This window comes from Lithobates pipiens, unplaced genomic scaffold, assembly GCF_037356315.1.
Source record: "Lithobates pipiens isolate NorthernLeopardFrog02 unplaced genomic scaffold, aLitPip1_a1.2 Scaffold_10, whole genome shotgun sequence".
Taxonomy (NCBI): domain Eukaryota; kingdom Metazoa; phylum Chordata; class Amphibia; order Anura; family Ranidae; genus Lithobates; species Lithobates pipiens.
Window position 1 is genome coordinate 142,377,987 of NW_027507686.1, and position 144,179 is coordinate 142,522,165.

At 43.9% G+C, this 144,179-nt stretch overlaps 1 protein-coding gene across 3 annotated transcripts; it reads right to left on the minus strand.

Annotated features, from left to right (window-relative positions):
• Positions 1-5,075: 5,075 nt before the first annotated feature.
• Positions 5,076-114,796, minus strand: LOC143934564 (uncharacterized). 3 transcript variants are annotated; one of them, XM_077458300.1, is made up of 13 exons: positions 114,702-114,796; positions 96,184-96,252; positions 71,474-71,503; positions 70,364-70,438; positions 68,646-68,728; positions 63,755-63,881; positions 49,006-49,205; positions 48,775-48,876; positions 36,260-36,535; positions 33,264-33,455; positions 22,774-22,959; positions 8,618-8,755; positions 5,076-5,435 (listed from the first exon to the last, which is right to left on the minus strand). In XM_077458300.1, the coding sequence occupies exons 2-13, from the start codon at positions 96,240-96,242 to the stop codon at positions 5,374-5,376; spliced, it is 1,530 nt and encodes a 509-aa protein (XP_077314426.1). In that variant the 5' UTR covers positions 96,243-96,252; positions 114,702-114,796; the 3' UTR covers positions 5,076-5,373. The 3 variants fall into 3 exon arrangements, with proteins under 3 accessions (XP_077314426.1, XP_077314433.1, XP_077314441.1); XM_077458307.1 differs by lacking the exon at positions 48,775-48,876; XM_077458315.1 differs by lacking the exons at positions 36,260-36,535; positions 48,775-48,876.
• Positions 114,797-144,179: the final 29,383 nt, after the last annotated feature.

The following is a 144,179-nucleotide window of genomic DNA, read 5'->3' on the forward strand; positions in this document are numbered from 1 at the left end:
AGGGAGAGTTTTTCTCCTCCCAACGGACACATTAAGAACATAGATATGTTAAGATATATTTCAATATTGTATATGAATTGTATTTTCTTTTTCAGTCATTATCTCCTTTCCCCTCCCTCCCTCCACCCCTATACTCTGGAGATAAATAATTTCTTATATGACACACGTTCTTACATAAACACCAACATATATTTACTTTTCCCAACTCCATGGCCCCATTAATCATCATATCATTAAATACTCAGGGACTAAACGTTCCACACAAACGCACTAAAGCCTTCCGCACATTTTCATCCAAAAAAGCACATATAGTTTGCCTCCAAGAGACTCCTTTTGCGTCACAATCCACTCCCAAATTATTCAGTAAAGACTACCCCCAAGTATACACAGCTTCGGCCTCCTCTAAAAAACAAGGCGTGCTTATAGCTTTCCATCGCAATACACCATTTTCACTAATGAAGGAAATCAAGGATCCAGAAGGTCGTTACTTGATCTTAAAGGACACCTACTTGATACCGCTATCACCATTACATCATACTACACTCCTAACAAAAATCCTATTTCTTTTCTTTCTCATTTATTTCAAACTATAGAACACCACAAAATAGGTACTACATTTCCATGTGGAGATTCTAATCAGACCATATTCCCATTTTTGGATGAATCACCAACCCCACAGTCACATACAGCAGACAAACAACTCTTCTCAAAACTAAATTACAAAACATAACCTAGTAGATACTTGGAGATAACTGAATCCAACCAAGAGACAATACACACATTACTCGCTCCCTCATCGCTCATTCTCTAGGATAGAACATATATTTATGTCCATAGGGCTAATTCCAGAAATATTATCTACAAAAATTATTCCCATCCCATGGTCCGACCATAGTGCACTCTACATTACTGTTGCCTCTATAATTCCAAAAAAAAAAAAAAAAAAAAGATCCAACATGGATATTAAGAGATTTCCTACTCAAAAATCCAGCTCATAAAAATAATATTGAAATTGCGCTCAAAGATTATATAAAATATAACTCCACACCTGACATCTCTCCGACTACATTATGGGAAGCACACAAACCTGTTCTCTGTGGCATATGTCTACAGCAAGCAAACAGAGTGGAAAATCCTTTGTCAGACTTTAGAAACAAATTTCAATAAATGTCACACAGCATTCCAAAAAAACCCTTCTTTATCTAAAATAAATCTTGACAAAGCTAAATTGGAATTTGATCTATTCCTTACTGAAGCAGAGGATAAAACCATCAAGAGATCACAACACAATTTCTATATCAATGCGAATAAACCTCACACACTATTAGCCAGGGCATTAAAATCCTGCCAGAAACCAACGAAACCGATACGTCTGAAAATCTCTAGGGGGGTATACACAAATAATCCTTTAAAAATATTACAAAAATTCAAAACACAATTAAAAAATGTATACTCTAATAATGAGTTGGACCCTTCTAGAGCGAATTATTTTTTCTCTCATATATCTTTACCGACACGATCTAAAACACAAATGGAAGTGATGGAGGAACCAGTGTCAATTATAGAGGTATCTGAAGTTATCATAAATCTGAAACTAAATAAAAGGCCAGGTCCTGATGGTTTTTCTGCGCTGTATTACAAAAACATTTGTAGACACCCTATCTCCAGTCTTGACAAACACTTAATTCCCTTTTGGAAGGTCATTCTTTTAGAAGAGAAACCCTGACTGCAATTATCTGTATGCTCCCTAAACCTCACACAGACGATTCAATATGGTCTAATTATCGCCCTATTTCGTTACTAAATTTTAGCCAAAATTCTAGCTAACAGATTAAATACTATTATAGGCAATCTTATACATCGTGATCAAGTGGGCTTCATTCCATTACATCAAGCAGGAGATAATATTAGACTGGCAACACTCCGGTCACATGCCGCAAAAAAAAAAAAAAAAATGTATTCCCACTTGTTTTCTTTCTTTAGATATTATGAAAGCTTTTGACACAGTATCATGGTCATATATGAACTATACCCTTTCCAAATGGGGATTCGGCCCTAATTTTTTACGATGGATCTCTAATTTGTATCAAGATCCCAAAGCTTATATCAGATATGCAGGGTACAAATCGGACGAGTTTAATATACTGAGGGGGACTCGTCAAGGATGTCCACTTTCACCATTATTATTTGCTTTACTCATTGAATCTTTAGCACAAAGAAATAGGATGGAACCCACTATAACAGGTATTGAAATGGGTGGCTTTCATCATAAGCTCTGTTTATTCGCAGACGATATTGTCCTTTTTCTATCTTCTCCACATGTTTCGGCCCCAAATCTTATGGTTGTACTACAAGAATTCTCATTTATTTCGGGGCTTAAGGTCAATATTCAAAAATCTTCAGCATTAAACATTTCCCTTGTCGAGAAAGATAAACTATCTTTACAAAATTCACTACCCTTTAAGTGGGTAGATCATAGCCTCCCATATCTGGGTGTGCAGTTTACTCCTAACCCCTCCGATTTATTTGCAGCTAACTACCCAGCTCTATTAAAAAATATCACAAGGTCCTTATCCAATTGGTCATCAATGCCGATATCATGGTTTGGGAAAAATCAATATCATAAAAATGTCTGTTCTTCCGAAATTTTTATATTTATTCAGAACTTTCCCGATTCATATTCCTGCACATTTTCTTAGGCTGACTCAACAAAAACTAACGAAATTTACTTGGGGGAAAATAAAACCCAGACTTCACAAAAAAACACTTGTTCTCCCCAAAGCTTTGGGTGGTTTGGGATTTCCAGACTTTAACATATATAAGGCAGCTCAATTATCTCAATTAACAAAATATCACTCTTCTACAGAGATTCCTTTATGGGTCCTCATTGAAGCTGTAGACTGTGATCCTCTTCCTATAAACAATATATTATGGTTACAACCTGCAGATCGTAAGTCTATAAATAACCCCATGTCTAAGCACTCTATCTATATGGGATGGGTATAAAAATTCACATGGTCTGCAATCTCCACAAAATCCGCTATTATCTTTTCACAAGAATCCGACTTTTTACCCAGCCTGGAAATATCCCAAAACCTTTAAAGCTTGGTCTAAGGCTGGTATCACTTGTCTATATAATTTAACTTCAACTACATCAATAAAATCTTTTACAGATCTATGTAAATTATATAAACTTCCACAATCAGAAATATTCAGATATTCTCCTCTTCTCAATTTAAATGTAAACTTACATAATATTTCTCAATTTGAAAGATTTTGTCTCAAGGAACCACATGCTAAAGGTCGTATTACATCATTGTATACACAATTGATATCTAATTCTAATACTGTTATACCTAAATATGTGGCTAAGTGGGAAAAAGATGTGGATCGTACGATCGATTCTAGGTCTTGGTCCAACATATGGTCTTTCACAAAATCTTCCTCTATAAAAATATTGGCGTCTGAATCATCATATAAAGTTCTCACACGCTGGTATTTGGTTCCTGCGAGAATCGCCAAATTCTCAACAGACAACACTGGCCTCTGCTTTCGTGGCTGTCCAGAAAAAGGTACCTATATACATACCTGGTGGCATTGCCCAATTGTGCAATCATTTTGGAAAAAGATCTGATAATTACAAAATTTTTTGATCGTCCAAATTTTTCCAGACCCAATTATAGCTCTCCTTAATTTAAAACCAGCCTTTCTGAATCAGAAACAATTCAAATTAGTTCTTACACTCCTGATAGCCGCAAAGCAGACTATAGCCAATGCGTGGAAAAAAGACGTGGTGAATATTGCAGAAACCAAACGTAGAATGAATCAATCTTTCATCCATGCTAAAATGGACGCTATAGATAAAAACCAGATGACAAAGTTTGATATCATATGGAAACCCTGGATTAAATATTATACGTCAGATAATATTGATAACCGAGTTTTATTGTTATGGTGATTAAGATTTTTTATAGAATTACAACATTAGCTGATATATAAAACCTCCTCCAGAGAATTATTCCCTCCCCTTCCCCTCCTATATACCTTTTATGTTCCTCCCTTACTATATAATACTTACTATAAACATACTTTAGAAGTTATGGTCAAAACTTTAAAATCATATATTTTCTTTTAGACATATTTATATTTTCTTGGGATTAAAATGTTTAAAACTCAGCTATAAGAATGTTTTCAAATTCTAAAATATACAAGGCCATTTATTGTCATTCCCACGAGAATATCTTGAAATTCTTCTTTGCTTTATATCTGTACTTCAATAGGACTTATTTTCTGGTATCAAATAATTTGTCTTATATTCAGTATATGTAATTTATTTTAACATAAAATAAAAACTTTTGAACGAGAAATTTCCTTTAGATTTACTTACATTCAACTATGTAGTGCAAGGGGCTGCCCGATTTTATTCAAATTGAAAAAGTGTTTAGGTTTGACCTCATTATATGGTTTTGGTAAATGTAAAAGGAAAATGATAAATGAAAAGGAGTATGGCCAGCCTGAAGCCTGTACACATGAGCCAAAGCTGTTCGGCCAACTTCTGTCAAAGGGACATGACCAGCACTTTAAGCCAATGGCTGAGCGTGCTGACTGGGAGATTGCTGTACCAACATTGGATTGCTAGTACAGCGGCTCCAACCTGAGCAGTTTTTTTGTTGAGCCCACTGGGCTAAAAAAAATAAAAAATTAGCAGTGTGTACTATGCTTTAATCCGTTGGCGATTAGAATATTGTCCTGCAGGCCGGAGCGATACCTGCACAGGGTGGGCCTGAATGTGCAATTGGCATTCTAACGGCATCGGTCACAGATGCGCTTATGTTTTTCTGGGTCAGGGATTTGGAAAGCATTAAAAATGGTCCCTAAATTTCATTCTGCTGCTGACTTGTTTATGAATGCGCAATTGCCTATATTTCTATGCTCACAGATTTCTTTAAAAAGTGTAAGATTTTTTTTTTTATTAGGATTTAGTTCATGTTTGCCCTTGAAGATTATCAACTGTAACTGGTGCACCAGCAAATTTTTACAGATCATTTTTACACACAAAAAGGTCAGACAAGATATTATGTAAAACTTTGTACTTTAATCTCTCTGAAGAGACAGACAAAAGAATCAAAATGTTATATAAACAAAACAAAGATAAATTTGCTGGCTACCCGACATGGTTGCATTGCACAGAAAATGAAATTGTCACTGTCCAGATCATAAAAATGTAACCGTGTCATTAAGGGGGAGGGGAAAAAAAAAATACTCCTATAGGAATGTAGGGACATTCACACGTTACTGCTGCACTGCTCTAATACTGAATTACAAGTACAACTGGGCATACAATAGTCACTGGCAGGACTTGATCTTCTGTATTTACTGGAGTAAAGGTTTAGGTTTTACAGGCCAGAGGTGTGAAGTGGTATTCCCAGACAGAGCTGCCAAGAGAAGAAATAAAAAAAACAAAGGTTATCACAGCAGTATATCACTTACACTAACATGTATTCAAGTTTTACTGTACCACATCATGCATGAGAACACCAGGGTTATAAGAACAGCAGCTCTAGGCTCCAGATCCTTCTGTGTTTTCCTCAATAATTTATTGGTTAAAACTACTCACACCAAGTCTGACTAGTATTAACCAGAACGAACATTTGGGGGTGGTCATAGGAAAACCAGGACTCAAATCCATAATAAATGTATTAGCATTGTAAACTAGCACATCTAGGTATGGTATACAAGGAAGGTCATTTTATTTTATGTCAAGTGAGCAGAATGCGACTCTGCCTAATAAAGATGTGTTTTTGTTTATTTACTAAATGACTGTACACGTACAGTTTGGAGTAGGAAGCTTGTCAAAAGTTCTGGGCTGACCTTTAACTATATTTTCTAAATTAAACATCTGCTCTTACTGTGATTTTACAAGCTTCTGCTGTGTAGTATTGTAGTGAAATCCATCTAAGAAGTGAATTTACCAAGGCTGCCATAAAAAAAAAAGAGAAAAGGTAAACAAGTAATCCTACAAAGCAGATAAAGGCCAAATCGACACAGGCTCTTATAAGGATATAAGGAGTCTTATATCCGTCTTCCACCACTGGAGAGGAGTAATGGCTGATTGGGGTGCACAGTGATGAACTCAGGACATTGGCAATACTGGCTGCAAGCCTGAAAATTTGCCCCAGTGGAAATTTGAGAAATTACTTTCCACGTGAAAAGAAAATTCTTTTTAGCAACTTTCAAAATTGGATACCTTTACTAGGACTGGCAGCTTGGGATCTCTCAACACTTGCAATGTGCTGGACAACTGAGAGAAACACATAGGCTGACACAGTTTACCTCCTAAGATTTCTAGTGGTCAGGCTGTCTGACTTGAGTACTTTATGTCACTAACCTTAAATGGTGTGTACACATCCAATAGTCTGAAGACTGCTGCTGGGTGCCACCATATGGGTGATCAGCAGAATCAGAGCTGTCCCTCAAAAAACAGTCTATATAGTATTTCCATTTACTCTTCCCCTCACAAGTACATAAAACATATCTAGAGAGGGGAGGTGAAGGGAGGAGAAACAGAGCCAACACAGAGAAATGATACACTCCCAGAGGAGAGGCATATGATATGCTAGCAGTTAGGGGATTGTGCTAGAGAATGGACTCTCCTGGAGTACTCACATTTTCTAGCAAGTTAAAAGGCACACTACAACTGAATACAAAACGATTATGGAAAGGAAAATTTCTGCATGCAAAAATTTAGTTTTTTTTCTGTGCTTTTACCGCAATATAAATTCAGAAAAGACTATGTTAAAATGTTTTCTGAGCTCACGTGTACTAAGCATTCAAGGAAGTAATGCAAAAAGCAGAATTAAATTGCAGCTATCCATAGTAACCACAATTAATTGTATGCATGTAATTAAAAAATACATTTCACTTGGTAATGAGTAAACATGCAAGCATAATGAGTGAGCAGCATTACTTTCTAAAATCCCCCAATTGGGTTTTAGTAACATAACACTATAGGTAAAGTAACAGTGAACAGTTTAGTATTAACAAATAGATGAAAGATTTCAAATGGTTGCTGTATATTAAGTCACACTGCTTCACTGAGTTTATATAAAGTGATTTACTTTTAGTTTAACCAGTTGGACACTGGGCATGCTACACATGCTGAAAAAACACTTTACTGAAATGCATAGGATGTGCGCAGCACAACGTCCTTCCATCATGGTGGATAGCGATATGCAGCTGCTATAGGCTTGTTGGATGATTTACTATTGTGGGTCAGCCCAACATATGGTGACGCATCGATACACTACTTGGCATGCAGCCGCTATATACCTGCTGACGGTGTTCCTATTTTTGCCAGTCCTACTGTGACTATGCACTTATATCAATGATAAATATCAGGGATAGATGAATACCATCCTTTATACCACTTTCAAGTAACAAACTACCAACTAAAGGTCATCAGTTCCTAGGGGATTGAATATCCTGATATGGTGATCCATTTCCATTTGGTGCCAATTTCTTTTGGGGACTATTGACTGAGGTAATTTAACAGTAATTTTGTGAACGGCCTTGTTGTCCTGCGCCATGTAGAGCACAGCAGTTTTCCACCATGTGGCACATCGTCGTCTGACTGCGTCCTAGCTGGGGGGGGGGGGGGGGGGGGGGTTGTTAACTGTGTTCCCTAGGTGTGTTCTAACTGTGGGGGGGGCGACTGATTAGGGGAAGAGACCAACCGGTGTACCTATATACTAGAAACACACGATCTGTCTCTACACAGGGTGTGTGTGTGTGTGTGTGTGTGTGTGTGTGTGTGTTTAACCCCATCACTTCCATCCTGCCACTGCGTGTGACCACTTCCTTCTTCCTCGGTGTATGACCTGTACATTAACATATCTAGTGCACCAGTCTCAGGTCATGCCACACTTCATCCAAAACGTGTCTGACAGACGCGAGTGAGGAAAAGCCGATACACAGCTTTTTCTGTTTACATTGTGATCAGCTGTGATTGGACACACGGTAAAGAGTCTCCATTAGACTATCTAGATCGGAGTTGCGGTGTGTCAGACTGAGACACCGCAGTACCGACTGCCATGCTTCGCGCCTGTGTTATCCTGATCACGTCATACGACGTCTGGTCAGGATAACTAAACCACTTTGCCGATGCCACGTTGCTACAGTTTTTTCTGCACTGCTATTCAAAAAGACCGACACACAAATGTATAAAGAGAAGAGTCATTCATTAGGAGGTCCCAAGGACAAGAACACCAGCAAAAGTCAGTGTCTCGGGTCCTGATTGGATGGTTTGATAGCACAGCCATTGGCACCCGCTGCTGTCAAATACAATGACCCGGTCGCCTGGGGGGGGTTTGGGGGCTGAGTCATACATTTGGCTTCTATGGACGCCTAATGAATGACTCGGGAGCACGCCCGCAAGGTAACCCCCTGGGAGAGCGCATCTCCCAGGGGGTTATCTGAAGCGGGGAGGAGCCACGAGAGCCGCCAATGGACCCCAGAAGAGGATGTTCGGGGCCACTCTGTGCAAAACGAGCTGCACAGTGGAGGTAAGTATGAAGTTTGTTAAAAAAAAAAAAAAAAAATTAAAAAAAAAAACACTTACCAGGAGTAGGGAGAAGACCAGGTTTTTCACCAAGAAGTGGTCTTTTTGCAGGAGAAATAGGTGGAAAGCCAAGCAGAGGTGGTCTTTTTGTTGGCATTGCCAAAAGAGGTGGAGGTTTGCCTTGCGGAGCAGATAATCCTAAAGAAACAGAAGATTCACTTTAACATTTTTGGTTTTAAGTAAACAAATCTTAGGACCAATACCACACCATGAAAACAAGGCACTGAACATACATGTTTGAGGATTAAATGCAGATCCTGCTTCATAAACTGCTTTTCTTATTAGAAAATAGTGAGGTAGCTAAAGCAGAAGATACCTTACATTTAATAAGCAACCAATAATCAAATGCACGCACTTTACTTGTAAGTAAATTCAGCTTAATTTGTATTTGCTTTTACCTCAAAGCCTTATAAGAAATGTTTTCTATTTCTCATTTTACAAATCGAACATGTTGACAGCCATACAATTATACAACAGAAAAAAATTAAAGCTGCTAATGAATAACTGAATTACTTCTGTGGGCATGCTGTCTAAAATTAGAACAGACGACAATGGTGGAACTTTAGGCTGGTCTGGGCAGTTGTGGCTAGTGGAACATTCCAACTCCCTGTACCAGCAAGATAAGAGTGGATAGTAAACAATGCCTTCTGACATTGGTCCCACAGAGATGTCCTCCAAACTAGCACATACAGGAATTTTAAATGCCATTTTTCAGAAACGCTAGTTATTCCTACCCTTTGAATCAAAAATTATGCACTTGAGATGGCAAAAATGTATAATAAAAAAAAAAAAAAAAAAAATGATATAATAGAGATATATATATATATATATATATATATATATATATATATATATATATATATATATATATGTATATATGTATTTTTTTGTGCAGCTCTACTATATGCTATAGATGAGCAGAGACTAGGGACATGTTGCATAAAACTGTTAGACTTTACGACAATTAGTGCACCCGGATTTTTTTTTTTGCACGGTCAAAGATCCTTTTCTTTGAGTACACAGTAATTACTGTATGGGATGTTCCAGAGCAATGCTATCTGAGGGGAGGGAGAAACCAAAGTAGGGTGAAATCAGACCTGAGGACCTGTACTGCTGCCTGCAGCACACTGCGCCCAAAGGCGATATCCTCATGCCTTCTTACATCCACCTGATAGAATCTGTTGAATGTATTTACTGCAGGCCAATCTGCGGCCTGGCAGATTTGAGCCATGGAAGCTTGGTGATGCACTGCCCACGAAGCACTAACAGACCTGGTGGAGTGCGCTTTGATTTGAAAAGGTGGAACTTTCCTCTACAAACCATGAGCTTGAATAATTACTTGCCGAGTCTACTTAGCAATAATAGACTTCGATGCTGCCTGTCCTTTCCTAGGACCTTCTGGCAATATAAACAAGACAAATATTTTCCGAATCTGAGCAGTCACTTCTAAATAGGCTTGACTGCAAAGAATGTACTGCGTATTTTTATGGCCGACCTTTGATAGGATTGCCAAGTTATATTGAAAGATTCACAAGATACTATATTTAACATGAGCACATTAACCACTTCCTGACCGGCGCACACCGATGTACGTCGGCACAATGGCACGGGTAGGCATATTGGAATACAGGTACGTCCATTTCTATATGCCGCCCTGCCATCATGTGCGTGCCACCGGCAGAGCGCTCGCGTGCTGGTCGGGATCCCCGTGAGTTCGGTCACGGGTCCCGCGGACTCGTTCACCGCACGGATACCCGCGATCATCTCACTGGGAGGCTGAACGGGGAGATGCCGTTGTAAACAGCATCTCCCTGTTCTGCCTAGCAACAAGTGACACTGATCTCTGCTCCATGCGATTGCAGCAGAGATCAGTGTTCACTAACACAAAGTCCAGCCCCCCACAGTAAACGCTATAACTTTTGTGCAAACCAATCAATAAATCGCTTATTGCGATTTTTTTTACCTAAAATATGTAGAAGAATATGTATCGGCCTAAACTGAGGGACAATTTTATTTTTTTTTTATATATTTTTGGGGGATGTAATAACAAAAAAGTAAAAATGTGTTTTCAAAATTGTCGCTTTTTGTTTATAGCACAAAAAATAAAAACCGCAGGGGTGATCAAATACTACAAAAAAAAGCTATTTATGGAGGAAAAAAAAGGGACGTCAATTTTGTTTGGGAGCCACGTCGCACAACGTGCAATTGTCGGTTAAAGCGACAGTGCCGAATCGCAAAAAGTGGTCTGGTCTTAAGCCAGAAAAATGGTCCGGTTTGAAAGTGGTTAAATATCCTGAATAGTAAAAAAAAGCATTTAAAAAAGGGAACAATTGATTTTAGGAGGTAAAATTACGTTCTCTGAGGAAGTGTGCCTATGGAACCTTTGGTTCTATCAAAAATATTAATACAGGTTATTGGGGTTATTTTAGATTAGGATGAGGTGGTTGTACCACAACTGCCACAATATGTAGCCCAAATGGACGAGTTAAATAACATTTTCTACAAAAATGAAATCTAAAGGTTTGAAAATAATCATGTATGGTAATTGATATGAGAGCAGTTAACTAGTAAAGGTTTTGACATACTCATCGTGCCACATCCACACACCCTGTTAGGAAAGATGCCCTACAGCGCACTGGTTTACAATCTGGTTGATTATTTTCTTTTATGTTTATATATAGGATTATAGGCTTTTTTTTACCTCTTAAGCCAAGCAGCACGTGTGGACTCAAAGGATGTGTATGTTCCCTTTCTGAGTACAGTGGTGAGCTCAAGGTAAATAAAAAATTTTTACGACAACTCTGCATGACCACACCCTACTGTTAGAATATATTAAAGTTGTGACGTCAGAAAAATATGCAAGACTGAAATTAAGGGTTTGTTGTGTTAGCTGTTGTGTTCGTTTTTGGGATGAGAACTTAAGCCTAGTACACATGGGCCGCAATCTTGGGAGGCATCGGCCGGTTCGATAGAAACCAACCTACATTCGGCCAGTGTGCGCTGCAGCTGGTCCGAGAGAAGCCGGCTGAATGTTGAAGGGTCATGACTGCAAAGGTCTGCCGAAAAGCTCCCAATCAGCACTCTCAGGCAATAGTACAGCAGGCGAGATTCGCTGTACCAACATTGGATTGTTATTACAGCTGCTCCTTTAGTAGTGTGTACCAGGCTTAAGTCTGCCTGCAGACCTAGGCACCTGGAAAAGGAACTGTGGAGGAGGGCCTGTGAACCTGTGACCCAAAAGCGTCTGAGTTTTATTCCCCATCACAGTGCAACCAGCACATGGACCAGGACATCGGAGGAGGTAGTGGCCACTTGCGGAAGTTGGCTATGGATAACCCCAGGGTTTGCTACCCTTGCTGCCAGATGTTGCATAATTTGCTTGACCAGTGCTTAACAATTCAGGAAAAATGGCGACTGTTGCTTTGAATCCCTCCCCTAGGCCTGAGTTTCTCTTTTTGTGGCTGCAGATATATTATATTCAGCTGCCAGAGTGTGGATCATATGGGTATGATTTGGTGTGTGTTGACATGTTCTCAGTTTGGCCTATGTCAAAATCCACATCCAAGGTTAAAAGGTTGTTTTCAGAAGTGGTCTGCTGTTATAATTACTGAGTTAGAGACTCACACTTCACAGGTAAAATCATGACTAAGACCTTTCATCAATAAATGCCTTTTCTGAATAATAAACTTTATGTGCATGTGCAAAGCATCCACAGGAGATTGGAGGACATGCACAAGCTAATTGACTCTTCCATTCCAAATACTTCCTCTGTTACAGGAACTCCCAGCCTTCAGCTAAAAAAAACCTAGTCTTAATTTGGAAACAGTTGCAGAAACATTTTGAAGAATGTTTTGCAGGACCCCATCAAGTGCTCCCTGGATAGACATAGCAGGCAAGCTTGAAGGGTAATCTTATGCCGCATACAGATGATCGGACTGTCCGGCGGACCACGCACCATGTCCCCGGCATTACAGCGGGAGAGAGCATTGTGTAAACATCAGAAGAAAAGAAGGAAGAGGAAGGAAGGAAGGAAGGAGACGAATGAGAAAACCGGGCTAGTGCTGGTAAAAAAGCTGGAAGAAGATAGCGGAGGAGACTGGCAGAAAAGGCCGGCAAGCGCAGAGAAGACCACCGGAGCTGCCTAATAAACTACTTTAAAAACCTGTGTAGTGTGTTTTTTATTGACAATTTTTCCCTCAGGTGAATGGGTAGGGGTATGATGTACCCCATACTCACATAGGGTGGGGGGCCGAGATATGGGTGCCACCTTATTAAAGGGGGCTCCCGGATTCCGATACGGCCAGGGTTGCCGGGAAGAGGCCCTTGTCCTCATCAACATGGGGACAAGGTGCTTTGGGTGGGGGGCCGCAGGGCCACCTCTTCCCCAAAGCACCCACACCCCCATGTTGAGGGCATGCGGCCTGGTACGGTTACTGACCAGCCGGGCTGCGTGCTCGGATAAGGGTCTGGTATGGACTTTGGGGGGACCCCCACGCCGTTTTTCGGCTTAGGGGTTACCCTTAAAACCCATACCAGGCGACGGGGCTCGCAAGGCATCAATCTCGCCGATGGAAGTGGCAACATTGACTTCCTTCTCAAGTCCCGTCGTACCTGAAGTCACACTGAAAATGAATGGACTTTAGTCCATGTGTGGGCAAGTCCATTTATTTTTCAAAGTCTGGCGGACCTCCGCTGCAAAGTCAGCTGAATTTCTCCGCCGGATAGTCCGATCGTGTGTACAGGGCATAACCGGGTCCATGCTAGTCAATGTAAAGATTGCAGAATGATTGCCATTAATCACAGGGATGAGGTTGCAAGAGACCGTAAACTTTAGTCTACTTGCTTGCATACACCATCATGAGGGATGCAAATAGATGATGCAGAATCCCTGTGTAAAATCAGGTGCAGGGCAGTTTTAGGACATTAAAAAGGTCAGCCTGACACATGATATAGTATAGGAGGTTACTAGCTCAAAAGATGCTTTATTGCAGCTCAAATACATATATGCATAGAAGTCTGGCAATAGGCAAGGCCAGATTTGTAGCAAATTGCACCCTAGTACACTGAGGATTCCCCTTATGGCAGCATCAGTAAATATGACATCCTTCCTGAAGGGCACCTCATCTGTCAGTTTGCAGAATAAACCCATCAGGCCCATTTTCAGTAATAACCCAAACACAGAAAAGTAGTATCTGGTCTTCAAGGCTAGGCTAGGCGTATTGCTGGTGATTGGTGCGCGTTTTGTAGACTTCTTTGGTAGCATATTTTCTTGGTTTACGCAGTAAAGATGACAAATTTCATGGCTATTTTGCTTATAATAAAAACTGTTTAGTAAAGCTTCAAGGGAATGCAACTCCCCAGACAGTGGTGTGCTTGAACAACAGTCCACTCACCTGAAAGTACCTTGATGGACTAACAGTTGTCCAGGACTGGTCAAAAAAAAAGTGGGGAAATTGAACCTCACAGATTTAGGCTTTGGAGAGTTCATTTTATATACATGAAAAGTTCCTATTTAAAATTACTTTTGCTTCAACAGACAGTCTAATTGGAACACTAGGCACAGTTGTATTTTGTCTCAGCCAACTGAAACCCGATATAGCCTTCTCTCAATACGAAAGCTCTTGTAAGCTATGGAATAAATGAGAACATTCCTAACAGCCATACAGTACGTGTGTTCTGTGTACACAAAGTTATGTTTCAAATAAACAGTTTCTACTTTAAAAAGGGTAAGAATATTGTTGGTACTCTGCAGGGCATCACACAAAGATGACCACTCCAGCAATTTCCTTTTATGATCAGCTTATGAAATATTGTCACTTAACACCCCATGTTACATTCTGCTTTTCTTTGGTATTACAGGATCAGTATTGGTTTGATAAAGAAGTTATGTTAATATTTTTTGAGATAAGGTTGCTCCACCTCTCAGGAGCAGGAACATACAGCTTGATTTGTATCAGTTTGACATTTTGCTCTACAGCCGTGGCCAAAAGATTTGAGAATGACAAATGTTAATTTTCACAAAGTGTGCTCTGACAGTTTTTATGATGGTAATTTGCACATACTCCAAAATGTTATGAAGAATGATCAGATGAATTGCAATTATTTGCAAAGTCTCTTTGCCATGTAAAAACAAAATTTCCACTGCAGTTGTGAAGGTGGCTTCAGGGCGCCCAAGAAAGTCCAGCAAACGCCAGGACTGTCTCCTACAGTTGGATTCAACTGCGGGATTGGGGGACCACCAGTGCAGAGCTTGCTCAGGAATGGCAGCAGGCAGGTGTGAGTGCATATGCATGGACAGTGAGGTAAACACTTTTGAAGGATGGTTTAGTCTCAAGAACGAGAAAAGAAGCCACTTCACTCCAGGAAAATATCAGGGACAGACTGATATTCTGCAAAAGGTACAGAGATTAGACTGCTGATGACTGGGGTAAAGTCATTTTACCTGATAAATCCCCATTCCGATTGTTTGGGGCATCTGCAAAAAACCTTGTCCGGAGAAGAAAAGGTGAGGGCTACGATCAGGCCTGTGTCAGTAAAGCAGCCCGAGACCATTCATGTGTGGGGTTACTTCTCATTGAAGGGAATGGGCTCACTCAAAATTTTGCCAAAGAACACAGGTTTAGAATCACTTTAACCAGTTCCAGACCAGCCGCCGCTGCACTGCGGCAGGTTGGCTCACCTGGGCGAGCAGCCATAATTGTACGTGCGCCCTTTAAGACGCTGTAGGAGGAGTGCGTGCAAAGTGTTCCCGGAGCCCATGAGAGTGCTCAGTGGATGCGATGACCGCTGGGCAACTGCGATTGTTTGCGACACCGATCTTTCTCTCTCTCTCCCTCCTCCCCTAGTCAGCCCCATCCTCCCTACAGAGAACAAAGCTAGGGAACAGTTAACCCCTTGATCTCCCTCTAGTGTTAACCCCTTCCCTGCTAGTGACATTTAAATACAGTAATCAGTGCATTTTTATATCACTGATCGCTGTGTAATTGTCAATGGTCTCAAAAATTTGTCAAGTGTCCAATTTGTCCGCCGTAATATCGCAGTCCTGATATAAAAAAAAAAAAAAAAAAAAAAAATCACAGATCACCACCATTATATATATAAAAAAAAAAAATTTATTTTGTAGATGCTATAACTTTTGTGCAAACCAATCATATGCTTATTGCCATTTTTTTTTTTTTTTTTTTTACCAAAAATATGTAGAACACCACATATCAGTCTAAACCGAGGAAAAACTGAGATACTTACCAGTAACATCCTTTTCCAGGAGTCTTTCAAGACAGCCACCACAGAGAGAGCCTGGCTCCTCCCCTCTTAGGAAACACCACCTTCAATTCCACAATTTAAGCCTCATCCTCCCGCCAGCCCCTCAGTTCAAGGGTACCTCTGGCCAACTGGGGAGACAAGAACACATCAAATCAACCCTTTTATCTTACCCGACGGTCTCAATGAGTTCACAAAGATATCCAACAATTTGGGTGGGTATTAGTGCTGTTCTGAAAGACTCCTGGAAAAGGATGTTACCAGTTAGTAACTGCGTTTTTCCCTAGTCCATCTTTCAGGACAGCCACCATAGAGAGGATAAGCGAGCACCTTACCTTAGGGTGGGACTACTGCCTGCAGCACTTTAAGACCAAAGGCTTGGTCCTTAGCGGACAGCAGGTCCAATCTGTAGTGCTTCACAAACGTGGCAGAGCTGGACCACATTGCAGCCCTACAAGTCTTCTCTGGAGAAGCACCAGCCCATTCTGCTTGAGAAGTCGCCGCTGCCCTGGTTGAGTGTGCCTTAACACCAATTGTGGGCTCCAACCCCCCTATAACGTAAGCCTGAACAATGGCCAACCTCAATAATCTGGCTATGGATCCTTTCTTGGCCCCGGAAAAGAACACAAAAAGGGAAATCAGACTTCCTAAACGGACTTGTACTTTCTAAATACTGAAGGACGCACCTTCTAACGTCCAAATTATGAAAAATATGTTCCTGTTCCCTCACAGAATTCGAACAGAAAGTAGGCAAAACAATTTCTTGGCCTCTATGAAAACTTAGAGGCCATCTTTGGCAAAAAGGCCGCATCCGTTTTAAAAACCTCACGGTTCGAAAAAACCTGAAAAAGGGGTGCCCTAATAGAGAGGGCTTCAAGTTCACTCACACTCCTTGCTGTAGTGATCGCCAACAAAAACAGCGTTTTGAGGGTGATCAATCTTAACATGCAGGATCCCAATGGCTCAAATGGTTCCCCTGTGAGGGTCTGTAAAACTAATGAGATCCCACATGGCAAAAGGGGGAGATTCTGACTGGTCTCTGCCTGCTTAAGGCTTTAAAAAAACCTCACTATCCAGGGATCTTTTGCTAGTTTTTCCAGAAAACCGCTTAAAGCGGATACCTGCCCTTTTTAAGGTGTTAAGGGCCAAGCTTTTGTCTGCCCCTGCTTGCAGAAATTCCAAAATTACTACAGAGCTGCGCACATCAAAAGAGATTTCTGAGCACCAACTATTGAAACGTTTCCACACATTCAAGTAGATAGCTTGCGTTTCCCCTTTTCTGCAACTTAGGAGAGTTGATGAAGGGTAGGTGCTCCTGTGCTAAAAGGGAAGAAAGGAATCTGCATATATTTTTATAGGTGCTGCATACACCGTCAGGGCCAAACTGATACCCAAATGTGTGAAAGAGGATAAAAAATAATAAGTGGTCTTACGTCAGGTGCGTTGTGACGTAACGCGTAGGATACAGAGGCATACAGAAACCGGAAGAGACAGTCAGGTACAAGCTCGGCGCTCGTTTTTACATTGATAACTCACATTTCATATGTAGGTATGCACAATCAATTTTATTTAATAAACCGTTTGATTGAAAATACTACACCATGGTAGGCTCTATATCCCCTTTTTATATCCTGTTGCACCGAACATATGAGATTGATACAGCGTGAAAGAGAACGCAAGGATTGCCAAAGGACCCCCCCAGGCTTTAACTGCATACCCAATAAGGGACGTGCAGGAACATCACAGCTTGAAAGAGTGTAAACCCCTTCCTCCTTTTCTACATGCAGTTTACCTTACAGCAGTAAGGTAATAACCTAGCACAGCCACGAGTGTCAACTGACACTGAAGAGTATTTCTACACTAAAGTCACACTGTCACCTGAAGAGCATTATAATTACACTCAGTGTCTTTGAAAAACACTGAAACACTTGCACTATCCAGCACCGTGGACTGCTTAAAATCCCCACGTCCCATTTTGGGATTTATCTATTTATTTATTTGCACACCCTCGTCATATATTTGCTTGTTTGCACTTGTTTGCTTTTTTGCACATATATTTGTGGCACTGATTAATATTTATATACTATTATTTGCCTAGAATTACTGTCTAAATGCTATATACTTTATATATTTTTTTATATGCCTTTACATATTCTTTAGATTTCACTTTAAATTAGACAGTATTTTATCTAGACCCCTTGATATTTTACGTCAGGAATTTTAACTCTCGCTGAGCATTCGTTAGTGAAATTATCCTTTAGGAGCGCAACACCACTTATTATTTTTATCAACTTAGGAGAGTTGCTATTAAGCAATCCGAGAACCCCTTGCCCCTCAGCAATTCCTCCTCAGAAGCCATGCTGCAAGGTTCCACCGCGCCACCTGAGGACAACAGATTGGCCCCTGAGAAAGAAGATCCTCCTGGACTGGGAGAATCCAGGGTTTTCCGCAGCCAGGCCTTTCAGGATGGAGAACCACAGCCTCCTGGGCCAGTGTGGTACGATCAGAATTAGAGTTGTGCTCACCGCCCGAAATGTCCTTAATACTGCAGGAATCAGAACAGGAGGGGTAAAGTCATAGCACCTGGAGAACCCCCAGCTCTGAGCGAGTGCATCCACTCCTAACGCCCCATCCCATCTGTTGATGGAAAAGATACGCGCTTTTGCGTTTTCCCTTGAGGCAAAAAGGTCCACAGATGGAACCCCACCACCTTTGGGAGACCATTTCGAAAATCTCTCGTTTCAAAACCCAGTTGCCTCCCCTCAGCGTTTTCCTGCTGAGGAAGTCTGCTACCTGGTTTTGTTCCCCCTTCAAATGCATCGCCGAGAGAGACAGAACATTGGCCTTGGCCCATCTGAGGATGGCTTTTGCCAGGACCCATAGGGATCCACTCCTGGTGCCCCCATGCCTGTTGACATAGGCCACCATCGAGGAGTTGTCCGACCAGATTCGCACGGGTTGTCCCTGAAATGCTCTGAGTGCCAGATCTACTGCTCTCAGCTCCCTCCAATTCAAGGACTTCTTTGCTTCCTTCCTCCCCCGGGTACCTTGTACCATCCGGGAGTATATGTGTGCTCCCCAGCCTGAGCCGCTCGCATCGGTTGTGACAGTCCTGGACACCGATAAGATCCACTCCAGACCTTGTGACAGATTTGCCCCCTTTCCCCACCACCAGAGGGACCTCTTGACCTGAATTGGAACCAAAATCAGTGAGTCCAAAGACCCGACTGTGGTCCCAGACCCTCAGAATGAACAGTTGCAGAGGATGAAAATGCAACCACACCCACTGTACTGCCGGGAGCATGGATGTCAGTAAGCCCAAGGCCGAAAGAACCTGTCTCACCAAGACCTGACCGCTGCCCTGGAGAAGCAACATCGCTTTGTCCACCTTCTGGATCTTCTCTAAGGGAAGGAAGACCTTCTGCTTTGTTGAATTCAACACTCAGCCAAGGATGATGACCTTTTGTGATGGTTCAAGAGCCACCCAAAGTTTTCTAGGATGTCTCTTGCTACCTGAAGATCCTGAGACAACTGCTCCGTGGAAGAGGCAAACAGGAGAAGGTAGTCCAGGTATGCAACTACCGAGATGCCCTTGAGTCGCAGGAACACCAGTACCCCTACCATAACCTTAGTGAAGATATGGGGAGAAGAGTATAGATCAAAGGGGAGGGCCCTGAACTGAAGATGGAGCACCCCTACTTCTCTGCGATGGGAATGTGCAGATATGCATCTTTTAAATCTTTCAATGCCATGTAGCAGTTCGGTGGAAGAAGTGCCTTTACCGAGTAAACAGAGTCCATTCGGAAACCTCCTGTAGGCGGCAGACATTCAGAGGGTTCAGGATGAGCCTGAATTTTCCCAAAGGCTTGCGGACCACAAAGATGTGGGAATAGAAGCCTCTGCCTGTCTCTCCTGTTGGGACTCGTACCACCACCTCCTGTTCCTCCAACTCCTGTAGGGATGAAAGAGCAGAATATTTTTCTGCGCACTTTGGCAGCTCGGTGACAAGGAGTCTGAGTGGGGGAGGATTTGAAAACTCCAACCAGTATCCTCCTTTTATGATCCCCAACACAAACTGATTGGAGGTGATCATTTGCCACTGTGGGAGGAAGGCCCCTAGCCTTCCTTCCACCGTGACCCTGTCATTGGGTCTTTTTGGGCTGTTAAGGAGGGCGAAAAATCGTCCCCCCCATGCCCTTTGTCCTTCCACCACCAAACTTTCCTTCTGACATTCAGGTTTTGGGGCTTCAAATTTCTTCTGAAAGAGAGCCTCTTTTAGTCTGCTCCCCATACTTCCTTTTAATGGGAAAGGCCTTTTTCTCATCAGGCGTCCGATCTAAGACAGCCTCCAAACCTGGTCCAAATAACAAGTACCCTGTGAGAGGAATCCCACAGAGCTCGATTTTGGACGCACTGTCTCCCCGCCATATTTTCAGCCATAAGGATCACCTTGCTGAATTGGTCAGGGCTGTGAACCTTGTGGACATACGTACAGATTCAGCTGAAGCATCCACAATGTATGCCACCCCTTTGAGCAGAATGGGAAAAGACGACAGTATAGTCTTTTGCTATTCCTGCTTCAATGTGCGCTTTAATCTGTGTAAGCCAATATTCCATATTGCGGGCCACCACAGCGGCTGTCATGGCGGGCTTAAGGTTTCCCTGCGACAAGTGCCAAGCCTTCTTCAAGAGTGAATACATCCTTCGATCCATGGGGTCTGAAAGTACCCCCATGTCCTCGAAGGCCAGATCAGTATGTCTAGACACCTGATAAAAAAGCAGCATCCAGCCTAGGAGATTTGTTCCAGACTAGAGCCTCCTCTTTCGCAAAAGGAAAAAGAAAAGAAAGGTTTCTTTTTGGGATCCTGCCATTCCTTCTTGATGGAATCGATCAAGACCTCATGGACAAGGAACACCGTCTTTTTCTGTTCCCCCAGGCCCTTGTACACCTGATCGTGGAGTGACAATGCCTTCCTTTCCTCTTGTATTCCTAAAGTGGTATGGATAGCTCCTAAGAGCTCCTCCACTTCATCAAAGGGAAAGCTTATGCCACAAGGTTCTTTTGAATGCCCCCACCCAGCCCCTCTCCACCCAACTCCCCCTGGGAATCTAAAGCTGCACTGTCTACTTCTTCCTCCATTTCCTCTCTGGAGCCCTCCGGCTTCTCCCCACTAAAAGGAAGACCATCCGGCTGGGCTAGGTGAAAATAGTGCCTTAAAGGGCTGAAAAGTGCTAGAAAGCTCCTTCACAGATGTTCTGCTGCCTGCTCCCTCACTAGCCCATCAATACACTCCCTACAAAGTGTTTTGGCCCAATAGTCCCCTATAAAAGGCCATGTCTTATTAGAACTGTGGGGCAACTTGCTTGTGGCTTTCTGAAACACAATAGAGAAAATAGAAATGCAATAGAAATAGAGAGCGGGCAGCATAAGCTAAAGCTCACCAGTGCTAACTAGAGGACCACCGGGAGTGTTCCCCCCCCCCCCCCCCCAGGACCAAGCACCTCCAGGGTCCCTACCCTACCGGAAATGACGTCGCCTGGTCCGGCCTCCAGCTTCAACACCGACCGCGTAATGCGCGCGGGGGGGGGGGGGGAATTGAAGCATCTCCTGCAGCACCACCACTGGGTGGAAGAAAGTAAAAGATTGTGTTCTTTTTTCAAGATTGTTGCTCTTGTTTATAGCACAAAAAAAAAAAAACTGCAGAAGTGATCAAATACCACCAAAAGAAAGCTCTATTTGTGGAAAAAAGGACATCAATTTTGTTTGGGTACAGCATCACACGACCGCGCAATTGTCAGTTAAAGCGACGCAGTGCCGTATCGCAAAAAACGGCCTGGTGATTGAACAGACAAATCTTCTAAGTGGTTAAATGTTACTGAAGTTCAGAAATTGCACACTATTAAACACCACTATTTAAGGAAAAAAACAAACAAAAAAAAAAAAGGTTTGCTTTTTTTTTTTTTTTTTAAGGTGATTCCAAAGGAGACCATTTTTAATAAATGAATCTTTGTAATGAAAATGTTTACCCAACATGCTGCCTCCTGTTCCAACGTTCTACTTTTTCTGTTTCAGCTGGTTCCCTCAATGCTGACCATAATCATGTCGTCTCCTTTCCCCAGAAGGTTTTTATGGATGCGCCCTTGAGTACACATTCTAGGCTGGGACTAGTGGTGAAAATATATTCAAATAGCCCAAACAAGCCACTGCCTTTCTCCAAGTTAATTGGCTGCTGCCATTTACCTGGGTGAGTGCATGCCATCATCCAAAAAAACGTTCACTGAAGCTCCACTGACGGACCAGGATTCCCAACTCCCGGTAGAGTGGAGCTCATTGTTTTCAAGACCCAGTGCCAGTTAATAGGTATGTGTTAAAGGAGAAGTATGGCCAAAGCTTTTTTTGGCCGTACTACTATGGATCACAGGAGTGCATATAGTTTTTCACTCCTGTGATCCATTTTCAGCTGACAGCAGGATCCACACAGATGCCTGGACAGGTGGCTGGCTCAGCCTCTCAGTGAGCTGATTGGGAAACTGAGCAAGCCACTCCCATCCCCTCCACAGCCCAGCACTCCAGTGAGCACCTGGAGGAGCCAAGCAGAGAGCCAGTGACTGAAAACTAAGTGATAAGCAGTCTTTGATGGCTCAGTTCTCAATTTAAGAAGCAGCTTTGGACCAATGCTGCATCTACCCTAGGTGAGTATAATGTTTTATAGACTCATACTTTTATACTTAAAAACCCAAACTTCTCTAAACAAAGCACAGTAGTGGCTTATGTTTAGCACACTGAACATATGGATTAAAAAAAAAAAAAAAAAAAAAAAAAAATGTTCATTACCTCATGGACCAGAAGATCTTTAGACACAATGTTAAAAAAATAAAATAAAATAAAAAGTCACCTGGTGTAGGAAGAAGTCCTCCTGAGGATCTTTCAGATAGAAGAGGTGGTTTCCCTACGGCCATTAATGGGGTCCTGACTGGAGTAGGAAGAAGGGGTGGAGGCTTCGCCAGGGCATCTGATGAAACACTAGGTAGTGTTTTATAAATGGCATTAGCTGCATCATCAATTTCGACTTTCTTAAAACCTAAGTAAACAAACGGGTTATTAAAACTGCATGAAGATAGTCCTACTTTCATAACTAGCAGCCACATAAAACCTCCAGTCTGAGACACCGATGCATTGGACAGGTACATAGCTGACTTACAAAAACTGAACAGTCTCCAAGGCGAACTTGCTAGATTAAAATGGAACTCAATGGTTTTGTTCTTCTAAGATAAACAAGGGTATATATTTAACTGCACAAAAGTTGCTTATGTTGGCCACTGCATGCAACTGCAGGGAAGTCCTAAATCTTCCCCAGGCACTTAAACCTAAACCCAAATGCAAATAAGCATAAGTTGGGGCCCAAGATGCCCCTATAGAGGTCCCCTTGATTTTTTGGTAGAATTTCAACAAACTGAAATTATTCTCTAAGGTGGTTACCTGATGTGGCGATGCCGCCATAAGGAACAGTCGGAGGCTCGCCCCAGTGTCCAGAGGAAGCTACGTGATTCACCTTGCGAAACGAGTTGATGTCACAAGTGTCACGAGACGCCCCGTCACCTTTATGCCCCGGACGGGAGCTTATTGCGAGCCAGGAAGGCTGGAGCGTTGCTGAGCAGCACGAAGTGTGCCACAAGATCGAGGACTGAAGGGTATTTGCGGTGTTCAGCACTCATACTTTAAGACAGCTGGGAGGTATTGTAGAAACAGTGAAGGTCACCATTTTAAGCAGTCAAATTGAGGCGGGTACTGTCCCAGGAGGGTATTGTATAACCGGCTTTTACATCCAACACTGCCTAGCATACTATGCCATGGTGAATTGAGAGGGCTGACTGCCCTATCACTCAATTCTCCATATTAAATATTGGCTGCAGGTTTTTTCTCACCCTCTGACGGATGTGTGGATATGCGGTAATAATCTAAACTGCTCTAGGAGGTCTATTGCACAGTGGCCTATGGTCTTTATTGTTTCCCTCTTTTCTCCCCCAGCTGTAGTTTTCATTGCATACATGCGGGATACTGCACAGTCCACCAGAGAGGCTGGATTAGGACTTTAGTTCTATACCACTGACATAGAAGCTCATTCTCAGTGTAAGTGTATTTTACCTATTGATGAACATTGTTCTTTGTATAAACTATACAACCCACATTGCTACTTCATGGACAATTTTTTCCATCAATAGCCAGCATGTGCATTACGCTGTTAACCCCAGGGTTCGACAAATTCCAGGCACCAGGTCGCTGTTGCGACTAGAAATTGTGCCCTGGCTCCTGGGTTTTTGGTCACTGACAGGTTCCTCTGTTGGTCTGTGTCCGGTGCCTCCAGACACAGAGCACTGTCTGGTAGTCGGGATGGAGCAGGAAGAGAGCAGCTCAGCAGCCTCTGACATCCTGCTCCCTTCTCCACACACTGTTGGCAGAGCAGCGCAGCAGTGTGTGAAACTGTGTGTAGAGAGGAGCTGTCAAAAATTGAGGCTGAATGTCGGGGTGGGCAGGACCCAGGGTGGGCAGGACCCAGCATTCCAACACCAGCCGATGGTATGGGATCTGGGCGGGCCGATACGTGTATGTGGCCCCTCCCCTTTCTTAAGCAGCCCAATCATTGGCTGCCAGGTCCCGCCCACCTCTGACATCACGCTGAATGTGTCAGCTCCTCTCTCTCCATACAGTTTCACACAGTGCAGCACTGCAGGGAGCATTCAGTTTCACAGTTATACTATCAGCTGTGAAACCTGCCAGTTAGTGCCACCTGCCAACGACCTGCCTGTGCCAGTTAGTGCCACCTGCCAGTGCAATCCAGTGCCACTTGCCAATCAGTGCCACTTAATGCCACCTTCCAGTGCCAACCAGTGCAATCCAGTGCCACTGCCATGTGCCAAACATTGCCACCTGCCAGTGCAATCCAGTGCCACATGCCAATCTGTGCCACCCATTGCCACCTGCCAGTGCAATCCAGTGCCACCTGCCAAAGCCATCTGCCAGTGCCACCTGCCAATGCCATCGGCCAGTGCCAAGCAGTGCAACCTGCCAGTGCAATCCAGTGCCACCTGCCAGTTAGTGCCGCCTGCCAATGCCAGTTAGTGCCACCTACCAATGCTGCCCATCAATGCCACCTCAGTGCTGCCTATTGGTGCCCATCAGTGGCACCTGTCAGTGCCCACCAGTTCCAACCTCAATGCCGCCCCATCAGTACCCATTAGTGCAGCCTATCAAAGCACATCAGTGAAGGAGAAAAAAAAAAATACGTATTTGCAAAATTTTTTTTTTTTTTATATTGTCTTTCTCTTGGCATCAGGCATGAGCAATTCTTATTGTCTGATGCCCCAGACATGCAGTTCTGGGTGCTGGGCAGAGGATTTAAATAACTGGCTCCTAACTTTTTCAGCTGGCTCCTAGATTCTAAGCAAATTTGTCAAGCCCTGGTTTACCCCATCCCTCCTCATCCATTTTTAACAATTTTTCCAACAGGCTCGAGCCCCCAGGAACCTCTGCACGGGTGTTCATGCCATTTATCCACTATATATGCATTTCATTGCTACAACAGCTGTGCATGGATTATCTGGATGATTGTTTATATGTTCTGTAATATAATTTATATATATATATATATATATATATATATATATATATATATATATATATATATATATATATATACACATATATATATATATATATATATATATATACATACATACATACACACACACACACACACACACACACACACACACACACAGTTTGACTAGAGCAACGCTACCTATACCAGGTAAAAGGATATCATTGTGGGGGCGTGTCCTGACCATGGAGGAGTGAGGAAGTGCTTCACCTCAGCTCCGCTCCATCGCCGCATACAATAGCTATCCTCAGCGGGGAAAAATGATTTCCGCCACCGGGCTACATGTCCCAACGTTCCCGGCAGTCTTCCCGACCGCCGCAGGGCACTAAAAAGCGGCAGGGACAGCTGGATCAGTTCTTCCTGGGCCCCCACGGACAGGGCCGCGACGGATCCAATATGGCGCCGACCAGGAAATCTCAGAGAGCTGGGAAATCCTCACAGCCTGCTACAGCGGCGCCTCTTCAGCCGACCGGAACGTCTTCCCTGGCCTCTCCGGTGCCCTCCCCAGGATCGGTGAGCGATACAGCCCCCCCTGCCTCCCCCGGGTCCCTGGATGGCCGCTCAGAGGTCTCAGACCTCATGGGAGATGATGCAATACGCCGCCATATTATGTCTCTCCCCACCAGAGAAGACCTGGAAAGGTTCACTAGCAGAGTATAGAAGGCTTTCACCGCTGATATTGCCCAACTTAAAGCAGATACCATGCACCTGGATCACCGGGTGGAGGCCTTGGAAGAGAAGCTGGAGGAGACTCTGCCCACCATTGCTCTGCTGCAATCTAGGTGCCAAACACAGGACCATCAGCAGGAGGGCCAATATTAGGATTAGAGGACCCCCAGAGGCTACTGCATCCAGGGATATTGTCCCCACTCTGACAGACATCTTTAGAGACATATTGGGCCTCCCAGCCACTGCTCCTATTGAAATAGACCGAGCCCACAGAGCACTGCGCCCCCCCCGTCTCAAGACGCTGACAATCCCAGGGACATAATCTGTAAACTTCACAAATATACGATCAAAGACCGGATTATGCAAAAAGTGCGTGGTAAGCCCTTTTTTGATTTTGATGGTGCTCGACTGACTTTCTATCAAGATCTCTCAAGACGCACCCTCATGCAACGGAGAGCCCTCCTTCCGCTCCTTCTGTGATCCGGGCCGCAGGATTGGCCTACCGCTGGGGCTTCCCCTTCTCTCTGCATGTGCACAAAGATGGCAGGCAAGTGACCCTGCGCACTAAGGACGATCTTCCACACTTTCTTTCCTCTCTAGGGCTGGAGCCCGTGGACTTTCCGGATTGAAGGGGATCCCCGAGCGATTTGACTATCCACCCCTCCCCCCGAGATGGTCTACAGTCGCACGCAAGCACCGGAGGAGGGACAGGCACAGTTCGACCCGAGACCCTTCCATGGCCCCCTCAATCACCAGAGACTGATGCTAGGCCTGGGCTGCGCAACGGAAATCTGATTGCTGACTTTCTCTGATGTGCTTAATGGTGTCTGGGCCCCCCCCCCCCCCCATGTGAATTGCAAGTGTGATGTTTTGACCCCGAGCCCCCACCGGGTGTTCCGGGGAACAAGATGTGCCCTGTGTGGCTGTAGGCTCCGGCTGCTGTGGCAGCAAGAATCTCTGGTGACTCCTCTCCAGCCTTAGAGACTGTTCGACTCTCAGACTAGGCCTACCTGGCGGAGACTGTTTTCACTCCCAATATAGGAGGAAGATTTGCCATAGCACCCCTTTTCTTCCTTTTTTTTGGGGCACTCGGGGAGGGGGGGGGGCTTGATTTGGTTTTCGACTTCATTTTTTCTTTTTTACCTATGTAGCTACCTTTGGGCTTCCCCCCCTCCCGGACTGAAGTTTGCTACGACCCCAACAGTCCTGTGGCCCCTATCCGGGGCAGGGCACACACCCCTTAACAGGGCTGGCCCAGACCCCATGTCCCCGAACGCAATCAGCCAACGCTGTTTTTCACCTTTTTTCCTCCCCTTTTATTTTTTGTGTTTTTATGGATCTGACTTTTCCCCGAACTGAGGTTCTACTGTTCTCAGATGTGATGGGCGGGGGCCTTCTCTCTCCCCCCTTGTTTTGGTTCACGTTCCCCGCGTAGGCCACCCATCCATGGGTTTAGTGCCCTATTGGGACTTTAGGAGGGGGCTTGGGCTCATCCCCCACCAAGCCGCTGCATTGTTCAATATTGCCGTAGCTGTGTTGCTTTTATGTTTTTGGTGTTTCTGTAATAACTCCTTGCGTCTTTTCTCTTCCCATCTCTCTCCTCTTCTTCTCCCTCCCTTCTTACTTCTCTCCCTTCCTAGGAGCCTGCCATTGCTGCGGTCCTTGCGCCAGGTGAGTTGGGACACTCGCTCATTCCTCCACCCTCCAAATCTCCCATGTCTACACTCCAGGTAATTTCTTACAATGTGCGGGGTCTCTGTTCTCCGGGGAAAAGGAACAAATTATGGTGGGAACTTAAAAAGCTGAAGGCTCAAGTGGTCTTCCTACAGGAAACACATTTTACCAGCCACTCCCTACCCAGGTTGCCCACCCACATGTTTAATCAATGGTTTCACAGTACATCTCCTAAGGCCAAGTCCAAAGGCACTGCCATAGCGTTTCACAAGACGTGCCCTTTTCAACCAGTAGATAGCAAAATTGACCCTCAGGGCCGATTTATTTTCCTAAAGGGCACCATAGCGGGGAGCATGTACACATTCGCCTCCCTTTACGCCCCCAACTCTGATCAGCTTACCTTCCTAGACAATACCCTTGACCTACTGACAGAATTTAAAGCAGGTTATCTGATTTTAGGCGGGGACTTTAATATCAGCCCGGACCTTCTGCTCGACACTTCGAGCACCCGACCGTCGCACTCCCATGCTTTTTTCAAACACTTTCGCAAATCGCTTCAGGCACACCTCTTACTTGATACCTGGAGGATTTTACATCCTTCCGGACGAGACTTTAGTTATTACTCGACCGTCCATGATGTGTACACGCGTATAGACCATATCTACGTTGACCGTCCCACGCTTGAGCTCCTGCAGACGGCATCCATTGGCAGCATCACCCTATCGGACCATGCCCCTGGTTGGAGTGACCATTCAGCTACCCTCTAGTCCCCATAGGGCCTGGACGTGGAGACTAAATGAAAATTTACTGGATGACTCTGCGGTGGTTCCCAAGGTGTCGGAGACCATCTCCCACTATTTTAGGGAGAACTCCTCAGATGAACTAAGTGCGGGTGTGCTTTGGGAAGGCCACAAGGCCGTGATTAGAGATGAATATCTAGAGGCTCCAAAATCAAGAAAATGTGCCAAGCGGATTTTAACAGGGTTCTGGCCGCCTTACAAGCGGCAGAACTCTCCCATAAGCAAGGGGGGGCCCAGCGGCTAAGCAGAAGCTTGAGTTGCGTGACTTGTTTTCACGCCTACTAGATCGTCACACGAGTACAAATACTATGAGCATGGTAACAAATGCGTCCGTATGCTGGCTAGGGCCCTCCTCAAGAAACATGCTCAATCCTACGTACAGAAGCTCCATTCCCTCTCAGGTGACATTTCAGTCCAATCCAACAAAATTGCCTTAGGGTTTCAGGAATTTTACACCCAACTTTATAACCTTTCCCCGGCCTCGCCCTCAAACGCTCAGCCTCCCAAGTCTGCTGCCATTCAAGAATATCTCGCGTCGGCGGGAGTCCCTACACTAAGCGCAGAACAATGTGTCGACTTGGAGCGGCCAATCTCTCCGGAGGAGATTGCGCTAACAGTGAAGTCCCTGCCCAAGGGCAAGAGCCCGGGACCAGATGGTTTCTCTGGTACCTACTACTACTACTGGTAACTAAACTTTCCTGCCCCTCTTAACACCACATATGTGCACCTACTTTAACTCCGTCGCAGAGGGGAATCATATCCCAACCGAAGCGCTGATGACACACATTACGGTGCTGCCAAAAGAGGGCAAAGATCCTACCGTCCCCCAAAGTTATCGTCCGATATCCCTCCTTAACGTCGATATTAAAATCCTAGCAAAAGTCCTGGCAAACAGACTTGGGAGTCTTATGCCCAGATTATCCACCCAGACCAAACGGGGTTTATTCGTGGCAGGGAAGCAAGAGACAATTCCATCAGGGCAATTCAACTCATTCACTGGGCTCGTAACAGTCCCAATCCTAAACCTTGTATCGTCCTTTCGACGGAGGCCGAAAAGGCGTTTGACCGCGTCGACTGGACGTATTTACGGGCGGTATTGGAAGCTCAGGGGCTGGGGACGCGTATGTTGTCCTCGATCATGGCCCTGTACTCTACTCCGTGTGCACAGGTGAAGGTGAACGGGGTGCTTTCCTCCCAGTTCCCGATTCGAAACGGCACGAGACAGGGGTGTCCTCTATCTCCCCTCCTTTTTGCCTTAGTTCTAGAGCCACTGCTCTGCACAGTGAGGGCGAACGCAGACATTAGGGGTCTGAAGGTAGGGATGACGGAGCACAAACTGTCGGCATATGCGGACGATGTGCTCTTCTATCTTTCTGAACCCCTGATCCCGTTGCCGGTTCTGTTGAAGGAGCTGAGGACTTTCGGAGAGTTATTCAATTTCAAGATAAACCTTTCCAAGTCGGAGATTTTACCTATTCGCCTGACCCCGTCTCACACAGAAAATTTGCAATTAGCATTCCCCTTTACCTGGGCCACGTCTTCTATCAAATACCTGGGCATCCAGTTGACAAGCCGCTTTGATGCCTTATATGCCACCAATTTCCCCCCCTTACTTAACACGGTCAAAGCGGATTTGTTGCAGTGGACCAAAACCACTTTTACGTGGTTAGGTCGCATTAATATTATTAAAATGAATATCCTGCCCCGGGTACTCTTTTTCTACAAATGATACCCATCTCCCTCCCTAAACTGTTTTTTACCCAACTGAATAGCATACTGTCGGCATTTGTGTGGAACACAAAGAAGCCGAGAATAGCCATGACCTTGCTGAGGCGTTCGAAGCTGACGGGGGGTCTAGGGGTTCCAGATATCCAGAAGTACCACAGGGCTATTATCCTACAGCAGAGGATACTTAACTGGAAATTTCATGCCAAGTCAAATGTGGGTCTCTTTGGAAAAATGACTAGCTGGGAGAGACTTGGCTTATGCACCCTGGTTGACCCTGGAACATAGGGGGCTGTCGAAAGATGCCTCCCCACTAACTGTACAGGCTCTTTTAATATGGGACAAAATGAACAAGACACTGGGTCTATCCCCCCGTTTCGCCGCTTGCCCCGCTGGGGGGGTTACTGTGGTTGCCGCCGGGGGAACGGAGGGCTTTTTTTGGCCCCTGGGCAGACGACGGGAATGCCAGCTGTGGACAGTTTCTCAGTGGCGGCCAAATGGTCAGCTACGAATCCCTGCAGACCGGGCACGCGCAGACCGCTATGAATTTTTGGCGATACAGGCAACGGCATCACTTTTTTGAAGTCCACAGCCACTCGATCAGAGATGAAGCGCTCCTTACACCCTTCGAACGTCTTTTTGTAGAAGACGAACCCACTCCCCACATGATCTCGGAACTATACCACTTGCTTGGCTCTGTTACCGAGGTCGCTAGACCAACGTACATACGGGTGTGGGAGAGGGAGCTACAACTTGACTTTTCCACGACCCAATTGTCCCACCTATACAAACTCACTCACACAAGCTCCATGGAATCCGAAACCCAAGAAACTAATTATAAAGTCCTGTCCCGCTGGTACAGAGTGCCGGCAGACTTAGCACGTATCTACCCTTCGGTATCGGACCGGTGCTGGAGGGAATGTGGCCAACTGGGCACCCTCCTTCATATTTGGTGGGATTGCCCACGAATCAAGCCATACTGGGCGGACATCCGATCCCACATAAAAGCAATCTTGCATTTAGACGTACCGCTGTCTCCGACCAACTATCTTTTACATATCCCTCCGATCCCGATTGGTAGATACAAAAGGAGCCCCCTGCCGCATCTGTTGAACGCAGCCAGACGTCTTATACCGATCTACTGGAAACAGATCAGAACCCCCACATGGGAAGACTGGGTCAAAAAAGTAAATGACATTAGAGAAGCTGAACATTGGGTGGCAACCTGTAGAGGTACAAGGGCTAAGTTCGACAGCATAAGGCAGTCATGGACAGCCTACATGTCCGAAACTATAGACGCAACCTCCAGTCTGGACTTGGCTCTGCTGGAGCTAGCGGAACCATCTTTGAGATCCCGCACAACCACTGATATTATTGCCTAGTAATTGTTTTTCACCTCCTTGCCCCATGGACGGAGAGACCAATTTGCTGCCAAGACTCGCCTGGTGCTGGACTGCTGCACTTCTCAGGGATGTCAGGTAGGCTCCGCCCTCCTTCCTCACCCCACTTCCCAATCCCCCCTTTACCCCTTCTTTTCTCCCTCCCACCCTTTCTACTGTTCTTTTTTACTTTCCTTCTCCATATTCTACACTTCAAGACGTTGCTTTCTAATGACCTACGTGGTATTGAGATGTGGTGGAGCGTTAGGTTTCCTGCGGGCTAGGTGGTCCTGCGGCCGCCCTGTTTAGCTGGCGGGGGGGGGGGGATGTCCTTCTGTCCGTAGGGGCCCATACTGAGGTGCCTCTCCTGGGCGGAGGGATTGCTGTGGGCCTGTTTCACCTCCGGGGGACGCTCGGGAGAGGTAGCTGGAGGCGATTTGGCCCCCCCCTCTCCTGGGCCGCCGTCGGGGGACGGTCCCATGCCTCCCCGACCTCATGTATGAAGGAGGGAGGGGGGACTAGGCTCCGGCCTGTCCACTCCTCTGAAATTAGAGGCACCCTGGGGCAGGGCCCTAGCTCGTGGAAACTAGAATAGGCATGAGTAGGCAAGAAGACACTCCAGACGTTCAGTCGATCGCTTGACTCATGTGTCTGATTTAAGCCGCCAACTCTCAGCCACCAACTCTCAGTTCCTATGGGTGTCATTGTTTCCTACAGTTTATTTGTTTTGCGTTTGGTCCTGACACGCCTGTCTACTGTATACTTGAGTGTATTTTTCCATTAAACTGTTTCAAAATAAAGATTTTTAGTCATCATGTAAGCATCAATACAATGTTTGCCTTTGGGTTTAGCCCAGATTCGCACTAAGCTGCAGGAATGAAGCTGTGAGTTCAGCTGAACTTACACGATTTCACTCCCGTATGCCCGTCCCTATTTGCAGGTTTCTGCACAGATGTCAATGGAAAACACAACCTGATAATCGCAAATAGTACAGAAACTACTTTTAGAAATCGGTGCGGCGTTGCATCGATAAGGATGGTGCCAATTGACATCAAATCGCATTAGTGTGGACCGGGGCTAAATCCCACTTTAAGAATCTGTCAAAGCACCAGAAAGCACATACCGCTAGCACAGTGTTTCAGGAAATCCTTGTATGTCAAAGTCAGACTAAAGAACAGGTGAGGTATTAACTCCTTATGACTAAGCTCCATACACCTCTCCTGCCGCTTCTAACAGTGATCCCATGACGAATCTGCCGTCAGGACCACTTTTACCAGATGCCGAATTACCCACAGAAGAAAAAGATACCAGGGTTATGGCAGCTAGCTGCTGCCATAACAACGGTATTTAACGCCAAAGTCATGACCTGTATATACTGTGGGTGGTTGGCAAGTGGTATGACATCTAAAGCATAGCAATGAACACAACACCACAATTATGAAGTGTGAAAAGCAAAACTGTTAAAGAATGGCCCATTTACCTTGATTGGAAAGAAGGCTGATACCAGCTGACGGCCTGTCACCTAGCAATGAAGGCTTAGCTAGCCCACCAAAGGAATTCCTAGCAGGAGTGGGAAGAAGTGGAGGAGGCTTCTCCAAGAGATGTGTTTTACTGTTGGTGTGACTATCAAATGCAGGATTAGCCTGTTCGGTAGTGTCCGCTTCTTCAAAGCCTAAAGTTGGAAAAAAAGTTAGACAAGGAGAGAATGAAAGAAAAAAAACAAAAAAAAAACCTATACTATTGCAACTGGAAGCTTTAAAAGCAGAAGTAAACCCATCGATTTAACAGTTTAAAAAAACAAACAAACAAAAAAAAAAAAAACAAACACACCTTTACACTCGTGGCACGTGCCAAGAATGTTACTGTCACATTAGTTGTGCGCTCAACCAAGATGTCAAGCAATTCCATGGCTGGTGTCATAATTGATCACATATGCAGCATCATGGCAGTTAAAGATTAAACAGAGGCCAAGATGGCAGCTGCCTTGGCTTAAAACGAGAGGAGGGTTTACTTCCACTTTAATATTGCTGCTCAATCAGCAACACACGTATCTGACATGAAGAGTTGATAACCACAGTTAGATAGAACTTCTAAAAAATACATCAATGTACACAGAATATCAGATATGATGTTCAGTTGTGCCAAAATCAATCCTTATTTAAAATGGATTTTCTTTAAAGTGCAACTCCGGATTCACTGAAAGTTCATATTTTCTCATAATTTAGATTCTAAGGGAATGCTATCAAAATCAAAAACATTGCACTTTATTGTTAATCAGTTTGTTACAACAATACCTCCCTTCCCATTGATAACTGTGTGTCCACAGTACTACCTGAGGTATCGGGGGCTTCTAAAATCAAAAATATATTTGGGGGGCAGGGGGTGCAACTGGCAATATGTTTAGCTTTGTATCAGATTTTTTAAATCAGCAATATGTAATCAATAATGCACTTGTTTCCCACTTTTTAAAGAAAAATTACTGAGAAAACTACTGCAATGCAAAAGGAATTTGTAATATAATTTTCCGCTGCAATTTTCAATTATAAGGTAAATCAAAGCTGGGAAGTGACAAAAAAAATAAATGAATAAAAAATAAATAAACGTAGGTGGCAGATTTTTGCAGTTAATCATAAAACCAAAACTCATTTTGGATGAAGTAAGGAATAGTGAAAAAGTGTCAGGATTCCCCCCGACCCCAAAGCTGTGCTCCATTTAGATTTCTATTCATAGTCTGTCCTGTAGACAACAGGAAGCAAGAAAAATGCTCTCCAAAGTGAGGTAAATGTCATCTTAGACAGCGGCCCCTGGAACAAATCTGCTCCATTAGAACATTGCCTCCATTATTTAGGTTTTGGTAGCACATCATAATTTTGGTTTTACCCTCTCCCAAGCAGGGGCATAGACAGCAATAAAATGTCACCAGCGTTCTAAACACTCACCATTCTATTCAAAACCAAGATAAACGTTTAAGCTTTAAATACACATCAAAGCTCACCTAAAGAATTGCCCCGTACATGGCCATCAGGCTGAGTGTGGCAGGGCTTTCACCAGAAAGCTTCTAGTTCAACAACCAATTCTAATAATCAGCCTTCACAGATGCATCTATAGTTGTCCTACAAAGCCTGCACTAGTCATTCCACAAAGGTAGATTATGAAGTATGCATCCAAAAGCTTGAACACTGCTCTTGTGCACTACCTTCAATTCTGACAAAAAAAACAGGACAAGGAAAAATAGAAATGCTAGCTCTAGAACAGATTTTGCAAAAAAAATTTAAATCCTTTAAATATTTATGTAAATTTGATATGTAGCTTGTTTTCTAATAAAGCCGGAGTTTCACTTTAAACTTCTTGTAGATTTCTTTTTTCATTCAAATACTAGAACAAAATAAAAATATCTTAAAATGATGTTGGTGTCTAAACATTATACAGGGTAAAACAGTTATATGAATGAATATTAGTATTTAATGTCTCAGTGTTTTAGTCAGGAGACTGCAAACTGGAAGTACAAAAATGCAAAGCAGTCGACATTGCAAATCATTTGAGGAAATACATTTATGAATAACTGATTATATTTAATAAAGTAATACCAAAGTGAAGTACAACTGCATCAAAATGGGAGTTTAAAGATGTTCATCTATTTAATTTTTAAAACTCATTTAAATATTTAAACAGATTGGATCCTTTGTAAAATCTGTCTTTAATGTAGAATATAAAATAGTTTGACTGAAAACACTAATGTAGATTTGGGTGCATTTAACATTTGAATTGACCCTAAAAATATGTACAGTGGTTATTTAAACATGGGGCACTCAGCATAAGCTGGCAGCAACACTGACCCCACAGCTGAAGGAAAACAAGTAGGAATATTAATGTGTCCTGACGTGCATCCGTGTATTTAGACTAGAAATACTAAGAAGAGTGATAAGAATTCCATGTTTTTTTTTCCCCTAAAACTTAGCCCCCCGGTGACACCGAACACGACATTGAAATCCTGCTGCTTCACTTGCACAAATTTCAAAGTAGTGCTACATTAGGTGCTACTTGGAAGACATCTGATTTCTTGCAAGAACTTGTTTCAAAACCGGTGCGCCTCGGAGTAACGCCAATTTAACCACTTCCATTGAGGACAACAGGGTGAAACTTGTTATGCGATTTAAACTTATCAAATCGCATGACAAGTCACACAGGTGTGACTGGGGGCTATGTGGAGAAAAGTTTCAGGATGTAAAGAAAACAGAAAGTTTAATGGAAAAAAAAAAAAAAAAAAAAATTGATAAACAGGTCTAGTTTGACTTTACCAATGATTCTAACATAATACTTGTGTAGTACACAGTCAATGAACAAGTAGTATCAGTGGTAGATGTCAAGGGCTAAAAGGGGTTCTGGTCGTGTGTGTGTGTGTGTGTGTGTGTGTGTGTGTGTGTGTGTGTGTGTGTGTGTGTGTACCGGGGATAAAATGGGAAATGTTACGTATACCTTCCAGCTCAGTTATCCTGGTCTTCAGGTAGTCACTGACTGCTTTCAGCTCTTCGGCATATAAATATTTGCCATCACTTAAGAGGAAGAGAAGGTGCCTAATGTCCAGAGGGACAGTGTAAGATTCATAGAGTTCCCTCTCCAGGTAGTCGTCTGCCAGATCAGCCGCTTTGTGTGAAATTTCATTACGCTCTTGTTGTTCACGCTCGCCAAAAACTTTCCCGAATGCCTTAACTACCAGAGCCAGGGCATCCTCCATGGGCATATTACGATGTACTACAGAGGAGAGACATAACTTGCTTTGTCAGTTTTTAGCTCACATCTTTTAAAGTCATATAAAATCATGTGAAGTGTGGACGCAATGTCAAGTGTTTTAGCAGACGTGTATCTTTTCACAAATGCCGGTAGTTAATGATGAGCCAGGTGTGTGCTTACAAGATTTAATACATTTCGGACAGCACTGTTCTTTTAATTTTTTTTTTTTTTTTTAAGTGATGGAATTCAAGACAAATTACTATTTGTGTAAAAAAGTTAGTGTGATCCAGCATCCCAGCAAAATTTCAAAGGAATTACTTTCCTCATTTAAGATGCACTGATAAAACTCAAGCATAAACACCTTATCCAAGAGCATGGAATGAAAAACAATTGACCTGAAAAAGATCATGCAAGAGAAGTATGCTATACAATATTTATTGTTGCCCAAAGCAAAAAGTTTTCTATAGTTTATGGTTTAAAAATTAAAAAGGCATTCTGTTTGGCTGCAAAATACCTTTTTTTTTGTACACTTAGTCCCTTAGGCCGGGTTCACACCGCTGCGATGCGGGAACGCCGCAAATCCGCGGCGTTTTCCCGCATCGCATTACTCCCGCCGGCAGTTCACACTGCCCTATGCGGACGGCTGGGAGTGTCAATGATATGTTAATGACACCCCCAGATCCGTCCGCATATCGCAGTGCGATCTGCCGACTCGCACAGGAATCGGATCGCATGGTGTGAACCCCCATGCGATCCGATTCTGTTGCGGACCAAAAAAAGGGTCCCGTGCGAGTTTGCTGCGGGAGCGATGCGAATTCAGCCATACTATCTGTATGGCTGAACTCGCATCGCTACGGAGATCGGATGTGATTTGCGGTGCGAATCACATCCGGATCTCCCCCCGCAGCAGTGTGAACCCAGCCTTAATGTTTAAGGCTAATCAATGTGTGTGCTGAAGTTAGTGAGCTACAATAGTATGTTGTGTGAATACTACACACACACACAAACCACATTGCAGAATTCTATGTACCAAAATTACCACAGATCATAAAAATGAAGATAAAAAAAGTCAAATTAGTTTTTCAACATATTGTAAAATCAAATCGACATAGGCCATCATTTGAAAGATTTCACCAGAACAAAAAAACTGCTCTGTGGGTTAAAGTGCAAACTATCTAAAAAACATTCTACCTAAATCTTACACAATGTGTGTTCAGCTGGTGTTTACTTCCAGTTATTTTGATAAAGAACATTTAAAACCCCCACTCTAGAGGCAGCTATAGCGAGTTCGTATGCAGCTCTAAGCGTTAAAAAAAAAAAAAAAAAAATTTAATCGAGGCCCTCTAAAAACTAAATTACAATCACGTTTGATGAAAACTACCATCTTAACATGGCACGCCTGCACGCAAACAATTTTGTGGGGCAATCCAACTCTCCCTTACTTGAAAAAGTATTCTAGACCCTCAGCTCTGGTCAAATCGAGGCATAGTGGCCCTTACTGGGTGGGAAATAATAGTATTTTTTATTACAGCTTACCTGTAAAATACTTTTCTTGGGAGTACATCATGGGACACAGAGCCTAATTATTTAATGGGTTATGGGCCACCTTCAAGTGTTAACACTGGTATACCCAATCAAGAAAGTTCACTCCCTATATAACCCCCCTCCTCCTTCCAGGACCACATCAGTTTTTGTAACAAAGCAATATACTTAAATCCCAAAAGGGGGGACGGACTTCTGTGTCCCATGATGTACTCCAAGAAAAGGATTTTACAGGTAAGCTGTAATAAAAATCCTATTTTCTTTATCGTACATCATGTGACACAGAGCCTAAGTAATTACTTAATGGGACATCCCATAGCAATGCTACTTGAGGGGAAGGAGAGACAACCCGCAGGGTACCCCCAGACTTGAGGCTTTATACTGCTGCCTGTAGCACACTGTGCCCAAAGGCGATATCCTTATACCTCCTTATAGGCACCTGATAAAATTTTTTATAAATGTATGGACTGAAGACCAAGTTCCGGCGACGCACTGCCCAAGAAGCACTAACTGCCCTGATAGAGTGATTCTTAACTTGAAAAGGGGGAATCTAACCCCTTAAATTATAAGTTTGGATTATAACTTGCTGAATCCACTTAGCGACAGTAGATTTTGATGCTGCCTGTTATTTCTTAGGACCCTCTGTCAGAATAAATAAGACATCAGTCTTAAGAATCCGAGCAATTGTCTTTAGATTCTCACTGCTCTCACCACATCAAGACAATGTAGTGACTTTTCTTCCCTGGAACATGGTTTTGGAAAAAACAATGGCAGGACAATATCTTGGTTCAGGTGAAAACCTGAAACCACTTTTGGCAAAAAGCCTGGACGAGGGCGTAACACCACTCTGTTCTCATGAATAATCAAATATGGCTCTTTACAAGAAAGAGCAGCCAATTCTGAAAGCCTCCTTGCTGAGGATATAGCAACCAAAAATACCAGCTTCCTTGTCAGAAGAAGGACTAAAGGGATATGCTGCATCGGTTCAAATGACTGTTTTTGTAACACTGACAAAACTAAGTCCGAAGGGATTAAAAGGTGATTTAACTGGTACATCACTCCTTGCAAAAAAATAAAAATAAATAAATAAAAAACGGACTAATAATGCATAGCAAGCAGTCTTTGAAATAAAATCCATAAGGCTGAGACTTGGCCCTTAATGGTACTCAAGGCCAACTTTATCTCTACGCCTAATTGTAGGAAGCCAAGAATTCTGCTGATATTTCTCCGAGGGTGCCAACCCTTGGATTCACACCAGCAAACATAAGCCTTCCAGACTCTATAATGTATATTTCTAGAAGCTGGTTTTCTTGCATTAATCAAAGTAGAGATAACTGATCCGGAAAGCCCACGTTTCTTCAGAATGTGGGTTTCAATAGCTAGGCTGTTAAATTTAGCGCTTGAGAAGTAAAATGGAATACCGGCCCCTGTGAGAACATGTCAGGCCTTAGTGGACCCTCCACTGCCATCTTTTACGATTTCTGCATACCATGGCCTTCTGGGCCATGCTGGTGCAGTCAGAATGACTGTTTCTCTTTCCAGCTTGATCCGGCAAAGAATCTGAGGCAACTGAATAGGGGAAAATGCATAGATCAGTGAGAACTGATCCCACAGAATTACCAACGCATCTGTTCTGCATTAGAATGGATCCTTTGTTCTGGACACAAAGTTGACAAATTTTAAATTTTATGTTGAACTGGATGCTAGAAGATTTACGTCCGGAGTCCCCCAGCCCGAAAATATGTCGGAGTGAAGAAACCATTCCCCTGGGAATAATCTGCTGGCGACTTAAGTAGTCCGCCTGCCAATTCTCTATTCCCGGAATGAAGACTGTCGATAGGCACAGAATATTTCTTTCTGCCCAGTTAGAATATGGTTCACCTCTCTCTGCGCTGAGAGACTCTTGGTGCCCCCTTTGGTGAATGATATAGGCCACAGCCGTGGTATTGATGAATGGGATTCTGACAGGAGAATTCCTTAACCTGGAAGTCCAGGCTTTCAGAGCCAGATGCACTGCCCGAATCATTAGGATGTTGATGGGCAAGGCTCTTGGTTCTTGAACAGTCTTTGGACAGTTGTCTTCTCTGTCGTTACCACGTTCCAGATAACTGGTCCGAAGGACTTACCTTTTAGCAGATTCTTTAGGAACCACCAATTGAGGCTTTGGGACACCCTTGGGGACAGCCACATTGGCAAGTCCTAAGCGTGGATCCTTTTGTTCCAAGCAAATAGGATACTGTCTTGTCTCGAATGGAACTGGGCATAGGAGCCACCATCTTTCCTAACAACCTCATGCAAAGGCAAAAGTAGGGCTCTCCTTTTGACCTGACCATCCGCACCAACTCTCTTATGGAGTTGTTTTTTTTGCCTGGGCAAGAACACCTTTTTCTGGGCTGTATCTATGGCCAGACCCAAAAACCCCTAGCTTTTTTTTTTGTGGTTTTAAGGGAGACTTCACTAGGTTGAGAAAGCAACCCAGACTTTTCCAGCAAACTGGTTGTAATGCGTACACCTTAATTCAAAACACAGATTGGTCTATTAGCAATAGATCATCTAAGTATGCCAAGACTGTTTAAGCCCTGTGCCCTTAACCTGGCTAGATGTGGGGCTGTGAACACTTGGGGTGCTGTAGCTGGCCAAGGACAAGGCTATAAACTGAAATGCTGTTCTACTTCGAACCGCAGAAACCTTTGGTGAGCAAGAAATATATGGACATGCAGATATGCATCCCTAATGCCGATAGACGCCAGAAGTTTTCCTCCTTGTAGGAACTGGATCTAGAATGAATCTGTTGAATTTCTGCTTGGATCTGTAGATGTACAGGAAATGCATGAAAAAAAAAAAAAAAAAAAGGCAGTGAAGGTTTTAAGGAACCTAAGAAGAAAACAGAACCATCAGCTGACTCTACTAGAGGTAGCTAGAAAGAAGCACAAACCATCTCTGTAAGAGATTTGTACCAGCAATCTCTCATATTGCAAGGCTGAAAAAATGTTTAACTCCAGTTGTCTCCTCCACAGAGGAGAAATCTGTTTGCCTTTCTTCCTGATCACCTGAGGGTAATCCCTCATCCTCTACCCACTGTTCCCTTGATAAAGTATCTAAGGTGGGGGGGGGGGGGGGGGGATCAACATGCTTCCGATCCTTGGATAGGGGATGCGGTTAAAGTTGCCAATTTTCCTTCTAGGCCCTGCAGGGGGGAGGGAAAAAATGCAGTCGCTCCCCATGAAAAGGGAACTAGTCAGAAGCTTTTTTGCAAGATGCTTCGGCTGACCAACCTTTTAACCACAGGGTACTATGCATGTGTTTTAGCACAAGCGCAAGGCGGGACCGCTTGGTGAATAAAGTCTTTTATGTCACCTATGGCAAAACAGAGCGCCTCTGATAGTTCGGCTAACTCACAGGCCTGTTGTGCAGGGACCTCCGTAAGGGCCTCTTAGAACTGGTCCTTTAGGGACTAACAGATGCCTATTGCAGCAACTGCAGGCTGAGAAAGGGCACCTGTCAGGAAATAAAAAAAAAAAGTTACAACTTCTTATCTGTTGGAACCTTAAGCAGTTGTGCATGGTCTACTGGACAAGTTACATTTTTATTGATGCTGGAAATCGCAGGCACATTCCATCTTTTGTAAATTTCTAGAGAACTGAGAAACTCTTTGGAGGGAGAAAATGCTTATCCGGATGTTCCCATTCAGCATAAGTAAGCTTTTCTAGTAATGCAGCAGTTGCAATCAGTTCCAAAGACTCACCCTGACGAGTTCCCAGCGCCTGGGGTTAGAACTTTTGGTGCCTTAGTAGTAACCATGGAAGCCATAGTGCAAAGCACAAAGCAGAGGCACTCTAAGAAATGTATTTGCTGAGCAATAGTTTGAAAGGTAAGGTTCTTAGAAGTTTGAGGTTATTACAAGTGTGCTCTCATACTGACAATGTCACACTGCCCACTGCTTACAGGATGTAATTGTACCTTCACAGTACATTTTCCCCTTAGCCACTCAGTTTTCCCAATTGGGGGGAGAGGACTAAAGAACCCCCCTCCAGCTGCTAGGACACCCACTCTGTTGTAGCACAGATTGAAAGGGTATGTGTAGCCTTACTCCCTCTAGAGGAGATTTTACGGCATTACAATGTTACATATTGAAGGAAAGGCATAGATGGACTTTGCAGTTCCTAAGCGTCTCTCCAACATTTTCCTGGCTGCAGGATACTGCTGAAAACAGACAGATCCAAACTTCACCAATCACGGCGAGCAGCATAGTTAAACCTTCAAAGCCCAGGTCCCTTAATAGGGGTTCCACTCCTTTGGACCTGTATAGCACCCCTCAGGACAACTTTAGGTAATGTAGCAAGATCAAAATGAGTCCTGGTTCGTAGGGTCCAGCCTTCAAAGAGAAGTGTTACAGGCAAAACCTTGGTCTTCTATGCGAGGCCTGGGTACCCATCCTGTGGCCGCAGTGGCGTGGATGGATACGGTTGTGGAGGTTTTTATTAAAATCCTGCATGGATCCCTCCTGCAGCTCCTCAGAGCACATCTTCACTTGTGACCAACACCTTAGACACTGGCAAAAAAAAACTTATGTGCTCCAGGAAGGAAGAGGGGTTATATAGGGAGTGAACTTCCTTGATTGGGTATACCGGTGTCAACACCTGAAGGTGGCCCATAACCCATTAAGTAAGTGTCCCATGATGTATGATAAAAAAAAAAAAATATAGTCTAGGCCAAGGACAGATTTTCACAACTCAAGTTATTGCATAGGACACGCTATACACCCCAGAGATTAGACAATATATATTAAAATCAGCCAGCTCCCATGTCTACGCTATAACTCAGCTGAAGGCTTGTTCCTCCCTATGGCTTGGACTTACCCCTGTATTTGCGACTTCTGGTCCATAATGGTTGACTTTAATATGCATGATCTAACCTTTGGATTGGACCCTAAAGTACAGCTATTGGGCATTTTTGATGTTGCCTTGGGGCGTTATGATAAACTTAATATTTTATGCTACTTTCTATGCCTGTAGAGAAATTCTTTTAAATGGAAGTCACCCAATGCTCCCACATTGACTTCCTGGCATGCTGCAATTAATAAGGTTTGCCAATTTACAAGATATCCTATAATCAGTAGAAATTGCCCAATTGCCCAAAAAGGTTTGGAAAAATTTGGACCACTATGATTCATGGGGCTCCAGCTGATCTCATACAAAACAGTTGTATATGCACTGTCCTCTACTGTATTGATTACAGCTGAAAATGCTCCAGCTCTAATCAGTCTTGGCCTCCCTACCATATAGTCTTTTCAATATTACGCCCCCTGTACTTTTTTGCCCCTTCCCCACTAGTTTTTCCTTACTTCTCCAGGAGAGCTCCAACTTAATCTAGTAGCCCCTCATTGTAGTCTAAATTCTTTATCTAGATCAACTATAATTGAAAGCTATGACATACGATTATGATGATGCTTTAAAATCTGAACTGATAACTTCCTTATGTCCTATGACTCTAGTGGTGTCAGGTTTACCCTGGAATGTAATCAGGTCTTTGATGCATTGGCAACCATTGAATACTGTAAGCTGTACTGCTGAATCTCTCAATAAACATGCTCCATACTTGTTAAAAAAAAAAAAAAAAAAAAAAAAAAAAAACACTTCTGCAGCCTCTTCTTATCCACACTCTAGTATTCTAGGAACTGAAAGACCTTGGATTGTGGACTCCTTGAGGGTAGGGACTGATGTGAGTGTGCAATGTACAGGGCTAGGGACAATTGTAGACACTCACTCAGGTTGAACTGGATGGACTGGTGTCTTTATTCAACTTTACTAATTATGAAAGAACATGTAGTAAAAGTGTTTCACCTTACTAGAAAAAAAAAAAAAAAAAAAAAAACTAGTAAATAACCCTTGCAGTACCTGTGCAATCTCACTGCGAAGGATAATTTTACATTTTCCTGGGCGTTGGCTTTATCTTTTTGACAAACCATCTTTTATAATCAGTGTGAGTGAACCAGGTGTTGCTGGGATTGTAAAAAGGCACCTTTATGAATCCCGAGGAGAGAAATTATGTGGCACGATACACATGCAAAAGACTGGGGGGTCAGTTGTACGCATCACAAAAATGCAGGGGTCAAGACAAGAGTGCATAATAAGTACCCAACCTCTGGGGTGGGGGGTCCCACAGCATAAATGTTCTGCTTCCTGAAACGTACTCAGCAAACCTTTGCATTACCTCTCTGCCCCCAAGTCCTGACCGCCCAGGTTTTTTTCCTTCAATATGTGGCTTATGCAGCTGCTAAGTTCAGCCTATCAGACCTGTAGCACAGAATAGAGGAAGAGTTGCAGAACACTCCCCTTGACTCTACAAGTCTAACAGGTACTGTGGACCAAAAGGTGGTAACTGTATAAGCCACATACTACAGAAGACATGGGCCCAGGCCACGGAGTACACAAATTATGAGGCTGGTCTGCTGCTTGTTCTAGCAACTAGAATTGCTGGAGGCAAAAAATAAAAGATAAATAAAAAGCTGCCCGACTCATTTTAGTTATGTTGACAAAAAAATTAAAAAAAAAAACACACACACGCTTTATGTTCTTGCTGGGAAAAGCAAAAAAAAAAAAAAAAAAAAAGATAACTGCACTGTTATTACAGTTAAAGTGGTTGTAAACCCTTACAACCAACTTTGACCTACAGGTAAGCCTAGATTAAGGCTTACCTGTAGGTCCAAGAAATATCTCCTAAACCTACAAGGTTTAGGAGATATATGCCGAAAGACAGGCACCGCTGTCTACAGCGCATGTGCCGTAGACAGCGGTGCGCAGGCGCACTGAGCGCGTCGTGGTCAGCGGTGATATGCCGCGAGTGGCAGCCCCCGCGCACATGCGCGGGAGTGATGTCATCATGGCTTCGCCGAATGACAGCGGTGGTGCAGCAAGACCCACTGAGAAGATGGATGCGCCGGACTACAGGGGACAGCGGTGACTTCGCTGGCTCCTGTGTCAGGTAAGTGACACATAATGGACTACTATGCGATGCATAGTAGTCCATTATGCTTTACCTTTGCAGGGAATGAAAGCGGAAGTAAACTCATCAGGGTTTACTTCCTCTTTAAATTGTGAAGATTTTGAATAGTACAAAAAAAGCCAATCAGTGAATGGATCTCTTTACTGTTAAGAGCAATACTATAATTCTCCAGGTCTGTTCTCTTTTAAAGTTCCCTCCTCTGAATTTAAAAACCATGTCTGATCTAATATAGAAGGTAATTCTGCTTGAGTTTTATCAGTTCTGATAAGCTAAATAAAAAGGAGAACAAATCCTCAAAAGATTGCTGGAATGCCACACCTAAGAATGTTTACCATGGTACTAGTAACATTTTTTATAAATTGCCAAAAACCAACTTATAGATTCTGTAAACCGTTCAAAACCCACGTTCCTTATCAACAGGGTCCCAAAAGATTCAGAAGAACATAGTTAGGGAACTTTATATTGGTTGTGTGCATCTCAACTATAGTCAGTTTGTTGCAGTATTCTAGTTCAATAATTATATCGCTTTGTAAGATACTGTGAAACAACTTTTATTCAAATATTTTAACCCCAAGAAAGTTTTTTTTATGTGATGTAACAAAATAAAAAATGGAAAAAATGTGGGTCACTAGTGGAAGTAGGTGACAGCGCAGTTTAATGACTGAAGACACCTCCTATGGAGAAGAGACGGATCTACAGTGCATCTGGAAAGTAGTCACAGCGCTTCACTATTTCACACATTTTGTTGTGTTACAGCCTTATTCCATTATGGATAAAATTCATTATTTTCCTAAAAATTATACAAACTATACACTATAATGACAGCATGAATTTGTTTGAAATCTTTGACAATTTAGTAAGAATAAAAAAAACAAAAAATAAAAAAAAATCACATGTACATAAGTATTCACAGCCTTTGCCATGACATTCAAGATTGAACTCAGGTGCATCCTGTTTCCACTGATCATCCTTGAGAGGTTTCCACAACTTGATTGGAGTCTACCTGTGGTAAATTCAGTTGATTGGACAGGATTTGGAAAAGAACACACCTGTCTATATAAAATTCCCCAAATTAGCAGTGCATGTCAGAGTAAAAACTAAGCCATTAAGTCCAAGAGACAGGATTGCAGCGAGGCACTGATCTGGGGAAGGGTACAGAAACATTTCTGCAGCATTGCAAGTCCCAATGCGCACAGCGGGCTCCATCAACTGTAAAGGTAAGAAGTTTGGAACCACCAGGATTCTTCCTAGAGTGGGCTGCCTAGTCAAACTGAGTCATCAGGGGGAGAAGGGCTTTAGTCAGAGAGGTGACCAAGAACCCGATGGTCCCTCTGACAGAGCTCCAGCATTTCTCTGTGGAGAGAAAACATTCCAAAACAACCACCTCTGCAGCACTCCAACAATCAGGCATGTATGGTAGAGTGGCGAGACAGGAGCCATTCCTCAGTAAAAAAGGCACATGACAGCCTGCCTGGAGTTTGCAAAAAGCCACCCGAAGGACTGTCAGACAAGAAACAAAATTCTCTGGACTGATGAAACAGATTGAACTTTGGCCTGAATGGCAATCATCATGTTTGGAGGAAACCAGGCAATGCTCATCATCTGCACAATACCATCCCCTACAGTGAAGCATGGTGGTGGCAGCATCATGCTCTGGGTTTGTTTTTCAGCGACAGGAACAGAGATTATTCAGGATCGAGGGAAAGATGAATGCAGCAATGTACAGAGATATCCTTGATGAAAACCTTTTCCAGAGCACTCTGGGCCTCAGGACTGGGACAAAGGCTCATCTTCCAACAGTACAACAACCCCAAGTACACAATAACAAAGGAGTGGCTACAAGACAACTCTGTGAATGTACTTGAGTGACCAAGTCAGAGCCCAGACTTGAACCCGATTGCACATCTCTGGAGAGAGCTAAAAAGACTCTCCCCATACAACCTGATGGAGCTTGAGAGGTCTTGCAAAGAAGAATGGGAGGCACTGCACGAAAATATGTGTGCCAAGCTTGTAGCATCACATTCAAAAATACTTGAGCCTGTAATTGGTGCCAAAAGGTGCTTCAACAAAGTATTGAGCAAAGGATGTGAATTTTTTTTTTTTTTTTTAAATAAATTTGCAAAGATTTCAAACAAAACTCCTTTCACATTGTCATTATGGGGTATTGTTTGTAGAAATTGAGGAAAATAATCAATTTAATCCATTTTGGAATAAGGCTGTAACATATTAAAATGTGGAAAAAGTGAAGATGTTGTTTATATTTTCCAGATGCACTGTAAATGCTGGAGACATTGGAAAAAGCAGAACCAATAAAATAGCTCTAGGCACAGTGCAGACGCTTGAAAGCATTAGCCCTAAAAGAGGTATATGCATAGTGACTCATACAGCAAATGTCAATTTAGAATATCTAGTGGGAAGTGTTAATATATTTTTGAAAAAAACATTGCATTCTGAAAATGTTAGGTTTACTTAGCATTGAGTGCTTTTATTGTATTTGTTAGCCTATACTCTACAGAGGGCAGCCACACAAGCAGATGCACTTCAGAGTGATACAACTTCACAGCACTGCAAATCACTCCATAAAACTTACAAGGGTGGCTCAGCAAACCTACCTAGTTTATGCAAAGGCTATACAGGGGTTGGATGAAAAATGTTGGCAGAATCTACCTGTAAAACATTCCAAGCAGCATAGAGTACAAGGCAGACATCAGGGATCCAAGTAGATATGCACTTTGCTTAGCACAATTGGCTGTCTGGCATTATTACATTACAATAGTGTGCATTAACATGCATATAAATACTAATTTAAAAATGTAAAGCTCTTAGCAAGGAAACATCGAACTACATGCCTGCAGAGCAGATGTATTCCTTGTTCTCTATGCTGGTCTTCAGTTACAGTGCAGCTTGTAAACATGCCAAAATGTAAACAATGCAATGTTTACTCTGGCTTGGGTATATGATGACCATGCTCAAAACACATGGAAAGAAAAAGGTAGAGATAATAGTTGATTATCTGCAAAGTTGATATATAAAAAAAATGGCTAAAATGGTTTAATAGTGATGTTCTATTATATGTTCTAAGTTGATTAGCCATTATTGTTGGTAATGACAAAACTTGCAATTGTCCACTTCCAGTTACAGGGAGGTTTGGCTAGTTGGTAGGCTCCCAGCTGTACTGCATATCATCTGTCCAGAACTACTGGTATAGGTCCAAAATGATTCACCAAGCAAAATCTAAGGGTGAGAAGCTTCAGGTGGGAGATGCCATTCTTTGACATATAGGTTGTATATTAGTTACGGCCAGTTCAGTTTTACTGCCCTGGAACTATTATGCAGTCAAGAAATCCAAGAAAAACAGCGTCCATCTGAGGCTTTTTACATTTTACTTTACTTTGTGACTCATTTAATTTAACTACCTAGATAGCATCGGTAAGTGTAACGCCTATTCAATGTTTTCTAAGCAAACGTTTCTACAATTTTCCACATTCTGTCAGTGCAATCCCCTTCTGCTTCCACAGTTCCACTTTAGGAAGAAAGAGCAGAGCTTTAAAATTCCACAAAAATCAGCACATGCACATATTTGCAATAGATGGTTTAGGTTTGAGATTAGTAAGCAACCTCTCAGTGAGGGTGTAAATCACATTTATGTTGTGTAAAGGGCATATTCTGATCGATAGTGCAATTACAAATACACTTTTTGTCAACCACATTACCTATGCAGTCGAGCGAGCACAGTTTAGCAGGGGTGGCTTGGTTTGGTATTTGCCTATCGTAAGTGCAGTTTATCCCCAACTTCATAAGTAAGGAATGTCCATCTGAAATAAATGTTTAGGTCTCCTTTTGTACCTGCATTAGCATTTTGTGTGTTTACTATAAAGTTTAGAATGTAAACGTTTCTGTAGTGTTTGGGTCTGGGAAGGGAGTTTGTGTACAGCTACACTTACTTTTGATAGAATCGTGAAGAATGATTGCAGTGCAAGAGGAGAGGGCTACATTTGATTGCTCAACTAGTATGCAAAACGGGGAGCCGTCATTTTTAACCTCCTGGAGGGCGCGTGTAAGACCAGTTTCTGCTGTCAAGTAAATCATCTCCACCACTAGGCCATGATCCTGCAATCGATGGCCTATGGCAGTGGCGTACTCCCTTTAAAAAGAGAAAATGAGGGTTATTGGCAAGTGACAGACGACACGATTTTAACACTGAGACTGTGATGTTTTTTTCTGGCACATGGGACAAAGCAATAAATTAATGTGAGGTGATCAAATGTAAGCATAACTGTGAAGTGCAAAACGTGTTAAAAATTGCATTTTAATTTTGGGTAAAGATGTAAATACACTGAAAGGAATTAAAAATACATAAAAAAATAAAGATTTATGTGGTGCAATTTACTGTTAAAAAGATGCATGAAGATCTTACATCGCAAATGTTATGATGCACCCAAGGACTGTTTAAACTTGCATTCTACATGTAGTTACATAAAGAAAAATAGATCTGCTAAATGCTTTGGCAAATAAGTGAAATTTTATATTAGAAAGGACATTAAAGAAAAAAAAACGCAAAATACAGTCAAACAGCATAAATTACACAGATTCTTCAGCATTGTAATGTAGGTAAAATCTTCAACAATTAACCCTGCTAGACTCTGGTCCCACCCACTGTGTGCTGTTGATTGTGTAAAAGATCTTTTTGTCACAGTGCATGAGAAATCGCAAGCGCAAGAAAGAGCAAACAAGCGTGAGAGGTGGGGAGCGTGCGCGCAAGAGGGGGGGAGAGAGAGCGTGAGGGCAGGAGCAAGACAGAGCGAGAGGGGAAGAGAGAAAATGAAAGGGGGGGAGGGGGGTAAGAAAGATGGGGAGGGAGAAAAGGCGGCTAGAGGAAATGGAGAGAGGTAGAGAGGGGGAAAAAAAAAAAAAAAAAAAAAAATGCAGAAATCCTGGCTTGCAGCTGACTGCTCCAGAACAGAACTAGTGCATTGAAAATATAAGATAAAAATAGGGTATAATTGAATGTGTGCTTTGCCAATTGTAATCATAATGTAATGGATAATTTTCAAAAATGTTTTTCTTTACCTGTGTAATTAAAAATCCCCTCTTGAGATACTGGATTTCAGATTTCCTAGCTCCAACAAACCAGCTTTAATTGTTCATTCACTACATGTTAGCCTCCTCAGAAACACACCAATCACATCACTATACTGTATCTCACACACCAATCTAAAAAAACAAAAAAACAAAAAAAAAAAACAAACACAAACACACCATTTCCAGTCTGCACAATCTTTTTAAATCTAATGCTGAGGTGCCAAGCTGAAGACAAAACACACACAAACACACAGTTCTGGACCTTCCCTGGTACCCAATGTCAACTGGTGAACTGAATTGTCCCTTCCCATTTTCTATCTAGCCAATGAACCTCCTTTCTTGTAGTTTATTACCAATCACATAATTACCAGTATGATAAAATGGTGAAATGAAGATTCAACAGACAGTACGACGAGTTTCGACAAGATGTAAAAAAAAAACATGTGAATTTAAATTAAAGCCAAACTGAACCAAAAAGTTCAAATCAACTTAATTCCAAGTGTATCAAAAGCATTTTCAAGGTCTTTCAGTTTACTGTCTAAAGCAGCCACAGGCTAAAAAGAAAAGCCAGGCCCCCTGCTGGTATCAGCAGAGTGCAACCCTTGCCCTCTATGGGGAAGCAGTGGTCTTATATTCACCCTTCCCGAGTCAGACCTATAGCTCTGCAAATCAATGAGCAGTCAAAGGAGAATGGTGGAAAATTGTCAGCCAAGCAGTGACTGTATTCTATCAGATTCAGGTATTCAAGCAACTGTGGGTGCTGTGGCTCTGTGAACATAACAGCAGGACGTATTCTGTCATCCATGCTATTTAGGTTGAATGGAGGAACCTAGTCGATTGCGAGGGTTCAGCCAATAGGCTGAAAAGCGAGAAATCTACGAGTGTATAGCTAACCATACTTAGCAGCAGGGGTGCCATACAAATCATTGTTTCCATGCTGGGGTCAAGGATTCTACTCTGCAGCATGCCGACAGGGGACTGGCTTTTCTACACCTTCCGTTTTGATGCACATAGAATCTACTTAGATTTAAACTCACATCATTTTACCTATGGTAATACCATGAATTGTTTACTCTGTAACTGATGTTATATCTGTACATGATCATTGGTGTGTATTATTTAAAGACTAACGCTTTTTTTTTTATTTATTTTTTAAATACAAGACAACATAATAACAAATGTATTATGTTACATGAAAATGTGCTGTAGTAATTGGTTGAGAAAGTGGAAGCTTGTATATGTTGCTCTGCGAAAGGGTCCTAAAATGGATGTTTGGGGAAGAGAACTCCTACCTAAAATGTTCACATGGTATGATACAGTTCATTTTTGCAGTGTATTTTGAGCGACGCCCTTTACATATTTAAACACTATTCTTTTGCAAATCCGCAGTGATATTTTATTTAGGATTGGTTTTAAAAACCACTCTGTTATTTGCTAGAGCCAAATAGTTTATTTGGCAATGCAGGTTTGAAATTGGTGACAGCGGGCAACAAAGAAAATTTTTATAAAAAAAAAAATAAAAAAAGTTATGCTTTTAAAATAAATTGTTTTTGTAACTAAACTAAGTTCTCATTGGAAACTGTCAGAGCGTTTAAAAACATGTTTTATACAATATAGATAAAAGTACTATTTAAATAGTACACCAGCGCATAAGTACTAATAAAGGCTGTATAGAAAGAGCAAGAGGTTGGCGAGGTGACAGTTACATGAAAATGATATATGTTCACTGAGTTCAACCAAATGTTAGGTAGTTTTTTTTTTATTGTTTACATGAAGATACTTTTGAGAAAAGTTAAACCAAAAGCACAGGAAGAATTTTATAGTTGTATGCACGATATTTAAATTTGAGTAATGTAAAATACAGTAAGTATCATCTAGTGAGGTCTTAAAAAAAAAACAAAAAAAAACAAACAAACACAAAACCCAACCACACATGTTCTTTGCATTCTCTTTGCAATTGCATTAGTCATATGATCAGAATCCAAACAGTGGGGTTTACTTATCAATACTGGAGTGTGCAAAATCTGGTGCAGCTCTGCATAGAAACCAATCAGCTTCCAGGATTTATGGTCACAGTTTAATTGAACTGTAGTTAGAAGCGCATTGGCTACCACACACAACTGCACCAGATTGTAAGCTCTAACAAGCAGGGCCCTCTGATTCTTACTGTATTAAAGTGTATTGTATTTGTACCGTCTACTCTCAAGATGTAAAGCGTTGCCTAAAACTGCCGGCGCTGTATAAACCCTGTATAATAATAATAAATAATTTTGCACTCTCCAGCTTTGGTAAGTCAACTAAAGTGTTATTGATTGCAAGTTACGCTCATCCTTAAGAAAAGACAAAGTAAGCAGCATTCACATACCCAGACCCCTGCAGTGGCTGTATGTACAGTGAGAACTAATCTTCTACTTGGGTTAGTGAAAAGCTAATGCGCAACTCCGCTTTAAGAGAACGTCAAATAAAAACCAACATGATTTGGAGATAATCTCATGCTTAGGTCAAAACTGAGTTTAGGTAGAGAACTCACTTTGAAAAGCTGAATGTTATACACATTATAGATCTAAAAGTGTCATGACTTTCTTTTATCTTAGAAAAATAGAAAGACCCGCTTGTAAATAGAAAACGTGCAGAATTGACAGTTTGGAAAGTGATTGAATTCTATGTCCAATTTCATAATTCGGATTCTATGTAGGGCGTGTAAAAAATTATCAAACTAAATAAATACAATTGGAGGATTATTCAATCCTGTTATTAGCCAACATCCCTAAAACGGACAGAAAAAAAAATATAAATAAAAAACAACTTTTTGGGCATATAGAGTGAACGGTCATAAGGAAACAAACATGGTTTTTAACTTCTAAAAATTAACAAAATTAAAAAGTTTTACCTAAAAACACAAAATGTATGGCATAAAACGCTACATCCCTCAAACTGAAAAACAAAACCACTCAATCCACATGAAGCAGCAGTAATCAACAAGCCCAAGTACAGTAAACTGGCAAGTCTGGTTTGACAAACATTTTTTTTCATCATACCCCACTTGCCCAGTTTTTCATGTGGTTGCTTAAAGTTGATCCATACAAGGGCTTTCTGCCTGGAGACATCTTTAGGAGCTTCTATTTATACCCCCACTCAATGTGGGATTTAGAATTTGCATCTTTACCCTATCAGAGGTTGCATGCAAGGAAAATAAAACCGCATTTTAGCTTGCATATGATTGGAGAAAAAAATAAAATAAAAAAAAATTAAAAAAATCGGCAAAGCTTCCCCTCAAATCTACAGCAACTGCAATTCCAAGTGCACTTGCCTTTAGTAAATCAACCCCACTGTGTACTCAGTGACTGCTCTGAGAACTCCAAAAGTTCTAAAAAAAATACCATGATTAGAAAGAATAGTACAATAAATGTAACACAACACAAAAGAAAAAAAAAAGCTTTCTGTATCTTTGGGTATATATGGGAACAGTCTGCATCAAGCATGTAAAACACAAAATAGAAACAAAAGACGGCATTCACAACACCGCAAAAAAATAAAGAAATGGGGGGGGGGGGGGTAGTAAAGCAGTTAGTCTAATGTTTGGGTATTACAAACGCACATAAAATATGCTAATAAGGGCAGCGCTGCACCCCAAATTACAATCTCAAAGTGAAACAAAATAAACGCATACATATATCCCAATAAAATGAGAAAGTGCATCTAACACGTAAACGACTCCAAAACTGCAATATAATGTCCAACACGATAGTGATGTACACATATACTACTACTACAAAAAAGTGCACCTTAAGACACCCAATACATAGTACCAATATTGAAAAATAAATTCAAGCGCGATAACACCTAGCAGTCTTTAAATTATAAAGTACCCGTAATAAATAAAATAGCACTCCAAAAGAGAATGTTTCCACCTTTCTCCGTGCTCAGAATAGCTTATAAGTTTACCAGAATATCAAGATCCTCTGCATAAGAATGGTCAAGATAAGAGCTTATGGATCTCCAGGTTGCTCCACTCCTCAGGGTAGCCTCAGAATCTGCTCCCAGATAAGTTTAGCAGTTGCACATGTTATTAAAAAGAAAAAAAAAAGCCAGCAATACTGTAAAACCCTTAAAGCAGAACTCAAGCTTTTTCTCCCCAAAACAAACGCATCATGTCAAATAAATCATGACCCCCACTGTCATTTTATCTGTATCTTACTTTATTTACCTGTAAAAATCCTTTTCTTGGAGTACATTATAGGACACAAAGCCTTAAGTATTTACTTAGTGGGTTATAGCTACCTTCAGGTGTTTGCACTGGCACACCCAATACAGGAAGTTGACTTCCCTATATAACCCCTCCTCCTTCCAAGAGTACCTCAGTTTTTGCAGCCAAGCAATATAAGCAATATACTTAAACCCCATAAAAGAAGAGGGGCGGGACCCCTGTGTCCTATGATGTACTCCAAGAAAAAGGATTTTACAGGTAAGCTGTTAAAAAAATCCTATTTTCTTTATTGTACATCATAGGACGCAGAGCCTTAAGTATTTACTTAGTGGGATGTCCCATAGCAATGCTACTTGAGGGGAGGGAGACACAACCCATAGGGCACCCCCAGACCTTGAGGACTTATAGTGCCGCTAGCAGCACACTGCGCCCGAAGGAGATATCCCCATTTCTTCTAACATCCACGTGGTAACATTTTGTGAATGTATGGACCGAAGACCAAGTTGCGGGCTTGCAGATCTGAGCAAAGGAGGCCTGGTGACGCACTGCCCAAAAAGCACTAAACACTCTGGTAGAGTGTGCCTTAACTTGAATAGGGGGAATCTTACCCCTTAAATCATATGTTTGAATTATAACGTGCCGAAACCACTCAGCAATAGTGGATTTCGACACTGCCTGTGCTTTTTTTTTTTTTCGACCTTCTGGCAGAATAAATAAGACATCAGTCTTACGAATCTGAGCAGTTTTCTTTAAATATATATTTTCAGTGCTCTCACTACATCAAGACTATGTAGCGATTTTTCTTACCTGGAACATGGTTTTGGGAAAAACTATGGCAGGACAATATCTTCATTCAGATGAAAGCCTGAAAACACTTGACAAAAAGCCTGGACGAAGGCGTAACACCACTCTGTCCTCTTGAATAATCAAATACGGCCCTTTACAAGAAAGAGCAGCCAATTCTGAAACCCTCCTTGTCGAGGATATAGCAACCAAAAATATCAGCTTCCTAGTCAGAAGGACTAAGGGAACATGCTGTAATGGTTCAAATGGTGGTTTTTGTAACACTGGCAAAACTAAATTTAAGTCGCAAGGGGTTAAAGGTGATTTAACTGGCGGATTAATCCGCATCACCCCTGGCATAAAACCCCGGACTAAAGAATGCGTCGCAATCGGTCTTTGAAATAAAACCAATAAGGTTGAGATTTGGCCCTTAATAGTACTTAGGACCAACTTCATATCTACGCTCAATTGTAGAAAGGCAAGGATTCTGCCTATAACATATCTCCGAGGGGGCCAACCCTTGGAGTCACACCAGATTTCCAAACTCTAATATACAGCTCTGGAAACTGGTTTCCTTGCATTGATTAAAGTTGAGATAACAGACCTGGAAAGCCCACGATTCTTCAGAATGTGGATTTCAATAGCCAAGCCGTTAAATTTAGCGTTCGCAAAGTAGGATGGAATATCGGCCCCTGCGATAGCAGGTCTGACCTTAGTGGGAGAAGACAAGGACCCTCTAGTGCCATCTTTACGATCTCTGTGTACCAAGACGTTCTGGGCCATGCTGGTGCTACCAGAATTACCGTCTTTCTTGCCAGCTTGATCCTGCAAAGAAGTCGAGGCAGCAACTGAATTGGGGGGGGGGGGGGGGGGAGCGCAGATCAGTGAAAACTGATCCCACTGAGTTACCAGCGCATCTGTTCCGTATGTGAGTGGATCCCTTGTTCTGGACACAAAGTTGACTAACTTAATGTTGAATCTGGACACTAGAAGATCTATGTGCAGAGTCCTCCATCTTTGGCAAACAGCCCGAAACACTTCAGGGTAAAGAGACCATTCCCCTGGTAATAACTGGGTCCGCCTGCCAATTTTCTACTCCCGGAATGAAAACAGACGATAGGGATGGAACATTCCTTTCTGCCCAGGTTAGGATATGGTTGACCGCTCTCCGAGTTGAGACTCTTGGTGCCCCCTTGGCGATTGATAGAGGACACAGCCATGGCATTGTTGGATTGAATCCGGACTGGACAATTCTTTAACCTGGAGGTCCAGGTTTTCAGAGCCAGATACACTGCCTGAATCTCTAGGATGTTGATGGGCAGGGCTCTTTCGAGTTTTGACCAGTCCCTGGACAGTCGTCTCCTCTAGTACAGCTTCCCAGCCTGAGAGGCTGGCATCTGTCGTTACTACTTCCCAGATTATAGGTCTAAAGGGTTTCCCCTTCAGCAAATTATGGCTTTGTAACCACCAACTGAGGCTTTGAGACACTTTTGGGGATAGCCGCATTGGCATGTCAAATGAAGCTACCATCTTTCCCAACAACCTCATGCAAAGGCGAATTGAAGGAAGGATTTGCTTTTGACCAAACCATCCGTACCAGCTCTTGTATGGAGCTGATCTTTCCTGGAGGCAAGAACACCCTTTTTTGGGCTGTATCTATGATCAGGCCTAAATAAACCAGCCTTCTTACTAGTTTTAAGTAAGACTTCTCTAGGTTGAGGATCCAACCAAGACTTTCCAGGTAACTGGTTGTAATGTGTACATTTGCCTTAAGCGAGTCACTGACTGGCCTATTAACAATAGATCGTCTAGGTACGCCAACACTGTTATGCCCTGTGCCCTCAACCTGGCTAGAGGTGGGGCCAGTATATTTGTGAATAGCCGTGATGCTGTGGCTAGCCCAAAGGGTAATGCCGCAAACTGAAAGTGTCGTTGTTGCACTTCAAATCGCAGAAACCTTTGGTGAGCAGGAAATATAGGGACATGCAGATAACCGTCCCCAATATCGATGGACGCCAGAAGTTCTCTGCCTTGTAGGATGGAGACCACTGACCTGATCGACTCCATTCGAATGAGTGAATTTTTAGGAACCGATTTTGATTTTTTTAGATCTGGAATGGGCCTGACAACTGCATTCGGGTTTTGGTACCGTAAACAGGTTTGAATAGAAACCTAAACCTTGTTCTTCTGTGGGGAGCTGTAAGATTACCCCTTGAGTCATAAGAGGTCTAATGCTTTAAACAGGGATGGTCTTTTCCCTGGATCCTTGGGAATGCTTGATCTCAGAAAGTGAGATGTTGGAAACTCCTGAAACTCTAGTTTGTATCCTAGAGTCACTGTGGAGAGAGCCCATCTGTCCTGAGTTTCCCTCTGCCAGACTTCTGTGAAATGCAGAAGTCTTCCCCCCACCTTGGTGAGGGGAGACGCCTTTTCATGAAGAGGTCTTAGTATTCTGCTTTGTAGTCTTGCGGCTCCAGATCTTCCTTTGAGCCTGGGCCGGACCCTTCGATTTTCCTCTGAAATCTGACGGTGGAAGCCGTGGACGCTGCCTAGAGGCGGATGCGCTTGGCGCAGAAGAGAAAGTCAGTTTAAATGAAGGACGTTTATACTTTGACTGGAAAAAGTACTTTTTCCACTGGAAATTGTCTGGATGTATTTATCCAAATCTTTGCCAAATAGTCGCTCCCCATGAGATGGGAAACTAGACAGTAGGTTTTTGTAGGGTGCTTCGGCAGACCAACCCTTTAGCCAAAGGGTCCTAACGCATGTGTATTGCACAAGTGCAAGGCGAGACGCCTGGTTAATAGAATCCTTTATAGCATCTATGGCAAAACATAATGCTTTTGGTAAATCTGCCAACTCACTGGCCTGTTGTGCAGGGAGCTCGTTAAGGGCCTCTGTGAACTGGTCTTTTAAGGACTGACAGATGCCTATAGCTGCAATTGCAGCTGATCAATAGTACCTGCTAAAGAAAAAAAGGGGATTTTAAAACAGGAATCCCAACCTTTTATCTGTTGGATCTTTTAGTATTTGTGCATTGTCCACTGGACAAGTTAAACTTTTATTCACACTTGAAATTGCAGTATCTACTGCTGGAACTTTCCATTTTTTGGTGAATTTTTCCTCCATAGGATTGCCCTGTCAGGTATCTCCGGAGAGGATGACAATGTGGAGGCATGTCTGGAGTTCCCAGCATCTGGGGGTGGTTTTGATGCCTTAGTAGTAAGCCTTGAAGCCATAGGGCAAAGCACAAAAAGGTACTCCAAGAACGATTCTATTTCTTTGAACAATAGTAGGAAAAAACAGTGGTAGCATAGAATGATCTAATGCTAAACAATAAGTTTTTTCCCTGTATTGCAAATGCCTGTGTAAACCCCTCATGTGCACCAGCGCTTCTGTGTCCTGTGGCAGCCTTTCTTCAGCTGCTCTGATACCGTTTCCCAGAGTACCAGCTTTACGTTTTTTCAGGTGTGAGCCGGATTGTCTATGCGCCATACCCTTGCCTGTGCTTTAGCAAGAGTCACCTCAGAGGGGAGGCGATTTACACAGCCGTTTTATCTTTTCAGATTTATGCTTGTTTAAAACATAACATGTATCCCTATCCACTCAGTTTCCCCATTTAGGGGAGCCCCCCCCTTCCAGCTTTAATAGGGGTTCCACTCCTTTGGACCATGTACCATGTATAACACCCCTCAGGACAGCTTTAGGTAATGTAGCAAACCAAAAAGAGTCCTGGTTCCTAGGGTCCAGCCCTCGAAGAGCGTTACAGCCAAACCCTCGTTTTTCTATGCGAGGCCTGGGTACCATCCTGGAGCCACAGTGGTGGGATGGATCCTGTTGTGGAGGCTTTTTAAATCAAGCATGGATCCCTCCTGGATCTCCGCAGAGCACATCTTCACTCACGCCAACACATTTAGACACTGGCGAAAAAAAACGGAGGTACTCCTGGAAGGAGGAGGGGTTATATAGGGAGTCAACTTCCTGTATTGGGTGTGCTAGTGTCAACAACTGAAGTTAGCTATAACCCACTAAGTAAATACTTAAGGCTATGTGTGCTATGATGTACGATAAAGAAAAGCAAGTTGGTGTCTCCTTTTCCTGGCTGAAATTCAAAGTTCTGACTTCCAGTTTCATTCCTTTACCAGTCTTGATTCTACATGTCCCATCATGCTTTGAGCCTCTGTAGTTTCACAGTCATTTTGAGAGTCACTTGTAGCAGTTCTGGGAGTTGATCTGGATGGGTTCAAATGCAAATCACTCTTCAGTCTGCAAAGTAGGCTTAACTGTGTCATTCCTGTCTTACAGCATGCCAAAGAATAATGGCTTACTGCAAAACTACAGAGTTAAGGCTATGGGAGGTTTATTATGAAGGTGCTTTCTTCTCATATAAATGAATCACTTCACAGAGCAGGATCTGAGGGGTGGGACTCATCCTGTTCACACTGGTCGGCATATTTACCTGGGCAGCCTTGATTTCTAATTGTGATTCATTCAATCCTGCCAGAAGCAGCTCAGCTGTCAGAACAGGCTGAAGGGGTGGGACTTTGTTTGGACTCATCCCATAGGTGGGATTGAACACCAATTAGGATGCATTCCATCCCATCCACCATCAGAGCTCTGAAGGAATTTACATAATTTGCAGACTCTGAAAAACTAAAAGAGGGGTGTGTTCTAGGCTAAAAAATCATCAGGAAGTGGCTGTAAGGCCCTCAGTCTACATCCAGATCATACAGACTGTCATATGGTACAAAGACTTAACTAAACCCACAATATCAGAGGACCTGCAGAAAACAGGACAACATGGTACATAGGTAGGATCTATGCTGGGACTGATCATTTCATTCAGTTCGAGTGAAAAGACCATTGGAGTTCAGCTTTATAAACACATTTATTGACAAAAAAATTGCACTCACATGGTTCAGAAGGTCACAGCGCTTTAAGAAAATAGTTCCAGCTGGTATCCAACAGACAGAGAAAAATCGGCATTTTCTGTTTTTAAGGATTTTACACTATTGCAGGATTTTTTTCTTTTAAAGACCTACACACCTGCAATCTTATCTGGGAGTGAATTCTGAGGTACCCCAAGTATTGCTGAGAAGTGGAGAAGCCTGGAGATACATACACACTTATCTTGACCACTTGACCACTTACCAGAATCGCTTTACCCTCTGCATATAATAAGCTTTTCTGGGCACGGTAAAAAAGGTGGAAACATTCATTTTGGAGCACTATAATGTCAAGAGTGGTGGACGATATCACACTGGACTTTATATACTGCAATATTGAAACTTTTTAAATTTAATATTTGGGTACATCACAATGGACTTTATATTGCAGTGTTGGAATTGTTTATGTATTAGATGCACTTTATGGTATTATTTGAGATATACAAGTTTATTTTGTTTCACTTTGATATTGTAATTTGGGGTGTAACAGTGCCTTTATTAGCATATATGTAAATGCAATAGGTGGAAGGTATGAACAAAATACAAAGGTTTACAGATGGCAATATCTCCACATATTTGCAGTCATTGTGACACGACCACCACGCCATTAGATAGACTAAACAATAAATAAATAAAACTGAAGGTATTCTTTTTAGGATGTGGATCTGGGGTTCAGAAATTTCAATTTTACCCTATCCCTGTGGTCTATTCATAGCCATGAAAGCAAAGATGCAGAGGATTCAATTGGTTATTGTCTGAGCCAACCCTTGGGAAGAAATAAGAAAAACTGGGCTAGACTGTACATAGCTTGATGTGGAGGTGTAGTGTATCCAGGTGGATACAATATATTTTTAATCTGGGCTTTGACATCTGTCCAAGTCTTTAATTTTGGGGAAATCCCACCATATGTGCAGGCGTGTGCAGTCTCTCCAGCAAAGACCCAAGATAGAGGGATAAATAGGCACCAAGGCTTTGGGCACCCAGTACCAGCGAGCTAGCAGTTCGTAGTTATTTTCTTGCATTTTTGAATGCACAGAGCTAGAATGAGTAATTTCATTTGTTTTGTCGACTTCGCATTTGGTTTAAATTTGCAAGATAATCATCCAATCTGATGAAAATCTGAGGAAGATTTACATTGAATCTCATTATCTACATATAGTCAGCATAATGACATCTTGGCAAGACCTGATACTGCCTCCACTCCATGTGTATTATTGAATGGTTTAGTTTTGCAGGATGAGGGATGAAGCATTTTGTTAGCCATCGTGTGTTTAAGTAACATTTTTAATATTGTTGAAAACATTTTTTTTTTATAATGTGGTTAATTTTTGTTTCGCTCATGCACCTAAAAAATTCCCACCGCAATTTTTCTTTAATTATGTAAATTACATAAAGCTTGTCACGTTACAAGCATTCCATATATACCAAAATTTCTTAGTAGAATTCAAGGGTCCTTCACAAGTGTGTTGATTATGAAGAATAAAGCAACGCTCAATAATGCAAATATAAAATTAATGATGCGTTTTTGAAGAGTTGAAAAAGCATCAAGAAAGCTTGTTAAAAGTAAAGAGAATTTTTTTTTTGCACATTCATACTTACCTAGGTGGATGCAGCATCGGTCCAATGCTGCATCTGTCCCCCGCCCGGTGGCTCTACACTGAGAACCGAGCGATCGAACACCACCGGTCTCTCTGTGAGCCTAGAGCTGTGACTGAGTCTGCAGCTCTCTGCTCTTCTCCCTCCTCGCTAATTGGAGTGCTATCCTGTGGAGTACACAGAGCGGCCGTCCCAAGCTCCCAGCAGATCCAGACTCCATGGTCAGGATGACGTGCTGTCTGGCCTGAAATCAGTGACATCAGCAGAGAGCTGACTTCAGTCCGCTCTCTGCTCAAAACGGGTCACTGGAGTGCAAAACAAATTGCACTCCTGTGATCCATAGAAGTACAGCCAAACAAGCGTTGGCTATACTTTTCCTTTATATGCCCATAAAAGCATTGTTTTTTTTTTCTGAAGTGCTTAAAATGGAAGTGATGTATAGGAAATTATATCCTTTGAAGCATGGTTAGGTTGTTGTGCGATACATTTTCATGAATTCTCTGCAAGATGGATTTATAAACTTCAGAGCCCTTTCACATTGAGCAGCCCTGGGCGTCAGCGGTAAAAATGCGGCTATTTTAAAGCATCACTTTAACCGTCGTTTTTGTGGCGCTTTTCGGTCACTAGCGGCATGCTTTTAACTCCCCTGCTAGTGGCTGAAAAAGGGTTAAAACCGCCCGCAAATCTCTGCTACAGGGGCACTTTGCCAGCGGTTCGGTGCAGCTGTCCATTGATTGCAATGGGCAGGGGCACTTTAGGAGTGGTGAGTTCACCGCTCCTAATGTGCACCAAAGAAGCTGCTGGCAGGACTTTTTCCTGACGCCCTGCTAGTGCACTGCTCCAGTGTGAAAGCCCGAGAATGGAGCCACTGTTTCAGGGCGCATTACAGGTGCCATTTTTAACACTATAGCGCCTCACTGTGAAAGGGGTCTTGATCTCTGACACTTAGCTTGGACCAGGTCCCAATCTTAGAATACTACCTGCTTGGTGACTTATCAGATTTTTTTTGGTATGTATCATAATAGCTCAGAATACCAAGACCATACATTCTGGATGCTAATCCACCTATTCTATGAGTACTGATACATTATCAGCCTTTATGACACTTCTTGCCACTCTCTATTACTGGCACCAACACTTTGATACGAAAAATGTAGCCACTGGCAATAATTCTTAATGCTTCTACTCCGGTCTGTACGGTCAGTATTGCAGGCTTGGCTTGATGCATTTACCTGTACACAGGACAAACTAACTGTTATCACACGAATGCTCTGTAAAATCTGGAGCTGCTCTGACTTAGCTTTCTGTACTATCCCAATGCATTCTGGGATACAGATACCTCCACTGCCTCCCCCCCACCAGCATCCAGCTAACACTTTAAAGATGCCTAGGTGTCGTTACAGCACTCTACTACTGAAATTAATAGAGGCGGCAATGGCTCCTGAAAATAACATGCCATTTAATTTGTAACACACTTGTGTGTACTGAATTTTGTCATGCCCAATGCAATATTCATGGCAGGCATTGCAGGGCAATAATGATGCTTTAAAAACACTGGTTAATGTCTGCTTAAGCAAAGGGCATTGAAGCACATGTGAATGAGCCCTTACAAAGAGGCTAAAGGGACGTTTTACCTGAAAGAAAGCAATCTGATATTTACAGATGATAATTTGTTTAACCTACCTTTAAAATTACAGAATACATGAATACTAAAATGACATGCTGTCTGCTCAGTCACTATTCATTTGGTCTCATCAGGGATGATCAGGCAAAGCCAGCTCTGGTTGACTGTCACCCTTTAGCATTGGTAACATGACTGTGGATGCATGTCATAAGAACTCAGTGTATTCAAGCAGATTAAAAGTATTTTTACACTCTCTATAGCTTTTATTGACAACAGTTTGAATGATGTTTGCGTTTTAAGTTAAAGCCTTCAGAGAAATATGGGTCTACGTTAAGTTTACTTCTATAAGAGCAAGTCAACTTAAATCAAGGATACATTTTCCTGTTGTGAGAACAATCTATTTAGAGAACAGAGATGATCCCATGTCTGCATACTAAAATGTCAGGCTTACTTACATTTGCTCCTTGCTGATAGCCACAATTGTGCAGTCCGACGGTCTCTCTTTGTGGTATTCATCTTGTATTTGCTGGTAGAATTTTAAATAAAGCTTCTCTCTGCGATCATCGGAATTATATTGTGTACCTACAAAAAACAAACAAACATACCCTTCTTACCTTGATTTTCAAACTCCATTAAAAGGCCGTAAAAAGAACTCTGGTCTCATCTGTAGTGCACAACATGAAATACTGCGATATCGCCGATTATCATTGCCATTTTAGGACATACACACGTAGCATCAATATCATGCTGGCATGGCTGAACTGGCATTTAAAAACAAGGCTCTGTTTATCTCGGGTCCAAGGACACCTGGTGTATAATTAAAAGACCAAATTTACCTTAGGTACCGTATGCCAAATGGAGTACCATTCAACAGCTTTCTAGAAGGTAGTCACCAGAACAAAGCTCCACCGCATGTGACTAAATTGTCAAAGCGTTACAGGCCCAGAAGCATGAAACATTGAGTGTAAAAGAGGAGTAAACTTTGCATTAGTGAAGAATAGAATTTAAAAAAAAATTACTAGGAAAATTCCTACGAAAAGTTCCACAGCATTCAAATGTTCGAAAGTAGTTGCTATATTTTGTTTGCTTTTAACATTTAATTTTGGAATCAAAAGGAGTATACCGCACTTTTGAGAAATATTTAGCATCCTGCTCCTTCAAATCTTCTCATTCACTGCGGTTGAAAACAGATGTTGATTTGCCCCCATTAATGATGATTTTCCAAAAACAAGCAAATGTTCTTACAACTAAAATAGCGGAACAAAATTCTGCTAGTGTAAAGCTAGTGTAGGCACCCTCTTAGGTAAATTTCGTTCTTTTTGGCTCCTCTATTAATTGGAGCAGCTTTTGGATTGCCTTTGGCGTTTCTGGATTTCAAGGACTAGAAGTTTGGTTGCTTCCTCCTGCATTCTAGATATTTCTAGAACATAGTGAGCTGGAAAGACAAAATGAGTAGCCCCTGTAGCAATTACATTTATTGAAGCGGATGTTCATCAAGGTTCCAGTTATGGCATAACTGGGTCTTGACAGTTCACTGAAGATTGCCCAGGTGGAAGTTAGAAAGGATCTGGCTGTCTTGTAGCATTGTGGGCATATTAACCTCTCCTACACTGAAGCCTGTCCAGTGGCTAGTGGAAGGAGGCATCCAGTGACATTTTGAGTACTGATCCGAGTTCAGGGTCCTAGTCCTCTGTGCAAACTTCTGGCGTTATATTAATCCTGTATTATATTTAATATTACATTTATTATGTGCCAGTGGTAGCTCTAACAGATAGCTTTTACAAGGACTCTGTTCTGCCCATCTTCCTTTGCTTCTGCATAAATACTGTCCAGGAAGGCTTAATAAAGTGTCCTGTAGGGATGAGCTCAGGTGTATTTGCATGGACCACGTGTAGAGCCCGCCAGGAAGTCAGCGCAGCGCTTCGCTAATCACAGGCAGTGAGACATTGCCCGATCTCTGCAGCCGCACATCGCAAACCCCCTCTGTGTTGTTCAGCAACAACAATTGACAGATCAATGAGCTGGGGTGAATGAACCGTTGCCTGGTTGCCCTAGCACTAATCTTGGGGGAAAAAAACTTAAATTAAAATTACAGCAGCTTCTACAGGGATAGCTCTACACCAGCTTTAGATGAGACCTCTCAGATGTGTTTACAATCATTTGCAAGGCAAAGAGGAAAACCAACGTGAAACCAAATGGAACTGGAGCTGGTGTTTAACCACTTGCTTACTGGGCACTTAAACCCCCCTCAGTCCCAGACCAATTTTCAGCTTTCAGCGCTGATGCACTTTGAATGACAATTGCACGGGCATACAACATTGTACCCAAATGAAATTTGTATCATTTTTTTCCCACAAATAGAGCTTTCTTTTGGTGGTATTTAGTTACAGCTCGGAGTTTTATTTTTTGCTAAACAAACAAAAAAAGATGCAAAAAAAAAAAAAAAAAAAAAAATCATGTTTTAATAGTTTGTTATAAAATTTTGCAAACGGGTCATTTTTCTCCTTCATTGAAGTGCGCTGATTAGGCGGCACTGATAGGCTGCATTGGTGGGCACTGATGGGCTGCATTGGTGGGCACTGATGGGCTGCATTGGTGGGCACTGATGGGCTGCACTGGTGGGCACTGATAGGCATAGTTAAGGCGGCACTAATAGGCACAGATAAGGCGGCACCGATGGGCACAGATAAGGCGGCACTGATGGGCAAAGATGGGCACAGATAAGATGGCACGGATGGGTGGCACGGATAAGTGGCACGGATGGGTGGCACGGATGGGTGGCACGGATGGGCACTGATAGGTACCACAGATAGATGGGACTGATGGGCACTGATAGGTGGCACTGATAGGTGGCACTGCTGGGCACTGATGGGCGGCACTGCTGGGCACTGATGGGCGGCACTGCTGGGCACTGATGGGCGGCACTGCTGGGCACTGATGGGCGGCACTGGGGTGCAGCACCTTTGAGGCAGATTTTGGGTGGCACTGTGGGTGGCACTGCGGGTGGCACTGTGGGCAGTGCTGGGTGGCACTGTGGGCACTGCTGGGTGGCACTGTGGGCACTATGGGCACTGCTGGGTGGCACTGACAGAGGGGCACTTACTTTATTTCAGGATGGCACTGCGGGTGGCAGGTGGGCACTGGCAGGGGGCAGGTGTCCGCTGGATATGCTGGCCGTGATCGGGACTGATGTCCCGAACACGGCCGCCGGCGATCGGCTTTTTTTTTTCTCCTCGCGCTGTCAGCGCGAGGAGGAATACTAGCCGATTACCGGCTCCGTTTTAATCACATGATCAGCTGTCATTGGCTGACAGCTGATCACGTGATAAGGGGTCGGGATCGACCCCTTACACGGATCGGTGACCAGGCGAGTCTCACGGACTCGCCGATCACAGAGCGCGCCGCGCGCGCCCCTCAGGGGGCGCGCAGGCCGCTCGTAACCAGGACTACGTCAATAGACGTAGTCCCGGAAATGTGGGTCCGCGATATTGCCGTCATTTTGCAATAGCGCGGTACCCAAGTGGTTAAAGACAGAACAATGAATGGAAAAAAGAAGATCTCATTAAAACAAGATCAGTTTGGTAATTTTAGGCAGCTTGTAATGTGCAGGTCCCCAATTAATAGTTTTTAGGTCCTTTACAGAACCCAACAATGTTATTAGCAAGGACAGATAAGAGAACAGGAAAAAAGGGAACAGCCCTGTCAGGTACATCTTTTAATACGAAAGAACAGGAGAGTTGTGCACTGGGCTTTAAAAATATTCTGTGTAAATAAATTGAATAATGAGATGTGGCAAATAATATATCCACTTGTCAGAAAGTTAGGTGATGCACTTTGGCTCATTTTGTGTGGAAAAGGGGTAGAAATGCAAGAGCACAGACTTGAGAGAAGACCTTAAAATTGGACTGGTAATATTAATGTATTTGGAGCCCTAAGCACAACAACACTGGGCTTTAGTGCCCTGTGAATGAGAACAGTGAGCACACTTGGGTGCAATAAACATTTAGGAACATGTAAAGAATCTGAAGTTCAGTCAAGTAACTCCATTATATATAGGGTGCATCTGGAAAGTATTCACAGAACTTCACCTTTTTTCCACATTTTATGTTACAGCTTTATTCCAAAATAGATTCAATTGATTATTTTCCTCAAAATTCTACAAACACCAACCACCCCATAATGACATTGTGAAAGTTTGTGTGAAATCTTTGCAAATTTATTAAAATATAAAAAAAAAACTAAAAACTAAAAACAAATAAATAATAATCACATGTGCAGAAGTATTCACAGCCTTTGCCATGACACTTAAATTGAGCTCAGGTGCATCCTGTGTCCACTGATCATCCTTGAGATGTTTCTAGAACTTGATTGGAGTCCACCTGTGGTAAAATCAGTTGATTGGACATGATTTGGAAAGCCAAACAAACACGTCTAAGGTCCCACAGTTAACAGTGCATGTCAGAGCACAAACCAAGCCATGAAGTCCAAGGAATTGTCTGTAGACCTCTTAAACAGGATTTAATCGAGGCACAGATCTGGGGAAGGGCACAGAAAAATTTCTGTAGCACTGAAGGTCCCAATGAGCATAGTGGCTTCCATCATCCATAAAAGTTTGGACCCACCAGGACTCTTTCTAGAGCAATCGGGGGAGAAAGGCCTTAGTCTGGGACGTGACCAAGAACCTGATGCTCACTCTGACAAAGCTCCAGCATTTTTCTGTGGAGAGAGGAGATCCTTCCAGAACAACAAGAAGCTCTGCAGCACTCCACCAATCAGGTCTGTATGGTAGATTGGCCAGACGGAAGCCACTCTTCAGTAAAAAGGCACATGACAGCCCACCTGGAGTTTGCCAAAAGGCACCTGAAGGCCTTTCAAACCATGAGAAACAAAATTCTCTGGTCTGATGAAACAAAGATTGAACACTTTGGCCTGAATGGCAAGAGTCATGTCTGGAGGAAACCTGGCATCGCTCATCACCTGACCAATGCAATCCCTACAGTGAAGCATGGGTGTAGCAGCATCATGCTGTGGGGATGTTTTTCAGTGGCAGGAACTAGGAAACAAGTCAGGATGGAGGGAAAGATGAATGCAGCAATATACAGAGACATCCTTGATGAAAACCTGCTCCAGAATGCTCTGGACCGCTCTGGACCTCAGGCTCATCTACAATTTCACAATCTGCAGAACTAGAACACTGTGTGTAATAAAAATATATTACACACACAATCAAAGTACCTCAACAGTAAAAGTTTCAGAAGGTTATATTTTTTGCCTGCCATCTTGTGAATGCAAAAAACAAACAAAAAAACACCACCACACAAGATGTACATTGAATTTTTCACTTACTATTTTCAGAGTACTGGTATCTCTCACAGTATTCCTCAGGACCAGTGGAATAATTATGTTTTTTCCCAAAGAGTTCTTCAAAGCTGTTAAAATAATGTAGTGTTTATTCATAGAGCAATTAAGGTACAGTACTCTTGCCAGGAGTTGCATTAGAAAAATAAGAAATATCTCCCAAGGCAGCTGGAGTTGGGGGGCAGAGCACAGAATGTGGCTGCCTCCGCCACTCCTCCCAAAGACTTATTCACTCAAGATAAGGAGAGACCACAGCAGCCTTGGGAGTGTTCATATCCAGCAATGCTGCAAGTGACTGAGCACATTGTTACAGCATACAGCCCTAACCTGTCACTATACTGCCCTACAGTGACTATAGTAGCCAATCATATTTTATCCTTACGCTATCCATGACAAAATATGCTTTATGTTAATATTGTTAAAGAAGTTAATATTTACAATATACAGTCTACTAGATCTGCATGCTTTATAATAGCACATTATGCAATTTCCTTTGCAGGGGTCCCCCCCCCCCCAACGCCGCAGTTTACTACAGCTTTAAATGCTTGCAGCATTTTCCTTTCCATAAAAGATTTTTAATTAACTTGCAGTATGCCTTTGAAGTTGCTAGAAAATTTGACTAGTCAGTTCCCTAGTACAGCCCCTCCCCACATGCCATATCCCTCCTCTCTTCTGGAATTATCCAATTATTGCCTGTGCACTTCCATTCACCTTTCTACATAACCATTAACATAGTTGCAGAAGGAGAAACGAAAGGGTATACTATAGAGCTCAGAGTCTGCTGACATCACGTCCAAGATGACGGCACCCAGCAGCAGTCTCAGGGTTTGAATGTCTACACAAGGGAGGTTATTACATGTAAATACTATGCGTAAAATAAGGTAAATTCACATATGCTATGGAAAGATTGGTTTTAAATTATGTGGTGACCGGGTCTCTTTAAACCAAATGGCAAATAATGGCAGCAACACATAAAACAAGAGGCTTAGCAGTTGTTCAGCGCAATATCAGAACATAATTTGCAATGAAGGTTGATGGCACCACTAGATTATAAATGGTCCAGTAAAAATTTTAAAAAATCTTGATAACACGTACATAAAGGTACAGCCAACACATTTTGGGGACTCACAAATCCCTTCACCTTGGCATGTGCAGATGGTGGATGGATTTGGCCTAAAGAAGTGTTAACACAGACAAAACACCTTACAGTGAAACTGTGGGGTTAGGAATACTGGAACTGCATGTAAGATTGGAGTTCAAACTAGGGTTGCCACTCTCACCCCTTTAAAACTAAACACATTAATTTGTACAGGTTCTGTGGCTAATTAAGGTGGTATTTAAACTCAGTGTCTCATCTGCAATAAATTAGCCTCAGAACATGTAATGTGTTTGGTTTGAGAGGGATGAGGTGGCAACCCTAGTTCAAACATCAGAACTCACTGGATGCATGCTTTTTCTAGGCCAGTGCATCTCTGAGCAACAAAGCAAAAAGAAGAATGGCCCTGGAGCAGACATCTTTCAAAACAAGTCAACGGAAGCTCTGTGCATGAACATGTGTTGTTTTTATTTCACAACCTGTGAGGTGCAAAGAAATGCTCTAAAGTGGTTTGTTTTTAGGGAAAAATGGCAGTTCACATTATTTCTCAGCCCACAGTTTTATTTATTTTTTGCTAAAAAAGGCAGTTCTCAAAATTGAAAAGCCTTACCTGTTTTGATCTTCCACATCTCGGGGATACAACTCGGAAAATGAGATTTTTTGGCTGGGTTTGTATGGATTAATGCTAGGAAAGAAAAACAAAATGTTGGTTTACCTAATTCAACAAGGTTGCCTGCAAACCATTCTGAAACTTTAACACTCCACCATCGCGTTTACGAAATGACAGACTATTACTAGAAGCTGAGGGGGTATCAGTGGCTTATGGCATGTACAGGGATGTGGCAGAGCTCCAAGCTGGAGAGACACTTTACTGCGCTTCCAAGATTAGGGTGGGGGGGGCTCAAGACGCATAAAAAAAAAAAAAAAAAAAAAAAAAAAAAATATCTGACAGGTAAACACACTTTTTCATCTAGCTGTGCTTGAATTTATATTAAAGTAGCAATACTGGTGCCAAAAAATGCAAAGCTTTGGTGATCATTATCTCATTGTGTATTTACTGCAAATCGGTAGGTGTGAAGTGTAGTTTTGACCTCACTATAAACACTTAAATTGTGGTGTGGCATAGCAAGTCATTACTATTTGCCCTTAATTTCCCCAAAATGGCAGTAACAGTAGGCAGAGCGAGCCAGCCCTGAATTTCCTTTGATCGATACAAAAAAACCTTCATAGTTGATTTAAAATTTCAAACCACAGGTTAGGGACACATAAAAGTACAATACACTAGTCAATTAGTCCATTCCAGAAGCCAACAATTTCTTTATAAAAGAAACCCTCCGAGTAGACTAATGAGTGGATACCATGCTGATCCACTGGCTTCAATAGGGTGACTGGCCCAGAATAAATATGAAGATAATGATTTCAGACTTTGGAACCTTCCTAAATGAGGCAAAGCAACAAAGCCAGTGGATCAGAAAGATAGCCAAGGAGGAGATTCAGAGCACCCCTAGATTACTCATGATTTTTATTTTATTGTTTACAAAGTAAAAGCACGGGTTCCATTGATCAAACAAAAAAGGACAGACTTTAAAATCTAGGTGGGAGCTTGAATTTTTAAGCTACTGAAACCTTTCTTACAGCATTTGAGTATCAGACTTCTAGATAGTTTATCAATGTAAAAAAAAACAAAAAAAAAACAAAAAAAAAAAAAAAAAACACTTACTCCAGAAGGCGAGGAATTCCACTTGGTTTCCTGAAAAAAATAAAAATAATAAAATGAATATATTACATATCAGCTAAAAATAAACATTTCATAAGCCTATTATAAGGCCCCCATTCTCACTTCACCCCTCTGAAAACGCATTTCAGAAGTGCGTCAAAACGTGCTTGTGGTGCCATTATTTCTTAATGACACCCCAAAAGCAATGAGATTTTGCCATATTTGTCGCAAAGCAAAACAGGCCATGCTCCACACCTGTAAAAGAGCTGGAAAGTTTTTGGGTTGGTTCGTCAAGTATAGGGAAGTCCATTCAAATGACTAGGGTGCCCTGTTTGCAACATGCAGAAACGCACAAAAAAAAAAAAAAAAAACCATGAGCAGAAACGCACATTCCCGCTATGCGAGTGTGAATGGGGCCTAAAAGTCCACAGAATGTACTAGCTGTAGTCTGTAGAAATAGCGATACTGGTGAGGCAATAGAAACCGCTTTAGGAACTTAAAATAAAAAAAACCTACTCCTGATGTAATTTTTGACTAGTAGGGCAGGGGCTGAACACACGCCACGGCCATCTTTGATTCTGGAATATGAGTTGTATGAAGTGCCTGGTCGTCATCTCATTTACCACATTAAATTGGTGTTTTAATCGGGATTATACTATGGAGCACACATCTTTCCTCGATTTTAGCCACTTGATTTTTTTTCATGTTTTCTCCTTTTAGAAAACTTCCCATCTCCCCTTCCACAGCATATTTTGCTGGAAAGAAAATCAACGTATGTGCATACAGAATGGGACGGAGAGTGGTGGTCCGAAGTTGGAATTCTGTAGTGCAGCAGGACAGACAACCACTTTTAGAGATTTAAACAGTGCAAAGACGCTGCATGCGAGCACATACACACTGCATTTCTGAGATCACTAGGTAAATTTTTAATACGCTGAAGGATAGATAAAACATGGTGAAATGTGTTTGTATTAAAGATGTACGGAATATGTTTTTTGCCCAGACAAAATGTAAAAACAAATTTTGATAGTAGAATTATTCTAGGATTTTAGTTGGGCCTCGTCCACATCATGGTGCAGAGAATTCTTTCTGTATGCATCTTGAAAGGGCACAAAAAAAATAAAAAATAAAAATAATAATGAAACTATGTGCCCTGTTCACGCCACAATCTCATACAGATTTTTTCTGCATAGTAATTTGTAACGTGTATAAAACTCAATTAAACGTACATGAAAACTGATGTAAACGCGTGTCTCTGCAAGTGAAAAATGTGCATCAGATTTTCTGCACATTTGGTGTGAATGAGGCCTAAAGGACCAGGAGTCCGTGCCATGCTGCAAAATAAGTTGCCATTTCTACGTATGACTGAAATTCATTTAAAATGTCGCTCACATACATAACTGCCGCATAAACATTATAGCCACAATATTTTAACCACTTCACGCCCACGTTATGACTGAAAGACGGCTTCAATACGGGCTCACTTTACCATTCTTCCGTGATCGCTCTGCCCACACGCCAATCACAGCGGCCTTTTACCACGCGATCAGATGTCAGCCAATGACAACTGATTACAGGATGTAAACACTTTCCTCACACCAACAGCTGAACACACTGAAGCGAATGCATACATACATTGATCCCACATTTGGAAATGACAATCAAACCACACATGCGAGGTATTGCCACAAACATTAGAACAGAATGAGAGCAACCATTCTAGTTCAAGACCTCCTATGCAACTCTAACCTGGTAACCTGTAAAACATTTTAAAGTGTCGCCTACGGATATTTTTAAGTACTGGAGTTTGCTGCCATTCCAAGAGTGTGTGAAATTTGAAAGCGTGACATGTTAGGTATCCATTTACTCAGTATAACATCTTTAATATTATCCCAAAAAATTGGGCTAACTTTAGCTAACTTTTTCTTCTTTTAAGATCATGAAAGAAGTGTTTGAAAAATTGCTGCACAAATCAAATGTGACAAAGGATATATTTTTGGTTGAACTGATGGACTCTTGTCTTTTTTTTAACCTAACTATATCAACCTCTTTGCCAGAAAGCTGCTCCTAAAAGTGATCCGTCAAAAAAACAAACTCAACAGGACTGGATGACCAACTTTGATTGGTCCCGGTATAAAAAGGCAGGACTTTAAATGAATTACTCAAAGAGAGCGATGCTTCTGAGGAGGTTGTCATTGACCAGATTGATTTAGATGCACTACTAGAAATATATGAAAATTCCTAAAGCAGCCAATTTTCCTTTGTAAATTTAAATCAAAAAACGGAAATCTATGAACTTCCCCTCCCTATCTTTGTATGGTAACAAATTAGCGTTTGTTTTACAAACCACACATGAGATACAAGCTTTACAAACCCAGGAAGGCTCTAAAAATAATCTCACCCGGGCCCAAAAACAAATAAAGGATCTCAAGGGTAGACCCGAACTGGTAACAGCCATCAGATAAAAGGAGGTAACATGGTCATTATGACCACAGACCAATATTCTCAAAATGTGCCAACGTATCCTTAAGAACACTGACTGGTACAGGAAAGTCCCACAGGGCAAATTGGTGAAAGCTCAACAAGACTTCCATTAAATTGATCAAATCAAGCATACAATCAAGGCACTAGCCCCAAAACCAGTGGGGAATTATTGCGAATAAATTGGCCACAAACTACCTTCTATTCACTACCCAAAGTTCATAAAAATTTTATGAAATCACCAGGTAGACCCATAATTTCCAGATTAAGTAGTCTAACAGAAAATGCCAGCATTTTAGTTGACACGCTTTAACGCCCTCATGTTCTATCCCTGCCGCCTTATATGAAGGCTGCAATCCAACTTTTACAGATCATTGATACCCACATTCCTCCGGGAGTGTGGTTGGTAGCTGTCGATGTTGAAGCATTGTACAGTAGCATACCGCACAAATCATAGCGAGTTTGTAGTTGCACTCCTTGTGTCCATCTTGCATAACGTTTTTTTGGGCAATTCCCTCTACCTCCGGGTGCAGGGAGTGGCGATGGGAACCTCCTGTGCCCCATGATACGCTAATCTTTACTGGGGGGGGGGGGGGGTGAAAATTCTAAATCATGAGTGATGAGGGTCTCTCTATGCATCTGTGCCACATTATATCCTTGCACAGATAAAGAGATGATATTCTCATACTCTAGTAAGGATCTAGCAAGTTACTAGATGCCTTCAAACACTTAACACAAATTACTTCAACCTGTCATTTACTATGACATGCAGTCAGGAAATTAGCTCTTTCCTAGATGTTGAGGTATTCGCCAAGACAGATATGACGCTGGGAACCACCCATTACCACAAGCCCAAAGAAGGCAATACTATTATATGAGCAAATGGTGGACACCAAACTAGCCTGGTTAAGTACATTCCTTATGGACAGTATTTGCACATCAAGAGCAACTGTTCATTACAGGAGGATTTCCAGCATAAAGCCAACAAACTCAAGGACAGATTATTAGCACGAGGGTACTCCAAAAACACCCTGAAAAAAGCATTACATAGAGCAGGGATAGAGAGGGACTAGTCTTTCAAACAACTAAACATAACAGTGATGATAAAACTGGTACAACAAAACTATTCAAAAGCTATTCCAGGCAACAATATCAAACACATTACTGATAAACACTGGTACTTATTGAAAGCTGACCCCCAGGTAGCAAACTGCATCAAAGATAAAAGCTGAGATAGTCTACCGTAGGAACAACTCAATACGGGACCAATTGCTAGAGAGTCACTTTAACCACTACAGCCCCGGACCAATAAACACCTTAAGGACCAGAGGTCTTTTTCCAATTTCGCACTGCGCTGCTTTAACTGGTAATTGCGCAGTCATGCAATATTGCACCCAAAACGAAATTTGCGTCCTTTTCTTCCCAGAAATAGAGCTTTCTTTTGATGGTATTTGATTGCCTCTGCGATTTTTATTTTTTGCAATATAAATGGAAAAAGAGCGAAAATTTTGAAAAAAAATATATATTTTCTTCTTTTTGTTATAAGAAAAATCTAATAAACTAAATTTTAGTCATACATTGAGGGCAAAATTTATTCAGCCACATGTCTTTAGTAAAAAAAATGTCAATAAGCGTATATTTTTTGGTTTGCGCAAAAGTTATAGCGTCTACAAACTAGAGTACATTTTCTGGAATTTACACAGCTTTTAATTTATGACTGCCTATCTCATTTCTTGAGGTGATAAAATGGCAGGGCAGTACAAACCCTCCCCCCAAATGACCCCATTTTGGAAAGTAGACACCCCAAGGAAATTGCTGATGGGTATGTTGAGCCCATTGAATATTTATTTGTTTTGTCCTAAGGGATTGAATAATGAAAAAAAATAAAATAAAATAAAATTTTTTTTACAAAAAGTTGTCACTAAATGATATATTGCTCACACATGCCATGGTTATATGTGGAATTGCACCCCAAAAGATATTCCGCTACTTCTCCCGAGTATGGGGATACCACATGTGTGGGACTTTTTGGGAGTCTAGTCGCGCACGGCACCCCGAAAACCAATCCCCACCTTCAGGATTTCTAAGGGTGCAAATTTTTGATTTGACTCCTCACTACCCATCACAGTTTCGAAGGCCATAAAATGCCAAAATGGCACAAAACCCCCCAAAATGACCCCATTTTGGAAAGTAGACACCCCAAGCTATTTACTGAGAGGCATGTTGAGTCCATGGAATATTTTATATTTTGCCACAAGTTGCGGGAATATTACAAACTTTTTTTTTTTTGCACAAAGTTGTCACTAAATGATATATTGCTCACACATGCTATGGGCATAAGTCAAATTACACCCCAAAATAAATTCTGCTGCTTCTCCCGAGTACGGGGATACCACATGTGGGGGACTTTTTGGGAGCCTAGCCACGTACGGGACCCCGAAAACCAAGCACTGCCTTCCAGATTTAAATATAAAATGCTACCAAAAAAACTGTTAGCGATCGCAGGGATCAGGCCTGACACTGCGATCGCTGCAGTTATGTGTTTAGTGTTTTGTAAGTGGCAGTGATCGATCGATACTGCACTTGGGTGGGCTGGGCAGAGGGGCAAAACGCAGGTGCTAGCAGGTATCTGGGCTGATCCCGCTAACAATGCGTTTTTTTGGAACCCTGAACTGCTGGGGACGCTAGTATAGATCTGATCAGATCAGATATTGATCTGTTCAGATTCTATACCACTACAGGAGGTTTATGCTTTGCGTGTGGGTGTTAGCGGTACTGGCACTAACCTAGCGCTGCCTGGGGCGACGCAGACCCTGACCCTAAAACCTAATTAATATCACCCGCCGGGTGATCAGGGGGTTAAACCTTTATTGGGTAATAAATGGTGGGTGCCACGATGCTATAAAAAGCAAACTAACCAGAGTCACCCGTAACACCTATACGGTGATCAGTGGTGAAAGGGTTAACTAGGGGCAATCAGGGGGTTCACATTTTTATTAGGTAGTATATGGGGGCACTATATAAAAACCTATATAGTCCCTGGCACTATATAAAAACCTGACGGGGAACCTAAATAACTAACTGGCTAACCAGCGTCACCAGTGACACTTATACTGTGATCGCTGGTGAAAGGGTTAACTAGGGGCAATCAGGGGGTTAAAACCATTATTGGGTAGTATATGGGGGTACCTAACGCTATAAAAACCTGGCGGTGAACCTAAAAAAATAACTAGCTACCTAACAACACTAGTGACACTAATGCAGCGATCAGAAAAACGATCGCTTAGTGACACTGGCAAAAGGGGGTGAAAGGGTTAACTCTAGGGGCAATTAGGGGGTTAAATCTTTATTGGGGGGTGATAGGGGGCTACCCTGGACCTAACACTAACTGCCCTGACAGTTTTAACTGTTACAACCGACACTGAATGCATTGATCAGTAAAGAAATGATCAATGCAATCAGTGACACTGTGACTGGGGGGGGGTTTGTGTACCTATGTGTCAGTGTAGTGTTTTGGTGCACTAACTTTTAGTCTTCTCCACGTAGTCCGGTCAAAAAGACCGCCCCGAGGAGAATGACATCACTTCCTCCTTCCTGTGTAAACAATACACAGTGGGAGGAAGTTCGTCAATGGTCAGGAGCGATTCAGAGGGGTGGCCAGAAACCAACGGCCATCCCCTCATCACGGATCGCTCCTGGAGGGAAACGGACCGCCGTATCCAGCGGGAGGGGGTCCAATCGGACCCCCCACCCGCTGGAAGGCAGGCACGTACATCTACGTGCTTGTGCCTGCCTGTGCCATTGCGATGACGTACAATGGCAATACGGCGGCCCTTAAGTGGTTAATAGGGAAGGCAGACAGTTCAAATACAAATATCCGGGAACACACAAGTGGCGGCGGCTGTTCATACTGCCAATTTTTTTGGCCCGAAAAGAGACATACCGTCTCAAAACTGTGAAATCCATCAAGCCAAGCACTTTACAAAACCGCCAGACAATGGGCATTGTCTATCTTATGAAATGTGTATGCGGTAGCTACTATGTCAGTAAGCCTAAACGTAATTTCTAGCAATTGATCTATGACCACGTATCTGCCATTAAGACGGGTTGATAACAAGTCTCCTATTGGAAGACATGGAATGTGGAAACATAAAAAAGGAACCCTCAACGTTAGATTCTTTGGCCTTAAAAGTATAAGGGCTCCTTCACGCGGACGTGTCCGTGTACGGAGCCCACACTGCTCAGCAGGGGAATCGCTCAATCAATCCTCGCTAAGCAGGAAGATGACAGGTCCGTCTCTGCACACTGTGCAGGGACAGACCTGTCAGAGGCGCTGCTCTCCCCTATGGTGAAATCGGATGGCGACGGACCATAGAGTCCGTCGTCGCGCGATCCGACCTGCAGACGGATGGAAAAGTAGGTTTTTCCTCCGTCATACTTTCTAGGATCAGAGCCGGTCAGCGGACATGTCACCGCTGACATCCGATGCTCTATAGACCTCTATGGAGTGTCCATTCAGATCCGCCTAAAAAAACTGACAGACGGACCTGAACGGACAGTCCATGTGAAAAAGAGGCCTAAATACGGACATATGAGGAGGTGACTGGGATCGTTGGATCCTACAAAGGGAGGCCAGATGGATTCACCGTTTGGAGGAAACACAGTCACCAGAGTTAAAATGATGCAATGAGTTTCAAAACTTTTTGAAAAGTTTCATTAGCTTTCTCCTGATACATGCATACAAATCTTTAGTTTAGTGGATCTAGTGGAGTCCTATTAATGGGCAACTGACGCAAGGATTGTATATGCTTAAAACTATAGGGAGCGAGGGAAGGGGCGCATTCCCGTATTTTGTTGCATCCCTTTTGGTCTCCAGAGTGTAAAAAATAAATACACATAAAATATAGAATTTTATACACAAAATTAAATATATATATATATATATATATATATATATATATATATATATATATATATATATATATATATATATATATATAACACACACACACACACACACACACACACTTTTGCACAGCCTATGTTCCTGATCCTCTCCTCCACTTATGGGTCTGCCTGTGTGGATATTCATTCTGGGTTGAATGACAGTGGGGCCCCGTTTGGGGCGCATAGCAGGCCAGCTTCGCTGGACAAATCTGCGCTTCCATGATTGAGCCCTACTCTTCTTACAGCCCTGGGTATTTGGTGCTACCTTTTGGCGAGTGAGTGGCGCTGTTTCTCGAGGAGTTGGCGGCTTCCGATTGGTTGATAAGCAGGCGATGCATGTTTTGCGCCCGCAGCATACCAGTTGGTCTAGAGCCCTGTGACATATTCAGTGCGACGCGGTCCACTGCCTATGACGCAGTGCCCGCTCATGCACAGTCCATCATTTAGGGTGTAATGGAGCCAAACTAGGATTTCACCACCCGGATATAAAAGCTGGCATCCCAGCACGCTCGTAGGTAGGCCCCACCCCATTTAGGGCTCCTCACTGCATGTGAAGTAGAAGAGTCATCTGATCCTGGCCCAAGGGAACGCCACACCGGAGCCCCTTTTCTGGCACTCTGCACTATACCTCTCACATTTGTATACATCCAACACAACAAAAATTGTGGCTTAATGTTTGACATTAGACGTACTTGCATGGACATTCTATTCTGGGATACGTTTGACCCTTTATATGAGGGATTGTGGGTAATTTTACTGCCAACAACCACATGCAGTAAGAGCGATCTTAGTAGAGGTGTTTCTCAAATATATGATATTTTTCTAGATACTTATTTGAAACTGTGAATGGGAGCTTGGTATCTCTAAAGAAATATCTGTGGACTACCCCATATGACTAGAGGGTTGGCAGCAGCTGGCTGTAGGGAGGACCATATATTTGTGACTCCATTTATATGTACTCTGAGGTATGTGGCAATAAACTGAGCCACACACTTATTGATGACTTGAGACTGAAATTGATGCTTACAACAATTTCTTATTTTAGTGCTCGGCTGCAATATATTTTCCTGAAGAAGCGGGCTATGACCCAGGAAAACGCAACTGCAGTGGGGTTGAGGAGAATAAACACTAAGAGGAGCATTACATTGTGTTTATTTTCATGTAGGGCTGCAACTAACGATTATTTTCATAATCGATTAGTTGGCCGATTATTGTTTCGATTAATCGATTAATAACCTTTGTAAAAAAAAAAAAAGTGGGTCAAATTAACGTTCATTTTCAACCACAATGACGGGAAAATTTGGAAATGGAAAACTTCTTAAAGGAATTTTCAGACAGCGTATGTGGTTTTCGTTCAGAAATTACATTCATTTTAAAAACAAAATGTTAAAAACAAAATTCTTTCATTCAGCGAATGTACAAAGATTTTTTGTCTGAATATTCTCATCTGAAAATTGATCCATGTGGCAAGGATAAGGCTCGGTACACACCTATGCAGTTTGCTTTTGATCTGTTTCTGCACTGCTTTTTGCTGTGCGTTTTGATTTCTGCGCACGTGATTTTACTGCAATTAGCATTTTTAAAGGGGCAGATCAAAAAACACAAATTACTGCAAAAACGCATTACATTCTTTTCTGCAGCTTCTCCATTGAAGTATATTGAACCAATAAAGCACTATTTTGCGTTAAAAGTCCCGGAACCTTTTCAGATGTGAACGTGTCCCATAGGAAACCATGTAAATGAACTGTAGTGCATTTCTGCAAAAAGCACCAATAAAACACAGATGTGAACCAGGTCTAAGACGTTTAGTAACATAATGGGGTTAAAAAACCTAAAATTAGCTCTTTATAGTAGAAAAAAAAAAAAAAAAAAAAAGATAACTACTGTAAGGTGTTCATTTTTTTACTGTAGAACAGTGAGTAATATTTACAGTAGTGATTATTTGCTCTTTTTGTACTATAAAGGGCTCGTTTTCGTTTTTTTAACCCCAATATGTTACTGGCGATTAATCGATTAGGAAAATAGTAATCGATTGATTGTCGATTAATCGATTAGTTGTTTCAGCCCTATTTTCATGTCTGTGGTACATGAGCACATTCCTATATCCTATATTATAACTTGTATAAACATTTACATTTGTATACCCATTTAGTACCCTTAAAGCGGGAGTCCACCGGGACTCCGCGTTTTTTTTTTTTTTTTTAAAAGCCAGCAGCTACAAATACTGCAGCTGCTGACTTTTAAATAGTGACACTTACCTGTCCAGCGCGCCCGCGATGTCGGCACCCGAAGCCGATCGCTCGCTCGGCTGCCGGGTCCCGCCGCCATCTTGGGTATGGGAATCAGGAAATGGAGCCTTTCGGCTTAATTTCCCGGTTCCCTACTGCGCATGCGCGAGCCGCGCGGCGCAATCCGGACGGTCCCCGCTGCCTCTGGGAGCTGTGTGTTTCCCAGTAGGCAGCGGGGCACTTGCTGAAGGGGGCGGGCGCTTGCGGAACGGGGGCGTAACCTACGCTCGTTCCGCAGAGCGCTAGCCCGGAAGTGGGTGCAGTTACCTGGATTATCCAGGTAACTGCACCCCCCTCCCCCCTGAAAGGTGCCGATTGTGGCGCCGGAGGGGGGGGGGGATTCCGATGAGCGGAGGTCCATTTTAGGGTGGACCTCCGCTTTAAAGTCCTTACAATCTAGCAGGTTAGGGTTAGTCGTGTGATATAAAATGTTGCAACGACCACCATTTCCTAGGGTCTCTGCTTAAAAAGGGAGGAGTTCTGGATAATTTTCTAGCAAAAAAAAAAAAAAAAAAAGATTTTTAAATGTAGGAGAGGAGTGCCAGAATAGGCTCGGTATGTAAGTAGTTAAATAGCACCAAAAGAAACCTGTATTTGTGAAAAAAATGATAACAATTTCATATGGGCACAGTATTGGGGGGGGGGGGGTAAAAGTGCGCAGTAGGCAAGTGGTTAAATTATGACCTTTACATAGTAACTACTCGACATTGGCTTGATATTATGGATCCCACACTATAAATAAGTAGGTCTGAAACACGAGAAAAAAAAAAAAAAAATAGAAACACTAGCTATGATCACTCACACGTTATGTTGTAACCTGTAATACTGTGGATGTGGTGATCAAAACCAGTGAGAGCCATGTAAAAGGTATTTGTATAGTAGCCATTTGAAATTTTTGTAAAAATGTCAGAGGGTACGTTTTCATCATGCCTTAAGTGTGTGAAGCTGTAGGCATGGTGGTTACTGTGACATCTCTGGGGAGCTTCTATTCAAAATGACTTCCTACTGGAGCTGTGCAAATGCGCCCCCCCCCCCACCCCCCCCCCAACAAATATGTTTTCTGCTTATGGGGGAGGGATTCAAAAATAATTAAGACTCCTAATGCAAGACCTAAAAAAAAAAAAAACAGATGTATACACAATGCAAGAAATATCATCTAAGCTTTTTGAATATGTATTCAAAAGCACTGGATAAATAATTGCCAGCATTAAAGCATTCCATATCTGAATCTTGGGGGGGTAAAGAAATAATAGGCTTTTTAGAACAGCTTACCTGTAAAATCCTTTTCTTTGAAGTACATCACGGGACAGTTACTATGTGGGTTATAGGCCACCTTCAGGTGATTGACACTAGCCCGCCCTAAATTAAAAAAGTGCACTCCCTATATAACCCCTCCCACTGGTGGGAGTACCTCAGTTTTTAGCAAAGCAATACCAATTTGTTTACCAAGAAGGGAGGGACCTCTGTGTCCCATGATGCACTTCAAAGAAAAGGATTTTACAGGTAAACTGCTACAAAAATCCTATTTTCTTATTGTACATCACGGAAAACAGAGTCATATTAGTTACTATGTGGGATGTCCCATAGCAATGCCAACAGAAGGGAGGGAGACACAACAAAAGTAGGGCATCAAGAGACTAGAGGACTCGTACTGCAACTTGTAGTACACTGCGCCCAAAGGCAATGTTCTCATACATTTACCAGATTCTAATCAAGTAGATGTAAAAGGCATGCACTGAACAACAAGTTATGGCCTTACAGATTTAAGCCACGGAGGCTTGGTGATGCACTGCCCAAGAAGCACTAACAGCCCTGGTGGAGTGCGCTTTAACCACTTTCAGACCGGACCATTTTGCTGGTAAATGACCAGACAAGAGGTCTTTTTACACTTTGGCACTGCGCTGCTTTAACTGGTAATTGCGCGGTCATGCAATGTTGTACCCAAACAAAATTTGCGTCCTTTTCTTCCCACAAATAGAGCTTTCTTTTGATGGTATTTGATTGCCTCTGCGATTTTTATTTTTTGCGATATAAACGTAAAAAGACCGCAAATTTTGAAAAAAAATGATATTTTCTACTTTTTGTTATTAGAAAAATCCAATAAACTCAATTTTAGTCATACATTTAGGCCAAAATGTATTCAGCCACATGTCTTTGGTAAAAAAAAAGTCAATAATTGTATATTTATTGGTTTGCGCAAAAGTTGTCACATCTACAAACTAAGGTACGTTTTCTGGAATTTACGCAGCTTTTAGTTTACGACTGCCTATCTCATTTCTTGAGGTGCTAAAATGGCAGGGCAGTACAAAACCCCCCCAAATGACCCCATTTTGGAAAGTAGACCCCCTAAGGAAATTGATAAGAGGCATGTTGAGCCCATTGAATATTTTATTTTTTTGCCTCAAGCGATTGAATAATGACAAAAAAAAAAATTTTTTTTTTTTTTTACACAAAGTTGTCACTAAATGATATATTGCTCACACATGCTATGGGCGTATGTGAAATGACACCCCAAAATAAATTCTGCTGCTTCTCCTGAGTATGGGGATACCACATATGTGGGACTTTTTGGGAGCCTAGCCGCGTACGGGGCCCCGAAAACCAAGCACCGCCTTCAGGCTTTCTAAGGGCGTAAGTTTTTGAGTTCACTTCTCACTACCTATTACAGTTTTGAAGGCCATAAAATGCCAAGATGGCACAAAACCCCCACAAATGACCCCATTTTAGAAAGTAGACACCCCAAGCTATTTGCTGAGAGGCATGTTGAGTTCATGGAATATTTTATATTTTGCCACAAGTTGCGGGAAAATTACAAACTTTTTTTTTTTTTTTTTTCACAAAGTTGTCACTAAATGATATATTGCTCACGCATGCCATGGGCATATGTGAAATGACACCCCAAAATAAATTCTGCTGCTTCTCCTGAGTACGGGGATACCACATATGTGGGACTTTTTGGGAGCCTAGCCGCGTACGGGGCCCCGAAAACCAAGCACCGCCTTCAGGCTTTCTAAGGGCGTTACAGTTTTGAAGGCCATAAAATGCCAAGATGGCACAAACCCCCCCCAAATGACCCCATTTTGGAAAGTAGACACCCCTAAATTTAGGGGTACACTAGTGAGACTAGGTAATAAATGGCGGGTGCCCTGAAACTATAAAAAAATAACTAACCAACCAGCGTCACCTGTAACAGTTATATGGTGATCACTGGTGAAAGGGTTAACTAGGGGGCAATTAGGGGGCTTTATGCGGTAGTATATGGGGGTCCCTGGCGCTATAAAAAGCTGCAGCGAACCTAAATACCTACCTGCCTAACTAGCGTCACCTGTGACACTAATACAGCGATCAGAAAAACGATCGCTTATTAGGCTGGGTTCACACTGGAGCGATGCGGGAACGCCACAAATGCGCGGCGGGTTCCCGCATCGCATGCCTCCCGGCGGCAGTTCACACTGCCCTATGCGAACTGCTGGGAGTGTCAGTGAAATGTTACTGACACCCCCAGATCAGTTCGCATATCGCAGTGCGATCTGCAAACTCGGATCGCATGGTGTGAACACCCATGCGATCCGATTCTGCTGCGGGCCAAAAAAAGGGTCCCGTGCGAATTTGCGGCGGGTGTGGCGGGTGCGGCGAATGGCTGAACTCGAATCGCACAGAGATCGGATGTGATTTGCACTGCAGTGCGGTGCGAATCACATTCGTTCTCATAAACCGCTGCAATGTGAACCCAGCCTTAGTGACACTGGCGACGGGGGGTGATCACGGGGTTAAACCTTTATTGGGGGGGTTAGGGGGGTACATTAGAACTAAAGGGGGCTAACTCTAACTGCCCTAACAGTTATTACAGTCACAAATGACACCAATGCAAAAAAATAAATAAATGACATTGGTGTCACTGTGACTGGGGGGCAGGGGTAATTGGGGGGGTGTGAGTGTGCCTGGCATGTTCTACTGTGTGTGTAGAGTGTTGGTGCAACTCACCGATCCGCTCTCCTCCGTGTCGGAACGGAAAATACCGACACGGTGGAGAGAATACATCACTTCCTCTCCTGTGTTTACATTACAGGAGAGGAAGTGATGTCACGCTGCCATTTCATTCGTCGGGAGCAATCGCGAGGGGGTGGCCATGAATGAATGGCCGTCCCCTCGTCCGGGATCGCTCCCGAACGAATACCGACCGCCGCAGGAGGCAAGGGACGTACATGTATGTCCTTATGCCTGCCCGTGCCATTCTACCGACGTACATCGGCGTGCGGCGGTCGGCAACTGGTTAATATGATTTTAAGAGCAAAGTTCCTCCTTTTCATAAGTTTGAACAATCACTTGACAAATCCATTTAGAAATAGTAGATTTTGATGCTGCCTGTCCTCTTTTAGGACCATCTGGCAACACAAACAAACCTTTTTTTTTTTTACGAATCTGAGCGGTCACTTTCAATAGACTTACCACTCTCACCACATCAAGAAAATGTAGTGACCCTTCTTCCACAGAAACAAAGTTCTGGGGAAAAAAAATAAAAAAAAAAAAATATGAAGGGAGAACAATATCCTGGTTTAAAATGAAAACCCGATACTACCTTCAGTAAGAATTCAGGATGAGGCCGCAATACAGCCTCACCCTTATAAACAACCAATACGACTCCTTACAAGAAAGAGCAGCCAACACCGATACTTTTCTTGCAAAAGTTATGGCAACCAAGAAAATTATTTTTCCCCCTGTCAAGAGGACAAAATGGCTCATACTGGCAAAAAAATAAATAAATAAATAAAAAAGCTGCTTCCAAGGCTGATCGGACTAAAATTAAGTCCTAAGGGTTCAGGGGTGACCAAACTGGAGGATTAATCTGGGTTAGCCCTTTATAAAAAAGGTACAAACCAGAGAAGCAAGTGGTTGATGAAAAAGACCGATAAGGCCGACATCTGGCCATCGATAGGATTAGAATTAAAGCTGGCCTTGAGTACTATCTGTAGGAATTCAAGGATCCTACCTATGACATAAAATGGTTTAAGAAAAAAAAAAATAATAATAAAAAAAAAAAAAAAAAAAACCTCCTTAGCAATATTGTGTGTGTGAAAATTATATATATATATATATATATATATATATATATATATATATATATACATACACACACACACACACACACACACACACACACACACACACAGGGCCTGCGGTGTTTAAGAGCAGCTGCAAGTTCTTTTTTTTCTCCAAAGAAAAGTTAGAGCGCTTCCTCCCCCATGAAGAGGGGGAGACTGTCAGCACAGGGGGGCGATAAGCAGGGAGAAGAACCCCCCCCCCCCCTTCAAGCTTACCAGAGGTCCTGCTATCTGGCTGGAGGAAGAAGCATCTCAGCTCCCTGACACAGCGTGTTCTCTCAGTGTGCGGTGGTGAGTGCTCGGGTCAGGCCCAGGTACCATTCAATTCAGCCAGAAAGTCACCATGAATGGATCCGTCTACATACCTAACCCCAGCAAGGATTGCTCCAGAGGAGCTAAGCACATCTTTAAATTGGTGACCAACACTTAGACACTGTCAAATCTGAGGTACTCCCACCAGTGAGAGGGGTTATAGAGGGCACTTTTTAATTTAGGGCACGCCAGTGTCCATCCGTTACTATGTGGCCTATAACCCACATAGTAACTACTATGGCTCTGTGTCCCGTGATGTACGATAAGAAAGTTTAATTTGATATAAAATTGCCAACTTAAATACTTAGCATGGTGGAAATCCACAACAACCGCCAAATCCCGAAGAAAAATAAAGTAAACTGAACAGATTATTAGTAATAGGTTGTTCTGTACTGCCTTGTTCTGCCTAGTTTGCAAATAAGCATTTAATGACTTGGCAAGGAAATTGTCCGAAAACAGGTAGTAAACCTTTTAAATGCTTCATTTTAAAAATGTCATACCCCTGCTTGTCATAATCCCCTCATGTGCTTCAACTGTAGTTGTTTGAATATACAAGTGTTGAGTTTCCATTGGTTGGTTCTTCCTTGTCCCCTACCCCCCCATGACCAGGCTAAGGGGAGTGTTCCTAGCTATGTTAAAAGTGTATGTTTGGCACTTAACAGTTTATGCTCTGGATGTTTAACCCTCAACACCTGTGTGGCTTGTCTCGTGATTGAGGGGTTAAGGGCTGGTTATGGCGAATCCGCAGGCTGCAGGTGCATTTGGAGCACAGGAGACACAGGTCTGGCAGAGATGCCCAACAGTGGTATCCAAGATCTGTCACAGCACCAAACTGTAGAAATAACGCAACAGTGCATTAACATAACAGTACTGTGTTTTTATCGAAAAAACAGAAAATCTATATTGCATATTCAATTGCAACTACACGGCTGCCTGCAAAATCTTGCGGCCAAAATAGGCATCAGCCGATGCATTGACATCTACCTTGTAGAACTTGGTAAAACGCGTGGACGACCAGGTCACTGATTTACACACCTGAGCGACAGACGCTTGATGTCGGAAGGCCCAAGACATTTCGATTGCCCTTGTGGAGTGGGCTGTGACCGGAAAGGCAGGTACCTGCCCCTTTAAAGGCGTAGGCTTGTACTACAAATCTGTCTGATCCACCTAGAAATGGTGGCCGACGAGACCGCCATGCCTTTCTTGGGACCAGCCACCGAAACAAAAAGCGAGCGACTTCCGAAAGGGAGCAGTGGCAGACAAATACACCTTCAGAGCCCGAACCACATCTCCAGAGCATGAAGGGCCACCTCCTTGGGGTGCTTCGGCTTAGGACACAGAGATGGTAATACAATGTCCTCATTGATATGAAAAGTAGACCACTTTTGGCAACACCGACAACACCAGGTTCAGATCCCAAGGGGGTAACGGTGGACGCACCGGAGGGACTACATGTCGTACCCCCTGAACAAAAAAGGTACTTACTAAGGAGTGAGATGCCAGGGGTCTCTGAAAAAGGACAGCTAAGGCTGAAATTTGCCTTTTAAATGGTGCTTAATTCAAATTTCTGGTCTACTCCTTGCTGAAGAAACAGCAGGAACCTGGATAAGGAAAAGGAACCCATCCTTTCTCCTCACACATGGAGATGTAGGCCTTCCAGGTATGATGGTATATCTTCCGACAAGAAGATTTCCATGCTCTCAACATAGTTGGGATCACTGAGTATGACAGACCCCGGTTCCTCAACACCTAGCTCTCAATAGCCATGCCGTTAAAGAAGAAGTAAACCCTAATGGGTTTACTTCCTCTTTCATTCCCTGCAAAGGCAAAGCATAATGGACTACTATGCATCGCATAGTAGCCCATTATGTGTCACTTACCTGACACAGGAGCCAGCGAAGTCACCGCTGTCCCCTGTAGTTCCGAGCGTCCATCTCCTTGGTGGGTCTCCGTGGGTCTCGCTGCTCCGCCGGAGCAACGATGACGTCACTCCCGCGCATGCACATGGGAGCCGACACTCGTGGCATCTTCGTCATTGACTAAGCCGCGCTCAGTGCGCCTGCGCGCCGCTGTCAGCTGTGCCTGTCTTCGGGCAAAATATCTCCTAAACCGTATAGGTTTAGGAGATATTTCTTGGACCTACAGGTAAGCCTTAATCTAGGCTTACCTGTAGGTCAAAGTGGTTTGTAAGGGTTTACAACCACTTTAAAGCCAGCGATAGTAAAGCAGGATGGAGAATCAAACCTTGAGACAGAAGGTCCTCCCGCAATGGCATTCGCCAGGGAGCGTCTGCCACCAGGCGCACCAGGTCTGCGTACCAAGATCGCTGAGGCCAATCTGGGGCAACCAGTATCACTGGGATCCCCTTGGCTTCCACTCCGAGAAGCAGGCGTGGTAACAGTTTCAGTGGAGGAAAAGCATACATCAGCTGGTACTGATCCCACGGAGCCACCAGCGCATCTGATGCGTCTGCCCACAGATCCTTTGTCCTGGAATCTTGGCACCTTCCGATTGAGACGGGAGGCCAGCGGATCCACGTCTGGCGTTCCCCACTTCAGGCACAGTAACCTGAATGTATCCTGATGCAATGCCCATTCTCCTGTGTCCAGCATCTGTCGACGCAGATAGTCCACTGCCAGTTCTCCACTCCAGGGATGTAAACGGCCGACAAGGCCAGTACGTGACGATCTGCCCCCCGAAGTATGCAAGTGACCTCCCATGCAGGGGCTGAGCTTCTTGTTCCCCCTTGGTGATTGACGTATGCCATGCTTCCCTGGAGTCCAGCAGAAAGCCTAGGTACTCTAGACGCTGGGTCGGTACGACCACCGACTTCCTTAGGTTCAACAGCCACCCAAACTCTCGCAGGGCCTGCATGGTGATCGCCACATCCTCCTCTAATTCTGAAAAAGCCCTCAGGAGGAGATCGTCTAGATATCCCATGATTGTGACATTATCAGATAAGGTTCTTTAGAAGAGAGGGCCGCCAATTCTGATACTCTTCTGGCAGAGGAAATGGCCACCAGAAAAATGTATTTCCTTGTCAACAGAACTAAGGGAATTTGATGTATCGGTTCAAAGGCTGCTTCTGTAAAGCTAACAGAACCAAATTCAAATCCCAGGGGTTCAGAGGCACCCTAACTGGAGGATTAAGGTACGTTACCCCTTGTATAAAGCTTCAGACCAAATAATGCAAAGCAAGTGGGCGTTGAAACAGAACCAATAAGGCCAAGACTTGGCCCTTGATGGTACTCAAGGCCAGTTTAATCTCTAACCCATTTTGCAGAAATTCTAGGATTCTGCATAGGACATATCTTCTGGGGTGCCAACCCCTGGATTCACACCAGGAGACATATGCTTTCCAGACTATGATAAATTCTGGAAGCTGGCTTTCTTGCATTAATCAAGGTAGGTATCACAGGGCCCAAAAGCCCACGATTCTTCAGAATGTGGGTTTCAAATAGTCAAAACCGTTAAATTTAGCGTTTAGCATTCCTCTACCAAAACTCCAATAATTGGTCTCCTCTGTTTCCAGATGATTACAGTAACAGTGTTAGACGAGGGAATGCTATATTGTGACAAAGTATGTGACAAAGTATGTCCCAACTTTTTGGAGACGTACTGTCGCCAATTTCAAAATTACTTTATTTTTTCTTGAAATTGTACATATTCTCAGTTTAAACAATTTGAGGTTTTCCACTGTGAATACAACCTAGTTTATCAGATTTGCAAAATGATTGCATTCTGTGTTTATGTAGATTTTACACAGCGCATTTAGATTTTTTTCATACATAGGTACTGTATCTTTTCCATGTGGGTTCCTGCAAAGTGTGTCAGTGTGTGTGTGTGTGTGTGTGTGTATACACACACGAACACGTGTACGTTATGGGTGTCTGTACATGCATGTTGAGATGGATTACAGTTATCATGGGCATATAGTCTAATCGTATTAATTATACATTTAACTTTTATTTAAATTGTTTTAACATACTTTTTAATATAGTTGCATTAGCCATTTAATTATTTTTTTAAATCTAAAGCAATTTTAACATAATGAGCTGTTACTGTAAATAACATGATTTGTATTACAATGTTTACGTCTAGAGGTCACTATATTTATTATATTTCATACATTTTTATTATTAATATTGTCTTGCTGTTAACTGTAGTCTTCTTCTGGCATCGCCAAGCTGTACACTGCAGTTCTTCTCCCACCCCGAACTAGGCTTTAAAGCCAGCTCCATCCCCCCTTTGGGCAGGCTTGACAAATGGGACAAAGCACCCAATACATGTTACTACCCATACTCTTCTGAACACTGCAACTGCGTTTGATTTATCTGGAGTGCAGCAAGAGCAGCCATGGATGCCACGATAGTCATCCTCCTTGGTGGGTTGTGTGCTCTGTCCTGGCCTACAGATCTCAGCGAAGCCATCTGACTAAATTGACATCCTGTCACTTTACACAGTCAGTCAGTCAGTCAGTCAGTCAGTCATTCTCTATGTATGAGGCTACATTTGTCAATAAACCTGATACTATTCTAATTCTTGCACCCTTGTAACTTTGTTTCTTTTTCATATCAATGATATCCTGATATCTGTGTCAAACGCAGCAGCGGGACATGTTGGCGCACCCACACGGGTGTTCCCAGGGCAAGAGATCTCTGTGGGGGCACCTGTTGAAGAGGAGGAGCCAGAACCACTGCCAGGACACCCCAGAAGAGGAGGATCGGGGCTGCTCGCTTTAAATCAAATCACTTTAAAGGGAATTACTCATTTTTCATGCAATAGCCAGTTTTCTGCTTCAGTGATGTTATATCTCTCAAAATAATGTAGAGAAACCACACTACATTTCCCACAATGCCTAGGGAAATGGAGGTTGCAACAGCCGTGTGTGTGTAGGCAGAGCATGAGCGGAGCAGGCCAGGCATTGGAAGTTGCATCAGCAGTGGGCAGTTCAGACTAGGATTCCAAGACTCCTGGGTCCATCCACTTCAGCAAGCAGGGATGTACTTCCATCCCTACTTGCTGGAACAGAACTGCAGTAGGGAAGTTACAAGACCGTTGGCTGGGGAAATAGAGGACGAAGCAGAAATCATAGGGAATAAAGCCTGTGGTTCAAAAAAAAAAAAAAAAAAATGCATATTCATTTTCTTTTTGATTAAAGACTCCGGAAACAAATGGAGTACATTCTGTATCTGCTCAAGGTAGGAAAGTACGAGCAACAGGGAAAAAATGTTTGTCTGGAGTCCAGCTTTAAAATGCTTGGACTGTAAAGTCTTATGGGCTCATTTATTGAGCACTTGATGAATTATGTACTAGTTTTGTACACAGAATATAATTTGGTTGAATACAATATTGACTACTGAGACTTTTTTTTTTATAGAGAAAAAAATAAATAAAAAAAAAACGGAGCACAGGGTACACACAAGCTGGAAAAATCTCTCCACCCTTGGAATTCAGGGACTTTGATATTTAGATGGCCATGGATACCCCTAAGGCCTAAGCCAAGGAATAATTCAAGCTTTCATTAAAAGGGTTGTCAGGACAGCTTTTAACTGGCACAACTTAAATCTGGTTCTAAAGGTTGTTATTGCTCAATTCTAGTAAGCCGTGTTAGTTCAGTGGCATCTCATGGAGTTTGATGCTGCAGTCATGCCACGCAGGAATAATTGACATGTTCACTTTAGTTCACTAAACTTCCACTAGGTTCACATCTAGTGTTTGGTGAACACACATTTTGGTGTGCTATTAACAGTGAATGTCACCGCAAACACAACATGTGTTTTCTGCGCATTTACGAAACGCTCAGGTGTCAATGCAGCTTTAACGCTCATGCACTCCCCAAGCATGCTTAAGCTGCAAGAAAAGCTGGCCATCGTTTTTATAGGACTGTCTGATATAGGACAGATTTGATAGGGCCTGCCAACTGACTGCTACAGTGATGCAATGCACGCGCTTTTATTCCTGGAAGTGGCAAGTATTTCACGATCTCTGAACCTGGAAAGGGAACAGACGATATGAAAGCAGAATAGGATTGGGGTACAAAATTAGATAATGTTGCTTTAGATTTCCTTTAGCTTTACCTTTAACTATGTAGTGCAGGGCCTGCCTGACTGCATACAAATTGGAAGAGTTTAGATTTGACTTCATATTGTATGGGTTTGGCAATTCCAAAGCCTGGTACAAAAAAACTGTTCAACAAAAAAAATAAAAAATCAGAGGAGCTCGCTGTACTAGCTATGCAATGTTAGTACAGCAATCTACCTGCTGAGCTATTGTCTGACAAAGGGACTGTCGTCCTGTCAGAACACACCAGTCAGATCAGATGCCAATCTGCTGCTGGTTTTCCAGCATGCCCACTCAACAGAAGCCGGTTTCTGCTGAATTCTGGCCCGTGAGTACCAGGCTTTAAAAGGGAAATTGTATGAGAAAACTGTACAATGTACCCAACAGATAATAATGCCCTCTGCAATGCTTATCCAAAGATAATTTTAGCCCACATGGTACATCAAAAAGGGATAGGAAAGGATAAAGGACTAAAACAAAGCATACACACTCACTGAAGCTACACTAAGTTTACTCCTTTAAATATTTTAAAACAATGCAAGGGCTGGTCTCATCTTTACAATTTTACTGTTAACACAATCAATCTTTCTACACTAGCAGAAAGTGCCATATAAATATGTTTCTCATCTGCTCTGAAATACAGCTTCTGCCACATATGTGGTATGTAATGTATCCTGCAAATTGACAGCTCCTATCTGGAGTGCATCAACCATCCACACTACGATCCTTCCTTTTCTACCTTCAGATAAATTATGTGTAGCCCAGTGGTTGTCAACTTGCAAGGTAAGGAGGGGGGGCTCAAATGCAACCCCTTATATCTTCAAAAGGACAGCATATAATAATTTATTAAATTTAATAAACTGTCACAGGCTGAAGAAGATTTACTAGAGTAATCAGACTGACTTTATGCTAGAGCTGCACAATACTGGTCAAAAGGAGAATCACAATTTTTTTTGCTTAGAATAAAAAGGATGACAAATCTCTCACGATTCTATAATACCACATGCCTCTCAGCAGAAATCTAAAGCGAGAGGGGGAAAATAAGCTTTCATTGTGAAAACAGGGAAGAAAATAAATAAAAATAAAAATGGACCCCATTCCCCCACCCATGCGTTTGAGGTGGATAGGGTAAATCATTGCCACTGAGCTAATGTGCCCTGATGGCAGAATACACTGATCAGCGCTGCCTGCCATAGTTGGAAGCACTGATCGTGTAGAAATTTTACAACAGGCTGATTGAAAAGAAGTCATTAAATTGATCAAAATTCAGCCAGTTCCCGCTAAACCAGCAGAATTTCGATCCAAGTATGGCCAGCTTTAGATGGGACCTTGGGACAAGGAGAATGAGAAGGAGACCTTTCAACTAACACCAGTCAGTTATAGATGGGAGTACTCAAAATGGTTTCCAGACATGAGGGTATTATACATTCAAAACAAAGCAGCATAAAAAAAAAAAAAAATAGATAAAAAAAGTTCAGAGATATCTATGTACAACCTGATAAAGCTGCTCGTTTCAGAAAATATTTCTTGAATAAAAAAAACAATATTTACCCTTCTATCCAGAACCCAGTAAATTACATTTGAAAGATTTCAGATTCCTTAAGTGGCGTTTCTCTCTCTCCCCCCCCCCCCCCCCCCATGCCTGTTGCTAGGGGGACCCTCGTAGTCTGCCTCCTTCAGTGCCCGGGCTAAGTGATATTACTTCCCCTCAACACAGGAAGGGCTCCCTCCCGTCAGTCATCTGGGACATGTCACAGGTGACTACGCGATCAATCGCTGCACCGCTCAACATATTAGGACTGAAGTTTGAGGTTATGTACACTGGGAGGCACAAAAGAAGAAAAAAAATACAGAAACATTATGAAGATTGAAATTGAAGTTTGAATGAAGATTGGGGCTCATTTACTCCCTTTATAAATATCCTTGGTGGAAGTAGTTGCACGGTGCTAGGACCAGCAAAGTCAGAAGCAGACTTTTCCAGTGCATAGTTCTATAGTTCCAGACTATAGAGAGGCTCTCTATCCAGGGGTAGGTGAAAAATGCATCTTCCATATCCCAAGCAGGTATTCTAAGTGCTCTACACATATGGATATACATCTGGCATGCGAGAGAAACTTAAAAGCTTCTAGAAGGTCATAACTGAGTTCCAGAACACACGCATTTTGCCTTGTGTTGAAGAGGTGCCTTTTAAAAGGATATGATCCACAAGTCAAGGTTAACGCCAACAGAGGACGGAGCGTTGTTCTAATCAAGTCAAACTGAAGCCTAAATAGGGACTCCAACTGTCTATCCGTGGGTAGTAGTAGAAATGCCATTAACCAGTGTGGTGGTAAACTGAAAAGTCCAAATATTTTTCAATAAACTCCCTTTCAAGAGGGGGAAAACAAATCATCATATTGCTTACAGGAAGGTATGATGATTGCATGGAACATTCTTAGTTCTCATAGATGAAGGTTTCAAATACTAAGTGTATGAAGGTCTTTGTATTGAGGATTATATAGCTGCATTACATTTTTACAGATTTTTTTTTCTGCCAGAAGTTTGGCCTCACTGCCATTCGACAGTTACAGGTTTGTTAGATAGATAGCGTTTCCCCATTTATAGTTTACAGGGCACAGTATTGACATTTGGGCCAGCAAGAGGAACAACTGCACTTGCAAACGTGCTCGTTAACATTACCTGGTGCTCTGCAAGAGAGCAAGAACCCCTATTCTTCTTTCACAGGCCTACTCTAGGTCACTTTAGTTATAAAAACAACAGAGTCACTTTAAGTAGATAAAAGAACAAAAGGCAGGAAATATACAGTGTCCTAAACATCAATGTAAAGATACGATTTTTATAAAGCATGTGTGTTGTGAACTATTGTAAGACGTAAAAGCCCTCAGTTATATTATATTTTAATACATTTCAGGGCTATTCAGGACCCACTTGAAGCAGCAAATTCCTGTGTGCACTCCAAATGTTTGGTGCTTACATTTGTACAATTACAAAAAAAAAAATAAAAAAAAAGGGGAAGAAACCCCACACACAGGCTACAGCCTCCATGTCCCCTGGTTCTAATAGCAACAATTGAGCAACCACTGATCCCCTGCTTAGTGAGGAGTGCAGTGATTATCAGTCACCATTCTCAGCTCTGCCCCCTCTAGCGCTCACTGGAGAGAGGGGCAGGAGTAACGGGCATCAGCTCTCAGCTGCATGCAAATACCTAGAGCCAGCTGTCAAACAGCTTGGTGGATCCTGACAACATGGTCAGGATCCTTCCATGGCCTGAAGTGGCTATGTGATGTTAGCCACTAGCAGGCTCTGGGTAACATGAGAACACGTAAGTGCACTCCTCCGATTCAGAATGATACTTCAGACAGTACAGTACACTTATAAAATAAAAATCACTGCCCCGAAAACTAAAATCACACTATACTTAGTTGTTCTAATTTAGAGTTGTATTTTGCACCAGTAAACAAAGAAAATTCCCTCATTCAAAAAAGGAAAAAAAAAAAAAAAAAAAAAACATTGTGCTTACTTCTTATTAAGAACAGGTTTCTGTGGTTGGCCCCGGGTTACTTTCACCCAAGATGACATAGTAAAGCACCTAAAGAGGAGGGAGAAAAAAAAAAATAAATAAATAAAAAAACACACCATTAGTACATGCACAGCAAATATTACATTTGTATGAAAACAAAATGTTAATGTACTTTAAAAAAAATAAAAAAATAAAAGAAAAGAGCACAATGGAACAAAAGCCAGATAATCTGACACTGATAGCTTCCCATACAGTTTTAGCATAGATTTTATTATTAGCTTTTTTTATTTATTTATTTTACTCAATATTTGTTGTATTATTACTTAAAAAAAATAAACTTAAAAAGTTAATTATCTAGAACAAAACTAAAGAAACAGAAATAAATAAATAAATAAATAAATGCAAGCAAAGGAGTAATCATATACAGTGCCTTGCAAAACAATTCACCCCCCTTGGCATTTTTCACGTTTTGTTGCCTCACAACCTGGAATTAACATGGATTGTTTGAGGATTTGCATCATTTAATTTACAGAACATGCCCATAACTTCGAAGATGATTATTTTTATTATTATTATTATTATTATTATTATAGTGAAGCAAATGGGACAAAATAACAAAAAGTCAATGTGCAAAACCATTTACCCCTAAAGTCAATATTTTGTAGAACCACCTTTTGTGGCTATCACAGTTCTAAGTCACTTTGGATAAATCTCAATGAGCTTGCCACATTTTACCAATGGGATTTTTGCCCATTCTTCCTTGCAAAACTGCTCCAGCTCCTTCAAGTTGGATGGTTTGCACTTGTGAACAGCAATCTTTAAGTCGGACCACAGATTTTCTATTGGATTGAGGTCTGGGCTTTGACTAGGCCATTTACATTTTCCCCCTTAAACCACTCAAGTGTTGCTTTAGCAGTGCGCTTGGGGTCATTGTCCTGCTGGAAGGTGAACCTCCATCCTAGCCTCAAATCATACACGGAGTGGTACAGGTTTTGCTCAAGAATATCCCTGTATTTAGCACCATCCACCTTTCTCTCAACTCTGAACAGTTTCCCAGTCCTGGCTGCTAAAAAACACTGTGGGGATGGTGTTCTTTGGGTGATGTGTTGGGTTTGCGCCAGACATCGCCGTTTCTTTGATGGCCAAAAAGTTAAATTTTAGTCTCATCAGACCAGAGCACCTTTTTCCATACATTTTGGGAATCTCCCACAATGCCTTTTTGCAAACTCAAAACGTGCAGTTTTGTTTTTTGATGAAAGTAATGGCTTTCTTCTGGCCACTCTGCCATAAAGCCCAACTCTATGGAGCACACGGCTTATTGTCATCCTATGTACAGATACTCCAGTCTCTGCTGTGGAACTCTGCAGCTCTTCAAGGGTTACCTTAGGTCTCTGTGCTGCCTCTATGATTAATGCCCTCCTTGCCTGGTCCGTGAGTTTTGGTGAGTGGCAGTCTCTTGGCAGGTTTGCCGTTGTGCCATGTTCTTTCCATTTTGTGGAAATGATAGATTTGATGGTGCTCCTAGGGATCAAAGATTGGTTGTTTTTTTTGTAATATATAACCTAACCCTGACTTGTACTTAACAACATCGCACCTTGTTTGGAGAGTTCCTTGGTATTCATGGCAGTGTTTTGTTAGTGGTGCCTCTTGCTTAGGTGTTGCAGCCCCTGGGGCCTTTCCAAAAAAAAAAAAAAAAAAAGGTGTATATGTAATGACAGATCATGTGACACTTAGATTGCACACAGGTGGACATAATTTCACTAAACTGTGTGATTTCTGAAGGTAATTTGTTGTATCAGAGCTTTTTATGGGCTTCATAACAAAGGGGGTGAATACATACGCACATGCCAATTAGTTTTCTATAAAATTGCATTTTTGTACTCACCGTAAAATCCTTTTCTCTGAAATTCATTGACGGACACAGCTCCTTTAATTCTTGACCTTAGAGGAGTTATCACACCACCTTCAGGAGAGGACTAGGCAGAACATGTAAAAACAGCAAGACTGCACAGCATGGCCCAGTCCCTCTGGCTATAACCCCTCACCCTCCAGCTCAGCTCGTCAAAAAGCAGTACAAAACATAAATAGGAGGGGTGGGTGTTGTGTCCGTCAATGAACATCAGAGAAAAGGATTTCAAACGGCGAGTACAATAATCCCATTTTCTCTTTCGTTCATTGACGGACACAGCTCCTTTAATTCTTGACCTTAGGGATGTCCCCAAGCAGTGTCCAAAAAAATGAGGGGTGGAAACAGCAAAAAAAACAACTTCACCCACAACAAAAGGAACAACTCAACAGAGGAGTCGCCATCTTAAAATGGCCGTCATCAAAACCAGCGGCCAACATATGCTTTAAAAGATGCGTTTACAACAAACTTGTAACTTAAAGTGTAATTGCAACTTTACACAGCCGCCTGCAAAACCACTACAGCCAAAGATGCTCTTACGTCAACTTTGTAGAAGTTAGAGAAAGTGTGAATGGATGACCAAGTTGCCGCCTTCTACACCTAGGAGACAGATGCTTGATGTCGGAAAGCCCAGGAGGTCCCAATTTCTCTGGTGGAATGAGCCATGACAGGAAAAGAGGGCACCTGCCCCTTTTAAGGCATAGGCCTGAACCACGATCTGTCTGATCCACTGAGAAATTGTGGACTGAACTGAATAAGTGTGAGGACGCCACCCCATCTCCTCACACGTGGAGATGCAAGCCTTCCATGTACGATGGCAAATCTTCCGAGAAGACTTCCGTGCCCTCAGTATAGTGGAAATTACTGAGTCTAACAGACCTCGGACCTTTAGTACCTGGTTTTCAACAGCCATGCCGTTAAAACCAGCGATGGTAAAGCAGGATGAAGTATCGGACCTTGCGACAGAAGGTCCTCTTGCAGCAGTAGCCGCCAAGAAACATCTGCTACCAGTCATACTAGGTTGGCGTACCAAGGACACAGAGGCCAATCTGGGGCAATCGGAATTACTGGAATCCCCTTGGCTTCCACTGAGCAGCAGACGTGTTTGAGTGGGGGGGGGCATAAATCAGACTATAATGACCCCAGGGAGCCACCAATGCGTCTGATATGTCCACCCAGGGATCTCTTGTCCTGAACACAAACCTCTGCACCTTCCGTTCGAGCTGAGAGGCCAAGAGGTCCACATCTGGTGTGCCCCACCTTGGGGAAAGGAGCCTGAATATCTCAGAATGCAACAACCATTCCCCTGGGTCCAGCCTCTGATGACTTAGTCCTCCTGACAGTTTTCTATGCCCGGGATGTATATGGCCGACACATGTTGCTCTGCCCACTGGAGGATGTGAACGACCTCCCGTGCTGCAGCCGAGTTCCTTGTTCTTTCTTAATGGTTGACGTATGCTCCCGCCATGGCGCTGTCTGACTGGATCCTAACTGGACATCCTTGTAGCCTCATTAACCATATGGAGAGGCACAGCCTAATCGCCCAAAGCTCGAGCACATTGATCAGCAGTTGGGATTCTTCCCACGACCAAAGGCCCTGGGCAGACTGTACTCCCAGCAACCCCCCCCCCTTCCAACCGGTCAGGGTGGCGTCCGCTGTGATCACCGTCCAATGGAGAGAAAGGAATGAGAGATTTGATCCATTTTGACAAAATCTCCTTCTGCAAGACTCGAGTGTGAAACTGAGCGTACAGTAGTGCCTCAAAAGAGGCCCAGAACTTGCATACAGAAGCACAGCGACTACCACCTGCAGTTCAACAACTTCACCACAGCTTGAAGAGTCTGCAGCTTGGATGAAAACTATCGCTTCTGGGAGGAGTCCAACATCAAGTCCAGGTACTCCAGGCGTTGAGTCGGCACAGTAACACCAACTTCTTTAGGTTCAGCACCCAACCAAACTCCCAGAGAGTCTGCATGATGATCGCTACATCCTCCCTTAATTCTGAGGTGAAAGCTGCTCTCAGGAAGAGGTCGTCTAGGTCAGTGGTCATCAACCCTGTCCTCAGGGTCCACTAACAGGCCATGTTTTATGTACTACCTTGTGGAGATGCAGACTAGAATACTGCAATCACTGAGCAGAAAATTATATCACCTGTGATGTATTTCAGTTATCTTGAAAACCTCACCTGTTAGTGGGCTCTGATGGAGTGTAGCATCCACGGAGCAAACTCATTCCATCCTGAACCTTTGCACCTTCAAGTGCAGCATTGGACATACCCCTTCATTTTTGGAGACTACAAACAGATTGGAGTAGAATCCCTGAAACTTTTCCAGCGCCAGTACAGGTACTACAACCCCGTGCAGTAGCAGGTCCTGTACTGTCCCGAACAGGGCTTCCCGACGAGCTGGAAGTAGAGGTAGGTTGAAGGGAAAAAAAATCTGTTTGGTGGACAAGAAAGAAACTAACTATCTTGTATCCCGATGAAACCAGTTGGCAGACCCACCGGTCAGACAGTTGATAGGTCCACCGAGCTGCAAACTCCCGAAGGCTACCCCCCCCACCCAAGAGTTGGGTGGGACAAACTTTCATGCAGTAAAATTTTTGTTCTTTTACCCGGTTGCAATAGGAGGGATGTCTGGGGAAGAAGCGCCAGCTGAGGCAACAAAAAATAAATAAAAAATGTCCGCCGGCCGTACTTGTACATGTAATGCAGGGCTCGACAAAACCCGGGCGCCAGGTCGCATTGGCGACTAGAAATAGCGACCTCGCGCCTGGGGCAGCACAGCTGGGGGTATCCCGTCTCTGTGGACCCCCCCAGCGTGATCGCGTCAGGCCAATCTCCATAGGCGACGTTTAAAAAAATTCTACAGGTTGCACGTTTTGAGTTACAGAGGAGGTCTGGGGCTAGAATTATTGCTCTCGCTCTACCGATCACGGCGCTACCTCCTATGTGTGGTTCGAACACCGATTTTATATGCGGGCAGGACAGGGCGCGTTTAAAAATTATTATTTTTTCTGCTTATTTTAACTTTTTTTTTTTTCCCACTGTTCTTTTAAAAAAAATGTTGTGTCACTTTTATTCTTATTACAAGGAATGTAAAAATCCCTTGTAATAGAAAAAGCATGACAGGTCCTCTTAAATATGAGATCTGGGGTCAGAGAGACCTCGGATCTCATATTTACACTAAAATGCAATTGAAAAAAAAAAAAAAATGTCCCTGTAAGAGCTATGGGGAATGACTTGGAGACGGGGGGGGGGGGGGCAGGGACAGGTCCGGATCGCCGTCACGGACCTGGCTCCTAACTTTTTAAGCTGGCTCCTAGATTCCAAGCAAATTTGTCAACCCCTGATGTAATGTAACAAAATAGGTAAAAAGCCAAGGAGGTGAATATTTTTGCAAGGCACTGTATATATCAGATGTCTGATCCAGCCATTTCCAACCAGATCGGGCCATAACCTCATGCCATCAGGGGCCCTCTTACCAGCTAGCCAGCCACTATCTGAAGGGACAGTCAATAAGGCTTAGAAAATCTATTGTAATGGTTATTGTTCCCCTATTAAACATCTGCGAACATTGCTCATCTCTCCCCCCACCCCTCTTGCACACCAACATACATGACACTCAGTCCAGCCAAGCTATTATGTTTGTGCACCTGATCCTTCTACTTCAGCCAGGTCAAATGGTAAACACGTATCTATCTGCCCCTTGTATCTTTGGGCAGCTAAAAAAAATATATATACACACATATATATATATATATATATATATATATATATATATATATATATATATATATATATATATATATATATATATATATATATATATATATATATATATATATATATATATATATATATATACACACACACACACATATATATATATATATACATACATATACATATACACACACACACATACACACACACACATATATATATAATAAGTAATACATGGACACACAAATAGTTTTGTGTGTGTCCTGTCCACACCACAATGCTGTGGTCATGAACAGTGCTAGCATTGCATTGAAATGCTATGCTTAAATGTCTGTCAACGCAAGTCTTTTGGAGAAAAAAAAAAAAAGCTTTTTATTATTTTGCCCCTTACAAGGACCCATACAGCAGCCATCTTAGATGGGAAGTAGAGAGTGTATAGCGGAAAGCTGGCTAGTGAGGCGTCCCAATAACAGGGTTTACAGAAACGAATGCGTTTCCAAGTCATGTGCAGGCTGTTATGATAGACATCCAGCTTGCCAATGCCGCTCCACAATAAAATGCATTTGTCTCTCTCACACCTTCTCTTAACTCACAAACAGGTACGTAAAAAAAAAAAAAAAAAAATAAAAAAATAAAAAAATAAAAGAAGGGGGAGCGTGTCACAGCACAATGGAAGGCTATGTACATACGTTTTTGGAGCATATTTATGAGTTTCAGTTTCTGCCGAGAGCATGAAAACATGCGTCCTCTTGACGGCCTGGCCGCATACTCACGTGCAATAGTGCCAATAGAGCTGTGTCGAGCACGGAGATCTCCCGATCACTTGCGTTTAGGAGTTTTATGATCATGTGACTGCCAAATACCCCATCTCCCAACATTCTAAAGCCCTTAAAAGGGTGGCAGGAGCCAGCGCCAAGGGGTTAAAGTGGTTGTAAAAACCAATCTGACTTGTTTCTACAGGTAAGCCTATAATAAGGTTTACCCATTAGGTACTGTAAATATCTCCTAAAAGTGCACTGTTTTATGAGATATTTACTGTATATGCAGCTGATGACATTGGCGCATGTGCTCTGGAGAAACGGGTACCGTGTCCGTTTCTTCAGAGTCCTGTGCCACAAACGGCAGCCCCCCAAACATTTGCGAGAGTGACGTCATCGCAGCTTCAGCCAGTCACACAGCCAGAGACCACAGACCCGGAAGGAAGACGGGTGAAGAGTTAAGTGGCCTCCAATGGTGACAGCACATTGCTGGAAGGCTTCGTTTTCAGGCAAGTTTCACATAATGTGCTAGTATGCATTGTATACTAGCACATTATGGCTTTACCAGAAAAAAAAAAGTCACCTAGCGATTTATTATCGCTTTAAAGTGATATTTTTTAATACCAAACGAACCCTTACAAACATATACTTGCCTCCACTGTGCAGCTCGTTTTGCACAGAGTGGCCCCAAACCTTGTCTTCTGGGGTCCCTTGGAGGCTCCCAAGTCCAACATCCATAGCCGCAGAATGCCACACTTGGCCTCAACCCCGGGTCATTGGATTTGATTGACAACAGCAGGAGCCAATGGCTGTGCTGCTATCAATCTATCCAATCAAGAGCCGAGAACCCTGGGCAGAGAAACAGCGCGTCCCTGAAGGGTCAAGTTCTAGGGCTCAGGTAAGTGAAAATTGGGGGGGGGGGGGGGGGGGGTTTACTGGGGTGGTCACTGGCAGGTGTTTTTTTCACCTTAATGCATAGGATACATTAAGGCAGGACTCGACAAACCCTGGGTGCCATAGGTTGCATTTGCAACTAGAATTAGCGGCCTGGCAGTGGCACAGCCGGGATCCGGTCTCCGTGCAACCCTCCGGCGTGATCGTGTTGGGCCACACTGCCACCACCCGGTAGTTGAGGCCGTGGCTTTGAGGCCTTCTGCGGTCCTATGCTTCCTTCTGAAATCTGGCGCCCTCTTCAGGTGGCCGTTGGTATGACAACCAGCAATGCTAATGGAGCTTACCCTGCCTACCCATCTCCTTACCTTTACTTAGAATAAAAATATTTATATATAATGTTTAGGGGTTCTAACACCCTAAAGAATAAAATGGTGGTCATTGCAATACGGTCTGTCACACTGTATTTGCACAGCGGACTTACAAGCACACTTTTTTGGATTTTTTATTTATTTAAAGGCAAGAGTAACCAAAACAATTTTTTTTTATATTGTGAAAGATAATGTTACACCGAGTAAATTGATACCCAACATGTCATGCTTAAAAATTGCATCCGCTCGTGGAATGGCGACAAACTTTTACCCTTTAAAGCGGAGGCCCACCCTAAAGTGGACCTTCCACTCATTGGAACCCTCCCCCCCTCCGGCGCCACAATTGCCACCTTTCAGGGGGGGAGGTGGGTGCAGGTACTTGTACAGTACAGATATCTGCACCCACTTCCGGCGTAGATTCTGCAGAAGGTACACCCCTTTCCGCAGAATCTACGCCCCTTTCCGAAGGTCCCCCCGCTGCCTGCTGGGAAACACGGATCCCAGAGACAGCGGGGACCATCCTTATTGCGCAGCGCGACTTGCGCATGCGCAGGAGGGGACCGGGAAATGAAGCCGAAAGGCTCCACTTCCTGATTCCCATACCCAAAATGGCGGCGGCAGCACCCGAGAGACGATCGAGAGATCGGCTTCCGACATCGCAGGCGCGCTGGGCGGGTAAGTGTCATTATTTTAAAAGTCAGCAGCTGCAGTATTTGTAAAAAAAAAAAAAAAAAAAAATTGTACAGGTTGCATGTTTTGAGTTACAGAGGAGCGTCTAGGGCTAGAATTATTGCTCTCGCTCTACCGATCGCAGCGATACCTCACATGCATGGTTTGAACACCGCTTTCATATATGCGTTCGCTTCTGCAGGCGAGCTTGGCGGGACGGGGCACGTTTACAATTATTTTTCTTCTTATTTTTTTTAACTTTTATTTTTTCAGTGTGTGTGTGTGTGTGTGTGTTTCCTATTACAAGGAATGTAAAAATCCCTTGTAATAGAAAAAAAAAAAAAAAAAAGCATGACAAAAAATGTGACAAAAAAGAGCTATGGGCAATAACATGGAGGAAGGTGGGGGGGGGGTTTGGGGTAGAGCTGCAACTAACGATTAATTTGTCTGTCGACTAATCTATCGATTAGTCAACGACTATCCGATTATTTTTTAATGAATCTAGTGTTTTTTTGATTAGCTAATTAATCCTTTGGATAACCTTGAGAGTATTGGCGGGCAGAGAATTGGCGGGCAGAGTACTGTATTATAATGGTGGGCAGAGTACTGTATTATAATGGTGGGCAGAGTACTGTATTGCATTGCAGCGCAGAGTATTGCATTGCAGTGGCTGGCAGAGTATCGGGCTGGCAGAATATTGGCTGGGTATGGAGGGATGGCTGCTTCCATCCGACCTCTCCCCTCCACTGCACAGATCAGTACAGAGAGGGGAGAGAGGGGAGAGAGAAACCGGCGTCATGTCATCGGTCCATCGGAGCGATTACATTGTAAACGCCTGGGTGTAGAAAGATGACAGCCGCTTTGGAGCTAGGCCGAAGCCGCGGCCTCTCCTAAGGCCGAGACCACGGAGCGCTCCGAGGATCGCGGCATGTGCGCTCGGATCACGGATCGTGACGATCCGTTGCACCCCTAGGGACGGCGGCACGGAGGGGGAGAAGAGAGGGGGACGGCGGCACGGAGGGCAGCGCTAAATACTAAGCACTGCCACCACTGACGCAGACGCCCAGAACGCACGTCGACGTATTTTCTTAGTCGATTACGTCGAGGCTTCGTGGCAGCTCTAGTTTGGGGGCTATCTTCCCCTCACTCGTCTGCATGTCAGGCTAGGGACAGGTCCGGATCGCTGTTACCGACCTGGCTCCTAACTTTTTTTTAGCTGGCTCCTATATTCCAAGCCCTGCATTAAGGTTAAAAAACACAAGGGTTTACAACCCCTTTAACCACTTGCCGACCGCCGCACGACGATATACGTCGGCAGAATGGCACGGGCAGGCATATGGGCGTATATATAAGTCCCTGCCTGCCCGCGGGTGGGGGGCCCGATCGGGCCCCCCCCCGGTGCCTGCGGCGGTCGGCATTCCTTCGAGAGCGATCCGGGATGAGGGGACGGCCATTCATTCATGGCCACCCCCTCGCGATCGCTCTCGACGAATGGAAATCCTCCGTGACATCACTTCCTCTCCTGTAATGTAAACACAGGAGAGGAAGTGATGTATTCTCTCCTCCGTGTCGGTATTTTTCGTTCCGGCACCGAGGAGAGAGGTTCGGTGAGTTGCACCAACACACCCCACATACAGTAGAACATGCCAGGCACACTCACACCCCCCCTTTACCCCCCGATCACCCCCCCCCCCCAATTACCCCTGCCCCCCCCAGTCACACCAATTGCTTTTTTTTTTTTTTTTTTTTGCATTGGTGTCATTTGTGACTGTAATAACTGTTAGGGCAGTTAGGGTTAGCCCCCTTTAGTTCTAATGTACCCCCCTAACCCCCCCAATAAAGGTTTAACCCCGTGATCACCCCCCGTCGCCAGTGTCACTAAGGCTGGGTTCACATTGCAGCGGTTTGAGAACGGATGTGATTCGCACCGCACTGCAGTGCAAATCACATCCGATCTCTGTGCGATTCGAGTTCAGCCATACAGATAGTATGGCTGAATTCGTGTCGCACCCGCCGCAAACTCGCACGGGACCCTTTTTTTGGTCCGCAGCAGAATCGGATCGCATGGGTGTTCACACCATGCGATCCGAGTTTGCAGATCGCACTGCGATATGCGAACTGATCTGGGGGTGTCATTATTTCACTGACACTCCCAGCAGTTCGCATAGGGCAGTGTGAACTGCCGCCGGGAGGCATGCGATGCGGGAACCCGCCGCGCATTCGTGGCGTTCCCACATCGCTCCAGTGTGAACCCAGCCTAATAAGCGATCGTTTTTCTGATCACTGTATTAGTGTCACAGGTGACGCTAGTTAGGCAGGTAGGTATTTAGGTTCGCCGCAGCTTTTTATAGCGCCAGGGACCCCCATATACTACCGCATAAAGCCCCCTGATTGCCCCCTAGTTAACCCTTTCACCAGTGATCACCATATAACTGTTACAGGTGACGCTGGTTGGTTAGTTATTTTTTTTATAGTTTCAGGGCACCCGCCATTTATTACCTAGTCTCACTAGTGTACCCCTAAATTTAGGGGTGTCTACTTTCCAAAATGGGGTCATTTGGGGGGGGGTTTGTGCCATCTTGGCATTTTATGGCCTTCAAAACTGTAACGCCCTTAGAAAGCCTGAAGGCTGTGCTTGGTTTTCGGGGCCCCGTACGCGGCTAGGCTCCCAAAAAGTCCCACATATGTGGTATCCCCGTACTCAGGAGAAGCAGCAGAATTTATTTTGGGGTGTCATTTCACATATGCCCATAGCATGTGTGAGCAATATATCATTTAGTGACAACTTTGTGAAAAAAAAAAAAAAGTTTGTAATTTTCCCGCAACTTGTGGCAAAATATAAAATATTCCATGGACTCAACATGCCTCTCAGCAAATAGCTTGGGGTGTCTACTTTCTAAAATGGGGTCATTTGTGGGGGTTTTGTGCCATCTTGGCATTTTATGGCCTTCAAAACTGTAATAGGTAGTGAGGAGTGAAGTCAAATATTTACGCCCTTAGAAAACCTGAAGGCGGTTCTTGGATTTCGGGGCCCCGTACGTGGCTAGGCTCCCAAAAAGTCCCACATATGTGGTATCCCCGTACTCAGGAGAAGCAGCAGAATTTATTTTGGGGTGTCATTTCACATATGCCCATAGCATGTGTGAGCAATATATCATTTAGTGACAACTTTGTGAAAAAAAAATAAAAACAAATTTTTTTTGTCATTATTCAATCGCTTGAGGCAAAAAAATAAAATATTCGATGGGCTCAACATGCCACTTATCAATTTCCTTAGGGGGTCTACTTTCCAAAATGGGGTCATTTAGGGGGGTTTTGTACTGCCCTGCCATTTTAGCACCTCAAGAACTGAGATAGGCAGTCGTAAACTAAAAGCTGCGTAAATTCCAGAAAACGTACCATAGTTTGTAGATGTGACAACTTTTGCGCAAACCAATAAATATACAGTTATTGACTTTTTTTTTACCAAAGACATGTGGCTGAATACATTTTGGCCTAAATGTATGACTAAAATTGAGTTTATTGGATTTTTCTAATAACAAAAAGTAGAAAATATCATTTTTTTTCAAAATTTGCGGTCTTTTTCCATTTATATCGCAAAAAATAAAAATCGCAGAGGCAATCAAATACCATCAAAAGAAAGCTCTATTTGTGGGAAGAAAAGGACGCAAATTTTGTTTGGGTACAACATTGCATGACCGCGCAATTACCAGTTAAAGCAGCGCAGTGCCAAATTGTAAAAAGACCTCTGGTCATTTACCAGCAAAATGGTCCGGTCTGAAAGTGGTTAAAGTGGTTGTAAACCCTTACAAACCACTTTGACCTACAGGAAAGCCTAGATTAAGGCTCAACTTTAGGTCCAAGAAATATCTCCTAAACCTACATGGTTTAGGAGATATTTGCCGAAAGACAAGCACCACTGTCTACAGCGCATGCACCGTAGACAGCGTCACGCAGGCGCAATGTCAACTGTGATATGCCGCGAGTGACGGCTCCCGTGCGCATGTGTGGGAGTGACGTCATCGCAGCTTCGTCAAATGACAGCGGCGGAGCAGCGAGACCCACCGAGAAGATGGATGCTCCGCACTACAATAAAAACGCAATTCATTTTTTTTTTTTTTTTAGTACACACACACACACAATAAAAAAAAAAAAAAAAATAAAAAAAAAAAAAATCTTAAGAGGTTGTTTTAAGTGCTGCATAGAAGATAAGACAATATCAAGTTAGTAAGTACCAAAATAATTTTATGCACAGAGTGCTGTGGTTCTGCCTGCTGGCTTCTTCATCACTTCAGGACACAGTAAAGAGGTAGCAGATGGCAGATGAAACCGAGAGACCTTAAAAGAGAAGTATGGGTTTGTTATTTTTTTGCCAATCATACTTACCTTGGTGGATGGAGCATCAGACCAATGCTGTAGCTTTCCCCCCGGAGTCTCTGCACTGAGAAGCGAGCCACAAACACAGCCAATGGCTCGGTTCTCACTCCTCCCCGAGTCCGACTGTCAGTCAGCATCGGTCCTGGTCTGCTTCTCCATGCTCATTGGAGCGATGAGCTGTGGAGGGACAGGGAGAAGCCATCTCAGCAGCTCGCTGAGACTGCCATCAATCAAGGCAGCTGGCGGATCCAGACTTGGGAAGTCGGGACGACGCGCTACCTCATCTAACGGAGGTGACGTCAGTGGAGAGTGGACTTCAGACCGATCTCCGCAGAAAACAGGTCACAGGAGTGCAAAACGAATTGCCCTTCTGTGACCCAGAGGAGAAGCCCAGGCTGGACTTCTCCTTTAAGGACATTGGATTGTTGGCAGAAGTATTTGGATTATTTAGTTCCACTTTAATGGAAACCCAATCACCAAAATTTCATAGAAGCCTTTAACATGTTAATGTAATTTTAAACAAAAAAATGTTCAATGTTTGTTAAAAGGGATTGTAAAGTCTCCAGGTTTTTCACCTTAGTGCATTCTATGCATTAAGGTGAAAAACATTCCGTGCTGCAGCTGCACTCAGAACCCTTCCTTTCTTACCCGAGCCTGTCAGATCCAGCGATGCGCACGATCTAAAACCTGTTTTAAAAAACAAAAAACTCAAAACGAGGCTCTGTTCTTAAGTGGTAAATGGGGGCTGTGTCACTACCATCCCCATGCTCCTATGCACACACAGAGCTGAAGAAATTATTTAAGTTTTGGGGGTTTGTCCTTGACTTTTACAATCTGTTGTTGGTTTTGAACTTTTACATCCTTAATTTCCTTTTTACATATTCTGTTATATTCTTTGTAACATTTAAACAATGATAGCGTTCCTTTATTTTAATATTTTTTTTAAAAGCTCTTTTCTTATCTATAGCTTTTTTAAACTTTGACCATGAGCCACATAGGTTTTGTTGTTCGCTTTTTAATCCAATTGGCCATGGGAAGATACTATGCAGAGAGTTTAAATACAGTCTTTTTGAAGAATTCCCATTTATGTTCATCACTTGCAATATTCCCTCCCAGTCTAAGAACCAATACACACCGTTAGATTTTCTACAGATGATTGTCTTCAGATTAACTAAAGCCATGTGCAAGGGCCTGCCTGACTGCAAACAAATATAAACTCTCAGGCTACTTTCACACTGCGGCATTGGCCGTAAAGCACCGCTATTTTTAGCAGCGCTTTACTGAGGTTCCTGCGGCACTTTTCGGCTGCCAACGAGGCGCTTTTAACCCCTGCTAATGGCCGAAAAAGGGTTAAATGCGCCCGCAAAGCATTTCTTCGCCGGAGCTGCCCATTGATTTCAATGGGCAGGGGCGAAGTAGGAGCAATGTATACACCGCTACTACAGCACCTCAAAGATGCGTCCTGCCAGTGCACCGCTCCAGTGTGAAAGCACTCGGGCTTTCACACTGGAGTGAAAAGAGAGGCTCTTTACAGGATCTATTTTTAGTCCTAGTAAAGCACCTCAGTGTAAAAGCAGCCTTAAGGTTTGACCTCATATTATACGATTTTAGTAAATCATAAGACAAAAAGCTGCAGAAAATCTAGGAGTGTGGATGGGATTTTGGTCTTGGAGAGCAGCCCTCATCCTTGGAAAATCTGCTCTCTTAATAAGTTCTTTAGATTTCCTGTATGTGTTTGTTGCTTACAGCTAACATTAAATGAAATCATGTTATGGTCACTGCTACCCAGTTTGTTTATATAAAATATTGGTAATAAGCCCTGCATGGTTTGAGATTACCAAGTCCAGCAGAGCATCATTTATAGTTGAGGCCTTAAACTGTACCATAAAAACTGTCTTGTGATAGGTTTAAAAATGTTGGCCCTTTAACTGTCCCAGCGGTGCCATTACTCCAGGCAATTTCTGGGTAGTTAAAAGCCCCCAGTATGATCACTGTCTCAGCCCTTTCCCTCTGTGCAAGGAGCGGAGTCTCCACCTCCTCATTAACACTAGGAGGTCTATAACAAACTCCAACGATAACCTTTGTAGTACACACAGCCATGTACAGTTCCATCCATAATGCTTCAGACTCTCCATCAACTAGGTTCTCATTCACACTTGCTTTGAGATCACTTCTCACATAGAGACAGACACCAACACCCCTCTGTTTTACCCCGTCTTTACGAAAGAAAGCATATCCAAGAATAAAAATAGCCCAGTCATGTGAAGGATGAAGCCAAGATTCAGAGCTTCCAACTCACCTATTTTGCTTGGCAGACTTCTGGCATTGGTGAACAAATACTTTAACTCATTGTCATATTTTGCACACTTAAGTTGCATAGTTTTTATTTTACTACATGTAGCACCCTGGAGTTTAGGCAGGGTTGCTCCTCACAAATTTACTTGCCAGTAGTAGTTATTCTGGTTGATTACTGGAGATAATTGATTTTTCCCTAAGTTTTTCCTTGTTGCACTTTTCTATCACTAGGTGGCCAGGTACTTGATACAAGAAGGGCAACACAAGGTCAGGTTATGGGTATTATGGGTTATCTCAGCCAATGGGCATGGGTTTTCTTGAATCCCCTGGCCTGCTGGGAGATAGAGATTTTTTTTATATATATATATTCAGGGGAGGTCAAGTGATCTGTGCCATCTGGACGACTGTCTAGGGGAGCCATGTGTTGTATTGCCTAGGTTGCTAGGCTGATGATGGAGCCTAACCCGGGCACATCTGGCTGCTAGGCTGTCTGAGGGCCTACCCAGAAGCAAGAGAGCAGCGTAGGGTTGGGAATACGGCTTGCAGTCCAACCAAAAGCGACGGTTCTTTCGGGGAGGGAATCTGTCGTGGTCGGAGGTAGAGGAGAAGCTGTCCCCAGTAAGGGACTATCCACCTTATTACCATGGACCCCAGTGAGTAACTGAAGTGGCTGCTAGCTTCTTAAAGCGGCAGTAAAATGCAGTTGTTGGGGGGGGGGGGGGGAGAATTCCTTGCAAGGCAATGTCATAACGTGCTAGTATGCATTGGAAACTAGCCCATTATGATAGACTTGCTTTAGAACGAAGCCGCCCAGTGCCGCGCTGAGAGGGCCAACATTTCCTCAGTCTTTAATGTTCGAGTACACTGGCTATATGAGTGGCCGGAGGCACGATACACAACTCCCGCGCTTCCGCTGTCATTTACGGCATGGGCTCTGAAAGTTCGGCACTGTATGTGCAAGTTTAAGAGATATTCACAGTAGGGATCGACCGATATAATTTTTTCATGCTAATACCAATGTATCAGCCACCTCTCCGGACGATAATTTGTCAATATATTGTACATAAAAAAAAAAGTTTACACTGTCATTTTACATTTTTTGTTTTTTATCACTGTTATTGCTGTCACAAGGAATGTAAACATCCCTTGTGACAGTAAAAGCCATGCGAGAGGTAGGTACTCTTTATGGAGAGATCCCTCCTCTATACCTCAAAGTATTCAAAACGTCAAGATAAGCATTTTTGAATACTTTATTTTTATAAACAGGGGTCTTTAAGATGTCAGTAATCTGGGAAGTGATGTCATGACATCACTTACGGATTACTAGATCCGAGGCCCGAATGAAGCATCGCCTTAATTTGGTTCTTCGGCCAGCCGCTGCATGCTCTGGCCTCCCAGTGGGACGGGAGAGCCCATGCGGAAGGTGGTGGGGTTGGACGTCCCCTCCCGCTGCATTTTAGAACAGGCTTGCCATTAAGTACAAGTGGTAGAACAGAGTTTACTACCACTTTAACAAACAGGTTGTTGACTGGTTATTAAGGATGCCGTTTCCTTAAATATTGCATTCCTGGACCTCTACATTTAAACGGATGCATTTTTTTATTTATTTATTTTTATCAATTGACTTTCACTCCTGTTTTTATGCGTTAACTACCAAGCGTTTTGCTTTATGCCGCAAATAACACATAAAGCAGTAGTGAATTAACATTTTCAGAATCGCATGCGGGATTTGGGAAAACACCTAAATACCACATGCAATCTGGTTCTGTGAATGAAGCCCTATGTGACCAGAGTGGACTAAAAACAGGCAAGTATGCATATCTATTTCATTAAAGTTAGGCAGGATAGGTAGCAGAAACAGGGAAGGAACATTTTTTAAGAGTAGTTAGTGTTAGGTTCACACTTACGCGGTTCACTGCAGCCACAGCAGCCCAATCCCTTGAATAAGCTGCAACTGTGAAAAACGAAGGAAGAAATTCCCTAACCGTTTCAAAAACTGCAGCAGCACAACAACCGCAGGGTGCTTTGGCACCAAGTGTTTTCATGCATGCTCTTATTGGGGGCCATTAAGAATGAATGACTCACCCACGCATCTGCTAAACGGCAGTGTGTTTTGGGGTGGGTGCAAGGACAGCGGATGATGGAGGTAGCCATAAACTGAGCACGGTGTCAGGGCCCAGAAGCCATGATAAACCGTGGTCAGTTTACAAAGGCTAGGTCCTCTCCTGCCTCTGTAAACAAGAGGGTGGGTGATGCTATGACTCCTCCATTCCTGCACAGAGAGAGATGGCCGCTAGGCCGGATAGTTGCTATTCAATGACAGAGAGTGGGTGGGTTGGCAGGGGCAAGACAGCATCAGCATGTGGGTTTCTATAGTGCGAGGCAGCTGCGGAAGCGTCCCTAGGAGCAGAACCGAGTATTGAGGGAATCAAGTCCTGGACACATGTTTGTGTAGTATGTACAGTTAAATCAGGGTACAGACCTGTCTTATACACTAGCACCATACCGTATATACAGAATAGCATGTACGCCAACACTGTACGTTATACACAGAAACGCACCAGACTGTATATAAATGCACACACTAGTCTATAACTAAAGTCCTGTACTGTGCCCACCCTGTGTTGCCTCCTCCTTCCCCCACCAGCTGTCACCTCTGCCCCCCATGTCTCCCAAAAACTCTCCCATCCCCCATTCTCTATGCCCAGCAATAACAGCCATTTTCTTAACTACCACCCCATAATCCCCACCCCTCCCCACTACGCGATAAGTATCGGTAACTGATATCAGCGAGTACTTGCAAAAAAAAGTATCGGCATTCGTAGTTTAAAAAATAAAAAATGGTATTGGTGCAACCCTAAAACACAACCAGTGTCAGTGTGGGCATCTCTCCCACAGAGCTATTGTGTTCCCTGCCCTTTAGAACACAATGGTCACTGCTGGGAGCTATAGCCACTGGCAGTAATTAAAAAGAGTCAAACAGGCTGGCTGTACTGAGATGGAACAGCCTGTCCATAGATAGATGAAATCTCAGGTGAACTGGCTGAGATTGGATCCTTCTATGGCCGGCCTTTGGCTGGAGTTTTACCCACAGACATGGTCCACTGGTGTCACCATCAGAAGAGCCTCCATGGAAATGCTGTGACCCATCACTGGAAGAGTAGGAAAGAGACTGCAGGAGATCAGCAACAAAGGATGAGGAATGGTGAACACATTTAATACGTAAAAAACATATCTATTTACCAAACTAATAATCACTCAGAGGGGGTTTATCTGTACACGAGACGTGATATAACGCATGCTGGGACCAGGCAGGCTGTCAGGACGGTGAGTGTGTCCCTGTACCCATCATTACACCGCTCGGATCCTCACACTGGCGGGGTGTACCGAGCATGTCGTACAATGGAGAATCGCAACACCATATCACCACTAAATGCGCCACTTACAAAATCATACGATACTCAAACCTAGGTCATATAAAGGGAAGCAGTGTACCGCCTGACCGTGTACACCACCAATCACCTACCTGAGCAGTCCTCCTATTCCACCGCACCGACAAACACAACGAGCCGGACACACAGCGACAAACAAGAGCAACAGCACAATTATCTCCGGGGATAGGCGGGGGGAACAAAAGCTGGCGAAAATCACACACTACCCCCTGGTGGCTGGGAGGAGACATGACCATTAGACGAGACATTGAAATTTGTTTTGTAAAGTTATGAAATGATGTAAATGTTTATGTATGTTTATTTTATTGTAAAATATTTATGATAAATGTTATAAGAGATCCATTCATACTGGTGTCAGAGATCGGATGGATTCGCACTGCAGTGAAAACACATGCGATCTCCGTGCGATGCGATTTCAGCCATAAAGATCGTATGGCTGAATTTGCATCAAACTCGCACAGGACCCATTTTTTCTTTGTCCGCAGCAGATTCGGATCACATGGGTGTTCACACCCATGCAGTCCGATTCTTGTCCGAGTTTGCAGATTGCACTGCAATATGCAAACTGATTTGGCAGTGTCATTAACTTTTACCTGACACTCCCAGCAGTTCAAATAGGGAAGCGTGAACTGCCGCCGGGAAACATGCGAGATGGAACCCGCATAGCAGCAGTGTGAACCGGTTAATGTCATTTTATTTATGTATGTTAGAACAGAAAATGTGGAGCTTTATTTGTATTTGTTTCATCACAGTCCATAGGAAGACATGGCTAATGTAACGCATGCGGGCAACAAGGCCCAGATGCCAAACCCTTTTCGTGCTTTCCTCAGGGCCCCCACATAGACATTGTATTTCCCCATCGCTTTGTTATAGCTGTTACATCTAGCCTTATCATTTATTATGTCTCCACTCTACTACTGTCTCCTGAATAGCGATGAGCTTGGTGTTCGAGTCAAATGCACCATCGACTCGAACACCAGCTGTTCACCCGTTCGGCGAAGCCAGAACTCTGTGGGCCGCTCGCGCCAAATTCGTGTGGCACTCACGGCCCACAATGCACTACGCCATTGCAGTTCATTGCTGGCTCATGATTGGCCAAGCATGCACTGTGACCCCGCATGCTTGGCCAATCACAGCGCAGGCAGCGAGGAGAGCCATGATTGGCCACAGGCAGGATGCCTGTGGCCAATTATAGCTCAGGCTGTTTAGTACACGCCCCACACTATATAAGGTCGCCAGCATGGCGGCCTTGTGTAGTGTTCCGGCGTCTGCAGGAGTTAGTGGGTGTTGTGTGTCTTCAGCGCAGTATAAACCTGTATCTACCTATATTGCTGTTCTCTAATTGAGCCATCTGCAGGAGTTAGTGGGTGTTATGTGCTTCCAGCGCAGTATACACTTGTATCTACCTATATTGCTGTTCTCTAATTGAGCCATCTGCAGGAGTTAGTTGGTGTTATGTGCTTCCATCACAGTATACACCTGTAGCTACCTATATTGCTGTTCTCTAATTGAGCCATCTGCAGGAGTTAGTTGGTGTTGTGTGCCTCCATCACAGTATACACCTGTAGCTACCTATATTGCTGTTCATCAGATCGCACCACTGCTATTTGCAACATATGTCTCAGGTGTATCTCGCGTGGCCAAAATATCAGCCGCTTGGGCACCACATGCTTGACCAGACATATGTTGACCTGTCATGCAGCTCGTTGGCAAGCTTACCTCAAAGACCCACACCAAAGAACAAAGAGGACCTCTCCTTGCTCCTCATCAGCTGGGATCTCCAACCCCACTAGACCTTCAGTCCTCTCTGAAACCTGCACTGAGAGGAATGAAGGTGTAGAATTAGGTGTGTCACAGCCAAGTGCTTGTGGGCACTCTGCTAGCAGTACACCCGCATACGATTGTAGCAGGCAAATTTCCCTGTCCCAGCTGCGGGACCGTAGAAAGAAGTTCCCTCCCAGCCATCCACATGCCCAGCAGTTGAATGCTAGCTTGGCTCAATTGCTAGCACTTCAACTGCTGCCTTTTCTGTTGGTAGACTTGACTCCCTTCCGTGAGTTTGTGCAATGTGCGGTTCCTCAGTGGCAGGTCCCCAAATGCCACTTTTTCTCTAGGAAGGCGATTCCGACTCTCTACCGGCATGTGGAAGGCAATGTCCTTGCCCTGCTGGACAGGGCGGTCAGCGGTAAGGTGCATATTACCACTGACTCATGGTCCAGCAGGCATGGACAGGGACATTACCTGTCTTTCATGGCCCATTGGGTCACTCTTCTGGCAGCTGGAAAGGATGCAGGACAAGGTGCAGTAGTGTTGGAGGTTGTTCCGCCACCATGCCTCCAAAATGCTACTACTGGTTGTGACACACCTCTCTCCTCCACCCCCTCCTCTTCTTCTTCCTCCATGGCCTCTTCCAGTGCTCTGTCCTTGGAACCAGTGGTGCTCCGTAGGCATTCAAGGGACTACGCAAGTACGCAGGCAAAATTATGCCATGCCGTGCTTGCGCTGGTTTGTTTGGGGGACAGGAGCCACATTGGGGCAGATATTTTGTCAGCTCTGCAGGAGCAGGCCGAGAGGTGGTTGATGCCACGCCAGCTTAAGCCAGTATTGGTGGTTTGGAACAATGGCACCAACCTCCTCTCCGCCCTCCGACAGGGACAACTGACCCATGTGCCCTGTGTGGCTCACGTCCTTAACCTGGTGGTGCAGCGGTTCTTGGGCAGGTACCCGGGCTTACAGGATGTCCTGAAGCAGGCCAGGAAACTCTGTGTGCATTTCCGCTGATCATTTAATGCCAGTGCTCGGGTGGCTGAGCTCCAACAGGAGTTGAACCTGCCCAAGAACCGCCTTATATGTGGCATGCCCACAAGGTGGAACTCAACATTGGCCATGCTGCAATGGCTGCACACGCAGCAGAGGGCCATCAATGAGTACCTGTGCGACTATGGCACCAGGACGGGGTCAGGGGAGCTCGTTTTTTCTCACCACGCCAGTGGGGCATGATCAGGGATGCATGCACTGTCCTGTCACTGTTTGAGGAGGCCACAAGGATGGTGAGCAGTGACAGTGCATGCGTCAGTGACACTGTACCTCTTGTCCACCTGTTGGAGCATACGTTGCATGGAATAATGGACAAGGCACATGAGGCAGAACAGAGGCAGGAAGAGGAGGACTTCCTTGCCTCTCAAGGCCCCCTTTATCCAGACAGTGTTCCTGCTGTCCCACCCATCACATAGGAAGAGGATGAGGAGGAGGAGAAGGATGATTGTGTCAGCATGGAGGTGGAGCCTGGCACTCAGCATCAGCAGCAGCAGTCTTGTAGGGATGATTTACAGTCCCAAGAAACCCCTGGACTTGTACGTGGCTGGGAGGAGGTGGCTGCGGATCATGTTGCCCTTAGTGACCCAGAGGACTCCGGACCGAATGCCTCAGCTAACCTACACTGCATGGCCTCCCTGATCCTGCAAAGCCTGTGGAAGGATCCTCGTATTCTTTGGATCAAGGAGAGGGACCATTACTGGCTGGCCACTCTCCTTGATCTACGGTACAAGGGTAAGGCTGCCGACCTTATCTTGCCATCGCAGAGGGAGCAGAGGATGAGACATCTCCGGGAGGCCTTGCAGAAGGTGGCCGTCTGACCGATGCGTTCAGACACTTTTTTTAGTCCGCAGCCCCAAGGCATGATCGGTTCCAGCAACCATCGCCAGCGTCTGATTTACATGGTGCAGGAATACCTAGGGGCAAGGTCAGACTTGTACACCTTTCCCACCGAAAATCCTCTGGCTTACTGGGTCTTGAGGATGGATCACTGGCCAGAGCTTGCACAGTATGCAATTGAGCTACTGGCCTGTCCTGCATCCAGCCTTCTTTTGGAACGCATCTTCAGTGCTGCTGGTGGCTTTGTAACCGATCACAGGGTGCGCCTGTCCATCGACTCGGTTGATCGACTGACCTTCATAAAGATGAATCAGTCTTGGATCACCACCAGCTACCAAGCACCTGAAGCTGATGTAACTGTCAGGGCTGGCTTAGCCCTTCCTCCTCTGGGCTGGCCACTCAGCTGTCGGGTAATTGCCAGCTCTCTTCTCTCTCCACAGTTACCAGCTGTTCCCAATGATGCTCGTCTGACCTGCCTATTTAAAGCCTTACAGCTCACTTCTCCTCTGCCTTCACATTGGTCACATCACAAGGGTAAGGCTGCCGACCTTATCTTGCCATCGCAGAGGGAGCAGAGGATGAGACATCTCCGAGAGGCCTTGCAGAAGGTGGCCGTCTGACTGATGCATTCAGACACTTTTTTTAGTCCGCAGCCCCAAGGCATGATCGGTTCCAGCAACCATCGCCAGCGTCTGATTTACATGGTGCAGGAATACCTAGGGGCAAGGTCAGACTTGTACACCTTTCCCACCGAAAATCCTCTGGCTTACTGGGTCTTGAGGATGAATCACTGGCCAGAGCTTGCACAGTATGCAATTGAGCTACTGGCCTGTCCTGCATCCAGCCTTCTTTTGGAACGCATCTTCAGTGCTGCTGGTGGCTTTGTAACTGATCACAGGGTGCGCCTGTCCATCGACTCGGTTGATCGACTGACCTTCATAAAGATGAATCAGTCTTGGATCACCACCAGCTACCAAGCACCTGAAGCTGATGTAACTGTCAGGGCTGGCTTAGCCCTTCCTCCTCTGGGCTGGTCGCTCAGCTGTCGGCTAATTGCCAGCTCTCTTCTCTCTCCACAGTTACCAGCTGTTCCCAATGATGCTCGTCTGACCTGCCTATTTAAAGCCTTCCAGCTCACTTCTCCTCTGCCTTCACATTGGTCACATCACAAGGAACCATCTCCTGCAGTTTGTTTCAAGAGTGGCTTGCTGACATCCCTCCTGGCTCCTTATCCTGCTTGAAGTTGCTCTCCTTGGATCCCTGACTACAGGCCTGGCTGATTACCCGATCTGGTTAATGAACTTTGGACTGGCTGACTACCCGATCTGGTTAATGAACTTTGGACTGACTTACTACCCGATCTGTTTATTGGACTCTGGCTATGCTTGACTAAGCTTTTTCTATTTACCTTTTTATTTTTATTAATAAACAAGTGTGATTTGATTGTACTTCTGTCTCAGTCTGATTCATGGTTTCTGACAGTAACCGAATCATTTTTTTTTTAAATATCACATCCCTTCAAGACTGCCTATGCTGATGCTGATGTGTCTATCCTCTTCCTCCTCCACTGATATCTTGGAAGAACATTTTTGGTTCTGGGTGATGCCACCAGCCCAATTTTTCAGCCCCTGGGGTGTGTAATTACAATTTTTGATGCAATGCTTTGCAGCAGGGCTCATTCCTGCACTCCAACTAGATTATCTGGGAGAGGTTGCAGTGTTGTGGCACCAGCACCAGTGCCTAAGGCCCAATTTTTCAGCCCCTGTTTTACAGGGGCGTGTAATTACAATTTTTGATGCAATGCTTTGTAGCAGGGCTCATTCCTGCACTCCAAATAGAATATATGGGAGAGGTTGCAGTGTATAGGCCCAATTTTTCAGCTCCTGTTTAACAGGAGCGTATAATAAAAAATTTTGATGCAATGCTTTGCAGCAGGGCTCATTCCTGCACTACAAATAGAGTATATGGGAGAGGTTGCAGTGTTGTGGCCCCAGCACCAGTGCCTAAGGCCCAATTTTTCAGCCCCTGTTTAACAGGGGTGTGTAATTACAATTTTTGATGCAATGCTTTGCAGCAGGGCTCATTCCTGCACTCCAAATAGAGTATATGGGAGAGATTCCTGTGTATAGGCCCAATTTTTCAGCCCCTGTTTAACAGGGACATGTAATAAAAATTTTGTTGCAATGCTTTACAGCAGGGCTCATTCCTGCACTCCAACTAGAGTATCTGGGAGAGGTTGCATTGTTGTGGCACCAGCAAGCAGTGCCCAAGGCCCAATTTTTCAGTCCCTGTTTAACAGGGGCATGTAATTACAATTCTTGATATAATATTTCACAGCAGGGCCCGTTCCTGTGCCCCCCGAGAGTAACTGTGAGGACTTATAGTGTTGTGGCACCAGCACCACCAGCACAACCACCAAAGGCCCAATTTTTCTATCACTGTTCAACAATGTCATGTAATTAAAATTCTTGATATAATCGTTCACAGCAGGGCGCTCCAGCGCCCACCAAGAGTCACTTTGAGGGCTTACAGTGTTGAGGCCCCCATTTCTACAGAGCATATAGGGTAGGCCCCTACTTTCAAACATCCAACTTACAAACGTCTCCTACTTGCAAACGGAAGGAGACAACGAGAAGTGAGATGAAAAAAGACGGACGGTAAAAAAATTATACAGGGGTGATAACCCTTCCCTATGTTTTCCATAAAGCTTAAAAATAGATTTTTTGACTGGAGCTACATTTTAAAAATGTACCAGTTCAAAATTACAAACAGATTCTACTTAACCCAACAAACCTACACAGTCCCTGTCTTGTTTGCACTGCCTGTATACTGCTGTTCTGAGTATATAGGGCCTGGGGGCCCCATACCTTTCCTTTTTTTTTTTTTGGGTACGGGGTTTCCCTTAATATCCGTACACGACCCAAGGGGGCTGGTAATGGGCAGGAGGGCTACCCATGGCATTTTTTTCTCAATGATTTTCATTCGTATTGCCGAAACCAGACATGACATTAAAACCGCAAGCAGTTTTAAATGACTTTTTTTTTCCGTTAAATGTCATTTTGTGCAGGGACTGTTCTAAACACGGGAACACGGGGCACTTTACAGGCATACTATAGCCACGCCCCAGGCATGATATTTAAAGGAATATTTCACATTTTTTTCACTTTAATTGTCATTAAAATCAGTGAAACCGAAAAAACTGCAGTTTTTAAAAACATTTTAGGCATTGACCCATGTCCCCTGGGGAAGGAGCCTGCTCCCTAAAACCTTTTTAGGACAATATCTTGCATATTAGCCAATAAAATTAGCACTTTTTATTTTGAACCTTTGAGTCCCATAGATTTCAATGGGGTTCTAAAGTTCGTCCGTTTGAAAGTTCTGGTGCGCACCGAACCGGGGGTGTTCGGCTCATCCCTACTCGGGACATGATTAGGAGTGGTTGCAGACTGGGGACATGATAGAGGAGTGGTTGCAGACTGGGGACATGATTAGGAGTGGTTGCAGACTGAGGACATGATAAAGGAGTGGTTGCAGACGGGGGACATGATTAGGAGTGGTTGCAGTCTGCAAACAGGGGCTGAAAAATTGGGCCTTAGGCACTGCTTCCTGGTGCCACAACACTGCAACCTCCCAGATACTCTAGTTGGAGTGCAGGAATGAGCCCTGCTGCAAAGCATTGCATCACAAATTGTATTACATGCCCCCGTTAAACAGGGGCTGAAAAATTGGGCTGGTGGCACTGGTGCCATGACACCGCAACCTCTCCCATATACTCTATTTGGAGTGCAGGAATGAGCCCTGCTGCAAAGCATTGCATCAAAAATTGTAATTACACGCCCCTGTTAAACAGGGGCTGAAAAATTTGGCTGGTGGCATCACCCAGAACCAAAAATGTTCTTCCAAGATATCAGCGGAAGAGGAAGAGGATAGACACATCAGCATCAGCATAGGCAGTCTTGAAGGGATGTGATATTTAAAAAATAAATTATTTGGTTACTGTCAGAAACCATGAATCAGACTGAGACAGAAGTACAATCAAATCACACTTGTTTATTAATAAAAATAAAAAGGTAAATAGAAAAAGCGTAGTCAAGCATAGCCAGAGTCCAATAACCAAATCGGGGAGTAAGCCAGTCCAAAGTTCATTAACCAGATCGGGTAGTCAGCCATTAGCGGGATCAATGAGGAGGAAGAGGATAGTCAGTGAACATAACAGGACAGTCACTCAGCATCAGCATAGGCAGTCTTGAAGGGATGTGACATTTCAAAAATAATTATTCGGTTACATCAGTTTCAGGTGCTTGGTAGCTGGTGGTGATCCAAGACTGATTCAGTCGATCAACGGTGGACAGGCGCACCCTGTGAACGATACAAACAAACCCAAGGATAAACCGAGGAAAAACCAAGCTTTACTTACCACCAGCCCACAGACAACCAAATAACCTGTCTAACAGTATGCGTTAAAAACAGGGGTTTAGTCTGCACACATTTACAAATTAATCAAAAAAAGGTAATTGGCGCACAAATGAATGGTCCCTTGTAAAAAACGCTTATCTATATAATAGGATACTCGTTATTTAGGTAGACTTTTGGAACACAGTTCCATCCATTTGCACTGGCTCATATATATTTTTTGTTTCCCCTTCTTTATGAGAGAGGATTGTTTACAGTCACCAAGTTACCAGGTGCAGGGAACTGTTAGCAGTGCAGTCTTGTCTTTGTTCTTATCATCTCAAAGTCACAACTGAGAGACCCGAGGGGTACTTATCACCAAGCATCTGTCATTTTTTACGATTGATGGACTTTATGCTTTCCAGATCGTAGGAGGATCAGATGTCTTTGTTTCGTTTTATATTTAATAAACGACTTTTTAAGTGTTTTTTTCATATTACGCCACGAGTTTCTTTGATGCGCTGTTTTTTGATCGTTTACACATTTACAAATGCATGCGTAAGCCACAGAGCCTCGCCAAGGCACCCCAATATTTGTGGTACCCAACACTAACTTATAAGTGTCCCCACAGTGGAGGCACATGCATTCTGATGGATAGGTGAAAGCAGGTGGACTGAAGGGGAGCCACCCCTTCTTAAAGGTACAGGAGCACACTGAACACCCAGCACAATGGCAACACAGGTGTCAGTGAGATGCCTGACCAAAAAACACAACCCGTGACACAAAAAGACGCCACCTGCTCACACCTATAGCTGGCTATCGCAGTAAGAAGCTTGGAAGGCTAACAACAGATACAATCAAACCCAAGGATAAACCGAGGAAAAAAACAAGCTTTACTTACCACCAGCCCACAGACAACCAAATAACCTGTCTAACAGTATGCGTTAAAAACAGGGGTTTAGTCTGCACACATTTGAAAATGCATGCGTAAGCCACAGAGCCGCGCCAAGGCACCCCAATATCTGTGGTACCTAACACTAACTTATAAGTGTCCCCACAGTGGAGGCACATGCATTCTGATGGATAGGTGAAACCCTGTCCACCCTGTGATCACCCTGTGATCGGTTACAAAGCCACCAGCAGCACTGAAGGTGCGTTCCAAAAGAACGCTGGATGCAGGACAGGCCAGTAGCTCAATTGCATACTGTGCAAGCTCTGGCCAGTGATCCATCCTCAATACCCAGTAGGCCAGAGGATTTTCAGTGGGAAAGGTATCCAAGTCTGACATTGCCCCTAGATATTCCTGCACCATGTAAATCAGACGCTGGCAATGGTTGCTGGAACCGATCATACCATGGGGCTGCGGACTAAAAAATTGTCTGAACGCATTGGTCAGACGGCCACCTTCTCCACTGCTCCTTCTGTGACTGACCGAAGCCTCAGCGACACGTTGTCCAGGACCAGGAGTTTGTAACCTCCCAGTCTGTGGGAATGTGTTGCACAGACCTTTCTGCAAGGCCTCCTGGAGATATCTCATCCTCTGCTCCCTCTGCGACGGCAAGATAAGGTCCCCAACCTTACCCTTGTACCGTGCATCAAGGAGAGTGGCCAGCCAGTAATGGTCCCTCTTCTTGATCTGAAGAATACGAGGATCATTCCGCAGGCTTTGCAGGATCAGGGAGGCCATGCAGCGTAGGTTAGCTGAGGCATTTCGGTTCGCAGTCCTCTGGGTCACTAAGGACAACATGATCCACAGCCACCTCCTCCCAGCCACATAGAAGCCCACGGGTTTCTTGGGACTGTAAATCATCCCTAAAAGACTGCTGCTGTTGATGCTGAGTGCCAGGCTCCACCTCCATGCTGACACAATCCTCCTCCTCCTCCTCCTCTTCCTGTGTGATGGGTGGGACAGCAGGAACACTGTCTGGATAAAGGGGGCATTGAAAGGCAAGGAAGTCCTCCTCTTCCTGCCTCTTTCTGCCTCAAGTGGCCTGTCCATTATTCCATGCAGCGTATGCTCCAACAGGTGGACAAGAGGTACAGTGTCACTGATGCATGCACTGTCACTGCTCACCATCCTTGTGGCCTCCTCAAATGGTGACAGTACAGTGCATGCATCCCTGATCATGCCCCACTGGTGTGGTGAGAAAAAATCGAGCTCCCCTGACCCTGTCCTGGTGCCGTAGTTGCACAGGTACTCATTGATGGCCCTCTGCTGCGTGTGCAGCCGATGCAGCATGGCCAACATTGAGTTCCACCTGGTGGGCATGTCACATATAAGGCAGTTCTTGGGCAGGTTCAACTCCTTTTGGAGCTCAGCCAGCTGAGCACTGGCATTAAATGATCAGCGGAAATGCACACAGACTTTCCTGGCCTGCTTCAGGACATCCTGTAAGCCTGGGTACCTGCCCAAGAACCGCTGCACCACCAGGTTAAGGATGTGAGCCACACAGGGCACATGGGTCAGTTGTCCCTGTCGGAGGGTGGAGAGGAGGTTGGTGCCATTGTCGCAAACCACCATTTCTGGCTTAAGCTGGTGTGGCGTCAATCACCTCTCGGCCTGCTCCTGCAGAGCTGATAAAATATCTGCCCCAGTGTGGCTCCTGTCCCCTAAACAAACCAGCGCAAGCACGGCATGGCATTTTTTGCCTGCGTACTTGCGTAGCCCCTTGAACGCCTACGGAGCACTGCTGGTTCCGAGGAGAGAGCACTGGAAGAGGCCATGGAGGAAGAAGAAGAGGAGGGGGTAGAGGAGAGAGGTGTATCACAACCAGTAGTAGCATTTTGGAGGCGTGGTGGTGGAACAATCTCCAACACTACTGCACCTTGTCCTGCATCCTTCCCAGCTGCCAGAAGAGTGACCCAATGGGCCGTGAAAGATAGGTAACGTCCCTGTCCATGCCTGCTGGACCATGAGTCAGCAGTAATATGCACCTTACCGCTGACCGCCCTGTCCAGCGAGGCAAGGACATTGCCTTCCACATGACATTACAGAGCCGGAATTGCCTTCCGTGAGAAAATGTGGCGTTTGGGGACCTGCCGCACATTGCAAAAACTCAGGGAAGGGGGCCGAATCTACCAATTGAAAAGGCAGCAGTTGAAGTGCTAGCAATTGAGCCAAGCTAGCATTCAACCGCTGGGCATGTGGACGACTGGGAGTGCACTTCTTTAGACGGTCCAGTAGCTGGGGCAGGGAAATTTGCCTGCTACAATCGTATGTGGGTGTACTGCTAGCATGGGCGTCCACAGATAGGGGCAAGGGGGGTCAACTGCCCCCCCCTGGCAGTGAAAAAAATCAGTGAATAAAAAAATCTGACGGTCCCGGCTCGGAACTGCGCATGTGCAGTTCCGAAGCATGCCGAGAGTCTCCGATGCATCCCGATGATCTTTCTGACACTGCTGCACCTGCTACTAGTCTTGTTCCCTCCCCCCCTTCCTTCCACAGCGCGCCTTATTCGATTTCTGCACAAGAGATGCCGGAAGGAGGAGGGGAGGAGTCAGCCTGCAGTGGAGCCGGACGGACTGTCTTCAGCCTAGCAGAGGAGGGTAAGCTAGTGATTAGTTAAATGTCTCTCATTGCCTTGTCTTAGTGGGCAGGAGGAGGGGGGCAGAGAATGGGCTGTGTAGCAGGCTTGTTGTGTAGTCAGTACATCGTTTTTTTGTGTGTCAGATCTGCATTGCTATTTGCTTCTAAACTGACTAGGAAGGAAGTTTTCTGAGATCTCCCCCAATCTCTAACCATTGCCTGTAGTGCTCACCAGTCCAGTCCAGGCACAGCCTCCTGAGTCCTCTCCAGAGTTACCACCTCATATGTCTGGGGCACTACAAATCCCAGCATGTCATGAGAGGGGAGGCAGCAGCAATATGATTTGGCTGATTTTCTGATGAAAAGTGCTGCTGTATATTGTGTCTGTATAGTTTGTGTGTACTGTTTGCTCATAATATAATTGATTATGTATTGTGCTTGATGGTCCTGTAGCATATCCGCAGCCCCCGACCGTCTCCTGTAGCATATCCGCAGCCTCTGACCGTCTCCTGTAGCATATCCGCAGCCCCTGACCGTCTCCTGTAGCATATCCGCAGTCTCTGACCGTCTCCTGTAGCATATCCGCAGCCCCTGACCGTCTCTTGTAGCATATCCGCAGCCCCTGACCATCTCCTGTAGCATATCCGCAGCCCCTGACCGTCTCCTGTAGCATATCCGCAGCCCCTGACCGTCTCCTGTAGCATATCCGCAGCCCCTGACCGTCTCCTGTAGCATATCCGCAGCCCCTGACCGTCTCCTGTAGCATATCCGCAGCCCCCGACCATCTCCTGTAGGATAAATCCCAGAGCCACCAAGCTGGAGCCATTTGACTGAGCTTTGCATGGTGCACCTGAGAGGAGGTCAGTGACAGTGCCACCAGGCCAAACTGAGGGGGAGCCACTGATGTAAGGGGGCACTGATATAAAGGTTTCCCCCCTATATTAGTAACCCCCCTTACTTTAGTGTATTCACTGTACGGAAGGTGGTCTCTAGTCACCAGAGTCCCCCCCCCCCCCCCACATCAGAGTTCCTGGCATTCCCCTTTACATCAGAGTTTGCAGGATTCCCCCTTACAGTGCAAGGGGGAACTCAATCTGCGGACTCTGATGCAGTTGGGATCTCTGATGTAAAGGGAACACAGTGGACTCTGATATAAGGTGGTCTCTGGTCACCAGAGCCCCCCTCTACATCAGAGTTCCCCCTTAGATCATGATTTGCAGCGTTCCCCTTTACATAAGTTTTGTGCAGACTCTGCTATATGGGGGAACTCTGTGCTAGCTGGGTTATAGTAACCTGACCTTCATGTCAATGCAGAAATATACGTTGTTTTACTTTTGTTAAACTTAAACATATTGCTAATGGAACTAGATATATGTTTATTGTTTAAATATTGATATTTGCACTGTTTGGCACTGAAAACTGTAATTTTAGGTACTTTTTTGCAGTGCCAGTAAAAAATTGGTGCAGTTTGTAAATTGTTGGCATCCTGCCAGTAAATTTTGCCTCAGAGGGTTGGCAACTCTGCCCCCTGGAATCAGGGATCGGATCCGCCCTGTTAAATTCAGCACAGTGGCGTCGCTATATGGGTCTAGGCAGCCCACACCCGGGTCCCCCCTGCCAGTCAGGTGACACCATCAAGGTGCTGTCAAGCCCCCGATCAGTGTAGTGTGACTGCAGGCTCTTTTCCCTGCTCAGTCCAGCAGAGAACTCAGCGGTGCTGTGACAGGAGAAAGGCGAGCTGCGGGCTGTCAGGTTTCCCCCTCTCACCCCCTTTCTCCAGTTAAGGAGAAGAGACAGTGGCTCTCACTAGGTTCCCCACCCAGCTTCCTACCCCCTCCGTTCCTTCCCTACTGGCCCTAACTGAGGGCCAATCAAAGGAGACGAGGAGAGGACAGCATCATGGGACATGCAATCCCAAAGATTTGTTGCCCCATTTTCCACAGGGAGGAGGCTACCACTTGATCAAGAGAGCGACTGAGAGATTGTCTGGAAAAAAGCTGAGGGAGAGAGTGCTACAGGACAAAGAACGAGGAGTGTGCTTGGCAGAAGCCAGAGAGAGAGAGAGTCACCCTGCCCATGCCACCAGAGAAACACACTACCAAGCGCCACCAGAGAGAGTGCCACACTACCAAGTGCCACCAGAGAGGGAGACACGCTGCCTAGCGCCACCAGAGAGAAAGGCAAAGACACTGGCAGGGTACAGACATGCTACACTACTGACCAGAGTCGCCCCAGGGAAACCCAGAGTGAGTGATCATCCAGCCAGAGGGATCACTGCTCTAGTCTCACTGGGTCTGGTAAGAGGGCCTGTTGGCCATTATCCATTACTTATCCTAGGGACTGGACTACGTCTGTAGTCTCTGACCATGATAATGTGATAATGACACTGTCAAAAAGGGGCGGCTCATGGGTAGCCCTAAGATGATGCCCCCCCCTGAAAAAAGTTCTGCGGACGCCCATGACTGCTAGCAGAGTGCCCGAAAAAAACGTTGCTGTGACACACCTAATTCTACACCTTCATTCCTCTCAGTGCAGGTTTCAGAGAGGACTGAAGGTCTAGTGCGGTTGGAGATCCCAGCTGATGAGGAGCAAGGAGAGGTCCGCTTTGTTCTTCGGTGTGGGTCTTTAAGGTACGCTTGCCAACGAGCTGCATGGCAGGTCAACATATGTCTGGTCAAGCATGTGGTGCCCAAGCGGCTGATGTTTTGGCCACACGAGATACACTTGAGACATATGTTGCAAATAGCAGCGGTGCGATCTGATGCACTCATCTCAAAAAAGGCCCACACCAACAAACTTTTGGAATAACGTGCAGAGGCAGCGCCCTGCACAGGCAGAGCTCTGCGGTGTGATTCAGTCGGTGTGCTGCCCCTAAGCTGGCCCCCCAAGGGCATCCTGCCTCATTGGAGATGTGCCTCCTCCTCTCTCCTATCCGGCACCCACTTGGGTCGGTGACCTCATCATCCCCTCCCGCTTCATCACTGGAGCAAACCTGGCAGTATTCTGCAGCTGGTGGAACATGACTGCCAGATTGCTGTCCTTCTTGAGCACCCCCTCTCTCTGTGCTCACACTACTGCCTTCCTCTAGCTGAGTATCCTCATCAGAGCCTTCAAAACGCTAGACATCCTCCTGGAGCATGTACCCAACACTGTGCTCAAGCAGTTCGGGGGACTCCTCAGGAGGACATGGTGGGTCTAAGGAAGGAGTGACTGATGGTGACATTTAGACGAGTGAAGAGGACGCATTGGCAGCTGCTTTGCTAGTCCAGTACCCTGATCCTGGGTGAGAGATGATGAGGACAATGAAGAGGGCTTGGTCATGCACTCTACCAAGTCTTCGGCATGATGCGGCTCAACGCGTCCAGCTGCCGAAAATAAGGACAAGCGTGTCCCATGGCCACGTGCTGATGATGACGCACCGCGTCCACGTCCAGCACTGTTGTCTCTAGACACAGAGCCTGCTTGCCCTCTTTTATTGGCTCGTGACTGTCTGCCTCTCCTTGTTGGCCTTCCAAACATAGTAATGGCCTGCAGGGAAATGGGAAAACCAGCAATTGGGTAGTGTATATTGTGCTGGAGGCACACAACACCCACTAACTCCTGCAGATGCCTGTATGTGAGAACACCAACAATAAAGGGTAGATACAGGTGTATACTGTGCTGGGCTGTAGGAACACAATACCCACTAACTACTGCAGATGCCTTTATGAGAGAACACCAGCAATAAAGGGTAGATACTGGTGTATACTGTGCTGTAGGAACACAACACCCACTAACTACTGCAGATGCCTATATCAGAGAACACCAACAATAAAGGGTAGATACAGGTGTATACTGTGCTGTGCTGTAGGCACACAACACCCACTAACTACTGCAGATGCCTGTATGATAGAACACCAGCAATAAAGGGTAGATACAGGTGTATTCTGTGCTGTGCTGTAGGCACACAACACCCACTAACTACTGCAGATGCCTGTATGAGAAAACACCAGCAATAAAGGGTAGATACAGGTGTATACTGGCCTGGAGGCACACAACACCCACTAACTACTGCAGATGCCTGTATGAGAGAACAGCAGCAATAAAGGATAGATACAGGTGTATACTGCGCTGGAGGCACACAACATCCACTAACTCCAGCAGATGCCGGAGAAAAGAACACACTGTCGCTGCCTATCTAGCTCTTTCCCTGCACGCCGGAACACACTACACAAGGCCGCCGTGCTTAGTGTAGGGCATGTACTAAACCCCCCTGAGCTATAATTGGCCACAGGCATCTTGCCTGTGGCCAATTATTGCTCCCTTTGCTGCTGGCGCAGTGCATTGTGGGCCATGAGCGCCACATGAATTTGGCGCGAACGGCCCATAACGTTCAGTATTCGCCGAACGTGCGAACATACGTTCAACTCAAACACAAAGCTCATCCCTAGTCCCCAGTCTGCAACCACTCCTTTATCATGTCTCCAGTCTGCAACCACTCCTCTATCATGTCCCTAGTCTGCAACCACACCTCTATAATGTCCCTAGTCTGCAACCACTCCTCTATCATGTCCCCAGTCTGCAACCACTCCTCTATCGTGTCCCCAGTCTGCAACTACTCCTTTATCATGTCCCTAGTCTGCAACCACTCCTTTATCATGTCCCCAGTCTGCAACCACTCCTAATCATGTCCCAAGTCTGCAACCACTCCTTTATCATGCCCCCAGTCTGCAACCACTCTTATATTATGCCCCCAGTCTGCAACCACTCCTCTATCATGTCCCCAGTCTGCAACCACTCTTCTGTCATGTCCCCAGTCTGAAACTATTCCTTTATCATGCCCCCAATCTGCAACCACTCCTCTATCATGTCCCCAGTCTGCAACCACTCCTTTATCATGTCCCCAGCCTGCAACCACTCCTATATCATGTACCCAGTCTGCAAACACTCCTCTATCATGTCCCCAGTCTGCAACTCCTCCTATGTCTTGTCCCCAGTCTGCAACCGCTCCTCTATCATGTCCTCAGTCTGCAACCACTCCTCTATCCTGTCCCTAGTCTGCAACCACTCCTCTATCATGTCCCCAGTCTGCAACCGCTCCTCTATCATGTCCTCAGTCTGCAACCACTCCTTTATCATGCCCCCAGTCTGCAACCACTCTTATATCATGCCCCCAGTCTGCAACCACTCCTCTATCTTGTCCCCAGTCTGCAACCACTCCTCTATCATGTCCCCAGTCTGCAACCACTGTTCTATCATGTCCCCAGTCTGAAACTATTCCTTTATTATGCCCCCAATCTGCAACCACTCCTCTATCATGTCCCCAGTCTGCAACCACTCCTTTATCATGTCCTCAGTCTGCAACCACTCCTATATCATGTCCCCAGTCTTCAACCACTCCTCTATCATGTCCCCAGTCTGCAACCACTCCTCTATCATGTCCCCAGTCTGCAACTCCTCCTATGTCATGTCCCCAGTCTGCAACCGTTCCTTTATCATTTCCCGAGTCTGCAACCACTCCTAATCATGCCCCCAGTCTGTAGCCACTCCTTTATCATGCCCACAATCTGCAACAACTCTTATATCATGTCCGCAGTCTGCAACCAATTATCATCTCTTGTATTATTTCCTCAGTCCCTGATCATCTCTTGTATCATGTCTGCAGTCCATTATCATCTCTTGTATTATTTCTGCAGTCCCTGATCATCTCTTGTATCCTGTCCGCAGTTCATTATCATCTCTTGTAGAATTTCTGCAGTCTCTGATCGTCTCTTGTATCATGTCTGCAGTCCCTGATTATCTCTTGAATCATTTCTGCAGTCCCTGATCATCTCTTGTATTATGTCTGCAGTTCCTAAACATCTCTTGTATCATGTCTGCAGTCTGCAATTATCTCTTGTATCTTGTCTGCAGTCCACGATCATCTCTTGTTTTATGCCCACAGTCCCTGATCATCTTTTGCATCATGTCTTCAGTCTCTGAACATGTATTGTATCATGCCTGCAGTCCCTGGTCATCTCTTGTATTATTTCCTCAGTCCCTGATCATCTCTTGCATCATGTCTGCAGTCCATTATCATCTCTTGTATTATTTCTGCAATCCCTGATCATCTCTTGTATCCTGTCCACAGTTCATTATCATCTCTTGTAGAATTTCTGCAGTCTCTGATCATCTCTTGTATCATGCCTGCAGTCCCTGATCATCTCTTGTATCATGTTTGCAGTCCCTGATCATCTCTTGTATTATGTCTGCAATTCCTAATCATCTCTTGTATCATACCCGCAGTCACTGAGTATCTCTTGTATCATGCCCGCAGTACCCGAGCATCTCTTGTATCATGTCTGCAGTCCACGATCATCTCTTGTTTTATGCCCACAGTCCCTGATCATCTATCTCTTCTATCATGCTCATAGACCCATAGCATCTCTTGTATCATGCCCACAGTCCCTGAGCATCTTTTGTATCATGTCTGCAGTACCTAATCATCTCTTGTGTCATGCCCGCAGTCTCTGATCACCTCTTGTGTCATGCTCACAGTCCCTGATCATCTCGTGTATCATGCTCACAGTCCCTGAGCATCTCTTTTATCATGTCTACAGTCCGCAGTCATCTTTATGCCCACAGTCCCTGATCATCTTTTGCATCATGTCTTCAGTCCCTGAACATCTTTTGTATTATGCCCGTAGTCCCTGATCATCTCTTGTATCATGCTCACAGTCCTTGAGCATCTCTTGTATCATGCCCGAAGTCCCTGACCATCTCTTGCATCATGCCCAAAGTCTCTGACCATCTCTTGTATCATGTCTGAAGTCCATGATCATCTCTTGTTTTATGCCCACAGTCCCTGATCATCTCTTGTATCATGCCCACTGGCTTTGACTATATCCTTTTGTGTGTCGGCTGTCTCTGAGACTGAATATTAATCTATTGTTATGTGTGGCCCTTTGGTGATGTCAGGGGCTGCATTTGAGGCCCCCTATATCATGAAACTTGACCAGTAGTGCTCCAAAGACTTATGCATGCCGACGCTAACACCCAATTCACCTTAAGTGCTCTTTACATGCGTTTTAGGTGGATTATCATTGACTTCTATGTAGCGGTACCCTTTTGAGGTCTTATGAGTGTTGTAGTCCGTCTGTCACCCTGCCCAGCCAGGCACACATTGCTCATTCACCCTCAGGCAGAAAACCAGTCCTTGAACTTTGTTTTGTATTTTTACTGAGGGGAATAAATTTGGAAGGGGATGGGATACTCGTGAGATGCCCAAACTGATTGCAGAAAAATATATATAGGACCGACTATATACAACTCCAATCTTCAACACATCACTTGCTTGCAGATTATATCTCCTCAACACCTCCAGCACATCACTTGCTTGCACTTCCCGGACCAGCTAGCACTGATTTGTAGGCCTGATGCTGGCTCAGCCAGACCTAGGGTGAATGGCCTTTGCAGGCAGGGACCGTGGGCCCCTTTAGTGTAGGAAAATGGTACGTAGTCACAGTGCTAGCTGCCCATGTGGCTACTGTTCCCAGTACCACCTCTTCAGGCCCTGCATGCCCTCCTGGCTGTAATTGCCTCTCTCCACTGCCCGTGCCACCACAGTCCACTCCACTGGACTTGCACCCATCCCAGTCTGATCAATATTCCTATCGCACACGTTCCTGGTATCTATGGCTCATCATATGGCTGACGAAGGGGTCCTGCGCGGCTCTGAAACATTGCACCTTCCTTTGTGATGTGATCCTTTCCATTAAAACCTTTTGGACGAAAATTGCGGATCCATGGTGTGCAGGTGAATATGTACGCTTGGACCCATCCCAGACTGGAATCTCTCAGTCCTCTCAGGCATGCCTCCCCAATCCTCTCCTGACTGTGTGTCACTCACCAGCCCTCTTGTTGCGACCTGTTGTTCCTCTCCTGGACACTTTGCCTGGCAGTGCTCTCCCGCTATCCTCTGCCACTGTCCTCTCTTGCTCCCATGCCACCTGTCCAGGACACCTCCATGTGTCATGAGAAGAGTCCTGTCCGCACCCGAGCCCCAGGCCCAAGGTCACCCCCCCCCAGACTGGGGAGCTCCATCAAAGGCCCTGACAGCCTAACACTCAATCTCCAGCTTCCACCCAAACAACTCATACCCAGCTGGGCTGACCCTAGGTATTTAAGAGGCCTGCCCCCTGCCAATCCAGATTGGGGATTGGTCAGGGCTCCTTGGAACACCCCAGACCACATCACCTCCCCTCTCCACCTTCCTTTCCAGAAAACACTAGAACATTCTAGAAAGAAGTGGGAGGTCTTGATGATGCTGCCTACGAGTCACCCAGCTCTTCTCTGAGTCACTCCCCACCCAAATCAAAACACACCAGCCAAGCCTGGAAATTTACCTACTCTTTCCAAAACCATAGCACTATACTTCTAGTACACAAGAGGGTGCTACATCTATATAACGTACATTTTTATGACAGTGCAGCAAGTAAGATTTTTTTTTTAAATTCACAGCACCTAAAGAGCAAGTAAAGCTCCTGTGTGCTGAGGCATTCAATCTTGATACTTTCTGGCACTTGGAGAACTGTATGTGTCATGTACAGCCACCATTGCAAGTGAACAGCTGTACAGTGCCTTGAAAAAGTATTCATACCCCTTGACATTTTCTAAAATTTGTCATGTTACAACTAAAAATGTAAATGTATTTTATTGGGAATTTATATGCTAGACCAACACAAAGTGGCACATAATTGTGAAGTGGAAGGAAAATATTTTTTACATAATTAATATCTGAAAAGTGTGGCCTGCATTTGTATTCAGCCCCTATTACTCTGATACCCCTAAAGTGGAACCAATTGCCTTCAGAAGTCACCTAATTAGTAAACAGAGTCCACCTGTGTGTAATTTAATCTCAGGAAAAATGCAGCTGTTCTGTGAAATCCTCAGAGGTTTCTTAGAGAACATTAGTGAACAAACAGCATCATGAAGGCCAAGGAACACACCAAACAGATCAGGGATAAAGTTGTGGAAAAGTTTAAAGCAGGGTTAGGTTATAAAAAAATATCACAAGCTTTGAAGATTTCAAGGAGCACTGTTCAATCCATCATCCAAAAATGGAAAGAGTATGGTACAACTGCAAATCTACCAAGGCATGGCCGACCACCTAAACTGACAGCCCGGGCAAGGAGAGCATTGATCAGAGAAGCAGCTAAGAGGCCCATGGTAACTCTGGCAGAGCTGCAGCGATCCACAGCTCAAATGGGAGAATCTGTCCACAGGACAACTATTAGTCGTGCACTCCACAAATCTGTCCTTTATGGAAGAGTGGCAAGAAGAAAGCCATTGTTGAAAGAAAGCCATAAGTTCCATTTTCAGTTTGCAGAAGCCATGTTGGGGACACAGAAAACATGTGGAAGAAGGTGCTCTGGTCAGATGAGACCACAATTTAACTTTTTGGCCTAAAACCAAAACACTATGTGTGGCAGAAAACTAACACTGCACATCACCATTAACACACCATCCCCACCGTTAAACATGGTGGAGGCAGCATCATGTTGTTGGGATGCTTTTTTTCAGCAGGGACAGGGAAGTTGGTCAGAGTTGATGGGAAGACTGATGGAGCCAAATACAGGGCAATCTTAGAAGAAAACCTGTTAGAGTCTACAAAAGACGAGACGGGGCAGAGGTTCACATTCCAGCTGGACAACGACCCTAAACATACAGTCAGAGCTACAATGGAATGGCTTAGATCAAAGCATATCCACATGTTAGAATGGCCCAAAGTCCAGACCTAAATCCAAATGAGATTCTGTGGCAAGACTTGAAAATTGCTGTTCACAGACGTTCTCCATCCAATCTGACAGAGCTTGAGCTTTTTTGCAAAGAGGAATGGGCAGAAATGTCACTCTCAGTCTCTAGATGTGCAAAGCTGGTAGATACATCCCAAAAGAGACTTGCAGCTGTAATTGCAGCGAAAGGTGGTTCTACAAAGTATTGACTCAGGGGGCCTGAATACAATTGCACACAACACTTTTCACATATTTATTTGTAAAACAAATTTTTTAAAAACATTCATCGTTTTCCTTCCACTTCACAATTATGTGCCACTTTGTTTTGGTCTATCACATAAAATCCCAGTAAAACACATTTACGTTTTTGGTGCTACCTACCATGACAAAATGTGGAAAATTTCAAGGGGTATGAAGCCAATGATTTCTGTATTGGTGTTTACCTGCGCATGTGCATATAGTGCTGCTCCAAAAACGCTTCACTTTTGCGTTTGATGAGAAGCACTGCACGCAAATATGCAAACACAAAAAATTCAGAAGCCAGGGAGGGTATACAGAGGGGAGGATTGAAATGAGGCCATCACATGACCACTGACCGCTAATTAGCAGTATTTTGTCTCTTAATAATTTGCAAATCTGTGCAAAAGGATTCTGGGTAATAATCTGTGTGCTCTCAGGGTTGTTCTGAGCTGCATTTTTGGTGGTTCGGACAGCGGATAGTGCTTAGTGGGGTTGGAGAGGGACATATACAAGGTAATAAAAGATAACAAGAAAAAAATAAAAAATAAAATTTAAATGTAGCATGTTATTAGGGCATGCCTCCCTTGGATTGGCCATCGCTGTATCAATACTCATGCTGCCATCTGCATAGCTCCACACCCATATCCAGAGACTTCTCAAGCTCTCTGGAGAGAGCTGAGCACACTGAGCAGACCTAACTAGTAGAGTACAGCTTCACTGATTACAGCGATCAAACTCAATTTACCTAACAAATAATCACAACCACATTTGGTACAGTGGGGCAACTAAATTTCAGCTCCACAAAATACAGCGAACTAACACTAAATCTTTCTATCTAATCCTACCGCCTACCTAGGAGGGTGCTACATACAAATGCAAGTCTTGGTGATTTGGAGAGTTTAGTAGTTGGCAGGACTTAGCCCTTGTACACACGGTCTGACATTCCGACAACATAATCCATCGGATTTTGTCCGAAACTTGTGTTGCATACACACGGTCGGACAAAGTTGTTGGAAAATCCGATCGTACGTAACGTGATGACGTTATTTCGTTACGACTGGACTACGTTCAGGCTAGTAGCCAATAGCTTTGGTCTAGGAAAGTGATCTGAGCATGCGTGGCACTTTGTTCGATCAGAATTCTCTACACACAATCGGACAAAGTCCAATCGGATCATGTTGTCGGAAAGTTCTCACATTCAAATTCCAACACAGAAGTGCTTGTTCAGGTAAAACTACTGCTCGTAAGCGATATAGCACATTCGTCACGCTGCAATGTTAAAAATTCATTCATGAAGCGCATTCTCTTGTTCTTTACAATGCTGCAAGAACGAACTTTTTTTGATGCTCATAGTCACACACACTTCTCCCGGACGTATTTCATTACTCTTTTTTCACCATTTCAGCAATACAATTTAATTTTGCATCACATCTACACAATTTTAGATTTTGTTTATTCTTTTTTGGATGTATTTTTTTTTTAAATTCCTAAAAATCTCCTTTAACCACTTGGGATTCGCGCTATTGCCAAATGACGGCATTAGCGCGGACCTACATTTCCGGGACTACGTCTATTGACGTCGTCCCGTGTACGAGCGGCCTGCACGCCCCCTGAGGGGCGCGCGCGGCGCGCTCTGTGATCGGCGAGTCCATGAGACTCGCCTGATCACCGATCCGTGCAAGGGGTCGATCCCGACCCCTTATCACGTGATCAGCTGTCAGCCAATGACAGCTGATCATGTGATAGAACGGAGCCGGTAATCGGCTATTATTCCTCCTCGCGCTGACAGCGTGAGGAGAAAAAAAAAAAGGCGATCACCGGCGGCCGTGATCGGGACATCAGTCCCGATCACGGCCAGCAATACAAGCAACCACCTGCCACCTGCCAGTGCCCACCTGCCTCCCGCAGTGCCATCCTGAATAAAAGTAAGTGCCCCCCGTCAGTGCCCCCCGTCAGTGCCCACAGTGCCACCCACAGTGCCACCCACAGTGCCACCCACAGTGCCACCCACAGTGCCCACAATCTGCCTCAAAGGTGCTGCACCCCAGTGCCGCCCATCAGTGCCCAGCAGTGCCGCCCATCAGTGCCCAGCAGTGCCGCCCATCAGTGCCCAGCAGTGCCACCTATCAGAGCCACCTATCAGTGCCACCTATCAGTGCCCATCAGTCCCATCTATCTGTGGTACCTATCAGTGCCCATCCGTGCCACCCATCCGTGCCACTTATCCGTGCCACCCATCCGTGCCATCTTATCTGTGCCCATCTTTGCCCATCAGTGCCGCCTTATCTGTGCCCATCGGTGCCGCCTTATCTGTGCCTATTAGTGCCGCCTTAACTATGCCTATCAGTGCCCACCAGTGCAGCCTATCAGTGCCCACCAATGCAGCCTATTAGTGCCCACCAATGCAGCCCATCAGTGCCCACCAATGCAGCCTATCAGTGCCGCCTAATCAGCGCACTTCAATGAAGGAGAAAAATGACCCGTTTGCAAAATTTTATAACAAACTATTAAAACATGATTTTTTTTTTTTGCATCTTTTTTTGTTTGTTTAGCAAAAAATAAAACTCCGAGCTGTAACTAAATACCACCAAAAGAAAGCTCTATTTGTGGGAAAAAATTATAAAAATTTCATTTGGGTACAGTGTTGTATGCCCGCGCAATTGTCATTCAAAGTGCATCAGCGCTGAAAGCTGAAAATTGGTCTGGGACTGAGGGGGGTTTAAGTGCCCAGTAAGCAAGTGGTTAAAGACAGTTTACTAATTTCTCCTTTTTTTGTTGTGTTTTTTGTGTGTAAACTTACCACAACAACATTATTGTATTTTTGATATTTTGTTTTTCTTTTTTAATCTACAGGAGGTTGTTTATTGTTGGTACCCCTTGTTATTCATTTCACTTAGTTTTTTTGAAATGTACCCGCCTGCTCACAAATAAACTGTAGTTTTTGAAGGAAAACACATTACACAAGTATTTGATCAAACAAAAAAAACCTTTATTTTGGTCGCAATAAAATAAAAAGAGGAATGCAGCGCTGGAGAAACGTGTTACTTTGGTGCAGCCTTTGGCCCCCAGGGCAGACATGAACAAATTAGAATATAAAAAATTGGTGGCCTGAGGAGTACATATCTCAGGTAGAGAAGTCTGGTCCCAAAGTCCTAGAGAACAGGAAATTCAGATGCCATCTATTTCCCCAGGATGTGGATCTTCAAGAGGCTGCACCTTCTGGCAGACCAGACTGAACCCAGGCCATCACTCACTCATCTTCCTTAGGCACTTCCCTCCAGGCATCCTTCGAGGCTGTGGCTGTGCTCCTGTAGTTGGGGCGGGAGGAGGAGAAGGAGGGAGCGTTGGTCGACCTCCTGGCTGCCACTTGCCACACCCCCTCCCGACTGAGGTCTTCCTGTGTATGAAAAGGGGACATAGTTTTAGTTTTTTTCTCATCAATCACACCATTTTGTGCTCCTGGCTTTTGCTAATTGAATGTTACCAAATAGAACAGACTATCATTCTGAGACCACTATTTTTCTTTCCTGTCCCAATCATTTTTGGTCACTACTGTCTATTGAGATGTAAACCACTTTGATAAATCACAACTTACTGATCAATAAGAACATCTAGTTAACATCATTAAATGTACCACAAGATATATGTTCAACAATGCAATACCTGTCTCAAGCTGGGCCCCACCACATGTTGCTGCCTGGAAGGCCCAGGTTGGACGTTGGAAGCCTCAGCTGGGTGACAGATGCCTTGAAGGAAGACTGGAGAGTGGTGGCCTGAGTGGTGGCCTGGGTACCCCCTGGTCTATCAGAAAATGCAGCCTGTCAAAGTGAACCATCCTGGGGTAATAAACGGCATCTGTATCTCCTGCTGTCAAGGACTCCAGGTGCTTCTTTCTCTCCCTGAGATATGTAATCCTCATGGCCCCAATTTTCCTATTCAGATAGGCCATGTCTGCCATGGGGACCATGATCCGCACCAAAGAAAGCAGTTTCTCCAGCGCTGCGTTCTTCTTTGTTATGTCGGCATAAAACTCGTTGTGGAACTGCCACAGGCAGGGCATCTCCTTGTACAGTTCGAGGAATAGCCCCATAAAATTTGGGTTTTTGAATGGATCCATGTTGTCTGCAAGACACAACACAAGACAAACCCTAAAATACTAATAATGCCATTAAAAACCATCCTAATCTTGTCCCAACATCAGCCTAGATAGAAGCAGTCTAGTCTAGTGAAGCACCAAGTTAAAAGTTTTACCTTCGTTTGCACGTTCGTCGCATCCACGCCTCACTGTCTTCCCAGATCGTACGGACGATACACGCGTGTTGCGTTTTATATACAGTGCGCATGCGTGAAACTACGCCCACCCCTGACGTTCTTTCTAGACTATTCCCCGCCCCTTCGCTTCCAGCGCAGTGGGGAGAGCACATGGCGGAGAGAAAGCAGGTGCGCACCAATAATAGTTCCACTAACGAGGAGGAGGGTGAGGAAAGCCCGGAGCCTGAAACGTCCCGATCCAGGAAGAGAAGATTTAAGACCTCAAATATGTCTTTTGGAGAGATGTTGGAGATGGTCGACATATTGAACAGGACCGACTATGATGGGAAGTATGGACCTTACCCAAACCCAAATATCAGAAAGGCCAAGATCATGTCTAAAGTTGTGAAGAGTCTTCATAAGAATTTTGGGGTACGCTGATCCAAGGATCAACTGAGAAAACGCTGGTCAGACCTGAAACTGAGGGAGCAGGAGCAGTACCTAAGGATCAAGCATGTTCTTAAAAAAAGTAAATAGTTGTCGTGTGTTTATATCATTATTCTTGCTTGCATACTGCTCCATGTGCTTTGATTTCATGTTGTGCGTTTTAAAATGGCCACTTTGAAGTTCATGGTTTCATTCATTCGTAAGAAACATCGTTCTGCAGGGAAGTATTCCAGCTTAACAAAGTGTCCACAATCATGTTCTCACCTTGGAACTCGGCCAAAAAACACAATTGTACAACACTTCCAAGCAATGTTTCAGATTCCTATTTCTGCCCTCTGTGTGCTAATTATTCTTTGTTTACATTCTCATAGGGGAGAGAAGACTCGGCAAGTATGAGGACACCAGGGACCACACCCCTCCCAAAGAAGGCCAACTTCCAAAAGCAGAAACAGAGGAGCAGGAGCAGGAGGAGGAGGAGGAAGGAGAGATCGTGGAGGTTGGGCAAATTGTCACCACAACAGGTGAGTGTCGGAGAACACAGCTTCCGGTAAGCTCATCAATGTATGTCACCATATTTTTATTACATGGTGTGTTTTTTTGCTTTGTTTTGTAGGTGATGTGGAAGAAGATTCCCGTTTTACCAGTGAAAGTGCCCAGATCCTGATTGGGGAGATAATGGGGTGCAATCGGGATTTGGAAAATATACAGCAAAACATCAATGATGTTAAAAATAAAATGAAGAACATCATTGATGTTTTGGGGAGAGTGTGAAACACAAAAAACTAGATAGGGTTTTATTTTTGCTATTTTAAACAAAAAATGTTGTATTTATCGAAATTACAAATTTGGAAGATGCACAGAATGTGTAAACATGCGCTATCTCCCATCATGAGGGATCAATGTACGTGTTTTGTGTAAAGTGTCTGAGATGAAGGGGTTGCAGCCCCAAAGCATGTACATTGATCCCCATGATGGGATATAGCACATGTTGAGACACTGTGTGCATCTTCCAAATTTGGATTTTTCAGGGGTCACACCCCATGTGATGAAGGCAATATCAGCCCAGTTTGTACATACTTATGTCTGATATTGTCTTCACTTTTCAAAGTTGAACTTTGTAAGTTCCTGTGTTCTGTATTTTACGGTTTGATACATGCCTGTTTACACAAAAACAACAAGTAAACAAAATTTTGATTAAACTCTGTTTTTGATACACACAATTTCTTGATTTGTTGTAAAAACCTTTTTGAAACGCACATGTGAATGTGCTTGTATTAAAACGTTTAATTATCAACAATGTGTGGCTTCCTTTTTCATTGCGCAAAAAATGTATTTGTAGGAAAATTTTAGTTTGTGCTGAGAAGGAGTGTGCTTTACTAAAGGAAACTCCACTTTGCACTCCAAGTGCAGTTTCAGGTGTACTTTTGCAGTGCACTTGTAGTGCATAGTGGATGTGCCTTTAGTAAAAAGCACCCACAGTGAGGTGTACATTTGGACAATCATGCCATTTTCCTGCCATGGTGCTGAAAATGAGCACAATTTTGGTCAGTAATGCACTACATACATTAGTTACAAAAACAAGGTGTGTGTGTAGCAGACCCACAACATAATAAGATTATCTGAAGAAGAGACTGTCCTCTCATCTCGCTCTGAACTTGGGTATGCACTGTTGGGGAAAAAGGCACAACTTGAAAAAAACTGGCAAAGTGTGAGGCCACAGTCTGCCATTCCTGTGGCGTTGAAGGACACTGTGTAGTGAAACAAGAACAAAAATTAGTAATTTGACAAATCAACATTGCAAGCAGATTAGACACCCACATTTTTGGTCAAAATTAGTGTAACATTTTGGGAACTGAGTATTTAAAGCCTAAAGTATAAGGTCCCCTTATGAGAGTCATCACCCACCCACCCCACCCCCCCCCCCCCATCTGATGTGCCCTTGCTAAAAAAAATGAGGGGGGATGTTTAGGACAGGTAACCCTCTCCACTTGATTGACAGCTGAATGGCTAAATAATGTGTGATACTTTGGGAAGCCCCTCCTTAGTTACACTATTGACAGCCCACCAGACAGGTAAGAAGTGTCATAATACCAAAAAGAAAACAAAATGGAAGCACATTTTGACATTCTGCTATTACATATCAAGATAATTAATAGGTTAAAAAAAAAAATAGCATTTGAAAGAATTGAGGCAGGCCCTTGCACTACATGCTTAGGTGAACTCGTCCATAAATGTGATCCTCAAAAAGGTAGGTATAGTGTGTATTGGGTTTGGTCAAGTCATCAAATAGAGGATTGCTATCAGCTGAGCTAGCAGTTGGGGGGAGGGGGGTTACTAATGAGTTTGGCACAACCCCAAATATAAAAAAAATGTCACTCTGCATGAATTGAAGCACACACATCAAATTTTTAGACATTTTAGGGGGTGTTTAGGGAAAAGCAATACTATAGAGCTGACAAAAGACATTGGTAAGTGACTAGACTATAGTTTTATGGGCCAAGAAGAGCATGGTGGGGAAGTTAGTGAGGCAAATATGCCTGAGGACAAAGGGGCAGAGTATATGAACTAGAGCATATTGCAATGATGGCAATTAGGGAATGAGGAAAGAAATGCAAGACATTAGCAATTAGGGATGAGCCGAACACCCCCCGGTTCGGTTCGCACCAGAACTTTCAAACGGACCCCAAATTCGTACAAACGTTAGAACCCCATTGAAGTCTATGGGACTCGAACGTTCGAAATTAAAAGTGCTAATTTTAACAGCTAATATGCAAGATACTGTACTAAAAAGGGTTTTGGGACCTGGCACCTTCCCCAGGGGACATGGGTCAATGCAAAAACAAGTTTTTAAAACGGCCGTTTCGGCGGGAGCACTGATTTTAATGACGATTAAAGTGAAAAAAAAAGTGAAATATTCCTTTAAATATGGTGCCTGGGGGGTGTCTATAGTATGCCTGTGAAGTGCCACGTGTTTCCCGTGTTTAGAACAGTCCCTGCACAAAATGACATTTAACGGAGATAACGTCATTTCAAACTGCTTGCAGGTTTTAATGTTATATCTGGTTCCTGCAATATGGTTGAAAATCATTGAGAAAAATGGCATGGGTAGCCCTCCCTGCCCATTACCAGCCCCTTTGGGTCTTGTACGGATATTAAGGGGAACCCCCGTATCCATATTAAAAAAAGGAAATACGTGTGGCCCCCAGGCCCTATATACTCAGAACAGCAGTATACAGGCGGTGCAAACAAGACAGGGACTGTATAGATTTGTTGTGTTAAGTTGAATCTGT

Bases quoted from the DNA above. Each gene is read 5' to 3' on its own strand.
- LOC143934564 (XM_077458300.1), bottom strand. From the start codon at position 96,242: ATGTCATCTTGGGTGAAAGTAACCCGGGGCCAACCACAGAAACCTGTT. The intron at 71,504-96,183 runs GTAAGCACAATG...TATTTTTTTCAG, and splicing joins AAACCTGTTCTTAATAAGAA to GAAACCAAGTGGAATTCCTC. The intron at 8,756-22,773 runs GTGACTTTTTAT...CTGTTTCTTTAG, and splicing joins AGGACTTCTTCCTACACCAG to GATTATCTGCTCCGCAAGGC.